The sequence below is a fragment of the Oryctolagus cuniculus genome, chromosome 6, assembly GCF_964237555.1.
Source record: "Oryctolagus cuniculus chromosome 6, mOryCun1.1, whole genome shotgun sequence".
In the NCBI taxonomy this organism is placed as follows: domain Eukaryota; kingdom Metazoa; phylum Chordata; class Mammalia; order Lagomorpha; family Leporidae; genus Oryctolagus; species Oryctolagus cuniculus.
Window position 1 is genome coordinate 148,383,456 of NC_091437.1, and position 133,227 is coordinate 148,516,682.

The following is a 133,227-nucleotide window of genomic DNA, read 5'->3' on the forward strand; positions in this document are numbered from 1 at the left end:
AACCAGTGCCCATATGGGTTGCTGGAATTTCAGGAGGCAACTTTACCTGTGATGCCACAGTGCAGGCCGCCTAACTATTGTTACTGGATTTCCATTTTCTCATCAGTAAAATAGAAGGAATATTATTTGCCTCTTCCAACTGTTGTAGGAATTGGTTAAATCTGGCCCATTACCTGCTTTTGGAAATAAGATTTTATTGGAATACAATCATGTCCATGTATTTACATGTTGCCTATGGTTGTTCTGATGCTGCAATGAAGTGTAGTTATGACAGCAACCGTATGACCCACAAAGCCTGAGTACTATCTGGCCCTTTGCATAAAGGCTTGCCATCCTTTTCCATGGAGTACATGTTTGGTACCCTTCCTAAAACACATTTCCCTTTTTCCTTTTGCCTTCCAATACATTCTTATTCTTCAGAGTCATTTCTTTAGAGCAACTTTCCCTTATCTTCTAAATAAACTTCAGTCTCTTGCTCTATGTTCATCATGGTTATATAAATACTTGATCACTGCCTACCTCCTTAACTGTTTAACTCCATGTGAGTCAAGATTACATCTTCATCTTATAGCCTTACTTAAATTATTCCAGTAAGCACTTTGGTTGTTCTCCATACAATTCTATTTCTCCATACTGGAAGTGGTTAAAATTTTGTCTAGTACAAAAAAAAAAATCCGAGTTCAAGTGAAAAATCATTAAAACAGAGAAACCTTCAAATTATCTGTTGCAATTGACAATAGTGGGATCATTGTAGAATGAGCCAACACTTACTTTCAGTGTAAATATGTTTAAAAGGCTTTTCCTAGAACCTAACTGATTCTGCCAACCAATAGTTATCAAACTCATGCTCTGTGAATACCTTATGTAAGTACTGTGGTGGATACAAAGAAATATAATCCCATTGAGTCACATCTGATTTGATGACTACATTCTGAGTTCAGGTCATAAGGCTAAACTTTCATACTAGAAATCTCTTTGGAGGATGTTGTACTAAAGATTAGGAAACAATCTTCAAGAAGCCCAACAGCATGTAATTTCTTCTGATTTAAGAACAAGTTCTTCTTCAAGCAACAGGTGAAAAGTCTGCTTGAGTTTTGAGTACACTACATGTGAAAATACAGAATTCTAAGTACCAGAACCATGTCCAGCATGGCAAGGTGGGAGACACACAGTCACTGAGTAACTCATGAGAAGAAGAGTCACATCACCACGGCACTCTCTGGACTCATGCACGTCCAAGAAGTGAAAAAGAGACTGTCCACCCAATGTAAGCTGCCCAATCATTCTCTCTCTACTTCTATTTCTACCTCTATTTCTCTGCTAAGGATATTATATAAATTGTGCATTCCTATGATGTGAGTCTGACTTTACTCCATACATCTTTTCCTCTCTTTTGACTATCAACCAGCTCAGAAAAACATCCTCACAAAACTTGGAGACTCAAAGCAACCATTTCATCGTGTCGATGATTTTGTGAACCCACAATTCAGGAAGAGCTCTGCTAGAGGTCTCTTCTACATTGCCATGGGATTTTGACTGAGGCTGTAGTCGTCTAAAGGCTCCATAGGACTGATACCCACAATACCTCATTCATGAGGCTCTAAGCTGATGCCAGCAGCAGACTGAGAAGTCAGACAGGGCTATCAAGCAGGCCATCTTCAGGTGGCCTCTCCATGTGGATTGGTGGTCTCTCAACACAGAAGGAGGGTCCCAAAAGGCAGTTCCCAAAAGCAAGGGTTTCCATTTGGAAGCTGCATGACTCCTTCTAGCCTAGCCTCTGAAGTCATGCAGCATTACTTATGCACATTCTATTGGATACAATTCAGTAAGGCCAGCACAAAATCCAGCGCAAGGGGCATGGAACCCACCGCTCAATGGGAAAAGAATCCGTGGCCACCTTCCGTGTTTACTGCTGTCATCTTGGCTATATCAAAACAGCTTGTTGGGGCTGGCACTGTGGCATAGCAGGTAAAGCCACCACCTGCAGTGCCAGGATCCCATACAGGCATCGGTTCAAGACCCAGCAGCTCCACTTCTGATCCAGCTTTCTGCTATGGCCTGGGAAAGCAGTAGAAGATGGCCCAAGTTCCTTGGGCCCCTGCACCCGTGTGGGAGACCTGGAAGAAGCTCCTGGCTTTGGATCAGCAGAGCTCTGCCCGTTTCAGCCAACTGGGGAGTGAACCAGAGGATAGAAGACCTCTCTCTTTCTCTCTCTCTCTCTCTCTCTCTCTGCCTCTCCTCTCTCTGTGTGACTCTGACTTGCAAGTAAATAAATAAATCTTTAAAAAAAAAAAAACTTGATACTGACTATTTTGCCTCTCACATAATAAAAAACAAATTTATATATTACCATAGAAGGATTTTTGGTGAAAATGTCAAAATAATCGTATTTCTCAACCACCCTTGCAACCTAGCCAAAACCTCCATACCTGCAATGCCCAAGACTATCAAGGTTAGGCCTCAAAATGTAAGCTGCACTACACTTATATCACCTGCTATTACCAATTGGTTGCAAAGTATGTGGAAATTTCTCTGTAGTACCACTGACTAAATAATAACAGCAGCACTTTGGGTCCATAGAAATGGAATTAACATGTACATGTGGGGAGCAGATTATCATTTTCAAAATGCTTTCACATTTTCATACCAACAGCATGCAGGTGTCAGAGCTATCACTGACCTACAGTTCCCCCAAAAGTGGAACCTGAGACAAAGGTTAGGGTGCACAGTTCATCTGGGATGCGATCCCAGGGAGCGCTGGGAGAGAGTAGGAGACTGAGAGAGGGAATGGAGGCAAACCAGTAAGAATGAGGAAGTTGCCACTGTGGGCAACTGGTGCTCAATCCCCCAAGTCATTCCTGAGACTGTATTGAGCACATTTTAGCATTATCCCACTAAGGAGTGAGCAAGTTAACACCAGTCCCTGCTACATGTGTGTTCGAGTTTGCAGCATTAAATCCTTGGCACTCTCGGGTTCCTGACCTGCCATGTACACTGAGCACCCTCCCAGGACCAGGCATCACTCTGAGGAACAAGGGCACAGGAAGCTGTCAGTGCACAGGTAACTTCCAGGGTGGGAGTAGGCACACACACTGCGTCTGCTCTGCTGTGCTTGGAGTGCCCTGAGCTTTCCCTCCACCAATCCTTGCAACAGTTCTGTGTTTATTATTTGTTGTTGCCCTCTGCATTTCACAAAGGAGAGAATTATGGCTCAGAAAGGGTAAGTAACTTGTCCAAAGCCACCCAGCAGACACAGGTGAACCTAATTTCAAACTCTATTGTAAATTGCCTCCAACAGCCCAGAGAGGATGAGCGACTTGAGAAGAGGCACCCAAACCCATTCAATAAACAAAGCAATCCTCACCTCTGGCTGGCTGCCACATTGTGCCATTTGGTCCTCTCTCTGAGCTCCATGCCTTGCAAATGTGAAGTCTAGTGATCAGCTTAACCAAAAACATGTACATGATTTTTGACTCTGCAAAGAAGATGCTGCACGGTGTAAGTCAAAACACATGACATCTGCACTATACATTAAGAATCAGAAAAGCTCTTTCTACCCCCAGCTGCGTGGAAACAACCCAGAAGGAATCTCCCTGGCAGAATTAGAACGTACTTTGGATACACAAAAAAGAATGAGCAGGGAACACACAGACTCAGCCAAGTGCAGATCCACGGAGGGCTCCACTTTTCCTGGAATTCTACTTAAGGGCCATAGTGCAGGCTCAACACCACAGACATGCAACCTGGACAGAATTTTTGAGTGACAGCCTGAGGCAGGGGAGTGCATGTTTACTGGGACAAGGCTGGACCCTGGAGAAGAACAGGCGTGGGAGTGGTAGTGAGTGGACGAGGGACTCCTGCAGTGCTAGAACAGAGTTGGGCACTTATAAAACAGACAAGTAAACAAGAATAGAAAAGTATTAGCATTTATTATTTATTTATTTAAAGGCAGAGAAACAGACAGAGAGCTCCCATCCTCTGGTTCACTCCCCAAATGCCAGCAACAACGGAGGAACTCAGTCTGGGTCTCCCACGCGGGTGGTGAGGATCCAATTACTTTAGCCACCACCTGTTGCCTCTCAGGGTGCACATTAGTGGAAAGCTGGAATATAGACACTCGGATATAGAATGTGAGTGTCTGAAGCAGCATATTAACCATTGTGCCAAATGTCTGCCACAAAAAATAATATTTTTTTAGGTAGTGGCTAAGTATTCAATCCACTTCCCTGAAAATGCCTGTCATGTCCATTACTAAGGCGATAATCTAATGACTGGTTATTAGAACAGGACCTCACAGCTAAAAAGATCAGAGTTTAGATTTAGTTTAGATTTAACCCCTCCCAGTGTACCAGACCCCAATACTCACCCTGTTATAGCTCGTGACCTCTGGTGTATTTAATCTGCTCTTACTACATACTCAGTCAAGTAAGCCACAGTACATGCCCCTTGAAGATAAGGCTGTACCTTGCTAACTGCTGTGCTCCCGGGATATAGCACAGGGCCTGGCCCAGAGCTAACCCCATGAGAAGTTGCCCAGGACTACAAAGAAGGAACAGGCCTGCATACAGAAGGAAATGCATACACATGTCATGAGAGTGGCTTGTGCAAAGGGCCCATGCGTTCCCAGGTGCTCATACTTGCTTTGGAGCTTCCACAGAGAAGATGGGTCTGGAAGGAAGTAAGAGAGTTTGCTGTGGCTAAAGAGAGGAGAGGTGCCTGTAGAGGGTTTGAGATTCAGACTCAGGATGGGACAACTCAGTCAGGATATGGCCCATGGACCCACCTGGCAGAGACTGTGGTTTGTATAAGGGAGCAGTGCAGCAATGTGACTGGAGTCTCTCCGACCCTTGTCAGCTTACAGACTTGGAAGGCTCAGGAGTAGGGGCTTCCTTTGTGCCGGACACTGTTCTCACAGTCTACAGCAGGCTTTCCCAACCTGAACACAGTGGATCTTGTGGGACAGATAATTCTTTGCTCTTGGGGGCTGGTCCCATGTGTGGTAGGAGTGGTTGGCAGCAGCTCTGGCCTCTACCCATTAGATGCCAATAGAACTTTCCCCTCCAGTGCTGACAACCAAAAATATCTCCTTAAATTGCCAAATATCCCCTGGCAAGCAAAATCACCCCTAACTGAGAGCCAGTGCTCTACATGTATTAAATGAAGTGATTCCATTTTAGAGCAACTCTATAAGGCAGTTACGCTTATTAGCTCTATCCCACAGGTGAGGACACCGAGGCATGGAAAATTTGTGCAACAAGCCCGAGTTCATCTTCAAAAGGGATAGAGTTAAGACACTCTGCCAGGACAGACTGATTCTGAGCCCATGAACTTGCTCCCTGTGCTATGTTCAAAATACTAAATTTAAAAATTTTAAAATGCAGTATGCATTGATCTTGCCATTATGTAGAAATTTCTAGAATGATGCACCACAATTATTGATAGTATGCTTACAATAATAACAACGTTTACATTGGGGAGGCAAAATTATGGTGCCTGCTTTTATTTCCATAATCATATTAAGTCATTTTACAAATGTAAGTGAAGGCTATGATGGACTCCACATCATAACTCTAAGCTTATTTCTCCATTCATTTTCAAGCATAATTGGCTTGAAATAGTTCCCTCCCACTCATTCTCTGTGACTCAGCTCCTGCATTACCCTCTCCTCCAGGAAGTCCTCTCTGGCTTTTCCCTCACTCCACTCCTTCCTCTAGGAAGCGCCATGTGCCCAACCTTCCTGCATTCAGAACAGTATCATGCAAGACAGCATCATCCAAGCTCTTCTACCCTTATTTCTTATTCAATACATTGTGAATTCTTCGAGACTGAACAAAACTTCTTCTTACAGTTGAATCCCCAGCATAGCAGTAGTTGTGTTTTAATAGATGTTTGTTGAGTAAACCAATGAGCACCGTTTTGAGGAGCCCCAGAGTGACAGACACAATCCGCAGGACAGTCCCAGTAACACAGCCCAGTTCCAGCTGGAAGACAATGCCCAGTGAGTGCCACAAACACAGTGATCTAGGAAGAAAGGTGAGCAGGTGTTACTATCCCTCTCCTACTGCCCCCAGACCTTTCATTCCTTTCAATGCCGCACTTCTGCATTTGTACAGAAGCAGAGAAAAGGCAGAACACAGAAAGTAAAAGTAACAAGAATACTCAACCCTTTACTTAATACAACATCAGGTCCACAGTATCTTCTTTAAGTACTCAGAGAAATATACCCTGTGCATGTTGGATATTGCCCTTCAAGTGTAAAAAATTCTAAAATCAAGTTAATTTGTAACAACTCTTATGTATTTATCAAGTATATATTTCCCAAAGTAATTATGTTGTTTGCCTTCGATCCTCACAACCTTATTATTTTCCCAATATCAAGTGCTGCTGTGTCTCAGTCACTTTATTAAATTGGGACTTCCATGACCATTAAATGAGTTTTACACCTTAAGATGTATGAACCCTTCATTCCAGAAACACTTCATATGTTGTAGTGGTTTTAATTTTGTCTTTCAGATCAGCAAACCGAGGCAATCAGGGTTCAAACCCTTCTATCTTTGTCTGCCATTCTTATTCCCTACCTGATGCACCCAGCAGGCTAAGTTTCAGATGAAGGAAATTACTGACTGAAGCAAAGGGTTAGACCCAATGCAGCTGGCTTCTGAGCCCACCTGCATGTAAATAGGAAAGCACTGGGTGCCATTAACTCCCGTCCCTTGTGCTTTGGTGCCCTCTGCTGGTCCAAGGACTCACTGCAAGAAATTAGTGTGTGCTAGAGCAGGGAGGGATGGTTGCGATAGAATTGCCCTAGTCCTAGGTCCCTCCATGCCCTATCTTCTTAGTTTTCTTATGGGGAATCAGAAATGGTAGGATTTCTGAGCCTTAGCAAAACAAACTTTTAAGGGAAGAATATTAAAAATTAAAGATAACTTCTGTTGACTGAAAAGACTCATGAACAAGACATGGTCACATACATTTCCCCCATTTAAGCCACTGGGGCTGGAAGGGCAGTGGTGTGGGCACAAGGGCAGAGAACTGCAAGATGGAAAAAGAGCTGGAGTTCACTGGAGTTGGGCAAGGCACTGCAGTAATGGGCCTTATGCATGTGCCTGCACATACACGTGTGTCTGCACATACATGTGTGTCTGCACATACATGCATGAATGCACGTGTGTTCTGAATGATTAAGACTTAGGAGCCCATGAAATATCTGTATCCTGAAACTCTGTTTGAAGTTTCCCTTCAGTAGAGTGCTGGCCAGTTGTTCCCAGGGTCAGTGGAGCATGGTGATGGGAGAGGAGCTAATGCCACTGAGAGTCCACCAAGGAGAAGCACATCACACATATGTGATATCTCATTGAACCCAGCAAGGCAGGAGTTATTACCCCATTTTGTAACATTCTAGATTGAGGTAACTTGCCTATACCACCCACCTGGCATGCGGGCAGGTTGAGCTTCTTTTGTAGGTCATTACCCTCTGCTTCTTGGTCCAGGCTGAGGGACCTTGCTGAGTGCAGGAACCTTCCATCTAGGACTCCTAGCCACTCCAGCGGAAGAAGCAGAGGCTGACCCGCACTCCCAGTGTCTCCCAGTCAGACCATTGTCTTTCAGCCTTGAAGAGGTTGTGTGTCGGGGAGAATGAGCACACATCTTAGAAGGGGAAAAGCTCGCTGCTGAAGACTAAGTCAAACTGGCTTTCCAGGGGTGACCCAGTGTTCTGAATCACGCAGTGAAAACAAGCTCTGCCATCTGGCAATCACCTTGGGGCCGAGGTGTCAATCGCCGCTCCTCTGTCCTGCCCTCCTTAGGAAAACACGAGCCGTGGGTGGTCCAGATGGCCAGAGGCCTTCGCACAATGAACAGAGGTTGCCGACACATATGTGACTCCTTTTGCCACAGGAAGTCCTCCCATGCGAAAATACATTCAAGGATTTTCCCTCCCTGTAAATGTCTCGTTAGAGAGTCAACAACTTCTGGAAAGGAAAGTACACAGAGCTTCAGGAACTATCCGTGCACCTCTCTCCTCTCTCCCACCTCCACATAATTAGGGAGTCAAAAGCACCCCAGTTTGCTGTTTGCCACCACTGTTCTCGGCACTACAGGGGGCTTCAGAGATGGTCTCCATCACCAGGAAAGCAAGGAGAAAAAGAGAATCTTTTGGCGACAGGTTTTTTCCATCTCACATTGTCTTTAGCCTTAGCTCATCCATTCTCTTCTCCAAATAGCATCTGAGGAAACTCCCTCTAGTGGGGATTAACACAGCAACTGAGGAATCCCCAACCTGCACACACACATACAAGGGAGAGTCCCAAACAGCCCTTGAGAGGGGGAAATCCAATAGAAGTGCCAGATACGCCAGTGAGTAGGGGCCGGCTTCATTGCACTGCTTCTCCGACACGCAGCAGCTGGACCAGGCTCCTCCGAAGACCTAGACAGCCTCCTGCTGACCATGGCGTCCCCATCTTTCTCCTCCTATCGAGCCTTGATACCCAGTGTAACAGGATGGAAGATGGACTCCAGTAATATTTAAAGGCCTCTCTTATCTGGTGACATATTCCAGAATGTGTGACTTGGGACAGTCACCTAGCCTCTCTGAGCCTTGTTTTCATCCCATATAAAATAAGGGTAATAAAAGTAACTTTTAAAAGGTTCATTATGATGATGCAATACATTAGAATACGGCCAATAATAAGTGCTTAATAAAAATTTTTGCTGCCACATTAATATTGATATTGATTTTAATTATTTATAAACATTGATATTTAAATTACAAAGATCAAGCAAGACTTATGAACAGAGGTTGCCGACACATATGTGACTCATATATATATAAGCAAATATATATATAAGCAAAACTTATATACTTTGAGCCCAAAGTATATAGTTGATCACGTACGGCACTGATTATCAATATCAGCACAGCTGACATTTTGGGGCAGATATTCTTCATTGTGGGTGCTGTCGTGTCTACCCTAGGGTGTGCAGCCTCTGCCTGGGCTCTGTCTGCTGCATGCCAATAGGACCTGCCCTCCCATGGGGACAAGCCAAAATGTCTCCTGACATTACCAAATTATCCTAGGTGGGGAAGGGGCCGAATCCCCCTCTGGTGATAGACTCTTGTTCTATGATATCCTATGTCACTCACTCAAGTTCTACAATTTTCTTTAGTAACTAAACGGAAGGCAGGTCTACTTATCATTTAAATGATTCCTACAGACATTTTCAATAGTAGTTCATCTTATTCCCCACAATAATACAGCATGCTATGCCTGTTTGTAAACAAAGAAATTGAGAAACCCAGGCCCACATACTGGCAGGGGTAACTAGAAGTAAGTGAAGGCCAAGGGTGTGCCACCACCTGAGAAAAGGCGGGACGAAGTTCATTAACAGGTCCTAGGAAAGCCTGGACAAAAGCAAAAGCAAGCGTCATAGGCAATGAACAGGAGAGTAGAATCCGTGTCACAGAACTGAAAGAAGAGACTAAGGGGTCCCGTCACAACTGGGGTGCACTGATTCAGGGTTAAGGTCTGCAGACTCTGGCCAGACTCTCAGAGAAACAAGTAACTACCTGTGAGAGCCCACAGAGTTATTTGAACCTGAAACTGAAGTCTATTTGTAGGCCCTTCCTGGGTCTACAAAGGTGAGTGACTGACTGGAAGAAAACCAGCAAGAGCTGAGTGGAGTCCTTCACTGAATGTAGCTGATGTTCCAAGAGGAATCTAGGACTAAGCCGAGTCCTGACGGCTCACCTGCTTGTGTGGAATTTTCACCCCTAGATCTGTCCTGCAGGAATTGAGTAGGCTGTAAACACTGGCCTATTCACTGAGACTGTTATTATTGGGTGACTCAGCGGGCAGGAAAGAGAAGGAAGTGGAGAGAGGCCAGTGTGGCTGTCAGAGACACAGAAAGCCCTGGGACCTGGCCTCAAGGGAGAACAGAGGTAAAAATAGGGATCTTCCTGCAGGTTTACTCACAGCATCTTGTGTGTGAGCCAGGCCATGTGTGTGACTGTTACGGAAAGACAGCAAAGAAGAAAGAACTGCAGGGCTTCGCCCTGCAATTGGCCAGCAAGGCAACTCTGGGTGGGCTCATTTTTCTCCTTGAGCTGTATTTCTGTATCTATTGGAACTGGATAACAGCACCTGTCTTGAGTAGTTGCTTGTGAGGCATCCAGGAAAGAGAATTGAGTGACAAGTTCCCTTCATATCTAATCTAGTTGATGGAAAGAGTCTTGGGGCCTCCCTCTGTCACTAAAACAAGACTGGGTTTTGAAAGCATGGTACTGAGATTCCCAATATATGATGGAATCAATCAGCCAATCATCCTACCTGGTGGTTAACCCACAGAGGTTCTGCCCTCATCTCCTGGCTCTGAGATGCTCCTGCTGCACCAGTTCATTGGAAATCTACTTTACCAGAAGAGTTGTTTGAGTACAGTTTTGTATTAGAGGAATAAACAAAACTTAATCATTGCTATTACACCTTGAAAATCCCACTGCTGTCCATATAGAACCAACCCAGGAAAGACAGACACAGGGGAGCATCACCCAGTCCTGCCAATATGCACTCTCAGGGACATAGAAGAAAGGCTAGACTCCTAGTGACTCCAGGGAATATGTCCAAATGTGTTCTCAAACATGGTGTTCAGAAAAATATGGTGCATTTGGTTAAGCACGTCCGCCCTTCCATCTCTGAGTACAGAAGTAGCCACGAGGGACATTTCATCCATATGTTTCCCATTCATTGAAATGTAAGTCTCTAGAACACTGCTAAGCAGTACAAGGCCAAGACGAGTTTACGTGCTATATCATTTATTAATTTTGTTTTCATGCCAGAAGCAATAAATTATATTTTCCTCAGAGCAAACGATCTCAATCCTCAAAACATTTACACTTGAGCCAAGCACAGAACCTTCCTCACTCTGTGTGATGGTTCAGTCCTGCAGATACACACACCCCAGCCCTGGGAGGGCTGGGATGATTTGAAAAAAAATATCCAAAATTATAGTGGGATTTTACAGTTGGAGAAGAAAAAGAATGCATTTCCATAAAACATACAAGGTACAGAATATGAAATGTGGCACTATCTTGATTGCTGAATGTGTAGATGATGTCAGGATTCTCCAGTAGATGGAGGGTCTATCGTGGAGTTGTTGTAGAGGGTAATGTGTTTCTGTCCATCAAGAGGGGGGATGAAATGTCAAAATATTGGTATGAGAGAAATATTTACTATGCCTTCCTTCATAAGTCTTAAATATACTTGATATTGATTAGTGTATTTCCTGCTTCTCAGTTTCACAATTAAACCACTCTGGTTTGTAAGTAGAAAGCTAGTGTTCCAGTTTCCACCATTTGTAGCCAGTCAGTTTAAATGTCTTCCTATTTCTCACCTTTTTTGATAGTTTGATATCTGATTAGGACTTTAAACATGGCTTAAATATCAGTTCTCATTCCCTTCTTTTAAAATGAACTCCAAAGTTGCTCAGATAAAAGGAACAGGAAGGGCAGAGCCGATGAAACTGATTCAAGTTCAGCTTGGACAAATTGTGGAATCTGTTAAAACCTCAGTTGCTATATCCGTCAAATCCTCACTACCCTCTAGTTTAATCTCAATGCTGGAAAATCTGTTTTTCCTTTTAATAGCTCCAAGAGTGGAACTTCCCCCCAAAGAAGCTGAGATTAACCTGAGATTAACACAAGCTTTGGGAGGCAAGCAAAGAGCAGAGACTTAACAGACCCAGGACACAAAAACAAAATTTCCCCAACTTCCAAGTCTTTCCTAGAGGTAGTGATTCCCAAGTTATCACTCAGGTTATCAGCTTATTAAATAAAAGGAAACCAGGAAGGAATATTAAATCCTACCTTGCAGTAGTAGAATAATGTCCAGAGAGAGAGAGAGAGAGAGACCCACATATTAAATTCTGGAACTTGTATATATTGCCTTATCTGTCAAAAAGAATTTGCAGGTGCAAAATTAAGCTAAGGACCTTGACATAAAGAAATTATTCCAGATTATCCAGGTGAGCCCAGTGGAATCCGAAAGACCCTTGTCAATGAGAGAGGAAGGGAAGTCAGAGATCTGAAGATGCATCATTGCTGCTTTGAACATGGAGGAAAAAGTCATGAGCTAAAGGATGCAGGTGAACTCCAGAAGCTGGAAAAGTCAAAAAAAAAAAAAAATAGATTTTCCTTACAGATTCTAAAAGGAACATAACCCTGCCAACATTTTGGCTTTGGCCCTGTAAGACTCATTTTTGGACTTCTCACTTATATAACTGTAAGGGAATAAATCTGCATTGTTTTAAGTCACTAAGTGGGTGGTGATATGTTACAGTAGCAATACAGTAAGAAACTAATGCAGTCAGTATGTGAAAGCTATGCACCAGGTGGTGGTCAAGCTGTATTGTACATGCGTTCACCAGCAATCTGAGAAAACCAGAGAGACTAGAGCAGCCCAAAGGGTCTGTTCACCCTTGAGAAGGGATAGGCAAACTCTTCATAATCTGGCTTCCTTTCTGTATTAGCTCTCCATTGCTGCATACCAACTTACTGCCAAACATAGAAGCTTAAGACAACATGCATTTCATCACACAGTTTCTGTGGGCCAAGAACCCAGGCATAGCTTAGCCAGACTGTCTGCTTCAGGGTCTCTCACAAGACTGTCATGAAGGTGTCAGATGGGTTCAATTCATCTCAATGATGAAGGATCCACTTCCAATTTTATTCAGTGATTGTTGGCAGAATTCAGTTCTTCCTAGTTCTTGGGATGAAGACCTCAGTTCTTTGGCAGCTGTTAGCCAGGGACCCCTCTCAGCTACATATTACTTGGGCCCCCCCAAAATGGCAGCCTAGCTTGCTTCATCAAAGCAAGCAAGGGTGAGAATATTCTAGAATAGAAGTCATGGTTTCTTGTAACCTAACCACAGAAATCGTATGCATCATTTTATAATGCTGGCATCCCATATAGGTGCCAATTCGAGTCTCAGATGTTAATGTGGCTGGAAAACAGCAGAAGCTGACCCAAGTGCTCGGATCCCTGCACTCACACGGAAGATCCAGATGGAGTTCAAGGCTCCTGGCTTTGACTTGATCCAGCCCTGGCCATTGTATCCATTTGTGGAGTGAACCAGTAGATGGAAGAGATTTCTCTCTCTCTCTCTCTCTCTCTCTCTCTCTCTCTCTCTCTCCCTCTCCCTCTCCCTCTCCCTCTCCCTCTCTGTAACTCCACCTTTCAAATAATTAAATAAACCTGTAAAGTAAAAAAGTGAATCACTATATCACCCACACTAAGGGGAGGGGATTACCAAAGAGCAGAAATACCTGAAGCACCAGGGCCATCTTGGAGTCTGTCAACCATACTCCATTTCTAGGAGAGCTAGCCAGGATCATACTTCCCAGTCCCCCTGCAGTGAACAAATTGAGGTGTAGCATTACCAGAGTGCTTTCCCTCCCATCAGCAGGATGCATGCAGGCATGTTGCCCTTGTGTGTTGAAGAGTTGAGCCAGGAGATGGAATCAGCTTAAATGATTGACTCAGCTTGTGAACACAGCGAGAGGGCATCCCTGAGTAAGGACACCATTTTAAACTTTAAATCAGCAAAAACTCAACCTCTATCATATTTAAGTCACTATAAATTGGAGGATTATTGCTGCCAGTTTAATATTATACAGTGCATGCCCTTGAAAAGATATAGAATAGAAAACATCATAAGGGATGAATGATCAGCACTCTGCAAAAGAGCAAAGAGAGACCAAGTGATCCACAGAAGGCTGTGAACCTCTCCCCATTATACATACATACAATCCACACATATACTTTATCCATACATTCAGGATAAAACCTCCACCACCACTCCCTTTAAAAAATACTAAGTGCTTAGTGTGACTGTATTTCTTATGAAAAAAAAATGGTGATTAGCAGATATTTCCATCCAAAACTAATAAGGAAGTAAATCATGCAAAAACAATGACATTGAAGACAAAAGTAAGAGAAAATAAAATGTAAAAGGTAAGAATCACATAAACTAAGGCAAAGATGCCAGACTGCTGCAAGCCATAGAAGTAGAATTTGGATAAATTCCACTTGAATCTCTAAGGGACAACAGAGTGCTAATGGCATCTGGGCTTGATATGGCACAGTGCCAGCAAAGGAGAGGGGGGAAAAAGGACAAGGATTCAGGTTAATTCTAGGAACATGCTCACATAAAGAAATCTACGCTTAAGAAACAAGCAATATGGCAATAAAACGTGGCCAGGTTGATCAAAGTTAATGATTCCTCAAGTGTTGCTACTGTAAAGTTCAACGAATGATCTCATAATTAACAAGCACAAGGTCAATGAGGAGTTTCAGTGAACACAATTCGCTCCAAGAAAATTCCATCAGGAGTATGTCAGCATAACTGAATGATTGATCCCAGTTCATCTATAGTTTTACGAATTTCAGCAACAACTTTGAACACCATGAACCTGATCAAGTCATTAACCATCTTAGAATTTCTGGCAAATAAAAATGTCCATATTGTACTACAACCCTCAGTTTCATCTAAATTGTCCCATCATGACCTCTAGCTACATCTCAAACTGAAACAGACTGTGAAAGGAAAGACATCTGACACCTCAGAAACCATCAGGTCCAATTGACAAGCTGTATGAAGGCAGCTTCAGAAGATAAGTTTCAGATGTGTTTCAACAAATGGTGCCAACATGGGATGATTGTGTAGGGTCTGAGGGGAAGACTTTGGAAATAGACTGGTCATGTGAGTGTTCATTGTTCAATCAATTTATTTGTTTCTTCAGTCGTCCTACTTTTGTTAACCATGCTTTTTATAGGAAGGAGCTAATGAAAGACAAGAATAGTGTTTATTAGAATGGAAAACAGCTCAAAGCAGAGTTCATATCTTAACTTTCAAAGGAATAGGTTCCAATGACCTAGCAAGGAAACATTTGCTGAATCTACCTATTCCTTGTGTGTGTTCTCTATTTTTACCCAAAGATAGTAATAGTATACAGATGATAGGTAGATTAGATAGGTAGACGATAGATAGATAGATAGATAGATAGATAGATAGATAGATAGATAATCCATTCAAGATAAGAAAGAGAGACTTTGGCAGGAAGGGATATGGTCAGGTAATAGAGTAGAATAAGAAGCCTCCATTATGCTGTTAAACAGTCTTACAAAATATTAACTAAAATCATCACATTTAAAATTGCTTTCACGTTAGTAAATCCCAACTTATTAACACCTCTTCTACTATGCCCTGCCTTACTTTTCCTGCTTCCTTTAGCCATGGGCAAAACACATTCTTCTCTACTAACAACCTTCTTCACCTTTTGTCCATTAGGCTTGCAATAAAACTCAATTAAAAATAAGTAAGCCAGGGACTGGAGCTGTGGCACAGCAGGTTAAGCTGCCATCTACAGCACCAGCATCCATAAGGGTGCCAGTTTGAGTCCCAGCTGCTCCATTTCCAATCCAGCACCCTGCTAATGTACCTGAGAAAGCAGCACAGGTTGGCCCAAGTATTTGGGCTCCTGTACTCACGTGGGAGATCCAGATAAAACTCCTGGCTTTGGCCTGGCCCAGACCTGGTTACTGCAGTCATTTGGGGGGTAAACCAACAGATTGGAAGATCTTGCTCATCTCTCTCTGCTTCATCCCCTCTCTTGCTGTAACTCTGACTTTCAAATAAATAAATTAATTTAAAAAAAATAGGAGAAACAGACAGTAGGCTTTTAGCTAGTTTTTCTGATGTCCACATCACACATCAGAGAACCTTGGTTCAGTTCAAAGCTCTGGCTTCTGACTTCAGGCTGTTAATGTGTACCTTGATAGACAGCAATGATGGCTCAAGTAATTGGATTCTTGCCATCATGTCAGAGACCGGGATTGTGTTCCTGGCTCCTAGCTTTGGTCCTGGACCCAGTCCCAGCTGTTGCAGGCATTTAGGAAGTAAACTGGTGGCTAGGAATGCACTCTCGCTCTTGCTCGTGCTCTCGCTCTCTCAAATAAATAAAATTTATTTGGGTAAATTCCAAGGAGTGGGATGGCTGGGTTTTACGGAAGGGTTACAACCCAGCCATCCCACTCCTTGGAATTTACCCAAAGGAAATTAAATTGGCAAATAAAAAAGCTGTCTGCACCTTAATGTTTATTGCAGCTCAATTCACAATAGCTAAGACCTGGAATCAACCTAAATGTCCATCAACAGTAGACTGGATAAACAAAGTATGGGACATGTACTCTATAGAATACTATACAGCAGTAAAAAACAATGAAATCTGGTCATTTGCAACAAAATGGAGGAATCTGGAAAACACCATGCTGAATGAAATAAGCCAGTCCCAAAGGGACAAATATCATATGTTCTCCCTGATTGGTGACAACTAACCAAGCACCAAAAAGGAAACCTGTTGAAGTGAAATGGACACTATGAGAAACAGTGACTTGATCAGCCCTTGTCCTGACTGTTGATGAACAACTTGATACTTTATCCCTTTTAGTATTTTTTTGTTCTACTTAATACTATTGGTTGAACTCTGTAATTAACACACAATTATTCTTAGGTGTTGAAATCTAACTGAAAAGTGATCTCTATTAACTGTAAGAGTGGGAATAAGAGAGGGAGGAGATGTACAATTTGGGACATGCTCAAGCTGACTTGCCCCAAATGGTAGAGTTAGAAACGTGCCAGGGGATTCCAATTCAATCCTATCAAGGTGGCATGTACCAATGCCATTTCACTAGTCAAAGTGATCAGTTTCAGTTCACAATTTATCATACTGATAGGTCTAAGAGTCAAAGGGATCACACAAATAAGACTTGTGTCTGCTAATACTAACTGATAGAATTAAAAAGGAGAGAACCATCCAACATGGGAAGCAGGATACACAGAATGTATATGTAATACACAGAATACTCATAAAATGGCAGATGTCCTAAACAGCACTCTGGCCTCAGAAACAGCCCTTAAGGCATTTGGATCTGGCTGAAAAGCCCATGAGAGTATTTCAGGCATGGAAAGCCAAGACATTCTGGCAAAAAAAAAAAAAAAAAAAAAAAAACTAATGAAAGATCTCTGCGAGTGATATCCCAGTGGAAAGAACGGGCCATCAAAGAAGGAGGTACCTTTCTCTGAAGGGAGGAGAGAACTTCCACTTTGACTATGACCTTGTCTAAATAAGATCGGAGGTGGCAAACTCAAAAGGCTTCCGTAGCCTTGGCAGCTCATGACAAGAGCCTAGGGTGATTATTCACACCATAAACAAGAGTGTCAATTGTTTAAAAGTCAACAACAGGAGTCACTGTGCACTTACTCCCCATGTAGGCTCTCTGTCCTTAATGTGTTGTACACTGTGAATTAATGCTATAACTAGTACTCAAACAGTACTTTACACTTTGTGTTTCTGTGTGTGTGCAAACTGTTGAAATCTTTACTTAATATATACTAAATTGATCTTATGTATATAAAGATAATTGAAAATGAATCTTGATGTGAATGGAATGGGAGAGGGAGAGGGAGATGGGAGGGTTGTAGGTGGTAGGGAAGTTATGGGGGGGAAAAAGCCACTATAATCCTAAAGTTGTACTTTGGAAATTTATATTTATTAAATAAAAGTTAAAAAAGTAAAATTAAATAAAATTTATTTTTATGGGAAGTAATGATGAGTTCATAGTTTTTCTTTTTCAATTTATTTTTTTATGTTAATGTGATGTTAATACAAAGAGAAAAGATTCAATGTAGTTTATAGATGCAGTTCTAAGAATGTAATGATGTTCCATTCCTCCGTTTCCACCTGCCTCTCTGCCTCTCCCTTTCATTCTTTCTTTTTTCTTTTTTTCTATTCTTTTTTTATTATTATTATTTTGACTGGCTGAGTTAGACAGTGAGAGAGAGACAGAGAGAAAGGTCTTCCTTTTTCCGTTGATTCACCCCCCAAGTGGCTGCTACGGCTGGCACATTGCAGCTGGCACGCTGCACGGATCCGAAGCCAGGAGCCAGGCGCTTCCTTCTGGTCTCCCATGCGGGTGCAAGGCCTAAGCACTTGGGCCATCCTCCACTGCCTTCCTGGGCCACAGCAGAGAGCTGGACTGGAAGAGGAGCAACCGGGACAGAATCCAGCGTGTAACTCTTTCAAATAAATAAATCTTAAAAGGCGGGGGTGGGGGGGAGGCTGGTGCCATGTCTCACTTGGTTAATCCTCCACCTACCGCACCGGCATCCCATATGGGTACCGGGTTCTAGTCTCGGCTGCTCCTCTTCCAGCCCAGCTCTCTGCTGTGGCCCAGGAAGGCAGTGGAGGATGGCCCAAGTGCTTAGGCCCCTGCACCCGCATGGGAGACCAGGAAGAAGCTCCTGGCTCCTGGCTCCTGGCTCCTGGCTCCTGGCTCCTGCCTTCTGGCTCCTGCCTTCAGATCGGCGCAGCTCCGGCCAACTGGGGAGTGAACAAGCAGATGGAAAACCTCTCTCTCTCTCTCTCTCTCTCTCTCTCTCTCTGCTTCTCTTTCTCTCTCTTTCAAATAAAATAAATAAATCTTAAATCTGTGTAACTCTTTCAAATAAATAAATAAATCTTAAAAAAAAAAAGAAAGATGATTGCTTGAATGATTAAGTTCCTCCAAAAGACAATGGTCCACGGAATGTGATCTTCAACCACCACAGTAAATAGTGGATCTTGCAATGTATTTCTTCAGTTTGACCTAGTAAGCTTTAGGTTTCTTATTTTCTCCCTTCCTGTGGTTCATATACCTCTTAAAAGAGGCAGGGGTATCAAAGACCAGACCCCTGCATCACACCCCTGACTCTGGCCACCAAGACTCTTCCCATCTTCCCATGCCAAGGACCTTAACGTAACACCAATTATATCCAGCATTTATGAAGCATTTACTGGTTAACCTGTTTGGGTTAAGCATTTTTACACAAATTACTTCATTTAATACTCATTATGGCACCTTGAAGCAAGTATTATCTTTATTGCCCTATTTTTAAAGATGATCAAACACTGAGAGGTTAAGTAAATTTTCCCAGGCCTTAAAGGTAGTGAGTGATGGAGCAGGACTGAAATCCTGCTGGCTCAGCACAAATCCTTTCTCTTGACAACCACATAGTACAGCCTTGAAAGAGAAGTCGTCAAAATGAGCTGCCCCTTGGACATTCTTTCCTTCCCAGGCTAGATCCTCCCATCACTCATTTCAATGAGTGCAGAATGTAACGTTTCATATGCTCATTGATCTTATATTTTCTCCCTCACCCCACACACCATCCACACCTGGTAGTTATGATATTTGAGCTTCATCAATTTGCTCTAAAACATTTTTGTGATCTATTAAGTTTTCATATTGTTGAAATATTCTATCACTGGTTATTTAAAAATACATGGGAAAACTAAGCAAGGAGATTATATAAATATATGAATATTATTCTAAGCAGATTGAAAAGTTCATTTGTAATAGCCAACTGGACAATGAGTTTTATCAGTACATATGCAGACATATATACACATATGGGATCTTTTGTTTTCTCTGTCACTAAAGTAGGATCACATTAATTAATTTATGCTTTGTACATACAGAATTAGAGCTATCTTAAAATATTTATACTGAATTTCTCATCCAAGTTGTACTTTTCATCTTTGCTACAATCTGGCTCAGTTAGTCCCCAGCACACAGGGTAGAATACCTTCCCATGCACTGGGCTAGAAAGTTAAAGGTTCCATTTCTCAAATCTCTTTGCAATTAGGGCTTCCCATTGAACCAGGATTCCCCCAAGAAAACATTTCCCATCATACCCAAAGTCAAAAAATGCCAAGAAACAGAGTCCTACCATCCACAATAATGGAGATATTTGGTTTTCCTAGAGCCACTACCTCAAGAGTCTTGGTTTCTAATGTCCAGCTGCATAGTAGAAAATGAAATAGAGAAGTCTATCTATATTGTGCATACCCTTCAAAACTTATTTCCTGTATCATTGCTCTCCACCATGAATTTTCACATTAAATATTTTGATCTGGTCACCTTATCTTTTTGAAGCTAAGTTCCTTCTGGTACTGATGGGTTCTGTAATCTCTTTTCTTGCAAGCTTATCTCAGAAGCCATTATCTTCCCAAATAAGTGAGATACAAAGAAAGGAGTTGAATGCAAAATCCTTTATTTGTCCAAAGGCACCTTAGCATTCATCATCTAGAAGTGTAGATACCTGTAAGAAACAAATATAGCAGTCAGTTATACATCATTCATTTCTCATTCATTCAAAAATATTAAATGAGTGACTCTTCCAGATGTGGGGTATATAATCCCTGCAGTTGAGGAGCTCACAGATTAATGAAAGAGACTTAAGAAAACAGACAACATGGAGAAAGAGGAGTAGAGTGTGCCAGGCACTCAGTCTAGCCTTGGGGGTGAGGGGGGTCAGAACTAGGTTTCCCTGAAGGAAGAGCATCCTAGGTGACAAAATGAAGGATCGTTAGAAAGGTAGTTCTAGGCGGCAAGAGCAACATGTGCAAAGGTCCTGAGGCAAGAGGGTATTGAGAGTAACTCGCACAGTGTTCATTTCAAACTGTCGTTGAGTAGGAAGACGGTGTTGTATCAAAGCCAAAGACAAAGAGTTAAGCAGGTTCCAGATTGCAGGATTTGTTAGGCATATTTGATGTGAACTTGATCTATTTTAATTATAATGAAGAATTTGTGGCAGAGTGTATTTTGATCAGAGGAAGAGTAAGTTGAAGGATAACAGAAGAGCAAATGGGAGAACGATTATAAGAACAGTAAGGCAGCAAGGGAAGAAAATATTCCAGGAGATGAGATGAAAACCTCCAAAGGAGCCAGGGCAGAGCCAGTTTTGACAACTATACAAGTTGACACATAACTGGTCCCAAACTTTTGGGGGCAGATCTGGGGTTCAACGTGTGTGCAAAATGTCCAAGGAGCCAGAATGTCCTTCACAGCTTCGTAGATCTGCCATGTGCTACTGCCACAGACAGCAGGGACTCAGCAAATGTGCCCTTCACAGAGCTCACCCACTGCAGGAGAGAAGCGTGTACCTGAGAGAACAGGAAGCCCAAGACCTTTTCCCAGTAGGGAGAGCTCAGGCTGCACCCCCAGACCTGGCTTCCAGAGCCCGTTGTCCAGTAGACAGGGAAAGTGTCCATCTACAGCCTCAAGACAGGAAAACCCAACATAGGGTGCTGAGTGGGAGAAGCAATGGCTAATCAAGTCTCCATTCTCTATTGAGAAAAATGTCCCCAGCACAGCTCACGCACAGACCTAGTCCACACCACTGGATTGAAAGTGATATAAAATTAAAAAGCCTTTTTCAAAGATCTCATTCCAGAAAGCCAAAGCCAAGTAAAATATACAATTACTTCCAAGACGAAGGCCTCTCCTGGCAAGCTTTCCCATTCTCCAGCTGTATGTTGGGGTCCCTTGTCTCAATGCATTAATTGACTTTTAAATCCACACTTGATTGTTTCTTGTATGGGAGAACCCCTCCAAAATCTGAAAGCACGAAAATTTAAAACTCCCTCGCATACCTGGCACAGTAAGACCCTTGGATCTTTGGAGCTCTAAAATCCAAAGGATATTTTTGTTTAACCCTTGGCAGTTCCAGGCAGCAGGGGCAGGCTCCATTCCCTCCCCAAATTGTTCGTCACGAACAGCACACGTGCAGGCAAACTGCCTTGGGTTTGAGTTCCAGCTCTGGCAGTCACTAAATGTGAGTCCTTAGAAACTCACTTGCTTTCCCAAGTCTCAATTTCCTTATCTCTAATGGAGATGGTGATAATCCCCTCCCGTTGGAGTTGTTGGGAGGCTAAAATGAGTAAAGCAGTGCTAGTGTCAGAGGACTCACTCACAGCCAGAGCTCTACACACAGCAGCTCACTGTTCACCTGCTTGGTTATTTCTCTGCTGAAGGGAAACCCAGCTACAAAGGCTGATGCAAGAACACTGAAGGTCATAATTCCCATTGGATTATGATTCCCACTGGCACAGCAGCCCTCAGGGGTGGCTCCGTGATAGTGCACAAGGAATGGCAAATGAAAGGAGATGATTCCAGGAGCAAATGAGTGTCAACCCATAGATAGCCGTGCCTGCTTCCCATACAGACATTCATGCACTCGATAAGTCCCAAGCTCACTTTCACATGCTGTAAAGGTTCATGCAAGAGACGACCTAGCTCCATGCTCTGCTGTGTGACCCGAGCTGCTTATTCATCCCTCCCACGGGGAGACATCCTGGCAGTGAGTTGAAGTGAATTCCAAAGGTGTCATGAAATTTCCTTCTTTTCCTCTGGGTTGTTTCCTGATGTAAGTCTTACATTTCCCCCTGTACATCTCCACCTCCTTCCAGGAAACAGTAAATGATCGAGTAAAGTTTTTAGGGTAAAATCATGTACAGAGCTGCAGTGTGTTGTAAGGCTGAGCTCAGGGGTCATGAATTTTAGTGCAGGCTCCTGAATGGGAGAAAGAGCCCAGAGATCCATTCCTTCTCATCCAATACCCATTGTCAGCAAGGAAATAGAACAGCGCCCAGCTCAGTAACAGGCACAGGAGAGATACTCAATAAATGTTGCTTCAACCAACCTGAACTGGAACATGAACTCTGCTGAACTACACACAGCCTCCTACTTGCACATGCTCCAGCGTACCATTTCAAAAGAACGAAGTAGGGATAATGCCACAATGTGGAGAAATCTCAAAAACATTCTGCTAAATCACCAAGCTACAAGGCCTGAGTCCATCAAAAAAGGGCCTGTGATTCCATTTACACGAATATCTGAATAGGTAAATCCAGAGAGACAGGATACAGATGGGCAACTGCCCAGGACTAGAGGAGGTGAGAATGGGGAGAGATTGCTTAATGGGCACAGGTCTCCCTTGAGGGTGATGAAAATATTTTAGAAGTACAGAAGTGGTGGTTGCACAACACTGAAAGTGTTCCAACTGCCACTTACACTTTAAAGTGACTAATTTAATACTAAATGAGTTTCATCTCAATTTTTAAAAAACAAAGCCTGTGTTCTAAGACCTACTTTGAGTGTTTCTGGTTTCCTCTAAACTTCATTCATAGCACTCACTAAAAATCTCTCCTACACAGCAGCCACATATCATCATTACATATAGAAAATAAATAGCACATCAGGTTTTATGTTCTGGAAGAAGGGAAATCAAACTCAAGGACATAGAGAAAGGGATAGAGGATGATGGAATTGAGGTATTGACACTGCTACACATAAATCTTCAGTCAGAATTTCTACCTGGTTCCTAGCTTACCAATGGCAGCAAAAATTTACTTTTCATAACTTTTTATGATTTCTTTTTCATGTTTATTTGAAATGCAGAGGGACAAAGAGAGACAGATAGGCAAGAAATCTTCCATCCGTGGGTTCACTCCCCCAATGCTCAAGGCTGGGCCATTCCAAAGCCAGGACCAGGAACTCCAGCCAGGCCTCCAAGTAGAGAGCAAGGACTCAAACACATCATTATCTGCCTCCCAGGATGCACGTTAGCAGGAAGCTGGGCCAGAAGCAGAGTAGCCAGGACTCCAATCAGACACTTCAATATGCAGGTGCCCAAGCAGCCATGCAATCCTCTGTGCCAAATGGCCGCCCCAGTGATAATTAATGAATACATGAACCTCAGACAACATCCCTCTTTATCAATACTCTATGAAGTAAAGTAGAAGACATTAGAGAGTGGCAAGAATAATACTGAAATCAGAGTGAAATCACGGTCCTACAGATTCACCATCCTGTCTACTTTCCTACTGTTAAGGAAAAATCATCATATCCAGCTCTCTCCTGAATTTGTGCCATCCTAACAGTTAGTATCAGGAATTTTACATATAATGCAATAATACTTATATTGATATTAACCAGAGTAGGAAGAACAATTTCTGAGTACTTGCATATAAATTGTCTCATCCTCACCGTAACTCCACAAGGTAGATGCAATGATCCTTCTTTTTCAATTGAGGAAACTTGGCTCACAGAAATTAAGTAGTTTCCTTCAGGTCACATTGCCAGGAAGGCATGTCTAGATATTCTTATTCAAAGTCTAATGCTGTGTTCATTACACCATATTGGTCTTCTATGTCCTTCCATTAATCTTTCTTTTTTTTAAAAAAAAAATTTATTTTATCTATCTGAAAGACAGAGTTACAAAGAGAGGTAGAAACAGAGAGAAAGGTCTTCCATCTGCTGGTTTACTCCTCAGATGGCCACAATTCCTGGAGCTGTGCCTATCTGAAGCCAGGAGCCAGGAGACTCCTTCCAGTCTCTCATGTAGGTGCAGGGGCCCAAGGACCTGGGCCATCCTCCACTGCTCTCCCAGGCCACAGCAGAGAGCTGGATTGGAAGAGGAGCAGCCAGGTCCCGAACCGGTTCCCATATGGGATGCCGACACCTCAGGCCAAGGCTTCAACCCACTGCACCACAGCACCGGCCCCTCCATTAACCTTTCTTGAAGTTCCTTTCTGGTTCCCTCTAGATAGATGGTACCTCCATGCTGATGTCTCTTGCTCAGTAATTCTTCAAACTTTGGAGTTGTGTTTTGTTTTGTTTTGTTTCCTTCATCCTTTCCTCCAAAACTCACCTGTCCTTATCTTTCTCTTAGGACCCTGCCAGTAAGAGCAATGTGATGTTTTGGAAAGAGTGTTATAAAGAATCAGGAAGTGCAAAACCAGGTTGGATACCTGGATTTGCAATAGATTAGCATTGTCGATACACAAGCTCTAGGGCGATCAGTGTGAGGGAGCTCACTCAGTAAGGTTTTAATGCCTGCTGATGGCTGATAAGTTAACGGTGTCTGCACTTGAATTGTGGACCTTCAAACCCTTAAGAGACTAACTCCAAGCAGCACTGCAGACCCTTGGTAAGCTAATGTGAAAGGAACTGATGGAGAGGTGATGATGGCATCGCAGGAAGACTCTCAGAAATGCCTCATCAACTGGCAGGACAATCTGCCCATGCATTGAGACAACTTTGCTGCACAGGACTGATCCACATCCACACAGCAACTTTTACTCTGTGAAGATTCTCTAAAACAAATAATTCTGGCCGGCGCTGCGGCTCACTAGGCTAATCCTCCACCTTGCAGCGCCGGCACACCGGGTTCTAGTCCCAGTCGGGGTGCCGGATTCTGTCCCAGTTGCCCCTTTTCCAGGCCAGCTCTCTGCTGTGGCCAGGGAGTGCAGTGGAGGATGGCCCAAGTGCTTGGGCCCTGCACCCCATGGGAGACCAGGATAAGTACCTGGCTCCTGCCTTCGGATCAGCGCGGTGCGCTGGCCGCAGCGCACTGGCCACGGCGGCCATTGGAGGGTGAACCAACGGCAAAGGAAGACCTTTCTCTCTGTCTCTCTCTCACTGTCCACTCTGCCTGTCAAAAAATAAAAATTAAAAAAAAATAAATAAATAAGTAAAATAAAACAAATAATTCTCCACGACCACCACCAAGGCACAATGAGATCAGAAATCAGAAAAAGGAATGAGGTTGAAATGTGGGAGTCGGTTCTCCTGGCTAAATAATAAAGTGGAAGAGTCCAGGTTACTGCCATGGATACAGAATGCCAGGGCTAGGAGAACAACTGACACATTTTCTGGCTATTTCCCCTATTTCCCAAAGAGAAACTGAGGTTCAAAGAGTTAAAGCCACGTGGCCAACTCCCTCACAATTCTTCCCAAGTCAAAGCTCATTCTAGTGTATCCTGCTGTCTCTTTATATCTCAGAAAATGTAATTCACCACATTCAACCCACCAGACTTACATACCAGGAACACCTGCACCTTCTGGGGCATGGGGCTCTTGTTTCCTAACACATTGACAAGCCAATCTAACTCTCCAGGCTTTCAAACACTAGGAATTTCACAAAAGACAAAAGGATCCAGTATTACACTATTTCACATGAGACTCTAACAGAAAGAGGCCTATACATAATAATAGAATCTTCAAAAGATGTAGAGAACAATTCTTCTTTCGTGTTTGTTTTTTTATTGAGCCTTCTCTTCATTGAACAAATATCCATTGAGCATAAGGGCTCTCCAAAAGTTCATGAAAATGGGTATTATGAAAAAACACGAATTTTACGAATTTTTATACCAAAATAAACATGCTGTACTTCCACTTTGCCACAAACTTTTGAAGTCTTCTTGTATGGACCAGGTTATATGCTCAGCACTAGATATGCAAGGGTGACCAGACACAATTCCTACCCTTCAGAAATTGTCAAGCAGTTGAAGAAGATGATACTTCTGAAATCTCACTACTATGTCACTTTAAAGGACTTGGCAAAAACCTGCGACAACACAGAATTGAGCAGAAAAGATTTACTTGATAAATTCATTTATTCAACAATGACTTTGAGGGAGACCCAATGTCTGAGTTGTTTCTGAAGAATAAGCAGGAGTTTGCCAAGTGAAGAGGATGAGAAAGGACACTCCTGATCCAGAAAGTATGAGGACTTAGGGTGGGCATTTGGTCTAATAGTTAAGATGCCTGCTTAGCTGCCCATGTCCCATCTAAGAGTACCTGGGTTCAATTTCTGGCTCCTGCTCCTAACGACAGTGTCCTGGTGAGACAGACCATAGGAGGAAGCAGTGATGGCTTAAGCAGCCGGGCTTCTGTCACACATGTGGCAGACCTCAACTGAGTTCCTTGTTTCTGATTTTACCCCTAGCCCGGCTCCAAGCTCTTTTTGGTGTTTGGAAAGTAAGCCAGCAGAAGGTGGCCTCTGTGTGTGTGTGTGTGTGTGTCTAATAAATAAATATCTGAGAACTCAGTATGTTCAAGAAACCGAGGAGAGTTCCATGAAACTGGAGCATAGATTGCTTAGGAAGACTGATAAGAAATGGTTCCAGTCACCTACTGCTGCATGACAAACTACAGCCAAAACCAAGGGACTTAAAACAACAATTATTTACTCTAGCTGATGATTCTATGGATTGAGAAGTTGAACAGGGCTTAGTCAGGATACTCTTATGTTCCAGAGGCATCAAGGAGACCACTCGTCAATATTCAGCTGGTAGGTTATCTAGCCTGTAGAGTCCAAAGTCAGTGTGTCTGGCACTTTGGCAAGGTAGATAAAGAGCTGAGCAGAGAGGAAAACATCATTGAAGCTCCTGTGCCTATCCCGTCAGAGTGACTGAAATCCCCACATGCATCTCTGCTCTCCCTGAAAAAAAAATATAGATTGCAAGATACAGGAAATGGAATACATACTTTCTTAAAGCCTGGGTCAGAAATTTCCAAAATTTCACCTTCACCACAATATATTGGTTAAAAAAAGTCACAAAGCACCCAAAAACAAGGAAAAGTCACACAGACCTTATCTTTCTATGGGATAATTGCTACCACATTTAATTCACCACAGACATAAATCTGGAGAAGAAATTCAGAGTCGATCAGAAGGATCTCACAAACCATCTCTAGGGATTTGTGTTTGATCTGAAAAAAAAAAAAAAAAGAGGATTATTTTCCTAAAGAGAGAACTATGCTTATTAGAAGAGATTTAAGGATAATTACTCCCAAGATGCAGTGGAGGATGGGTGAAAGGAGAGTCAACTGGCCAAAAGACCACGGGAGAGGCTACTGCAGGAGTCCAGCTGGACACAGTGCTTCCTGATCCCCAGCAATCCAAAGGTTTGTTGACAAGGGAAGAGGAAAGACTGTTCTGTGGTTTGGACATAGGTCTTGGTGTCCAGGCTTGACTCCAGAATGACACAGGGTAGAAACCTAATCCAATAGAGGTGTTTAGGGGTAGACCTATTAGGAGGTCCTTAGGTCACTGGAGGTATGTCCCTGGAAGGCAGTTCTCATGAAAGGCCTGGTTATAGAAGCCAAGCTGGGCCCAGCCATTCTCTCTCCTTCCTGCTTTTCCATGTGATCCTTCCTCCACACAGGCACACGCTTTACCATTGCCATCTCCTGGCCTCACCAAGTGGCCAAATAAATGGGATCCTCCCCAGTTCAGACTACAAACTTCCAAAACTGTGAGCCAACATAAACCTCCTCCCTTCATAAGTAATTTCTCCTGAATATTTGTTATAGTGACAAAAGGTTGGATAATGCAGACTGTCTCTTGACTTAGCAACCAACTGTGACTAACATAATCCTGTGAACAAGATTTGCTGATCACTTGGAATAGAAGGAAAGAAAAGCAAAGCGGGAGTTGCAAATATTTCTAAGGTTTCTATCTTGGGAGATTAAATGGATGATGATCCCATTAGCAAAGACATCTACTGGTAGCTAGTTATGTCGAAGACTTCCTGCACACGGTGGACTTACTGCACTTATAACGCCCCTCTGCTCTTTTCAGTGCCTCTTCTTCCTCCCTGCCACCTTCTGTGTCTCTCCCAACCCCTTACCCTACACACGGATAGAAAACTTATGTGGAATATTGTGTGTGTGTATGTGTGTGCGCTATCAGCTACTCAGCACAGTTCCTTATTCATGCATATCCACTCTAAACCTCTAGCTTTTCATCTCAGTTCACAGAGAAGTTCAAGGCCAGCTGCATAAGAATTAGCCAGAGGAGCTTGTTAAAAAGTTCAGTTTCTAGTGGCCACTCCTGTGGATTCTGATTCATGGGCTTGAGAGACTGCCAGGCTAGAGAAGAACTGCAAGAAGTGACTGACTTCACTGGGTACAGAGGGTAGGCCTTAGAAACGTGTCAAAGGTGCTAATGGAACCTGAGCCAGCCCTGTTTGAACACTTCTAAACAACCTCTGGTAACACAAAGCCTCTGAACACGCAGGGTGTGGGGTTTGATGAGAAACAGGATGCTGGTTCCTTTCTAGTCTTTACTTTCAATGTGATCTTTTATCAGAGGCACATATGTTTTCAATACCTTCACATGTGGCTGCAGTTAGACCAGGAAACAAATTCCCCACTAGTTGAAAGGTTTGGCCTCTCTTTCACGCCCACCGAGCATCAGTTTCTATCCTCTGTTGGGGAGACCCCAGGGAAATAATTAATCAGCCCGCCTGCTTGCAGTACTCCCAGGGCTTGGGTCATAGGAAGTGCACTGTTCCCAACAGATGGCCCAGCAGTGGCCTGGAGACCTTCTCCCTACTCCAGCACCATCTCTATGGTCAGCAGTGCCCAGTTGGTTACTTCCATATACCCCTCCCAACACAGGTTGGGACTCTAAGAAAAACCCCTCCCCCTCATTTTCCCAGGGCTTTTCCCTACTGTATAATTAATGTTTTAAATCAAGACCTATCTAAGCACTTATGATGGGCAATTTCATTGAAACATCCCATAGACGCAAATTTAGCACCCAAGCAACCAGTCCCCATTAGCATCCTAGGTTTTAGCTACACAAAAGGCACATGGAAGCCCCCAGGACATAGACATCCAAACCCAGGCCCATGTGGTATGATGAAATCTAGCTAATTAACATATGCATCACCTCACCTCATTATCTTTGTGGTTAGCACATGTTCCAACCATTTTCTAAAGGCAAATCCAATCATGTCTCTTCTGAGCTAACCAGAAACACAATTCTCACCCTTTTCTGTGGGTGAGAATCACTCAGCAAGCTTGTAAAAAATGCTGATGTTTGCAAGACCCTTCCCCTTTAGATTTGGCATCTGCAATTTTTGCTGAGCCTAAATATTATTAGGTCCATGCACTACATTAATGAACAGCGCCCTGATGATTCCAAGGCAGATACTCGAAAGCTGATTGATTGTATCAAAGGTCACAATTATTTGTCCTCTCTGGAGCCACACCTTTTGCCATGGGACTTTGCAGTTTTTCCCAGTACCACAGTACAGATTACTTTCCCATGTGTTGAATCTCCACTAGCTTGGACCAATAAAATACTAACAAATGTGGCATGAACAGAGACTTCAAATAACACTTGAATGATTTTGCCATCACCAAGAGTACATGCTTAGGCTACTCTGACAAAGGATGAAAGGTAGTGATCACCCCAGTCATCTCAGCAGAGGCTATCTGAAATGTTCTGACATCCAGCCAATTCCTAAACATGGGGATGAACCAAACACCGAGCCAACATTCCCAAATATATGAACAATGAGCGCTCAGTGTTGTGTGCTACTAAGATTGTGTGATTGAAATGTGGCAATGTTATGGCAACATATCACTGATCCATGGCTTGAAGATGAGAAGAAAACACTGGTCTGACAGTATCACATCCAAGTTCCTCAGGACACCATGCAAGATCATCTTCTACACCTCTTCAACACTACATCTGCATCTTCTTGGCCCAACACAGCTGGCATGCACCTGTGCTCCAGCTGTGGTAAAACATGGAAACAGGGCTACCTCACATTCCCTTTGCCCATGCTGGTCCCTCTTTCTTTTTTCAAGATTTATTTGTATTTATTCATTTGAAAGTTGTAGCAACAGAGAGAGAGGGAGAAGAAGCGAAAGAAGAGGAAGAAGAGGGAGGGGAGAGAGAGAGAGAGAGAGAAACTGCCACCTTCTGGTTTATTCCTAGATGACCACAACAGCCAAGTCTGGGTCAGCCTTTGAATGTCATCCAGGTCTCCCCCATGGTTGGCAGAGAACCAAGTACTTGGACCGTCTCCCACTGTCTTCCCAGGTGCATAAGCAGAGGTTGAATCAGAAGTAGAACAGCTGGGACTCGAACCAGCACTCCAATAGGGGATTCCAGCGTCACAAACGGTGGCTTCAGACACTTCATCACAATCCTGGCGCCTGTTCCCACTTCTTGAAATGCATTGCAACTCATGCATCTCTTCACCTTTCACGGATTTTTCCTGAACAGCCAACTTGTACCACCCCTAATGGCTCATGAATGACTCTATTATTAACGCTTGGTGTAGTATTTACTTACGTAAATAAATACTTCTTACATGGTTATACTAATAAAACAGAAACTAGGTCACAGGCACATTGGTGTCACTAGTTTTCAGTAAGCCACCATTCAATGAACAGTTAAATGCTGGTTTGGAAAGAACTAGAAAAGGTCACCAAGAACTTGTTGATCAATGAGTTTGAAATTATCTGTTGAAAATTTCAACTAATCATGAGAGATCATCAGTAGAGTAGCTTGGATCCACAACAGGTAAATTTATGACCCTGCTGCTTACAAACTATCAATCTTGGGCAAGATTTTAATCTTCCTGAATTTTTTTTAATTTGTTGGATTGCAACAAAAACTAAATAAGATAATGAGTATAAAAGCTTTTTCACAGAATAAGCACTTCAATTATGCTAAATGTTGATGCCAATGTTTTTATTTTTAAACCAACCCATCATTTTCAACATAAAACAATTTTCTGAAAAGCCCGTGAATTTGGGACAGTAAAAGAAAATGAAAACCAAAAGCCAAGAGGGAAAGGTGACTCTCCAGCTGCAAGACCACAGTACATGCTCCTATGTATGAGTTGGAGAACATGACCCTGCTGGCTTTTATTTAAAAATAGGAAGATGGTGTGCATTTTTGTTCTCCAGCGACATTGCGGACTAGACATACAGAAAGACAAAGATACTTCAAAAAGTTCACAAAATAGATAAAATTAAGGATAAGCTCATTTTGGAGCAAAAAAAAAATTGAAATCCATGCATACAAATGATCTTCTTCAAAGAGTTCTTGGAAAATGCATATTATGAAAAAAAATCATAGATTTCAGGGCCGGCGCTCTGGCACAGCAGGTTAACACCCTGGCCTGAAGCGCCAGCATCCCATATGGGTGCTGATTCGAAACCCAACTGCTCCACTTCCAATCCAGCTCTCTGCTATGGCCTGGGAAAGCAGTAGAAGATGTGGGAGACCAGGAAGAAGCTCCTGGCTCCTGGCTTCGGATCTGCACAGCTCCAGCCATTGCGGCCAATTGGGAAGTGACCCAATGGATGGAAGACCTCTCTCTTCCTCTCTCTCTCTGTCTTTCTCTCTCTGCCTCTCCTCTCTCTGTGTAATTCTGACTTTCAAATAAAATAAATAAATATTAAAAAAGCATAGACTTCAAAATGTGATGTATCAAAATAAATTCGATTAATACAATTTTCCCACAAATGTTGGAGTACTCTCTCATTCCTCCCAAAACAGAATGGCTTAAAGTTTTAGCAAAATATTGCAAAGGATCCTTTTTCAGAAGCATGGCTTTGTAGATGATAATGTCATCCTTGTGCTTTGGACACTGAAGGCAGCATCCATAAAAGAAAACAACAGATATATTTGCCTCATAAAAATTAAAAACATTTGCTTTCCCCAAGATTGTGTTAAAAGGTTGAAAAAACAAGCCACCATTTGAGGGAAAATAGTTGCATGTTTCCTGACAACCATATCCAGAGCATATGAAGGACTCTCCAAGTAGTCTGAAAACAATGGAATTTTAAAATGAGCAAAAAATGTAAGCAGACATTTAATAACGAAGATATGGAAGTGGTAATTAAGTACATGGAAAGACATTAGTAAAGTGCAAATTAAAACTACCATGAGACACCATTGCACGTCTTTTAAGATAGCTTAAAAAGTAAATAAACACCGATACTATCAGATGTTAATGAGATATAAGGAAATTGGATTTCTCATTCTTTGGTAGGAATATAAAAATGATATGGCTACTACAGAAATCAGTCTGAGGGCTTTTTTAAAAAAATTCTAAGTATATACTTACGACATAACAATATAATAGCATGCTTAGGCAGCCATACTAGAAATATGAAATGTATGTTTACACAAAAACATAGTGTTGGGGATCAGAGAACAACAGCCTAGTAATGTGGCATTTTTTTGACATGATGAGCACGTTGATCTAAAGAAAATTAAAAGATCTGAAACAGAATCAAGGGACCCCAACCTGTCTTACTTCTCCCCCAAAAAACCCAGAGACTTTTTGCAAAGTTCCCATGTAGTTCTCAACTCTGGGCCCAACAGTGAAGAAAAAATTATCTATGGTCCCTCCCCTGAGTGTTCATGGACTAAGTCAGTGTCTATTACAGAAAGATTGAAGAGTGTCAACACACCTGGACAGACTGCTGTCAACTTTTGTCACACACCATTATTCCCAAAGTCAGCCCCATAGAGAATCATTTACAATCCATTGTCCTGCGGGCCCACCGGATTTCGTCCCATGCCATTGCATGTTCTTCAGGCCCAGTGAGTTCCCTAGAAATCACTCACTCTGTCCCTGACATTGCCCTTCCTAGCCTCTCCTATGAAAAGGCTGTATACATTGCTGAATCACCTTGGGACACAGGTGGCCACACCCCTGTGGTGCTCCTGTGCTCTGATCTTTCCCCCTTTGCACATTAAGAAGCTTGGAAGCCTTTTCTCCTGCTGATGCTATCTATTGTTGGCTCATTCCAGCAAACCTTCAGAGGGCAGAGGGGGAATTTCATGTCCTCCCTACAATAGCCTTGCTCATTCAGCTACACATTATCTATGGCATCTTGCACAATACAATGACAAAGTTGAGTTTAAGAGACAGAAACGGCATCATTTGCAAAGCCTGCAATGCTTACCATCCAACCCTTTACAGAAATGGTTTGTCAACCTCTGGCATACACAGTTCTAATTTTTCACCACTAAAAAATAATGCTCCAGTGACACCTTCATGAATAACTTTCTATTTCTTTTGGATTATTTTCTTGGGATAAACTCCCAGAAGTGAGTGAGTCAGAGGGTGTGAGTATTTTGATAGCCCTCTGCACATGCTGCCAAATTGCTTCCCACAAGGACTGGACCAATTTCCACAGGCCCCAGGAGTGGGTAGGGATGCCAGTTTCCACGCGTCCTCCTCTGATGACATAGTATGTCAGCCTGGACTGTGCTGAAGCCTTACCCACTCCCACCCATGGAAGTGGCCACGTGTGTGCATCTCAACACAGTCAGTCTAAGAGGAGCATATTCCTCAGACACTGACTTTGGAAATAATGAGCCGCAACCTAACAGTTTCAGGGCTGAGGTTTGTCATTTTCAGTTTCTGAGATGACAAATACCTCTTGAGACCATTGTTATCTTAATAGAGCCAAGGCATGCATGGTGTCATAATCTCAGTTTCTAGAAGTAAATTAATAAAGTCTCTCCATTCCAGAGATGAGCATAACTTAGAAGTCAAATGTTGGGACCCACATTCTGGCCAAGCAGGTTAAGCCACCTTCTGCAACACAGTTACCCCATATGGGTGCTGGTTCCTGTCCTGGCTGCTTCATTTCTAATTCAGCTCCCTGCTAATGGCCTGAGAAAAGCAGTGGAAGATGGCCCAAGTACTTGGGCCCCAGCACCCACAAGGGAGACCCAGATGAAACTCCTGGATCCTGGCTTCAGCTGTTGCATCCACTGGGGAGTGAATCTGTGGATAGATCCCTCTACCTCTTCCTCCCTTTCAAATAAATAAAATGAATCTTTAAAAAAAAAAGAATTCAAATGTTGATCAACCTTTCATCTTTCCCTGCTATGGCCTGAATTATGCCCCCCAAAATTCATATTATGAATGTGATGGTATTAGGGAGTGAAGGCTTTGATAGGTGATTAGGTTGGAGCTGCTGGGATGGGATCTGTGCCATTGTGAGAAAGAATATGAGAGAACTCTATTTTCCCTCTGCCATGAAAGGACACACATTGCAAAGCCAGCCAGCAGGTCCTCACCAGGAATCAAATCAGCTGGCACCTTGAATTTGAACTTCCCAACCTCCAAAACTGTGAGAAATAAATGCTGATGTTTAAGCCACCCAGTTTGGTATTTTGTTATAACAACTTGGACAGACCAAACCTTCCCCAATATTCTCATTTGAATATGAAGAAACAGATGTCCAGTGTAATCGTTTTATTCTTTTTTTTTTTTTTTTTTTTTGACAGGCAGAGTGACAGTGAGAGAGAGAGACAGAGAGAAAGGTCTTCCTTTGCCGTTGGTTCACCCTCCAATGGCCGCCGCGGCCGGCGCGCTGCGGCCAGTGCACCGCTCTGATCTGATGGCAGGAGCCAGGTACTTATCCTGGTCTCCCATGGGGTGCAGGGCCCAAGCACTTGGGCCATCCTCCACTGCACTCCCTGGCCACAGCAGAGAGCTGGCCTGGAAGAGGGGCAACCGGGACAGAATCCGGCGCCCCGACCGGGACTAGAACCCGGTGTGCCGGCGCCGCTAGGCGGAGGATTAGCCTAGTGAGCCGCGGCACCGGCTCGTTTTATTCTTCAAAGTCACATGGCTAATAACATGTATGACTAGACTCCTTTCAAGTGTTCCTGCCATTATCCTCTGTAGTTCATTGGTGTCATTGACCATACTGACAATATCATGCCCCCCCAATAGATTTTCCATGGTTATGCACAAGGATAAATTAACCCATACTGGTGAAATTTGAGGATGTTAAAGCATGCATGAGCCTCGAAATTACAGATCTAAACAAGGTACTTGAGCAGCCATGAATGCAAAGAACAGAAACTGTCAATCAACCACGAGAAGGCAACAACCTGTCACTTCAAACCCTTGTAGATATTGGCACAGCATGCCCAACATGATAGGGAGGGGGTAGGGGGGCAGCTCAGGGAACAGGCAAGCTGATTGCTTGGATACCAGGTCCACGTCTGCACAGCACAGGGCTCACTGCTTTTCATTCTCTGTGTTGACAACAACTTACAAGTCGATGTTGTCAGGCAACAGCCAAAGCAAAGGCCTGATTTTCACCCAGTTTAGGAAGCCAGGTTCGTCATGTTCTTCTGACAGTTCTGCTAAGATTTCAAAAGTCACAAATGCCTCTCTAGAAGCAGAGTGAGGGCATTTTCCTCCCTCCCCAGCCCCACAGTCCTGCTGTCATGAGACTCCTGCCCACAGCCTATTCTGACAAGCTCTGGCAGGAAATCAAAGCAAAGAATCCCCCAGCCCAGCCCCCAGAGCTTGCCAGCCATACCCTTCCAGCTTCCGCAGACTGGCATTAGTAACCACAGGCACGTTTCTGCTTTGGAGACCCCTGAATCCTGCACGAGTCTCCTCTGAAACGTGTCCAGGAACAGCAGCCGAAACTGTAGACTTAACTTCTGTTCCCACTGTATGGATTTCACTGGACACTCCACTTGAAAAAGACCTCCTCTCCCTTGGACCAATCTGTATACAAAGGCAGCAATTGAGCCTCATGCATGGCAATCGAAGCCTGGATTATTGAATATCAAAGAACTCTAGGGGGTACCCCAGCCCTCCAGCCTACTCCTCACCTGGCTCCCTGGACTGCCTCCTGCCCAGTCTTTGACAGCTTCTACTTGAATCTCAAACCACCCTCTGGATTGGTTCCTCACTCATAATTAAACTCAGAATGCCTCTGGTTCACAAAGGAGGCTTAGTCACACTGTGTTCAACACATGTTCACTGAGCACCTATTATGTACTAGGCATTCTGATTATCACTGAAGATTTCAAAATTAGTAAGACTCAGTGGCCGCTGATAGTCTAGACATTGAACAATAGACACAAGAAGTCAGTTTTGTCTACACCCACAGGCAGAGCTGTGTATGTGCAGGAGCCCGGAACTGCAACTAAAGTGCTGTCTCTGTCTCTTAGGTCTCATTAAGCTCAGAGGATGGACGAGGTGGGGTAGGGAGGCCATGAGTCTAGTTCTCAAGGCTGGGAGAAGCTGCCCTAGGCAGAGGGCTGGCATCTACAGTAAGAGCCAGGAGCCAACCCACATTTGGATCCCCATAGAAGCCCCTGCCAGATAAAGGAAGGCTTCCACAGAGCATTTCCTGTGTTGGGCTCCCAAGTGGGTTCCCCAAGAGAGGAGTCTTAGAGAGAGGAGCTTTAGGAAACAAAAGAGCATTTTCCATAAAGACCTCACTGAGTCACAACACAAGACTGCCTACATGAGACAGAAGGGATGAGAACTGGCCTCTGGGTGGAGGGAAGGAGGCCTCCCATCTCCTGAGTGGCATGGCAAGGCTTCTGCAGCCACCCAGCTCTGGCCCTCCAGGGCTCAGCGAGATGGGTGGGCCCAGCAGCAGACTCACTGTAGAAGAGACTCAGCTTCCAAGGCCTAAGCGAGGGGACATCATCTCAGGAATCCAGAGCAGATCAGGAGGCAGGAGCCCAGCCAGCAGCCCAGCCAGGATGGAACTTCTAACCCCACAGAAGCCACAGCCATCACTTCTGGGAGCACAGACAGGATTCTCAGGGTGTCTGGGGTAAGAAGGTCAGGGCCAGAAAAAATCCCATTGCTGATGTTGCTTTGTACCCTCAGCCTGGAACATTCAAATGGCAGCTAGGTACTCTTCCATGTATTACAAGTGTGTCCCAGCCCTGAGAATAAAGGAAAATTCAAAGAAACCCCGCCCCCAACTCCCTGCGTTCCTAGGATGTTTGATGTTTAGCGGATGAGGCTAAGTGCCAGGAATCCATTGCAGTGATGGAAGAGGGACACACAGAGAGGAGTGAGGCAGGAAGGGAGCTGCAAGGGTGGGAAAAGAGGTCTCCAGAACCGAGAGGGGCCCTGCATTGAAAAGAACATGGACCAATTTGCCAGCAAAGCAGCACAGAGCAGGGGCCTGGCAGGGCTCAGGTTTCCTAAACCTCTCTGAAGAAATCCAACTTTGTGTCTCCACTAAGGACAGGAGAGCAGACAGCCTGCGGGGTGACTGGATGCCAGTGTCACAAGGCCTCATCTCTCTGCCCCACCTCTAAAGGCTGTGAGGCATTGCCTGGGGGCTCTGATTGGGCTCTCGCCGGCTGGAAGCTCAGATCTGAAGGAAGACATGCTCTGGACATAGTCCCTTTGAGCTGTTATCCCAGCCTTCAAAGTCAACCATGTAGGCCTTCTGAAGAGGCCACACTGCCAGGAGGCCTGAGCTGGAGGCTTTGCTACGGCAGGAAGCTAAAAGGCCCGCTGACCAGCCAAGAGCGCAGTCAGCTCCAATTCTGACCAGAGCCTGTGCAAACAACACACTCCCTTTCATTCTTGGTGCGAAGAGCAGAGCTTTCCTCAGATTTTGCTCCACCGATTTCTCTCTCCCACAGAAAAAGAGGAACGCTTTCTTTTTCCAGCAAAATAAAAGTTCTTCCTGGTATTTGTGCAATAATGGAGCCCAGAGCAGGCAAAGGGTCATAGCGGGCCTGTGATTGGAAGCCAGGGGCTCACAACTGAGTCTGTTCTGCTTGTTGTACAATTGTTTACCTGGAACTTTCACCTTTCCTCCCAGAACAACACCCTCTTTCTCAGTTGCAGGCAATTCCGTAGAGTCCAAGAGCCTCGTCCAGTTCATTTCCATACTGCACTGGGCAGCCTTGGGCCAAAGCCCTCGTGGGAATGCCTGCCACATGGAATGCAAGAAGGTGCAGAAAGGCTCCAGTCACAAAAGGGATGCTCACTCTCCCCCGTGTTAGTAGTTGGCAAACTTTCACCGTAAGACAACAGAGAGGCAATATTTTAGGCTTTATGTACCAGGAAGCAAAATCAAAAAATTATGAGGGCTGCCAAAGGGACAAATACCATATGTTCTCCCTGATCGGTGACAACTGACTGAACACCAAAAAGGAAACTTGTTGAAGTGAAAGGGACACTATGGGAAACGGTGACTTGATCAGCATAGCCCTGACTGTTAATGAACAACTTAATACATTATCCCTCTTAGTAGTTTTTTTGTCTGTTCTACTTAATATGACTGATTTAATTCTGTAATTAATACACAGTTATTCTTAAGTGTTGAAATTGAACTGAAATGTGATCCCTGTTAAACATAAGAGTAGGAATAAGAGAGGGAAGAGATATATAATTTGGGACATGCTCAAGCTGACTTGCCCCAAATGGTAGAGTTAGAAACATACCAGGGGACTCCAATTTAATCCCATCAAGGTGGCATGTACCAATGCCATCTCACTAGTCCAAGTGATCAATTTCAGTTCACAATTGATCATAATGAAAGGACTAAGAGTCAAAGGGAGCACATAAGCAAGTCTAGTACCTGCTAACACTAACCGATAGAATAAATAAAGGGGAGAGTGATCCAACATGGGAAGTGAGATACTCAGCAGACTCATAGAATGGCAGATGCCCTAAATAGCACTCTGGCCTCAGAATCAGCCCTAAAGGCATTCGGATCTGGCTGAAAAGCCCATGAGAGTGTTTCAGGCATGGAAAGCCAAGACACTCTGGCAAAAGATCTCTGTGAGTGAGATCTCAGTGGAAAGAACAGGTCTTCAAAGAAGGAGGTACCTTTCTCTGAAGGGAGGAGAGAACCTCCACTTTGACTATGACCTTGTCTAAACAAGATAAGAGTCGGAGAACTCAAGGGGCTTCCATAGCCTTGGAAACTCATGACTGGAGCATAGGGAGATTACTGATGCCATAGACAGGAGTGTCAATTGGTAAAGTCAACAACAGGAGTCACTGTGCACTTACTCCTCATGTAGGATCTCTGTCCTTAATGTGCTGCGCATTGAGATTTAATGCTATAACGAGTACTCAAATAATACATTTCACTCTGTGTTTCTATGGGGGTGCAAACTGTTGAAATCTTTACTTAATGCATACTAAACTGATCCTCTGTAAAAAAAAAAAAATAAAAAAAAAAATAAAAAAAAGAAAAGAAAAGAAAAAAAAAAAAATTATGAGGGCTGTGTAAATAACAGGAAAATAAACTTCCAGAATTTTTCCAACCACTTATAAATGCAATAACCATTTCCATCCAAGAACAGGCAGCATCCAGATTTGGCCTCCAGGTCACTAATGGCCAACCCCAGCAGGTGTCCTCCAGTGCTCCGCCTATGCCCATCTACCTTCTTCATGGTTCAGATAATGACTGACTGAGCATTAGTTGATTAAGATGGAGGGAGGGTAAGAGGCAATGACTTGCCAGCCATTTAATTTTCAAATCATTAAATGTTCTTGTTCAACCTATGAGTATGTTCAAATTTCGGCTGCAAACCACTCACCCACACAGAATCAAATTTAATTTAATATTTGACCCACAACAGCTGAAACTAAGTTTAAAATGTGTACAGAATAAATAATAAAACCACAGAATTTTCACCTAAGGATACTGAAAATCTAAAAATCCTAAGTTATGATAATAAGTAGTCACCCAGAACCATCTCTGTAAGCCATCAGAATAAGGAAATAGCACCACTATAGGTTGATCCTGCTCTTTAGACTCAAGAGTTAAGTTTCCTCCATCACCCGTGTTTCCTTGGACAAGTTACTTAACCTCTCCAAAACCCACTATCTTCCTTAGTAAAAAGAAAATGCAAGACCTGTGTTGTTGCAGTACTAAAAATAATACAGGAGAAGCAACAGATCTTTGGATATCTGCTACACTGATCTTGGCAGATGAGATATCTTGTTCCATTATGGGATATGTGATGTGGTTGGGCAGCCCATTCTTCCCACAAAATATATTCTCCCACTTGCTAGACTTTCAAAAGTCTTCATGTTTCTCAGTCCTTTGGGTGAAAACATTAAAAACACACTCTAGTCAAGTTTCGCTGATTTTAACACTATCTAAATAAGAACTCCATGTGTATATGATCACATTAGATCCGTAAACCCTGGAAGGTGATAAAATTAAATGTTATCTCCCTTTTGCAGTCAAGAAAACAAACCAAAAAATTAGGCTTGAAGTCAGAAAATCATAGGTCAAATGTGCCTCATGAGTTTTGTGATGTTGAGTTTCTTATTTGATCCCCCTTATTCTCAGTTTTCCAATCTGTAAAGTGGATATCTGGTATTATAAGAAGGTTTTATTCAGAATGCTTGGCACAGTATCTGGAATATGGTAGGAACCAATATATTGCTGGTTCAAACTGTATAGCTAGATGACAAAAATCAGACTTCAGTGGAGTGCATTGACATACACTTCTTCAGACCATTTGTAGTGACACAAAAGTCTCACAGTCTGTAAAAGTGATTCTCAGGGAGTTGGTAAATTCTTTGAGTCCCTGAATATACAAAACTTCTACTAAATCCCAGGGTTTGCTGACTTATTGGAATGTATTGGTTAAAATAATACAGTCCTGAGGTCTCAATATTTTCCACCTTTCCATTGAAAGGTAGAGAGGCCTGATGCTTCTAGAAGATTCTGCCCAGTGTGGCCTCACTTCATCGTGACTGGCAACTCATAGGAGAAAATACTTTAACTCCTCTCAGTAATGACTTGTAGGAATGCATTTTTAGAAATTATTTATTTGGTAAAATTTTTATGAGCAACTACTACATTCTAGGCAAGACACAACAGGTACAAAAATTCATAAGACACAGATGATGCTCTTGGTCTGGTGGATGAGACATATTTGCAAGCAGCAACAATGCAACATGGTAAAATTTATAATGAGAAGATTGAAGTGCTGTGAAACTATTCTCAGGAGAGACAAAGATTGCTCACAGGAAAAAGCATTGATCTGGGTTGTAAGAGATGACAAAAAGCATGTCAGGTAAAACAAGGATCTCCAGAGACAGAAAATTATGCTAACAAAGGCCCAAAATGTTTAGGGGAAAGTCAATCATGTACAACTTGAGGCATATGACTTTGTCTGCAAATAAAAGAAAACCATAGCTCACTATGGTTTAAGTGAGGAGGATATTTTACTTGATTATCTAAAAGTACACAGTGAGTGAGCCTGGATCGATGGATTCAGCTACTCAGCAGCCTTTTCTTTTCTTATGCTGCATAACAACACCATTTCAAGGTTTCACAGTTTTGCAACAGAATATATTTATTTCTTACTCATGACACTGTCAGTTGGGCTTGACTGGGCTCTGCTGGACTCAGCTGGTCTTGACCGTGCTCGGCTACTCTCACCTCAATTCAGCCCTTATGTCTTCTCATCTGGGGAACCCAGACAGACTGTTCTCAGAGTGAAAAACAGAAGCAAGAGCACCCCATTCACAACCCAATCACACTTACAGCTTCTGCTCAGAAAGAGAAAATGAAATATCTACTCATAGCCACTGGCACAAGCCCATTACTTGTCCGATGCCCAAGTCAGTGGTATGGCTCAGTATGGCAAAGGTGAGGCAGGAACAAAGAGCTACAAAATCTAATAATAATAGAATCTATCACTTCTGTGGTCTGAATGTTGGTACCCCCAAATTCTTATACTGCAACCTAATACCCAATGTGATAGTATTAAGACACGGGGCCTCTGAGGAAGTGATCAAGTGCTGGGCACTCTGCCTTCATGAATGGGAGGATTGCCCCTACAAATGATGTGGAAGGGAGTTGCTTTGCCTCTCCTGTCATGCAAAGATGCAGCAAGAAATCACCGTCTATGAGGAACAGACCACCAACAGGATTCGATCCTGCTGGCACCTTGATCTTGAAGATCTCAGCTTCTTGAACTGTGAGAAATAAATTCCTGTTGCTTATAACTTATCCAGTCTAATAGGCTTTTGCCTTTGCAGCCCAAATAGACTAAAACAATCACCATCATCCAAAGCCTCTGCCTCTCTGCTCAGCCATCCACAGTGCCAGCTTTGTCCTGAGGCTGTGAGTGGGAACTAGGACTGTAATCTTTGTTCACCTCCAGCATGAAATGGAAAACACTGTTTTCAATCTGATGGGGCCATTTTAGAACATGTGAGGTCCCTGAACCAGGGACAGTCATCAGAAACTGTCAGGTACAGAGTGGCCAAGACTAATTAGGATGTATCCATGGAGCTGGGGATGAGGTCACCCTCCTTTGAGTCTGGAGTGATTACCTGAGTGAATCAAAATTGTGTTAGGAAGGAAGAAATACAAGGGGATGAATTCTGGGTCAGCAACTTGCAATGTGGCCCAAACATGTGTGTTAATGACTCAGGTTTAATTTTTTAGGACTCAAGGAACCTGTAGTAAGAAGATCTTGGCCGGCGCCGTGGCTCAATAGGCTAATCCTCCGCCTTACGGCACCAGCACACTGGGTTCTAGTCCCGGTCGGGGCACCAGATTCTGTCCCGGTGGCCCCTCTGCCAGGCCAGCTCTCTGCTGTGGCCCGGGAGTGCAGTGGAGGATGACCCAAGTTCTTGGGCCCTGCACCCCATGGGAGACCAGGAGAAGCATCTGGCTCCTGGCTTCGGATCAGAGCGGTGAGCCAGCCATAGCACGCCGGCCACAGTGGCCATTGGAGGGTGAACCAACAGCAAAAGGAAGACCTTTCTCTCTGTCTCTCTCTCTCACTGTCCACTCTGCCTGTCAAAAAAAAAAAAAAGACAAGATCTGATTTTAGAAGAAATGATTCTATCCTTATTTCCCTCCCACCTCTATGATCCCCTCTCAATGCCCAAGGTGGACACTACACCCTCCCCCTTTCAATATTTTTAGCCTTCCATGATCTCCCTTCTGATCACCTCTTTATCTTCATCTAATACACTCTCACCTCATTAAACTGCCCACAGTCCAGCCACTCTATACCACCACTCCAAGGCTTCCTGCACCTCTGTGCCTTCTTCATCCATGCCATCTCCTAGCCCCTTTCTTGCCCAGCTCTCTTCTACTCACGTGACAGCTCTGGTTCCTTTTCTGATCTTACCACTCCCTTTGCTCTCCAACATCATGGCAACCATCCCAGTGCTTTGTAAGTACACCCTCAGTTGCCTGTTTTCCTCAGCAAACTGCTGCTCAACAGCAGAGACATTAGCTTCACTATCTCTGCGGCCTTTAGCATGTGTTGATCAAGTGAATGAATGAGACAAAGAGAGACGAATTTATTGTGTTAAGGTCATTCATTTTTTCATAACATTAGTTGAGAATCTACTGTGTGTCAGGTATTACTTTGGGTGTTGAGGATACAGAATGGAACAACACAGAAAACAAATAGAATCTCAAGTGTGAAATGTGCAGTCCAATCATTTGTTCCCTCATATTCATTCCTTCTTTCAGTTAAAACACACACACACGCACACACACACACAATACTGGTTTAGTATTTCTGTCTCCTTCCCCTCCCACCCATCCCCCAAATTTTAAGCAATGTGAATTGCTTAGTAAATATTTGTTGAATTCATGATGTATTGACAGATGGCTAACTACAAAATGCGAGGCATCAAAGCACAGAGTCTGCCCTTTCAAGATGTTCTGATTCATCCCAACTGGTGAAGAACAAGTTAGAAACAACAGTCAACTCAAGCAGTAGCCATCACTCATCACACTCCTGTTTATCAGGCACTATAGACATTTCCTAGGTCAAATTTTTTCAACAAGCAGGCACCTCATGAGTTTTGCTGAGGCTCCCACTACCTCATTCCTGAGTCTCACAGCCAGTGACATCTTCAGACCTTCCCTGTCCAACACAGGACAAGAGCCAAGAGTCTCCTTTCACACAGAAAGCAGAGGTTCCCCTAAGCCCAGGAAAGTGCATTCCAGCCAGCACCAAGGGAGTTGAATGTCCCCCTGGGGGTCCCTCAGGCTCTAGTGAACTCCTTCCAAGGGGAAATTCCTGAAGTTCTAACTCTCTTCTGGAAACTCTGACACAGAGCTGTGCATGTCCCCCAGTGGTGACACACATGCCACTGTCATCCTGTGAATCCCCATATGGGGTTTTGAATCCCCTTTGTGGGGGAGAAGAGTAAAACTGAGTGATTCTCCCAGACAGAGCCCTCTTTGAAACTGATGGGAAACCCCTATCTAAATCCAAATTCCCCCAACACTCTTCTGCTTCCCCTGAGGACTGCTCTGTCTATATTCTCCGATTCAAGGACACTAGCTCAGGCTCAAGGGGTGCATGCTGCCTGGACAAGGAGTTCGGATATTTATTTCTTGGAGTCAAAGTCTCATAGAAGTAAAAAGAAGATTAACATCAAGACCCACAACAGCCCCTTACTCAACAGCTAAGAAAACTGAAAATCCACATATTAGTTTGCCATGGCTGTCAAAACAAAATATCAGAGGCTGCATGACTAAACACAGCAATGTATTTTTTTTCATGTTTTGTGGGCTAAATGTCCAAGATCAAGTTCTTCAGAGGTTTGGTTTCTCCTGAGGCCCCTGTCCTTGGCTTCTCTCTGTCCTCCTTACATGATCTTTTCTTTGTGAGAGTGCAACCCTAATTTCTCTTTCTTGTGTCTGAATTTCCTCTTCTCTTAAGGACACCCTAATGGGCTCATTTTAATTTAATCATCTTTTTAAAGGTGCTGTCTTCAAATACAGGAACACTCTGAAGTAGTGGGAGTTGGGCTTTAACAGGAATTTGGGGGAACCACAACTGAGCCCACAACCCCAGGGAACTCACAGGTGCCCCCAGGCCTTCTGACAACTGACTTCCTTCCAACATCCGAGTCTCAGAGAAGCAAACTCAGTGCTGCTCTCACTCTGATCCCTTGTCCCCCGTACTCTTCCATTTTCTTCATAATCCTCATTGCTTCCACCATGAGAACAGTCACATTTAAGGCTTTGGAGGGAAATCCAAACTCTGTATCTTGGCTAACAAATCCCCAGTAGTATATTGTCCTTGCTAGAATCATTGCCATCACCTGGGTTCCCGTCTGTTCCTTGAAAGAACTCCCAACATCATTCCCACCTGAGAGTCTTTGCACTTGCTGTTCCCTCAGCCCAGCATGCCCCTTCCTTGGATATCTCTTGCCATTCAGATTTAATCTTAAGTATGACCCCTCTGAAAGGCCTCCCATGACCAGCCAACATAAAGCCACCACCACGTTTATTTTCTGCATAGCACTCATCACTACCTGACATTGTCCTTGTTACTCATTCACTCCCTTGTTCATGTCCAGCTCTGCTTCCACTCACTCTACCCTGCACCTAGATTGGAAATGATCAGAGAACAGAGACTTTCTGTCTTCTCCACTGTATCCCCTATGCTTAGAACTGTACCTCGTCTGTTACAAGTGCTCAAAAATGTTATAGAGTAAAGGATAGAATGAGTGATGAGCCAGACCAGAGCTTCTCAACTACTATAACATGGACAGAGTCATGGACTGCATGTTTTCCTAAGCTCCAATGGTGTGATATTTGGAGGTGGGGCTTTTGAGAGGTAATTAGGTTTGAACAAAGACATGAGAGTAGAACCCTGTGGTGGAATGAGTGCCCTTCTAAGGGGAGGGGGGATCAAAGTTTGCTCTCTCTCTCGCTCGCTCTCTCTCTCTCTTTTTCTCTGCCAAGTGAGGGGGAAGATGTCATCTATAAGCCAGCAAGTGGTCCTTTCCAGATATCAGATCTGCCATTAATCTGACTGCCTGGCCTGCAGACCAGGAGAAATATTTGTTGTTCAAGGCACGTCATCTGTAGTATTCTATTACAGCAGCCCAAACTGTCCTGGGCATTGTAGGATGCTTAGTAACATCCCTGGCCTCTATCCACCAGATGCTGGTGACACAAAGCCCCCAGTCATGACAACCAAAAGTGTCTCTAAGCATTGCCAAATGTCCCCTGGAAGGCATAGTCACCCAATTGACAATGATTCCTTAAGCTAAGAGCGTCCAGATAGTAGGATCCGTGGCAGAAACATTATGATTCCTGTTGTCTCCACATAGTGTATGCTTCATAAATGTTTACTGAAGATAGAAAAACTAAAATTTCACAATTTGCTAAAACCCTGATGGACTATTCCAGACCCATTCTTGCAATAGGATTTGGCCACTTGTTATTTATGTGCTTCTAAGTAACTCACTTCTCTAAGCCTTGGCTTCCACATTTTGAAATATCAAAAATCCCTACAATGGGACCATGCCTTCTAAACCTTAAAGTATGATATAAAAGTGCTGCCTGTTATTGATTAATTCCCAGGCTGTGCATTTACTATCTCATGTTAACTCTTGCTTAGCATAACTTCAAAAGAGCATGACCCCTCCTCATTGCCTAAAGCTCCACTTTGGTATTTACCTGACACATTCCCTCCCCTCCCCAGAAGTTGGGGAACTTTCCAGATTTTGCAAAGCTCCTTCCCTTCCTCTAATCTTCTTCTCTGTAAGTGCAGACTCACAAATGAGGTCTCTGTCTTAAGCAGTTCATAGGCAACTTTGTCACAGGGAGCACTAGGTTGTTTGTGATGTCTCTACTCCACAATCTTCAGGAAAAAATGTCCAACTTAAATATTAACCTTTCTTTATGACTGATGTCCCCAGCCTTTCCTCAAGAAGCTCATCTTTCGTCTATCAGCCAAGAATACCATCTTCAGCTCATCTGGTGTCACATGAGTGAATGGATTGTCCATTCTAGCTAGACGGTGAGCTCCTAGGGAGGGGAGAGTCCAGGGGTGTTGGGGGGAGAGATTGCAACATATTCTCTTCTTCCCCCTGTCACCACATCCCAGCAGGGAAAAACATATTACCAGAAATCTGATCCCCTAGGAATCATGAAAGTACACACAATCTGCTTTTGAGATTAGGAAAGACAAATCATATTTCTGTGACTTCTAAAGCAGAATATAATTTACAGTATGCATTTTTATTTTAATAAAGCAAAATGACAAGCACACACAAAGACAAACTATGAGCGCCACCTCATGGAGAGATCAACCTCTGTCCAGCAGCTAGGCTCTTCCACTTGCACCACAGCCTGGAACACGCTTTCCCACACACATGCTGTGTGCACCCTGTTGGCTGCCTGCCAGTCAACCATGACATCATGTCTCTCGCGGGCAGCTCATCCCCAACCCTCTGTCAGTCTAAATTGGGGCAGCAGCAGCAACAGAGCAGTCTGAGGTGCCTCTCGCTACCTGTGGTCTGTAATCCATTGAGCAGGGAAGCCCTGGAGCTCACCAGGCAGCCTCCAAGCCCCAGAAGCCTTAGCTCCTGTCCTTGTCCTATCCTCTGGCCGTTCTTGGGTCCAGGTCCTATCTGTTTCCTGCTAAAGCTTGACACATCTCTAAACCTGCGCTTGCTGCTTGAAAATCCATACTCAGTGTAGCTCAGTCTGCTCTGCTCCCTGCTCAGAGTCTGCTATGAAGAACTGCCCAGAACCCAAGGCTGTTGCCAACTTGCTGGACCCTCCCTCTCCAGGAGGACTTGCCGACTGCACTTTCCTGTCCAAATACACACCTGCCCAAACACACCAGAACTTGCTAGATCCCTTGGACAGTGTGAATTGAGTCCACAGCCTGGCCCCAGGGCAGTCGCTCCTGCCAGTTAGCTTTCCCAGCACCCACCAGCTGCCAGGCTTCCTCTCTGTTCCTGGGGCCTTGCTGTCATAACTCCTACATGTGGATTATAGCACATCCATCCAAGTCAAAGACTCCAACACCTCTTCTGGGTGTTCTTTAGTCAGTTCATAGCAAATAGGAGACTCGACACCAGCTGATCAAACTGTCATGTGCTATCTAACAATGAACCCTTGTCCATCATCATGAAGAGGGATGCTAGAGTAAGGGCCATGCCCTCAATCACCTACCAGAATCAGGAAGATAAGTAAAAGAGTGGTATAGACCAGGGGTAAGACAATCCCAGTCACAGCAAACTGTTAGGCATGCCCACTATGACGGTTAACTTTACACATCAATTTGGCCCATATATTGAGTCAATCATGATTCTGAATGTTTCTGTGAAGATGTTTTTTTGGATGAGATAAAAATTTAGAGCAGCAGACTTCAAGTTGAGCATCTCACCTAATTCAGGTGGATCTCATCCAATCAGTTGCACAAAGACTGACGTTTACCAAGCAAGAAAGAATTCTCCAACAGACTCCCTGTGGAAGCAGACAGTAACCTTTCCTGGGTCTCCAGCCAGGCCACCCTGCAGACTTTGATTTTCCAATTTCTTAAAATGTATCACTCTCTAGATACACATACATACACACACAAGGGCTTCAAAAATGTGTGGAAATGCACACTGTCTTTTAATTCCACTTTCTATGAACTCTTTGAAGTCCCCTCATATATGTGTACACACACACACACACACACACACACATCCTGTGGGTTCAATTCTTCTGGAGAACACACATCGCAAGAGACCAGCAATTATTACTCAGTTTCCTCTAATCGTGGGGACCAAACAAAAATATTTTTAGACTACTGCCAATCTCTAGGCTATCAATTCGTGTGTCTGAGATAGAACTGAGATGGACAGAACCAGGAGCCAGTCTTAGTCAATACTGAGAATCTCTACCCTTCTAACTCAGGGACATCAGACCCTCCATGTCCTAACTTGCTGCATACCAACTGCTTCGTGAGCACTGGTCAAGAAAAGAAAATAGCATAATATGTATACAGACCAGGAACACAATGTCTCAATGATCTGTCCCCAGTTTACAGATGAGGAAGAGACAGAAAGGAGTTCAGTTTCTGTAACTGGATCAAGATCACACAGTAGGCAGAGGTATGCGTGATCAGAACATGCACCACCTAAGTCCAGTGCTCAAGCCTTACCAAGACAACTTACTGGAGACCATCATCAGAAATTCCCATTTCTAAAAACAGCCTGGTTTGCTCATCACCAGAAAGATGACCATAGGAAGCACCTCCTGCAGCAAATTGTCAGGGTTCACCACACAGCACAGGCAACACACATGTAAAACTCATTGGATTTCTCCAACAGCATAACAGCTTTATCACCCCAGTATAGCCGGAACATCCTCCACACAGCTGTAACCAGAGCAGTAAATTGAAAGCTGAAATCTGATCCTAACACATCACTGGTTATACTTCTCCTGTGGCTTAAGGGTCTCCTGCCTCTTGTCAGTATTTGTCCTGGGAGGCAGAGTGAGGCTGAGTCTTCTGATGAGGATCAAGTGACCACAGTGGAGGAGGAGCAGGGGATGATGCAGCAGCGGGGTCAGGAACAGGTACAGAATGAAACCTTGGGGTCCACCATGTTCCCAAATGTCCTCTGGCTGGCTAAGAGGATGCACATGGCCTGTTCCTCTGTAGGCTCCCCACTTTTCCATGTGCAAAGTGTCATCATTCTCTGTCCAGGGCCATTGAATCAGTAAGCTTTCCCTAGCATTTCCTGCAAGCACAGGTGAAGAGGGATCCTCCACCTTTCTTCAGACCTTGTTTTTGATTATAGGCAAGAGGGTTGCTCTCACCCAAGCCATTTCTCAACATGGCCTCATATGGAACATGAAGAGGACTCCAGGCTGGCTCCAGAGTGATTCTTGGCAAAAGAATGACTAAGGGAGGCCAGGCTTCCTGCCAAATTCTGTTCTTGTGAAAAATAAGTTAGCCCATTCTGTCCAGTTGTATAAAATAATCTGTAATAAATGTCCCCTGAAAATTTTGGGGGAATTTTCCATCTTTACATGCTAAGATTATAATAAAGTCATTGAAGCACAGAATTAATCATGCAAGCTATGGGAACCAAATATCTAATCAAGCAAAAAAAAAAAAAAAAGAAAGAAAGAAATGAAAAGAAATGCCTGCGTTGATGTGCCTCCCTAGTGGTTGCAAAGATTAATTTCAGAAATCTGTTTGGTAAATTGGGACCAGGTTCCTGCAGTATCTACCTGCTTAGAAAAGATAATCTGCTACGGGTAGTCAGCCACAAAGTAGCCTCAGATATACAATCTATTTTGTGTTCAGGGAGATACCTGAGAATCAAAATGTAGGTGCTGGAAGGGCCCCAATATTCTTTGGAACAACAGACTGAGTGCCTTGAGGTACATAATTTGTTTAAAGTGGATTAAGATGGTGAGGTAGGAGGGAGCTTGCTGCTTGATTCTAGGAGAGATAGTTTTTAAAAAGTGGAAAGAGTGCAGTCTCAGGGAAGAGTTACAAAGAAAACAGCAGAAGAAACTATGTAAGTTGGAGGAACACAGTGGACCTACATGGAGGGAGAAGATGCACACAATTTAGGATCCCACCAGCTGAGAGCCTCTGCACCAACATTAGAGAACAAGGTGAGACCAGACTGCAGCACCCCAAGCCCTTGGCAAAAAAGCTGCAGGAAGATCCTAGAGGGAATCCTGCTTGGAGCCCCATGGGGAATAGTGTACCCACCAAACTAGAGAAGAGCAAACAAAGGGAGAGGGCACATTTTCTCTTTCCCCAATCATCCTGCAAAGGTGTCCTGTAACAAGCTGACAGAGAGCAGGTGCCATTTTGGAAATACATAACAGCTGCACCAGCTCCTATCCGCACCCAGCAATGAGCCAAGTGGAGACTCCTGAGTCTGGTGGGGAGCACAGACAAGGGGCTGAGTGCTTGTGACTGTGGGAGACTTGTGTGCCCAGACTGTGAAAACACACAGGCTGTTTGGGAGGAATCAGGGTGTGGTTGGGACATGGGGCAGTCACTGTGGGTGGCTCCACACAATTAGGGCTCCCTTGTTACCTGATGAGAGACATTGCTTGGAAATCTGAGCTTATACTGAGGATTGCACAGATAATTTTTTGGTCCTTATGGCAGAGCAGATGAATAATATACTCACTGGGGCTAACGGGCAGGTACTGGTCTCCATGGAGGAGAGGCACTCAGCTGAGTCTACCCTAAAAGACAAAAGAAACCTCCCCTCTGATAAAAACAAAAAAGGAGATTTACCATGTCAAACCTGGGTGTCACCTCAGACACACCCTTCACCCTGGAGCACTGAACAGAGCTCCCTGGTAACTCCCACCACATGCCTCTAGGGATTCCCTGAAATCAGACATTCCACTAATCCAATCAGACATAGTCCAAAGATAAAAGCCACCACAGCGAAAAATCAAAGAAACCAATGAGTATCCCCACAAATGCCAAGTAACAAACACACCAATCCAAGAAACAAGAAAAAGGAAGACATGACATCCCAAAAGAACACAACATCTCAATACTAGATTGTGAAGATGATGAGACTGAAGAAATGCCAGAAATGGAATTCAAAAAATTGATCATAGGGTTACTTAGAAGTAATCAGAAGCAAATGCATGAGCTAATGAAATCCATACATGACATGAAAGAAAATTCTTCCACAAAATTGAGATCTAAAAGATCAAAATGAAATCTTGGGAATGAAGAATTCAATAGAAAAATTAAAAATACAGTGGAGAGCCTTAACAACAGAATCAGAAAGAATATCCAACTTAGAATAAAAAGCACAGGAAATTATACAGTCAGACCAAACACAAGAAGAAGAAATTAGGAAACCAAAAAACACTGTTGGGAATCTACAGGATACTATCAAATGACCCAACATAAGGGTTTTATGAATTCCTGAAGGCATGGAAAGAGAGAAGGGATTAGAAGGCCTTTTTAGTGAAATAATAACAGAAACTGTCCTCAATTTGGAGAAAGAAAGTACAGGAAGCACATAGACCTCCTAAGAAGCATGACCAGAAAAAATCTTCACCATGACACATTGTAATCAAACTCTCCACAGTAAAACTAAAGAAAAGATTCTAAAATGTGCACAAGAGAAACACCAGATTACTTTCAGAGGATCTCCAAATAGACTCACGTGGACTTCTCATCAGAAAACCTACAATCTAGCAGAGAATGGTGAGATATAGTCCAAATCTTAAGAGGAAAAAACTGTCAACCCAGAATACTATACTCTGCAGAGCTCTCATTTATGAATGAAGGTGAAATAAAGATCTTCCATGACAAATAGAAATTGAATTTGTCACCAACAGTCCAGCTCTGCAGAAGATCATGAGGGGTGTGCTGCACACAGAAACATAGAAACGTGGTCATCACTATGCAAGAAGATAAAGGAAGAAAAGCTCCCAGTAAAAGTGCAAGGAAATTCAACATAAAAAGTGGGAATAATTATGAAATGGCAGGGCATAGCTGTTACTTATCAATAGTCACCTCCAATGTAAATGGCCTTAACTCTCCAATTAAAAGACACAGATTAGCTGGGTGGATTAAAAAACAAAACCCACTTATTTGCTGCCTATAAGAAACACATCTCAACAAAGATGCATGCAGACTGAAAGTGAAAGGATGGAAAAAGATATTCCATGCTAACAGAAACCAAAACAGAGCTGGTATAGCTATCCTAATATCAGACAAAATGGACTTTAACACAAAAAAGATTAAAAGTGACAAAGAAGGACACTGTAATGATTAAGGGATCAATTTAACAGGAAGATGTGACCATTATAAACATATATGCATCAAATTACAGGGCATCTGGCTATTTAAAAGAAATGTTAAGGAATCTAAAAGGAGACATAGACTCAAATACAAAGAAATCAAAGGGAATTGGGGATAAGAAGGTAAAACTATCCCTATTTGCAGATAACATGATTCTATATATAGGGGATCCAAAAGACTCAACCAAGAGACTGCTGGAACTCAAAGAAGAGTTTAGTAAAACAGCAAGATGTAAAGTCAATACAGAAAAATCAACATCCTTTGTATACACAGACAATTCCAAGGCTGAGATTGAGCTTCTAAGATCAATCCCATTCACAACAGCTATAAAAAAACAAATACCTTGGAATAAATTTAACCAAGGATGTCCAAGATCTCTATGATGAGAATTACAAAACATCAAAAAATGAAATAGAAGAAGATACAAAAAAATGGGAAAATCTTCCATGTTCATGGATTGCAAGAATCAAAATGGAATATTGGAATATCATCAAATGTCCATTCTTCCAAAAGCAATCTTCAGATTCAATGTGATACCAATCAAAATACCAAAGACATTCTTCCCACATCTAGAAAAAATGATCCTGAAATTCATATGGAAACACAGGAGACCTTGAATAGCTAAGGTGATCTTATACAACAAAAACAAAGCTGGAGGCATTACAATACCAGATTTCAGGGCATACTACAAGGCAGTTATAATCAAAACAGCCTGGTATTGGTACAAAAACAGATGGCTAGACCAATAGAACAGAATAGAAATATCAGATATCAATCCAAGCATCTATAACCAACTTATATTTGACCAAGGAGCTAAAACCAATCCTGGAACAATGCAATCTCTTCAACAAATGGTGCTAGGAAAACTGGATTTCCACATGCATGAGTATAAAGTAGGACCCCTACCTTACACCTTACATGAAAATACATTCAAAGTGGATTAAAGACTTAAATCTATGACCTGATACCATCAAATTTCTAGAGAACATTGGGAAAACCCTGCAAGGCATTGGCCCAGGCAAAGAGATCTTGGAGAAGACCCCAGAGGCACAGACAATCAAAGCCAAAATCATCAAATGGGAATACATCAAATTGAGAAGCTTCTGTATTGCAAAACACTTAGGAAAATGAAAAGGCAACTGAGATAATGGGATAAATTATTTACAAACTATGCAACAGATAAAGGATCAATAACCAGAATATGTAAAGAGATCAAGAAACTCCACAACAACAACAAAACAAACAACCCAGTTAAGAAATGGGCCAAGGACTTAGACATTTTTCAAAAGAGAAAATCTGGCCAACAGACACAAGAAAAAATGTTCAGGATCACTAGCCATCAGAGAAATGCAAATCAAAACTACAATGAGGTTTCACTTCACCTCAGTTAGAATGGTTTTCATAGAGATCAAAAAACAACAAATGCTGGCAAATATGTGGGGGATAAGGAACCCTAATCCACTGTTGGGAAAACCACTGTGGAAATCAGTTTGGCAATACTTCAGAAATCTGAATATAGACCTACCATATGACCCAGCCATCTCACTACTGGGAATTTACCCAGGGGAAAGGAAATCAGCAAATAAAAGAGGTATCTGCACCTCCATTTTATTGCAGCTCAATTCACAATAGCTAAGACATGGAATCAACCTAACTGCCCATCAACTGAAGACTGGATAAAGAAATTATGGGGTATGTACTTTATGGAATACTACAGTGCAGTAAAAAAAAGTGAAATCCAGTCACTTCCAGATTAATCTGGAAAACATAATACTTAGTGAAATAAGCCAATCCTAAGGAGACAAATACCAAATGTTCTCCTTGATCTGTGATAACTATAGAGCACCTAAAAGGAAATCTGTAGAAGTGAAATTGCCACTTTGAGAATCAATGACTTGAATAGCCCTTGTCTTGACTGTTGAGAAACAGGTGGGTTTTTTTCTTAATGGAGAATTGGACTGGGAATGGCAGAGGGAGGAGGAGGTGGGGTGGGAGGACGGGTATACTGGGGAGAATCACTATATTCCTAAAATTATACTTATGAAATTTGTACTCATTAAATAAATGGTTTCTTTGGGAAAAAGGCAGCACAAAAAAGAATAAATAATAATTTGTTTAAGAGGATGCAGTCAGCTATGAGCAAAATGAGGCATCCTGAACCAGGGTCAGTTCATATGGGGCTACATTCACGTGAAGATCTCACTAGGCATAAGTGGTCACAAATAAAATATATTCTACCTTCAATATCCACAAAAATTTATTCCAGCAACAAAATCCACATACTCAAATTACTTACATAGAAAGCTGTAGTGTTTGCATACAACCTACAAACACCTCCCCACATACTTTAAATCATCTCTATATTATAATACATAATACAATGAAAATGCTGTGTAAGCAGTTGTTACATTGCTTGGTTTAGGAAACAATGACAAGGAAAAAATGTCCACACATGTTCAATACAGACGCAACTTCTTACAAAATGTTTTTGACCCATAGTTGATTACAACCATGGATGCAGAACTCTTAAGAAGGAGGGCCAATAGCAGATTTGGAAGAAGCCAGTTCCAGACCACAGTTACCAAATGTGTGTTCTTTTATAAAATTGATCTGTTTGGGAAAGCACTGTGAGGCAGCAAATACATTCTCTTTTTCCAGCCCTTTCTCCATTCTTCACTCATTCTGAGAAAAAAAAAAAAAAAAGGCATACTTCTCAGCCACATCAAATATGTACCAAAACCAAGGTGCCAAAGCAAGAGATCTGCAAAGTCTCCATGACTAGGAAGTTATAGGACAGGAAATTGTGGTGTAGCAGGTAAAGCTGCTGCCTGCAATGCCAACATCCCATATGGACACTGGTTCAAGACCAGGTTACTCTGCTTCCAATCCGGCTCACTGCTATTGGTCTGGGAAAAGTAGTAGAAGGTGGCCCAAGCGCTTGGGCAGCTGCCGCCCACATAGGAGAACTGGATGAAACTCCTGGCTCCTGGATTCAGCCAGGCCCAGTTGTGCCCATTATGGCCATTTAGAGAGGGAACCAAAAGATGGACTCTCTCTCTCTCTCTCTAGCTCTATCTTTCAAATAAATAAATTTTAAAAAACGACACCCATTTTTCCTGTCAGAGTACCTGGTTTTGCTCTCCATTCCAGCTTCTAGCTGGTGCACATCCTGAAAATCAGCACGTTATGACTTAAGTACTTGGGTCCCTGTAACCCACTTGGGAGACACAGATTGAGTTTCTGTGTCCTAGCTGCAACCTGGCCAAGTTCTGGATGTTGCAGGCATTTGAGGAAAAACCTGAGTGAATCTGCAGATGGGAGACCTCTATCTGTCTCTTTCTTCATCCCTCTGCCTTTCAAATGCATAAACTAAACTTTATAAATATAAATCAAATAAACAAAAATATTAAAGTAAGGAAATATAACCTAAACTCAATATTTTTCCATTAAGAAAAAATATATCTAATACTATTTTATTTCTGTGACTACTTATTAAAATATACAGTACATACACATGTCATTTTGATCAATTATAAACTAATTATGATAATGATAATGCAATCCAAAAGAATTTTGTTCTGAAATGTAATTTGAAGTCACAGGAAAATATTTTCATTTCAAATTTTAAACATACTTTCTTTTGCATAAATGTTTCATAGTTGATCAGTAGAAGAGCATCAAACATAAAATTATGTTCCAATAAGAAAAAACTTTGTGATGAGAGTGGAATGGAAATGAGCTATTTAAGATGCAAAATCCAAATGGAAGGGGAGAGGGAGTGGGAAAGGGGAGGGTTGTGGGTGGGAGGGATGGTATGGGGGGGAAGCCATTGTAATCCATAAATTGTACTTTGGAAATTTATATTCATTAAATAAAAGTTAAAAAAAAAGATGCAAAATCCAATGTAGATGACCTACTGCTAAATAAATGCCTCATGGTGTGATTTGTTAATATTAGATGATAGAAGTAACACCTCTGTGCCACTGGATTAATTTATGTTTTTAACTTTTATTTAATAAATATAAATTTCCAAAGTACAGCTTTTGGATTACAGTAGCTTTTCTCCCCATAACTTCCCTCCCACCTGCAACCCTCCCATCTTCCACTCTCTCTCCCATTCCATTCACATCAAGATTCATTTTCAACTATCTTTATACACAGAAGATATTTTGTGTATATTAAGTAAAGATTTCAACAGTTTGCACACACACAGAAACACAAAGTGTAAAGTACTGTTTGAGTACTAGTTATAGCATTAATTCACAGTGTACAACACATTAAGGACAGAGATCCTACATGGGGAGTAAGTGCACAGTGACTCCTGTTGTTGACTTTTAAACAATTGACACTCTTGTTTATGGTGTGAATAATCACCCTAGGCTCTTGTCATGAGCTGCCAAGGCTATGGAAGCCTTTTGAGTTTGCCAACTCCGATCTTATTTAGAAAAGGTCATAGTCAAAGTGGAAGTTCTCTCCTCCCTTCAGAGAAAGGTACCTCCTTCTTTGATGGCCCATTCTTTCCACTGGGATCTCACTCATGGAGATCTTCCATTTAGGTTGTTTTTGTTTTGTTTTGTTTTGGTTTTTGGTTTTTGGTTTTTTTGCCAGAGTGTCTTGGCTTTCCATACCTAAAATAATCTCATGGGCTCTTCAGCCAGATCCAAATGTCTTAAGGGCTGATTCTGAGGCCAGAGTGCTGTTTAGGACATCTGCCATTCTATGAGTCTGCTGTGTATCCCGCTTCCCATGTTGTATCATTCTCTCCTTTTTAATTCTATCAGTTAGTATTTGCAGACACTAGTCTTGTTTATGTGATCCCTTTGACTCTTAGACCTATCAGTATGATCAGTTGTGAACTGAAACTGATCACTTTGACTAGTGAAATGGAATTGGTACATGCCACCTTGATAGGATTGAATTGGAATCCCCTGGCACGTTTCTAACTCTACCATTTGGGGCAAGTCAGCTTGAGCATGTCCCAAATTATACATCTCCTCCCTCTCTTATTCCCACTCTTATAGTTAACAGAGATCACTTTTCAGTTAAATTTCAACACCTAAGAATAATTGTGTGTTAATTACAGAGTTCAACCAATAGTATTAAGTAGATAAAAAAAAAATACTAAAAGGGATAAAGTATTAAGTTGTTCATCAACAGTCAGGACAAGGGCTGATCAAGTCACTGTTTCTCATAGTGTCCATTTCACTTCAACAGGTTTCCTTTTTGGAGCTCGGATAGTTGTCATTGATCAGGGAGAATATGATATTTGTCCCTTTGGGACTGGCTTATTTCATTCAGCATGGTGTTTTCCAGATTCCTCCATTTTGTTGCAAATGACCAGATTTCATTGTTTTTTACTGCTGTATAGTGTTCTATAGAGTACATGTCCCATATTTTGTTTATCTAGTCTACTGTTGATGGGCATTTAGGTTTATTGAGCTGCAATAAACATTAAGGTGCAGACAGCTTTTTTATTTGCCAATTTAATTTCCTCTGGGTAAATTCCAAGGAGTGGGATGGCTGGGTTGTATGGTAGGCATATATTCAGCTTTCTGAGGAATCTCCAGACTGACTTCCATAGTGGCTTGACCAGTTTGCATTCCTACCAACAGTGGGTTAGTGTCCCTTTTTCCCCACATCCTCACCAGCATCTGTTGTTGGTAGATTTCTGAATGTGAGCCATTCTAACTGGGGTGAGGTAAAACCTCATTGTGGTTTTGATTTGCATTTCCCTGATTGCTAGTGATCCTGAACATTTTTCATGTGCCTGTTGGCCATTTGGATTTCCTCTTTTGAAAAATGTCTATTGAGGTCCTTGACACATCTCTTAAGTGGATTGTTTGTTTTGTTGTTGTTGTGGAGTTTCTTGATCTCTTTGTAGGTTCTGGTTATTAATCCTTTATCTATTGTATAGTTTGCAAATATTTTTTCCCATTCTGTCTGTTGCCTCTTCACTCTCCTGACTGTTTCTTTTGCACTACTGAAACTTCTCAATTTGATGTAATCCCAATTGTTAATTTTGGCTTTGACTGCCTGTGCCTCTGGGGTCTTTTCCAAGAAGTCTTTGCCTGTGCACTGGATTAGTTTAAAAGACTACTGTGTTGTTTGTTTGTTTGTCATTGGAGAGGCAGACAGAAACAGATGAACAGAAAGATTCCCATGCACTAGATCATTCCCTGAATACCAGTAATGGCTCTGGAGGGCATGGGTGGCAGGAACTCAATACAGGTGTCCCACATGGGTGGCAAGTCACAACTCTTGAGCTATCACTGCTGCCTCTCAGGGTCTGCACTGGCAAGAATCTAGACTCAGGAGGTAGCACAGAGAAGCAAACCCAGGCACTCCAATGTGGAACATGAGCATGTTAACCACTAGGCAGAATGCTCACCCCAGAGTAATACAGTTTATAGTAAACTGCTCAATATGTATAATATGTTAGAAGGTTCATCCTTTGAAGCTATTTAAATGTATGAAGAAAAAAGTAGGCCAATTTAAGAAATGTGTAAGAAGGGGCATAATTTGGCAAAATATTTTTAGGGCACAAAGGACCAAAAACTTTGAAAACCACTATTTTTTGCTTTCTTTTTAAATAAATAATAGAATTGGTGATAAAGGAAAAATGCTGGGCTCTGAATCCTATCCTGTCACTGGGTCAACATGTTAGTCTGAGTAGTATGGTAAAGAGCAGAGACTGGCTGGATACCCAGCAAACCCATTTCTTCTGCAAAATGCATATTTCCAGCATTCTGCATCTGAATAGATTGGTTGTAGCTAATGGAAAGCAAGAAAAAGTGATGTGACCTTCCAGGTCAAGGTGGTTAAGAGCAGCATACCTTCTCTGCACTTCTCTCTTCTCATTCACTAGCTGATGACACCAGAATGAACTTGAAGCCATGTGTCAAAACTGGTGTAGTCACAAGGCAGGTAGATCCTGAGTTGCCTCTTAGAGGGACTGCCCAGAAGAGACTCCTAACCAAGAGTAACTGCAGTAAACATTGTGTAAGTAGAAAATATGTGTACTCACATGGTGGATGTGTGTGTGTGTGGTGGGTGGGTGGGTGAGTGGGTGTGTGAGAGAAATCACTGATTATCCTGATATATACCTACTAATATCCCTGGCTGAAATTTGATTCACAAGTGTGTTCTTGCCACATTAGAAGGCCCTCTCTCATCCCACACATATGGCTTTGCTTACAACACATGTATCAGTCTAAATTTCATATGAACACCAAAACTGTGGTCAAATTTAATTTAGCTAACTTGAATAATGACCAATTGGTTCAGTTTATGTAATCAATCATGTTAGTTCATGACTAAAGTGTAACTTTTTATCCTTGAAGGGTCCAACTACACTGATGGGAAGTCTATTGAAGTTAAATCTAGGTATTCATCTTTTTAACATTAAGTTATTGTAGAAAGTCTATGCAGGGTATACTTCCCAGGTGTGATGGTAATAGTAATTATTCTCTCTGTCTACAAGACAATACCCAAAACACCTTTGCATAGTGCAATGGTAAATTTTATGTGTCACCTTGGCTGAGCTGTGGGATGCCCAGGTATCTGACTAAACATTGTTTCTGGATATGTCTGTGAAAGAGTTTCTGGAATAGATTAGCATCTGAATTCATGGTGTCAGTAAAGCTGATTGGCCCTTTAAAGTCCTTTAAGAGCCTGAGTACAAGAAAAAGGCAGAGGAAGGTTGGCCTCATTCTCAGACCCACTGCTTGACCTGGAGCATCTATGTCCTGCCCTTGGTGCTCCTGCTTGTCAGTCATTCAGACCCAGCAGGAATACGCACCTCAAGTATTTGAACTACATCACCAGCTCCTCTAGTCTTCTAGATTGCAGACAGTAGATCATGGGACTTTTTGACCTCCATAGTCATGTGAGCCAATACCTCATAACACATGTCCTTATAGATATCCTATTTCTGGTTCTAAGGAAAACCCTGGATAATTCATGGAGTACTCAAGGCCCTTTACATTCTGATCCCAAAGTGCCTTTCCAATATTATTCCTCAAAATTACATTATATTCCCTGTGTTCCAGTCAAAATTAAATCTTCTTATTTAATTATGCTTAATACAATTATCATTGTTGTGTAGCATTTAAAGAGCCTAAATCTTTATTCCAGGCATATCAATATTTCCCAAACTAATATTATAGGAAAACATTCAGCAAATAGTAGTTCTGGGTAGAACAGCTCTTTCCTACTCATATGAATTTGCTTGCTTAACAGAATTAAATAAATGTCAATGTGCCTTTAAAGAAAGGACCTCCTCAGAGCCCTCAATATGCTAATATTGAATTAAAATCGCTGGCATTTTCCCACATTTATTTGCTTATGGGGCTCTTATTCCCAGAGTGCGTGTTTACATCTACATAGCACAGCTAGATTTCTCAGCTGTTTCCCAAGAAACCCCAGGCCATCTTCAAGCTTTCCTTATGCTGTTGCTTTCATACTGAATGCTCCTCCACTCTCTCAACCTTAGTCTCCATCAGTTCAAACTTCCTCATCTCTACCTCTCCCATACAGCTTTCCTCTGACTCCCCCTCCCAAGCCTACCCCAACCTCCTTGCTCTGCTTCTCACTGCTCCCACATTAGTGTTACCCTTTATTCCATCTTGCTTAAATCTACCATCCATGCACAATCTATATCCTTCAATAAACAGTAAGATCTTTGAAAGCAAAAACTAAACATTTGTTCTTTGTAGATGCCCCCTTAAAAACATTATGGCACCACATATGCTCCACACTATTTCTACTGGAATGATCTACACCTCAAAGCATAAATCAATGAAATGGAGCTTCTAACGTTCTGATACATATGGTCTGAGTTTTCCATGTTAGGGGTGACCCTAAAATATCTTGCAATATCCACTAAGTCTTGGTATTTCATGTCAAGGCCAACTTTCCTTGAGCAATCACTGGCAAGTACTCTACAAAATATAGATTTTAAAAAGTCATTGCCTCATTACTTCTACTTAATACATTTCTGGATAAGGAGTAATTTCATGAGTCACAAACTTTTTTCCTAGGGCACCAGTAGCCACCTTGCAAAATGTACTAATGAATAACTGTCATGGGAAGCAGCAACGAGGAAAGATCAAGTTCTGACCCATGCTGAGTTGTTGGAACAGTGGTGCTTCTTGCAAGCCAGGTTAGCATTATGAGGAATGTTTGCTCTGGCCCTGACCACCAGAGCTTCAAAAAGAGGAGCTCACATTTCCTCTGCCCTTCAATCAGTGTATTGGTTTAACAAGCATTCTAATTCAATAACCCATTTAAGATTTACTGAGCAATATAATCACCCAAGCTTGCCAGTTGCCTTTAAGAAAAGCAATTCAACAAAAACAGTGCACAAACAGGTATGCAAAAGCCACCTATGGGAAGATGCATTGTGGCACACCAGGGGTTAAGGAGGTCATTGCTTAGGATGCCCGCATCCCATATCCCCACATCAGAATGCCAGTTTCAGTCCCAGCTGCTGCTAATGTACATGAGAAAGCATCAGATGATGGCCTGGGTATTTGAGTCTCATCCAGCCACAGATGGCATACCAGGCTCTTGGTTTAGACCTGGTACAGCTCTAGTTGTTGAGGTTATTAGGAGGGTAAATTAGCGGATGGAAAATCTCTGTTTCTCCCTCTCTCACTGTCACTCTACTTTTCAAATAAATAAATCTTTTCAAATAAAAAAGGCCCCTGTGACAGAGGGTACTGCTTATCTATAATATCCATGACTCATTAGAAACAAGATCCCAATTTTATTTGAGGCAGAACCCCATCCAGATAAAATACTGAATTTCTCATCTCCTACAGATTAGACAAGGCCACAAAACTAATTTGGCCAGAGATGCCTAGCAGGCTGTGGGAGCTTCCAGCAGCATTGCTTAAAGGAGCTGACTCAGGCAGAAAGGTCGATCTTTTTTGCTTTGCCTCTCATCTTCTCTACTGCTACCTGAGATGTTGTTGTAACAGCTGGAACTCCAACAACCACCCTGGACCATAAGGTGCTCTTGACATGGATGCCTTGGAAGTGAAAAATAGGAGAACGGCTCCTTAATGATTCTGAAAGATCATTCCCTGTACCAGCCCCATAGTGCCTCTGCTTATCTCCTTTGATATTGTAAGGTAAATCTCTGAAATAAATTAATACTTTCTGGTTTTCTTACAAAGAGTCTGTCCTAGTCTTGCCCAGCAACCATAGCAATACACCACAGAGTTGGGACATAAACCATGCAAATTTGTTTTCTTAGAGTTCTGTAGGTAGAAGCCCAAGACCAGGGTACTGCCATGGTCAAGTTCTGACAAGGGCTCTCTGCCTGGCCACCTTCACACTGTATCTTCACATAACAGACAGAAAAAGATCTCTCTTTTCAGCCATCAACATTATAGAAGTAGGACCCTGTTTTTTTTTTAATTAATGGTTTTTTTATTGGGAAAAACAAAGACTAGTATTTACAATTTAGGAAGGACATAAATCATGGTTTCTTGAGCAGCTATGTTTATGTTTGTGCTGGAGTCCACAGCTACAGCCTACTCTGCCAGCTCCAAGTCATGGTTCAGAAGGTTTTAAAAGCAAAGAGTCCTCCAAACCCCATTAGTTTGGATGGTACGAATGCCATCCTACTAGTTAAAGCGATCATTTTAAATCCATAACTGATCATAACGATAGGAATAGGTGTCAAGGGATCACATAAATAAGATCAAGTATCTGCTAATAATAATAGATAGAATTAAAAAGGAGAGAATGATTCAACATGGGAAGCAGGCCATACAGCAGACTCATAGAATGACAAATGCCCTGAACAGCACTCTGGCCTCAGAATCAGCCCTTAAGGCATTTGGATCTGGCTAAAAAGCCCATGAGAGTATTTCAGGCATGGAAAGCCAAGACACTGTGGCAAAAAATGGCCTACATGAAAGATCTCCATGAGTGAGAACTCAGTGGAAAGAAGGGGCCATCAAAGAAGGAGGTACCTTTCTCTGAAGGGAGAGGAGAACTTCCACTTTGCTTATGGTCCTGTCTAAATACTGACAGGTTTGTGGACTCAAAAGGCTTCCATCACTATGGCAGCTCATGACAAGAGTCTCAGGTGATCACTGATGTCATAAATAAGAGTGTTAATTGTTAAATCAACAACAGGAGTCACTGTGCCCTTGTTCCCCATGTAAGACCTCTGTCCTTAATGAGTTGTACTCTGAGAATTAATGGTAAAACTTGTCTTCAAACAGTACTTCATATTTTGTTTGCCTGTATGATTGCAAACTGTTGAAATCTCTACTTAGTATAGAGTTGGTCTTCTGTATATAAAGATAATTAAAAATGAATCTTAATGAAGAATGGGATGGGAAAGGGAGTAGGAGGTGGGAGAGTGGGTATGGGGGGAAGAACCGCTATATTCCAAAAGCTATGCCTATGAAATTTATATTTATTAAATAAAAGCTTTCTAAAAAAACAGCAGAGAGTTCAAATATGCTCCCTTGGGAAAGGTTTCTTATTAAAATTTGCATGGATGGTGACAGCCTGGCACCCTCTGCACTCTAGTACACAAGGCAGACGCTAAACCAACACAGTTGAGTGTGCCACCGGGCTGCGTGGCTGTCACCGTGGGCAAGAGCAGACAGAGGGAGAGGAGACCATCATGCTAGCAGGCCTACCTCTCAACAGCTCATCCCTCACCCATTTCATTGTGTGTAGTCCTGAGATAAAACAATATTAAAGGCATTTGTTTTCAGTAAACCAGGTATGACAATTTATCCTAACAAATTGAACTAGAACCCATCTGAGTGAGTTTTTAATTTATTGGGCTTTTTTATTTTTTTGGTTTTAATATAAACGCCTGACTGTGCTCCATCATCAGGCCCACACGGCATGTTATTGATCATCAGCAATGGAACCTGAAGGGGTCCACGAAGTACTTTCCTATCATTAAGGTAGTACAAGTATGTATAGTGTGAAATGAATGTGTAGCTTGATCTTTAAGGACAGGACCACCAACCAACACATGCAGAATTTGTGTGACTTAGGATCTTGGGCTCCTTCCGCCACTGGCATGTCACACTTTTCACGTCATCTTTTCACGTCATTCTTGTTCACACTACCTTCAAGCTAATCCACCTAACCCCAATTTCAGAGCTTCTATTTTTCTACTTTGGAAAGAACACCCCAAAAGCAGTTGAACTAAAAAGAACACAGAAGCCTTAGACAGATGAGAAATGTCATTTCAGTGAATCTTCAGAATCTACCAGCTAATCTTCGATTTTCAGTTTCCCAGTGATATGTCCTAGAGGTGCACTGGCTGCCCAGCACAACACCTAACACAAATACTTGCTATAGGAAAGTACACACTCTACTCGGGGGACAGGGGGCTCAGAACCACCCAGTGCAATTTGGGGTCAATTTTAATTGACTATTAAAAATTGCCTGGATGACTCATGTTGAAACCTATTTCTGAGACATTATTCAGTTCAAATAGAAAAAAAAGGAAGGAGATGGATAAACAATGTCTTCATGGGAATATTAATAATTGAGAATGGGGAGGTTGAATGTTGTTATCACACAGCTTGATGACCCAGGTACATAGAATGGTGCAATTTCTAATGCAGAGAAATCCAAAGTAGTGTACAAGACTTGTCTATCTCAAGGAAAGATCTAGACCAGGGACAACCGCATTTTAACCTCAGAGTATAATTCCATTCCTGTCTCCTCTGTCTTCTCCCTTCACTTCCAAACACTCACAGACTTACACAATTGTATGCACACACACACATATACATACACACACAACAACAACCCTACGAAGCTAGGTCAAATAAAGGTTAGGAAAACCTTAAAGAGCAAACAATTTACATGATGGTTGTATGGAGGAGGAGGTATGTGTATACACAGGACAAGGGTGGTCCTACCAGCTTTGTTTTCGTTTTGAGCTTATTAGAGGAAGATCATTTTAGAACCAAAATGATTTTTATTGCACTTGAGAGAAATGGAGTCTGGGGCAGAACAGGAGAGCAAGATCAGACTTTGGGATCTAAGAGACACCTAAATGCTGAACAGCAGGGTCAGGGCTGTCACTCACAAACAGCACCAATACCTGCTCTAACCCAAACTGCATTACTTTCTCTTACGTGCTCTAACAAGGCTGGCACAAGGGCCCAGACAGTAAATCTGGGAAAAGCATAGAAACCTCTTGGGGGGGGGGGGGGGATGAGAATTTCTCCCCAAGATCAGGATATTTTTTTCAAGGCAAGGGGAGTGAGGAGCACAAGACTCTGCCTTTTACAGTTCTCACCTTGAGGAAGTGACCTTTGACACTAGACCCTTCTCAATATCATGGTCCAACTTCACCTACCCACCAGTCATTTCCAGTGGGAAAATGAAGTCTAGAGGGGTGATGTATCTTGCCCATGGGTATACAGACACCTCATAGCAAAACCATTGCAGGACTTGTTGAACACGTTTAGATGCTGGTCTTTTAAGAACCTTTTAAATAGCAGAGTGAAATCTGCATCTTTTCCCTGGAATCCTCCACCCACTACTTATAAAGTCACCAACCAGCATCTGAAGACTGGTACAGAGTCTCCAATGGGTCAGTATGTCATACAGGATTGCATTTGGCTATACAAAACAGAGAAGCTAAAAATAAGTGTGCATATTGCTCACAGATGTAAAAAATAAAAAAGTCAACAGTAGGTAGTCTAAGGATGGCATAGAAGCAACACCAAGTTGTCTGGGACTCTCGCTAGCATGTTGCGATATCATGACATCATTATGGAGTGCAATTCTGGAACTCAAGCTTCAAGATGCTTTGCCAGAGCTCAAGCCTGCACATTTGACAGTATAGGGGAGGGGAAGAAAGAAGAGAGGTATGCCTTTTCCCTCTAAGGACATTTCTTGACTTTATTCACAACCTTTATTTCATTAGTCAAAATCTGAAGTCAATTGCAAAGGAGAGTTGAGACATTCCATTAAAAATCTGCCATCTCCTTAAGGATGAAAGGATGGCAGCATAGTGGTATAACAGGTAGAGTCACCGCCTGCAACCCCAGCATCCCATATGGGCCCCGTTTCAAGTCCTGGCTGCTCTACCTCCAATCCAGCCTCTCTCTCTCTCTCTCTCTCTCTCTCTCTCTATATATATATATATATATATATATATATCTGTAAACTCGATCTTTCAAATAAATTAATAAATGAAAGAAAGAAAAAGATGGAAGGAAGGAAGGAAGGAAGGAAGGAAGGAAGGAAGGAAGGAAGACCGGTGCTGCTCCATTACCTGCTGCCTACTGCTATAGTGCCAGCTTCCCATGTGGGCACCAGTTCAAGTCCCGGCTGCTCCACTTCCAATCCAGCTCCCTGCTATAGCCTGGGAAGGTGATGGAGGATGGCCCAAGTCCTTAGGCCTCTGCACCCACATGGGAGACCTGGAGGAGGCTCCTGGCTCTGGATTTGGATCGTTGCAGCTCTGGCCATTGCAGCCAATTGAGGAGTGAACCAGTGGATGGAAGACCTCTCTACCTTTCATTCTTTCTCTGTGCTACTCTGACATTCAAATAAGTAAATAAATCTTTAAAGAAGAAGAAGAGGAGATTCCTGGACACATGCAACCTACCTAAATTGAACCAGGAAGACATCGAAAACCTAAACAGACCCATAACTGAGACAGAAATTGAAACAGTAATAAAGGCCCTCCCAACAAAGAAAAGCCCTGGACCAGATGGATTCACTGCTGAATTCTACCAGACATTTAAAGAAGAACTAACTCCAATTCTTCTCAAACTATTCAGAACAATTGAAGAAGAGGGAATCCTCCCAAATTCTTTCTATGAAGCCAGCATCACCTTAATTCCTAAGCCGGGAAAAGATGCAGCACTGAAAGAGAATTACAGACCAATATCCCTGATGAACATAGATGCAAAAATCCTCAATAAAATTCTCGCCAATAGAATGCAACAACACATCAGAAAGATCATCCACCCAGACCAAGTGGGATTTATCCCTGGTATGCAGGGATGGTTTAATGTGCGCAAGACAATCAATGTGATACACCACATTAACAGACTGCAGAAGAAAAACCATATGATTCTCTCAATAGATGCCGAGAAAGCATTTGATAAAATACAACACCCGTTCATGATGAAAACTCTAAGCAAACTGGGTTTGGAAGGAACATTCCTCAATACAATCAAAGCAATCTATGAAAAACCCACAGCCAACATCCTATTGAATGGGGAAAAGTTGGAAGCATTTCCACTGAGATCTGGGACCAGACAGGGATGTCCACTCTCACCACTGCTATTCAATATAGTTCTGGAGGTTCTAGCCAGAGCTATTAGGCAAGAAAAAGAAATTAAAGGGATACAAATTGGGAAGGAAGAACTCAAACTATCCCTCTTTGCAGATGACATGATTCTTTATTTAGGGGACCCAAAGAACTCTACCAAGAGACTATTGGAACTCATAGAAGAGTTTGGCAAAGTAGCAGGGTATAAAATCAATGCACAAAAATCAACAGCCTTTGTATACACAGACAATGCCATGGCTGAGGAAGAACTTCTAAGATCAATCCCATTCACAATAGCTACAAAAACAATCAAATACCTTGGAATAAACTTAACCGAGGACGTTCAAGATCTCTACGATGAAAATTACAAAACCTTAAAGAAAGAAATAGAAGAGGATACCAAGAAATGGAAAAATCTTCCATGCTCATGGATTGGAAGAATCAATATCATCAAAATGTCCATTCTCCCAAAAGCAATTTATAGATTCAATGCAATACCAATCAAGATACCGAAGACCTTCTTCTCAGATCTAGAAAAATTGGTGCTGAAATTTATATGGAGGCACAAGAGACCTCGAATAGCTAAAGCAATCTTGTACAACAAAAACAAAGCCGGAGGCATCACAATACCAGATTTCAGGACATACTACAGGGCAGTTGTAATCAAAACAGCATGGTACTGGTACAGAAACAGATGGATAGACCAATGGAACAGAATTGAAATACCAGAAATCAACCCAAACATCTACAGCCAACTTATATTTGATCAAGGATCTAAAACTAATTCCTGGAGCAAGGACAGTCTATTCAATAAATGGTGCTGGGAAAATTGGATTTCCACGTGCAGAAGCATGAAGCAAGACCCCTACCTTACACCTTACACAAAAATCCACTCAACATGGATTAAAGACCTAAATCTACGACCTGACACCATCAAGTTACTAGAGAATATTGGAGAAACCCTTCAAGATATTGGCACAGGCAAAGAGTTTCTGGAAAAGACCCGGGAGGCACAGGCAGTCAAAGCCAAAATTAACTATTGGGATTGCATCAAATTGAGAAGTTTCTGTACTGCAAAAGAAACAGTCAGGAGAGTGAAGAGACAACTGACAGAATGGGAAAAAATATTTGCAAACTATGCAACAGATAAAGGGTTAATAACCAGAATCTACAAAGAGATCAAGAAACTCCACAAAAACAAAACCAACAACCCAATTAAGAGATGGGCCAAGGACCTCAATAGACATTTTTCAAAAGAGGAAATCCAAATGGCCAACAGGCACATGAAAAAATGTTCAAGGTCATTAGCAATCAGAGAAATGCAAATCAAAACCACAATGAGGTTCCACCTCACCCCGGTTAGAACGGCTCACATTCAGAAATCTACCAACAACAGATGCTGGCGAGGATGTGGGGAAAAAGGGACACTAACACACTGTTGGTGGGAATGCAAACTGGTCAAGCCACTATGGAAGTCAGTCTGGAGATTCCTCAGAAACCTGAAGATAACCCTACCGTTCGACCCAGCCATCCCACTCCTTGGAATTTACCCAAAGGAAATGAAATGGGCAAACAAAAAAGAGGTCTGCAGCCTAATGTTTATTGCAGCTCAATTCACAATAGCTAAGACCTGGAACCAACCTAAATGCCCATCAACGGTAGACTGGATAAAGAAATTATGGGATATGTACTCTTTAGAATACTATACCGCAGTAAGAAACAACGAAATCCAGTCATTTGCAACAAAATGGAGGAATCTGGAACACATCATGCTGAGTGAAATAAGCCAGTCCCAAAGGGACAAATACCATATGTTCTCCCTGATCGGTGACAACTGACTGAACACCAAAAAGGAAACCTGTTGAAGTGGAATGGACACTATGGGAAACGGTGACTTGATCAGCATAGCCCTGACTGTTAATGAACAACTTAATACATTATCCCTCTTAGTAGTTTTTTTGTCTGTTCTACTTAATATGACTGGTTTAATTCTGTAATTAATACACAGTTATTCTTAAGTGTTGAAATTTAACTGAAATGTGATCCCTGTTAAACATAAGAGTAGGAATAAGAGAGGGAAGAGATATATAATTTGGGACATGCTCAAGCTGACTTGCCCCAAATGGTAGAGTTAGAAACATACCAGGGGACTCCAATTTAATCCCATCAAGGTGGCATGTACCAATGCCATCTCACTAGTCCAAGTGATCAATTTCAGTTCACAATTGATCATAATGAAAGGACTAAGAGTCAAAGGGAGCACATAAGCAAGTCTAGTACCTGCTAACACTAACCGATAGAATAAATAAAGGGGAGAGTGATCCAACATGGGAAGTGAGATACTCAGCAGACTCATAGAATGGCAGATGCCCTAAATAGCACTCTGGCCTCAGAATCAGCCCTAAAGGCATTCAGATCTGGCTGAAAAGCCCATGAGAGTATTTCAGGCATGGAAAGCCAAGACACTCTGGCAAAAGATCTCTGTGAGTGAGATCTCAGTGGAAAGAACAGGTCTTCAAAGAAGGAGGTACCTTTCTCTGAAGGGAGGAGAGAACCTCCACTTTGACTATGACCTTGTCTAAACAAGATAAGAGTCGGAGAACTCAAGGGGCTTCCATAGCCTTGGAAACTCATGACTGGAGCATAGGGAGATTACTGATGCCATAGACAGGAGTGTCAATTGGTAAAGTCAACAACAGGAGTCACTGTGCACTTACTCCTCATGTAGGATCTCTGTCCTTAATGTGCTGTGCATTGAGATTTAATGCTATAACGAGTACTCAAATAATATATTTCACTTTGTGTTTCTATGGGGGTGCAAACTGTTGAAATCTTTACTTAATGCATACTAAACTGATCCTCTGTAAAAAAAAAAAAAAAAAAAAAAAAAAAAGAAAAGAAAAGAAACTATCAACTCCCAACTTGACTCTCACTGGGATTAAACATGACAATAGGTCTGATCTGATTTCATCATCATTAAAAAAAATCATCTATTATTTTTCACTTTATGTTTCTGTGTGGGAGCAAACTGTTGAAATCCTTACTTAATGTATACTAAGCTGATCTTCTGTATATTAAGATAATCAAAAATGAATCTTGATGTGAATGGAAGGGGAGAGGGAGTGGGAAAGGGGAGGGTTGTGGGTGGGAGGGACGGTATGGGGGGGAAGCCATAGTAATCCATTATTCGTACTTTGGAAACGTATATTCATTAAATAAAAGTTAAAAAAAAAAAAGAAGAAGAAGAAGAGGAAGAGGAAGAGGAAGAGGAAGAGGAAGAGGAAGAGGAAGAAGAAGAAGAAGAAGAAGAAGAAGAAGAAGAAGAAGAAGAAGAAGAAGAAGAAGAAGAAAGAAAGAAAGAAAGAAAGAAAGAAAGAAAGAAAGAAAGAAAGAAAGAAAGAAAGAAAGAAAGAAAGAAAGAAAGAAAGAAAGAAAGAAAAACTGGAGAGAAAAGATGGGTTTATGCCACGCCCAAAGCCATTTCCAAGTGAAGAGGATTGGATAAAGGAAATTAAATGAGGGGGCCAGCAGCTGGTTAACACCCTGGTCTGAGCACCAGCATCCCATATGGGTGCCTTGCAACCCGGCTGCTCCACTTCTAACCCAGCTCTCTGCTGTGGCCTGGGAAGGCACTGGAATATGGCCCAAGTCCTTGGACCTCTACACCCATGTGGGAGACCTGGAAGAGGCTTCTGGCTCCTGGCTTCAGATTGGCACACCTACAACCATTGCGGCCAATTGAGGAGTGAATGGGTGGATGGAAGACCTCTCTCCCTCTCTCTCTCTCTCTCTCTCTCTCTCTCGCTCTCACTCTCTCTGCCTCTCATCTCTCTGTGTAACTCTGACTTTCAAATAAATAAATAAATCTTTAAAAAGAAAAGGAAATCAAATGAATAAATCAAAGCATACTCATGCCTTACTGGCTTGAGCAAGAATACGGGAAAGAGTTCTGCATGGAGGAAATCTCATGGGCAATGGCCTAGAGGAGGGAAATATTAAAAGCTAATGTAGGGGCAGGTATTGTGGCACAGTGAGCTAAGCCGCTTCTTGGGATGCCTGTATCCCCTATCAGTGCCAGTTTGAGTCCCAGCTGCTCCACTTCTGACCCAGCTTCCTGTTAATAAGCCTGTGAATGCAGTCAGTGATGACTCAAGTACTTGGGTTACTGCTACCCATGTGGACGGCCTAATTGGAGTTCCCAGCTCCTGACTTGAGCCTGGCCCAGCCTTAGCTGCTGTGGGTATTTGGGGAGTAGATGGAATATCTCTCTCCCCTGAACCTTCTCTATTTCTTGGTGACTCAGCACTTCAAATAAATAAATAAGTTTTTTAAAAAACATAAAAGCTAATGTACTAGGTGAAACAGTTCCTGAGACAATGGTGATGGAAAATAACCTGAGGAATTGAGTATAGAAGAGAGTGGGAGATGAATTATCCAGATCTAAGTATCCACATTTCAGTTTCAATAATCCATTCAACCTGCATTTCTTGAGTACCTACTGTAAGATAAAAACTATGCCTAAAGTGACACCCTGACAACAGGGACTCCATTTTGAGCACCCAAGACTCCATCTTGAGAAAGCACCCTCTACCATGAGAGTATGGTTTGACACTAACTATGGTCTAAAACTCAGACAGTAACAGTACACTGCATTCCACTTGGCAGAACATAGAAATCTCCTAACATGATTTCTCAAGCTTAAAACAGATAGATTATACCTGGATTAATGTCAAGATTGTAATTTGTCTATATCCCACATATGATTTAGGTCAGTACCTGGATTAATGTCAAGACTGTAATTGGTATTGTTAAGATTGCAATGGATATTAGATCTCCATATGTTTTATGTCAGCTTGACCCTAGTAATCATGTATTACCTCTCCACTCCTTGTGGTTTTTGCCTTTATAAACCCTGTTGCATTGACCTTCAGGGTCAAGAGTTCTTTAGGGCATGAGCCTGTGCTGAACCACCAGCAATAAAGGACTGTCAAATTTTATCAGTGTGTGGTCCTCCTCTGTTTACACTCTCTCAGGCACAGCATGCCTACTTGAGTAAGAAGAGGGCACTAAACTCATAATCTTACATTCCAGAAGAAATTAGATCTTTATAGTACAGAGTGGTGGTGACTAATCTAGATAAAGTTTCGTACTATGACAGCACCAAGAAAAGCCACCTACCGCAGATTTACAAGGTCAAGGAAAACAAAGGCCACCTGGAGGAAATGCTCTAAAAGCCATGTTGAGCAGGGTTTAAGAAAGGGGCTCTCTGTCTGCTTCCACAGGTTCAAATCCTGACTCCACCTCTTACTAGCTGTGTATCCAGGCAAGATATTTATTTCCTCTGTACTCCAGCCTCTTGACTTGGAAAATTGGGATGTAATGATTATAGCGTCCACAGCACGAGCTACGATTGTTGAAAGAATTAAATGAGAGACTCTGTGTGAAGTCCTTAGCATGGCTTCTGGCACATAAATAAATCTCTACGGAAATGACCTATGAATAAATGATTATAACTAATGTTAAGCTGAGTTAAGAATAAGGAGGAGCTGGTGGTAAATGGGGAAGCACAATGATATCCAGACAGAAGGAAAACTTCAAAAGGCCTGAGTCACAGGTAATCAAAAGGAAGGGTCACAAAGTGGGGACTCCGAGAGGGAAGGCTGGGAAGGTGAGCTTGGCTGGATCGTTCAGGGACTTGCAGGCTGGATGAAGGCATTCAGGCTTTCACAAAGAACAACTGGGAGCCCTCAGAGCTGGGGAATTGATGTGATCAGGCTTGCACCTAGAAAGATCACTCTAACTTCCACGGTGAGTGGATTGATGGGGAAGGCCAGCTCTCAATCAGGAGGCAGTCTTGGAAATCCCAGTGACAAGTGATTGCAGCTTGAACAAAAGTACTAGCAATGAAGATGGAAGAAAGCAAATATTTAGGAAATAAATCTATAGGACCTGCTCATGCTTTTATCCAACTTGACACATGCCCTGGGTATAGCTTCTTGAACAACTGAAATCCTGCACAAAGCTTGGAACATGTTCCAGCACCACTGCCACTAGTCCTTCTCATCAGAGAGGACCAAACTGTCATATAGTAACTGAACAAGTCAGTAAAGAGCATGTATAATTTCTAGCTTGTAGAAGTAGATAATAACCAAATCACATAAAAATGATTCAGAGATTGAGAAATGCACTGCCAAGAACTAAGCCAAAAACAAATCTGAAGATAAAGCACTCTATAATAACGCCTCCCTATCCCTGGCCCATTGCCCATTTCAGCCACTCCAGGATCCAGCTGAACAACAGGGTTGTGTAGGTGAGATGCTCTTCAGTAGCTATCTTAACTCATTTTCTGTGGCTAATACCGCAGTACCAGAAACGGGGTAAGTTATCAAGAAAAGAAGCTTTCTTTGGCCCAACGTGAAGCGGCTGCATCTGGCGGTGACCTTGCAGGCAGGGTCCCAAACTAGCACAGGGAATCACTTGACAAGCAGAGAGTGCACATGTGTGTATGTGTATCTTTGTCTCTCTCTTCTTATAAAGCCACTAGGACTCATGCATGGGGAATCCACTTTGTGACCTTAACTAACCCTAACCACCTCCCAAAGGCTTTGCCTCTACACCCTACAGTCAAGTTAAGTCTGCACTCTCTTAATACCTTACAGCAGATGTTAAATGGCAACATGAGTTTCAGAGGAGACAAACTATATCCAAACCATTGCAATGACCCAATAATTTATCCTCCAACCAAGACATTTATAAGAATAAGAGTGGCTTTTATTAATAACTATGTTAGGACAATAGGCAGAAAACTAGATCTCTTCCAACCAAACCAAGTCATAGAATCACTCACCTCTCTCTCTCTCTCTCTTACACACACACACACACACACACACACACACATACACATGCTTTTTTCCTAACAAAAGCCTTTGATTTCCTTCTGAGGATTCAGCTATCCCCAGTGGTAGGTAGTCTTACTGGAACCATCAATGCAAGTGCCAGGTAGTAAGCCCATGTTTCAAGGTACAGGCTGAACCTGAGGCTTTGAACTTGATAAGAAATTTTACAGAAACATAAATCACCATAAAGACACATTCATTCCAGAGGTATCTCCCAACGAGACCATGGAAATATTTCTGATTCCTAGATCCCTGGCCTCATTATTGAACCTAGTTCTCCAGTTCTTCCCTTCAATTCTATAAGCTATTCAATGCAATACAGTCTTCTTCTGTTATTAAAAATGCTAACTGGGACCAGCATTGTGGCATAGCACATAAAGCCATCGTCTGCAATGCTAGCATCCCATATAGGCACCAGTTCGAGACCTGGCTGCTCCACTTCCAATTCAGCTCCCTGCTAATGTGTCTGGGAAAATAGTGGAAGATGGCCCAAGTAATTGGGCCCCAACACCCACATGGAAGATTCGGAAGCTGCTTCTGAATCATGGCTTGGGCTTACCCCAGCCCCAGACATTGTGGCCATTTGGGGAGTGAACTAGCGGATGGAAGATTCTCTATGTGTGCATCTCTCTCTTTCTGTCTCTTCCTCTCTCTTTGTAACACTGACTTTCATATAAATAAACAAATCATTTCTAAAAAATCCTAATTTATGGAATTACCACAAGCTCTAAAACACACAATTTGACCCTAAATTTTATCTCTGATATTCAATAGTCTTGTGTCCTTGGCCTTAGTATTATCATCTGTAAAAAATAATATAATATATCCCTTATAAAATGGTTTTAGAAATAAGGGATAATGTATGCCAACTACCTGACTCAGTACCTGATTCAGGAGAAAGCCATAAACCAACGTTAATTTCCTTCCAACTTGTGATCCTTCCAGTTACTATTGTGTAGATACAGTTTTGATATTTCAAACCATTATTGGTATGACTGGAATTCTTGGAAGATGAATCACAATGTCCAATGGATACACAGTTGTGCTCCTGAAAAAGTATAAGGAAAAAAATAGACGAGTAGATGAATGGAACATACTATGCATAATGTCCTTATCAGTAAGCATAGTTGAGGTTATGCTACAATAATAAACCCCAAAATCTCAGTGTCTTTCAGCAACAGAGGGTTCTTTCTTGCTCATGATACACTTCCATTATAAGTTAGCCTCGCCCAGTGTATCCATCAAGGAAACAGAACAAAAAAACAGAGCCCATAAAATACACACACATAGAGAAGTCTATTTTAAGGAACTGGCTCACCAAAATCAGTGTGGCAGGCCAGCAGTCTAGAAATTAACAGAGAAGTCAAGGTCATAATCCTGAGTCTGAAATTTACAGGGTAGCAGGCTGGACACTAAGATGGGGTTTCTATGCTGTGCTCTTAGAAATAACTCCTCCCTCTTTGGGAAACCTCGGTCTTTGCTTTTAAGACCTTCCCCTGATTGGATGAGACCCACCTTCATCCTAGAGGATAACCTGCTTTACTCAAAGTCCACTGATGTAAATGTTAATCTCATCCAAAAATCCCATAATGTCAAAGTCCAGATTGGTGTTTAACCAAACAACTAGGCACCCTAAGCTTGGCCAAGTTTAAACAAAAATTAACCAAGCTCAGCACTTATCTCAAATATTGGCCATCATTGTACAGCCAAAGAGAGAGCGTGGAAAGCACACTGGCTCTGGACCTTTCCTTCCATAACTGATGCATCCCACTGTCTCTCCTATTTAATTGACCACAGCAAGTCAATGGCCACACCTAACTTTAGTGGAGTCCTACAATTCTATCATGGACCAAGAACAGAACCAAAATATTAATGAACACCCTTAAGGAATGCTATGCTGTCATAATCTCATCTTCACTATAAAGAATAGCATTGCCTTTTATTTCTCCCTCTCTGACTGTGTTGATAAAGCTTTCTGTTCTCATGGTCCACAGAGAGCCCCTTGAAGGAAGACAGGACAAAAGGCAGATACTGATAGAAGTGCCTCTCATTAGACCTCTTAGCACAGAGCGCTCAGCTTTTGAGGGTCTGATCAGGAGGCTGTAAATTGCCACTGGAAAAGGCAGTCCCATTTCTTAGGTTATCATCTTGGAGTCTGACCTGTGTGATAAGAACCAAGGTAACAGAGGACTACATTTCTTACAAACAACAGACAGAAATGAGGCAGATGGAAGAGGTACCTAAGTTACGATATCTGAAAGGATTTGCAAGCTTCATCCTGCTCTGGGGTGTGTGCCAGATTTCCTCTCCGGGTTCATCTAGAGGCATTGTCAAAGACAATTTCTAAGAAACAAGGATCTGTCCCTTTGTTCATTGTTCGTTCAGTAGCCACTTTCCCTTCTGCTTCCTAAAAAGTAGATTAAATCAATTTATTTTATCCTGCTGAGGCAGCCAAACCTAATTAGCATCTTTGGTCTCAAGTAATCTATGCTTCTCTTAAGGCTTCTTACAAAGCTTTTACAAAAGCTATGCAAAAGACGGGCTTATTATTTTCTCCTTGATCACCTTGTTGGCAAAAGGTAGCCTGGTAAGAAAGCATGGATAGAGCTGAAGTTGGTGCCAATGTGACAGCAGGGCAGTGAGGGTCCCTACCTTAGAGCAGGCATGGGGAGGACGGGATGAGCTAATGACCCCGTGGAGGCTTTAGCACAGCAGCCACCCACAGCCTCACTCGGTGGATGGCAGAAGTTCTTGGGGCATCCAGAAATGGAACTCAACTCCACACAGCAGTCATGGAAGCCCAGAAGGCTACATAACATCTCTTTCCTCCTCTCTAAGATGGAAATGATGACAGTGCACACCACATCAGATGAATCTGAGGATGAAAGATCCACATAAAGCAGTTAGCAGAGCAGCCAGTCCAGCTTTCGTGTGTCACAAGTGCTGTTAGCCATAGCTATGAGGGAAGCGGGGCTTTAGTTGGAGTGTGTCCCCTCTGCTCAGCTCTTTTCAAAACAGCTCTATCTTTTTAGGGACAGCCATTCTCGAATTCTGCCCAAGAAGCTTAGGTACCTCCAAAACAGGAGAAGTCAAGCTAGACTTGGCTATGACCCCTCCTGTCATCACAAAAGTGATTTCAGTATAAAAAATAGGTGCTGATGTGGAATGAAATTTAATATTTGTTCTTCTGCATCACTCTTCACTCTCTCATTCTGGGGCAAGATCATTAAAAATGAGATAAATGTAAATATTTATTCTTGATTCTTTTACTTGTTTACGGTTTATTTTTTTCATGCATTGTATTTGTACATTTTTTAGCAAGTCCCCAGCCAGGCCCCAGGATATCAACCTAAAACAAAACAATGCCAATCCTGTGAGCTTTTGGGTAACTCCCCAGCAGGAAAAGAGGTATACAAGGAAACAGGCGGTGATCCTCCAGTGTTATTAGCCTCCTGGAGGAGGCAGATACATTACACTGAAGGAAGAGAGTATTGAAAAGCCTCCAACGGCTGAAAGACTTACAGGGAGAACAGTGTATAAGCTGAAGTCTAAAGGGCTGGAATGAAGCATGAGAGAAGGAAATGGGGCAATTTTTCTAGGTAGAGACTCAAAGGTAAGATAGAAAATGATAAATATAGGAATGCAATCATTCAGCACTTGGGAGGACCAACATACAGGACAAAGGACACACAAAGTGTCCCAAAAAGTTAGCATCTAAGAACCAGCCAAAGCCCTTCCCAGCCACGTGGATGCTTTATTTGCAGCAGATCAGGCTGCAAATTCACTGATGGGCTCCAGGCCAGAACCTGGTATCTCAACATGTCCCCTCAAAGGAGAGGGTTCTCGAATGGCTCTTAGTGTTAGACAAAAGATGCTCTTTTGCTACTTGAGTTTGAATGCATATTCGGGGAACAGGCCAGGATGGGCACCCCAGGAAAACCCAGCCTGAGAAAACAGCTGCAGCTGACACAGCTTTCTCTCGTCTGAGCAGAACTCATCTCACTCAGCTCCCAGAGGGGCCAGTTCCTGAATGAAGTCACCGAGCCTTGGAAGGAAGCCTGTGCAGGATTTTTAAAGCCAGACTCTTCCCCAGGCTGGGATTGGGAAACACACAATATGCTGGTTGAATTCAAGCTCCTCCAAGCAGGTGCAACAAATGTGAATATTCTCAGATTGTGAAAAGTGTCATGATTACTTCTCACTTCATACACCCAGCAGCCAAGCCAGGAGTCAAAAGGGTCACCTCTTTCTGCATCCCTATGAAAATGAAATGCCTGCCTCCCCTCCAGCAGGAGCCTGGGCATGAAGTCAAAGTATTGTTATCTTGATGGTGTTGAGGTCATGATAATGACAACAGCAATAATAGCTTATGTTTACTGAGCACATACACTGTGCTACTATAAGTACTTTGCATAAATTAACTCATCTCAGAAACTCTGAAGTGCAAATTGCTACCCCAGTTTTACAAAAGAAGAAAATTTTGTAGGTTAGGTGGTGTTACAGGTAAAAAAACTACAGTGAGTTTGAAAAATATATAAAACAAAATGGACAACGTCCATACGTGGAAAGTACTCCCTTTCTCATCAGAGGTGACTGCATAGATCTCAGTTTGCTCATCATACGTGGACCTACCCAAAGTTGTCTATAGCACATCAGGGCACATTATACTCAAATGAGTGACTCCAAAGGCCATGAGAGAAGCTGAAGAAAAGTGTTATGGCTGTCAGAGACTGGGTTCAGCTAGAGGGGATTGGGGAAGGCTTAGGGAGAGGTCAGCCTGGGATCTTGCCAAGCAAGCAGGTCATCACTCCAGGTTAAGTGAACAGGAAGGCAGGGAAAAGTAGAGCAGGTCCCAGGCAGTGCAGCCAGTGGACTGGGGCTGGAACACTGTCTCTCCACAGATATGAAGGTAGAGCCTCAGGGCCACAGTGGCCTCAAATGGCGCCCCCATTTCATCTCTAGAGTAACTTGGCTTTCAACTATATCAGACATTTGGCTTCTGTTTGCAATTTCATTTGAAGAAACAATTTGATTAATTTCCATTTTTAAATAACTTCATGGAGACAATTCACCTAAAATGTTAGAAGTTATGTAACAAGGTCAGCGCTGCGGCTCACTAGGCTAATCCTCCGTCTTGCGGCGCTGGCACACCGGTCAGGATGCTGGATTCTGTCCCGGTGGCCCCTCTTCCAGGCCAGCTCTCTGCTGTGGCCAGGGAGTGCAGTGGAGGATGGCCCAAGTGCTTGGGCCCTGCACCCCATGGGAGACCAGGAGAAGCACCTGGCTCCTGCCTTCGGATCAGCACAGTGTGCCGGTTGCAGCGTGCCGGCCACAGCGACCATTGGAGGGTGAACCAACGGCAAAGGAAGACCTTTCTCTCTGTCTCTCTCTCTCACTGTCCACTCTGCCTGTCAAAAAAAAAAGTTATGTAACAATCACCACAGTCAATTTTAGAGTATTTTGATCACATAAAAGATGAAAGTTCATTTCCACTAATAGTCAGTCATCATTTCTTCCCATCCTCACCTGTCCTCTCTCTTCCACCATGCCCTGACGCCAGGCAATGACTTACCTGCTTCCTGTCTATATTTTTATGTATTCTTGACACATTTTATATTCTTCCTTTCTAATTGTAAATATATATCCTTGGATTAGCACCTCTCCATCCACTCCACCCTTCCCCTTGTTCCCTACAAGAGACTGTTTGCCTACAAACTATACATAGACTGAAAGCAAAGCGATAGAATATTCTACCCAATGGAAACCACAAGATGTTAAGACTAGGTATACTTACATAGGATACAATTTCCATAGGAGGTTACAAAAAGCAGAATCGGGAGGGTGGGGATAGGGAAGATGAAGCAGGAACAGTGGGTTGGGAGAAGACCATGGAGGGTTTCGACTGAACCATCAAACCCAAAGCAAACATGCCATTCCTCTTCACTCGATGGCTTTAGCAGACACCACTAGTAGAGAATGAAATTCTTCCCCAATGTGCTCAGATTCAAATGCCTTTCAGAACTACCCTATACTATAAGCATCAGTAAGTGGCATGTCTAGAGTGAGGCAAGGGAATACAGGCATTTTCCTACAGACAACAGAGAGTATATGTTTTTGAGACATTATCCCTAAGGGTTCATCCACTTATAAGATATCACAATGGTGCTGTGATTCCGTGGCCAGACCCTAGTTGTAGGCAAACCTCATCTCAAAGAAACCTACATAGGTAACTTCCTTGGTCTCCTGATCTTCTCTCCTACAGGCCCAGATTCACAAGTCAATCAAGGCAGCAGAAGTGGGAGAGGATCCAAAAGGCCAACCTGGAGTGACTTTTCATACAATATATAGTACAAAGTATTCCTCAGTTGACTACATTTCTATGTGGAAATTTCAGGATCATGGAATGGAGTAAAGCCTTAAGTTTCAAGGTCCAGAGATGCCAGGTGATGAGGTGAGGGAGCTGTTACAGAGGAGAGGTAAGTAAGAGGGCAATGCCAGCAGTAAGAAAGGACGGGAATTATTTTGAATACAAACTTAATTTGAAACCCTTTTTTAGAAAGAGCAGGAACTGGAGACCTAACCATACTCTGCTACATATAAGGGTGCCCCCAGAAAGTTCACAGACAATTTAATTCAAAGATAATGTGCATTTCCATAAATTCTTCCAAGCACCCTTAAATAGTGGTGTGACCTAGGATAAGTCACTTCACTTCTCTGAGCCTCAGCTTTCTCACTTACAAATGGAAGTGATCATTTCATTTGCATCCCACCTCACAGGGAATGTAGGGAATACCTCTTCATGATTTCCCTTTCTTTTATCGACAGCATCCAGGTTTTGTTTTGGATACAGCTTTGTGAGTCCTTCACAAAAGGTGCCTCAATAGTTTCTTGGCCAAGGAGTGTGCATGCACTCCAAGGCTGGGCCAAACACCCTCACCCTGAAGAGCAGATCTTGATCAGAATAACCCACAAACTGAAGGCAGTCAAAGCCAACACCAAGCAAAGCCAGACCCCTGAAGAGACTATCTTTTCATTCCTGCTCCCTGGACAGGTCTGGTGCTGAAATTGTGTGACCTACCTGCATCTCTCCAAAAATGTGCTCTTAACACTTGGGTGAGCCAGCCTCACCCAGAATCCTGGTTGATGTAGGAAGTGTCAAATAAGATGTAAGGTCAGGTAGTGTTGCAGAGGAACAAAAACAAAACAGATGCGCTCGGTTCACACCAAAAAAATCTGTGAGTTAATGAAAAGTGACGATTCAATACCCATAGGGCTTTGCACCTACCCAGCTTTGTGACCAGACGTCATTACCCCTCTGGACTACCGTTGGCTCATCTGTCAAATTCTGTCATTAAATGAGAAAATCTCAGTGGACGCCTCTAGAGTTGAATTCTATGAAATGATTTGGCCCTACCTGGCTTTAATGTCAACCAATCTCCTGTGCCTCATCTTTAATGGGTGGATATCATGGAAACTCCTTTGCCAGCACCATTTGGGGTCTATCCCAGTATTTCTAAAACCTTTTCAAACCCCTTACTACAGCTTTAATAGAGTTTGTCCCCTTTGAAAAATGAGATATTAAGAGGTGGGATCTGGTAAGACCTTCAAAAGGTAATTGGGTTCTTTCCTTCACGAATAGATTAGCCCATTCAAATGATTAACAGATAAATTGATTAGTAGGTTAATGGGTTATCTCAAGGGTAGGTCTGCTCTCTTGCCATGTGATCACTCTAACCACATCTAGACTCTGCCAGCAAAGAGACCATAACCAGATGCAGTCCCTCACCCTTGGGCCAGAAGTATGAGCCAAACGAGCCTCCTTTGTCTATAACTCACCCACTCTGTGGTTTTCTGTTATTAACAATAGAAAACAGACCAATAACCCAGAATACAATGTTTTCATTAAAAACATCTATATGATTCTTCCTTAAGGAAAATATCAGATCTTAATACAAATCAAGTCTCTACAACAAAAATCAAATCATGTTTTTATTTAATTGGAAACGATAGAAAAGAAGAAATGACTTTGCTCAGATTTTATCATGGAGAATATATAACTGAGAATTTTCACGAATGTTTGCAGCATGTTACAAGCTGTTGCAAGTAAGAAAAAGTGATCCACAGCACCGTGTTAAAACACAATCAAACAATAAAACTGTCCAATATTGCACAAATACGTCCATTCATGTAAGGCTGGTTGTCAAAATAGATCCTTGGAGTCTCAGCAAGTCAGGTTACCCTGCAAGAACCAAGTCCCAAGCCCTTTGCTGTAGGAAGGGAAGCACTAAACTTTGAATGGCCTCCCACTGAAATAGCAGAGTGGTGAAGGCCCCCTGAGTTTTGAGAGGGAGAAAGAGCTGGGACAGATTAAATACCCTTCCTTTACTAGATTTGATTTCAGGGCTTCCATATGAAACCAGAGCAGCCTCATCAACGCTGGCAGCCCTTCAAAATCCATCTTCTCTGCTCCTAAGACAAATCCATATGTCAGCACCAGCAGAAGCGGCAGGGATCCCAAGAACTGAGCAGTCCTGGCCCCACAAGAATGGAATTCACTCCAGACGCCCTCATTGTACAGGCTGCCAGCAGTCAAAGCGAAAGCAGAGCCAGAGCAGAGAGGGGCTCCTAGGTACACCGGCAGAGGTTGGACCAGGCCAGTGCCAAGTGACTCCACCTGAGGGCTGCAGTGGGAATCCCATTAACTGAGGGCTGGAGAGAATTTTCTGTGTGAGTTTGGGTCCCCCTAGTGGAGCAGCGAAAGTGCACTGGCCCAGTCTCCTGAAGGCGGCCCGTGGAGAGATGGAACTTCTCCCAGTGTTGAAACCAGCTGCCAAAACCTGGGGCCGCCTTTCCCTACTTTCCCTGGGGTAGGAGAACAGTTCTGCAGCCAAGCAACCAATTAACATGTAATTCACACCTACTGTTTACCCAGCTTTGGAGAAAGAGAGAAGTACAAGAGGAATCGGGGCACCATCCGCCTCTCAAGGTGTTCATAGTATAGGGGAGGGAGGGCAGCAAGGCTGACAAACAGGCTCCCTCAGGGTTAGCAAGTGCCACATGGAGGCCAGAGGTCACACGACAATGCAGTGGCTCAGGGCAAGAGCCTTGAAATCAGACTGCCTGGGTTCCTCTGCTGGCTCCTCCGGTCTCTGGCTCACTGACCTTGGATTTTTCATTTATATAAGCACTGGTCTAGGCAATAAGGACAGAGCAAAATACACACACACACACACACACAAAATCCATCATTGGGAAACACGCGTCTTCATCGGTGAAAAAAGTGTACAATATACTACCTGATGAAAGGATTTAAGAACCAATGCAGGAGTCAGCATTGTGGTGCAGTAGATTAAGCTATCATCTGCAGCACTAGCATCTCGTAGGAACACCAGTTCAAGTCCCAGATGCTCCGCTGCTGATCCAGGCCCTGCTAATGTGCCTGGGAAAGCAGCAGAAGATGGCCCAAGTACTTGAGCCCCTGCCATCCATATGGGAGACCAAAGGCTCCTGCCTTTGGCCAAGCCCAGTCCCAGTATTTCAGGTTTTTTGGGCAGTGAACCAGAGCATGGAATATCTCTTTCTCTCTCACTCTCTCTGTCTATCAACTCTGCTTTTCAAATAAATACATAAACCTTTCAAAAACTAGCTTACTAAACTATAAAGCATTTTACAAATTAAATAATACAATTCTACATATACTGAGTGTGTCCTATTTTCTAGGTACCATTTTAGACACTAGACAGAGATAAACAAGCAAGGTCTCTAGGCTACAGGAATTCACAAACCGTGCAAATCACTGTGCTTGATCTCTGAGCATCAAAGGTGAAAAGAGTCTTGGGAAGCTAACAATTTAGGAGGAAAAAAAGAGACAGATGAGAGAAATCTCTGCCACCAAAGAATCAAAGGAAAGAGAAAAGTAGCACTCCGTGTTACTGAAACCTATGAAAGAATGCACAAATGGCCTAACAGCTGTCTGCAAAAAATCCAGCAGGTCCATTTCAATTAATCTTTGAACCCCATTGTCTATTTTCGCCTTGATCTCATTACCTTTTTGCTCAATGTGTATCTCCAGTCTGAACCTCTCTAGCAACTTCCTGGCTGGCAATTCTGTCGGTTTGAAGCTTCCACCTGGATATTTTAAAAGCACTTTCAGCGTAGCAGATCTAACACCCACTTAGCACATCCTCCAGGAATGCCAGCTCCTCTTCCCCTCTCTTCCCATGCACCCAGACTCTGAGCTTGAGAACCACATTGTCATCTGTGCCTCCACGCTTTCCCCCAAGTCCCAATAAGTTTCCAAGTCCTAAAGATGCTACGTCCAAAATCTTTTGCTATCATTGTCTTCCTTTCTATGTGTGCTGCCAATCACATTTCTCTTATACGCTGCAAAAGTGAGAGTCCCACTGAGATCCAATCTGCTTTAAATGCAGCTCTAATCTTCTTCTAAAACCTTCAATAATTTTCAATTTCCTACTAAGTCAATTCAAAGTACTCAGCCAACTTCAAACCTCTTTGCAACAGATTCCTGGAAATGTTCAAATAACATTTATCAAGTGCCATCTGTGTGCCAAACCTGCCTCCTGTCCAAGCCAAGGTGATGCAAAGATCTGTCAGCTCAGTCCCTACCCACAAAGAGCCTCCTGTTTGCATGAGGGATTGTGGTGACCATGGAAACACATCTCTTCCATAGCCTTCCAGAGAACCTGCTGCAGGGAACATAACAGGCACACTCAGCTGCGACTTCCATGAATGCCAAGGCCATGCGTCCCCTGGCTACTCCCAACCAATAAGGCCACTCTTGCCCAGTATAGCGATTTTCTGAGTGACTTTGGCTCAGGAACTCTCCATTGACCTGGCTAAAACATTCTCAAGCTTATGTGAGAGTCTTGGGCTTTTTTCTCCTGTGGGGAGCAGCCCGGACTGGACTGAGTTACTGGAATTAAGACTTATTCTGTGCATCTGCTCTCCCACAATATGGCGCTGGGAGAGAAGTAAACAGCTTCCGCACAGCTGCCTCCAGTTCAACCAATGAACTGTAGGACTTGCTCCTGATTGGAGAGCAGCGTGCTCGGCGTGTGGGCAGCCGAGTTAGGATTGGCGGAGGAGGACTATAAAGGAGGAGAGAGACGGCATGCACCAGGAACATCTAAGGGGAACATCTAGCTGAAGGAACACCTGTGCAGCCCCCAGAGAGCCGGCCGGCGGTGTGCCGCTCCCCTGCGGAAGTGGGGAATGTGGCCAGGGGGAACTGCCCTTCCACGGAGGTGGAAGGGATAGTAGCCAACCCGGGAAGAACCAGCAGCAAACCCGGGGAGGGCCGAGCAGACGAAAGAACAGCGCAGGGTCCTGTGTCGTTCCTCCACGAAGAGGGGGAGCGACATTCTCCTCTCTCTCTCTCTCTCTCTCTCTCTCTCTCTCTCTCTCTCTCTTCACAGGTGCCAGACCAGCATTTAGGTCTGAAGGTTCTCTTCCACTACTGCTCCTTCCTCTCCCTTTACTCTTCACAGGCATTCCCCCAATTAAGTCTCCTGTGCTTCTGATTCTAGCTCTGTGTCTGCTTCTTGGAGGACCCAAACTGACCCAGGGGCAATCATGTAGATGGGGAATTTTAGTATGTTGTGATGAGTACTCTATGAGAGAGGCAGCCATGGTTATAAAGAGACATGGAGGGGCCGGCGCCGTGGCTCACTAGGCTAATCTTCTGCCTTGCAGCACCGGCACACCGGGTTCTAGTCCCGGTCAGGGCACCAGATTCTGTCCCGGTTGCCCCTCTTGCAGGCCAGCTCTCTGCTGTGGCCAGGGAGTGCAGTGGAGGATGGCCCAAGTGCTTGGGCCCTGCACCCCATGGGAGACCAGGAAAAGCACCTGGCTCATGCCTTCAGATCAGCGTGGTGCGCTGGCTGCGGCGGCCATTGGAGGGTGAACCAACAGCAAAGGAAGACTTTTCGCTCTGTCTCTCTCTCTCACTGTCCACTCTCCTGTCAAAAAAAAAAAAAAAAAAAAGACATGGAGGAGGAGCACCTCACAGTAAATCCGGGGAGGAGTGCATCAGGGGTTACTGGAACCTGGCACTAGGCTGAGCTATGAAGGATGTAAGGTCGGCTGAATTGGTCTCCACTCTTCTAATAGTACTCCACACTCAAAAATAGCATACTTGGGACAGGCACTCTGGCATCATGGGTAAAGCCATTGCCCGCAGTGCTGGCATCCCACATAGGCACTGGCTCAAGTCCTGGCTGCTCCTCTTCTGATCCAGCTCTCTGCTATGGCCTTAGAAAGCAGTAGAAGATGGCCCAAGTCCTTGGACCCCTGCGCCCAAGTGGGAGACCCGGAAGAAGCTCCTGGCTCCTGGCTTAGGATCAGCCCAGCTCTGGGCTGGCAACCATTTGGGGAGTGAACCAGCAGTGAACCTCCCGCTCTGTCTCACTATAACTCTGCCTTTTGAATAAATATAAATCTTTATATAATAAAAAAAATAGCATGCTTAGCTGCAGCTTCAATTTTTATTCCAGCTGCCCACAGATTTCCTTTATCATTGTTGAGGTCTTGAAGGGAACATAAATAGCTCCATCTTCCCACATTTAAAGTACAAATTGGAAAAATAGGTGTTCCTAGGGTGAGTTCAAAATATCGCCTCTGTTATGAGAAAGATAAGAGGACATTGTTGCCTGTGGGAGCCAAATGGATCTGAGTGCCAGATGCCCCTTTGGGATCTCCTGAGATACAGTGAGTGGCAGCCTACAGTTTGCTCCCAGAAGTCTTTGTTTGCATCTCCATTTGTCTGGGTTACAACAAAATCTGGTGAACCAAGTAAACCAAGCGCAAGCAGCCAGCCTGATGCAGGCAGCTGGGGTGAATGCGGCAAGCCTTCCCCTGGAGAATCCAGGAAAACCGCACTCTCCAAGCGCAGCTCATTCCCTACAGGAGGCAGGGCGGTTAGGATCCAAATGTGCCCAGTTTTCTCTTCTCATGGCTCCCAACCAGATGTCGCTCTACTTCTTCTGGAGTGGCGAGAGGCTTCAATGAAAATTAAGTTTCTTTAACACAAAAAGAAATTTAGGAACTTTAAGAAATGATCTCCCCTAACATGGTTTAGCTTTTTGTTCTTAGCTCAATCAACTTCATTGCTAAGTCCATGGTCCTCTCAGAAGGTCACTAGGATATGGAACTGCACCCCCCACTACCAAATGTTATTCCTGGGACCACTGATGGGTCTGTAAGACATTGTTTCTGGAAGACTCTGAAAAGCACTAAGAACAGAACCAAAATGCAATCAACATGAGAATGAGTCCAACCCAACACTGAAAATCCACTCTGTATTATATTTGCCATGTCACATTGTGTGCAGCCCCATTGGGCACTGGAGTATATCCAAGATTCAGCAATGAGATTAAATGACAGCATTTAATGAACTACAAAAAGACATTTATAAACAGAATGATTGCAACTTGGAGATGCCCCATTATCAAAATCTTAGAGAAAAAAATACATGTTCAAAGGTCAAATTCTCCTGAAAGTTAAAGTCTAAAATTTTTCTAATCTTTATATTTTTACCAAATCTTCACAATGCCCAAGAACAGAATTTTGTCCTTGTGTATTAAAAGCTAACAGTCCAAAATCTGTGGTCCTTATGTGTAGTGAAAGCAAACCTCATCACCAAATAAAAGGCTAAACCCTTAAGTTGAGCAACTTTTTAAATAACATTACCAAACAGTACATGAGAAAAACACATATATGAGACTAAAGTAAATGTTTAGTCTACTTGGTTAAAGAAGAACTAGTTTTCTTCTGGTTAATGAAATAGTCTGACTAATGGCTAACAGGATGGCTTAAACAGACAGTGACAAAGTTGCCAAATGACCTAAAGCCAGGGAATACAGAAAAAAAACACATTTGCACTACCCAATACAGACTGGGAGTGAAGACTGAGTTGGACGTACTTTGTGGTTGATTCGGAAGCCTCGCTAGAACCTTCCCATGAGGGTGGGATTGTTACTAGGCCCGGAGCAACAGAAGCTCAGGAGGCAGGGATTGCCTTTGGCAAGTCCTGTGTGTCTTTCTGTGCAGGACTTCGAGTCTGGCAAGCTCACAAGTCTCGTCTCACTTCGCATTGCACCAAGGACATGAATCTCCACACCCTGACACTGGTGGCCTCAGTCACCTCCAAACCAAAAGGACAGTGAGCCCACTTGACTCGTGGGCCCTCATCAGCAGATCCAGCCAAACATGAGTTTCAAATATTAAAAAAAAAATAAAACTGCATCAACACTGAACACATCCAGATTGTCCCTAAAAAGTGCAAGGTAAACCTATTTTCATGGCACTGACATTGTATTAGGGATCATAATTAATCTCCAGATGGTTTCAAGTATACACAGGGGTGTATACAGATTATATGTAAACACTACCCCGTTTTATGGAAGCGACTTGAGCACTTCTGGATTTTGGTATCCAACAGGAGGTTCTGGAACCAATCCCCAACGCCCACCAGAAGATTATTGTACTGTATTATATTTCATAAATTCATAGAATGAACAGGTCCTAGCTGTTACAGAGCCAAGCTACCTAACATCCACAACAAGGTAAGGACAGTCAACCAAATGGTATATGGTATATGTTTATCCCATTCCCATTAAAGAGAATTATTTTAGGAACTGCTTCTTCCTTGATTATACCCACTATCAAATGAAGCCAGGTTGCTGAGCACAGCTCCCAGCTTATATCAAATATGCAGTCTTGGGCCAGCGCCATGGCTCACTTGGCTAATCCTCTGCCTGCGGCGCCGGCACTCAGGGTTCTAGTCCCAGTTGGGGTGCCGGATTCTGTCCCAGTTGCTCCTCTTCCAGTCCAGCCCTCTGCTGTGGCCTGGGAAGGCAGTGGAGGATGGCCCAAGTGCTTGAGCCCTGCACCCACATGGGAGACCAGGAGGAAGCACCTGGCTCCTGGCTTCGGATTGGCACAGCACTCCAGCTGTAGTGGTCATTTAGGGGTGAACCAATGGAAAAGGAAGACCTTTCTCTTTGTCTCTCTCTCTCTCTCTCACTGTCTAACTCTGCCTATCAAAAAAATATATGCAGCCTTACTTCATTTGGATTCACAAATCTTATATTAAGTAGAAGCAAGAAGTAGTTAGTCCCTAGAGAGCTAAAGCTCTTTGCTGTGTGTGTGTGTGTGTGTGTTGCTCTTGATGGGGAGTGATAAATGTTTTATATGAAAAACCAAGAAAACAAAGTCAGAGGCTTTCGTGTCAGCCTGACCCCTACCTCGTGCCACCTCTTCAGCCCTTGCTCTCCCTGTCTCTTGCCCTCTCAGCAGCTTGCCCTTTGCTGGCTTCGTCTCTCTGGCTTGGCACCTGCCAGGGAAGGAGCAGATGCTCATCTTGGCCAGCCCTGCGTGGCCACAGCAGGATTCTGGCTTCCTCTTTGCTCCCTGCGTCCTGTGCATGCCCAGGCATTACATCAGGGAACCCCAGGAATGCAGGCAAACCCTATCGAAGTCAGTCGGGTGCAGTCAGCCCTCCAGAGTCGGTCATGACGATCTGCCGCCTCTGTTCTTTTCCACCCAGGAATCCCCACTCCCAGTCCACGCTTCCCCCTCCAATGCCCTCAAATCCCTGACCCCGCAGTTGTTCTTCCCTCATTGCTATGAGTAAGTCCTGATACTACTGCATCTGTCCCCTGACTCCCCGGCTGGGCTTCTTCCTTGGAAAGGCTACACTGAGTACAACAGCAAGGGGGAAGCACCTTCTCTCTGCAACGGGCATGGGCATGAGTTCCTGTCATATCACTCCAGCTGCCCCTCCTTCCAAACAGCATCCTTCCCTTTCTTGTCTGTCAAGCCCCCTGCCACGCTTTGTCCAGGCTTCCCTTGTCCTCCACCCACAGTACCACCTCCACTTCTCCAAAGGCCAAGATGGACTTAGCAACCCCTCCTCTATCACCATACTGTGGTTTTACCATGTCTTTCTCAGGTTCCTGGCAACAAAGTTGGACATGGGAGTAGTCAGACTGGGGATTTCAAGGTGGTGCTCTCAGGATCAACAGCCTAAGGAGTAAAGGGCGTAGGCCTGGGCAGAGAAGCTGAACGGTGATACAGTCACCTTAGAGCTTCAGCATGGTCCCATGGAGAGCCCTGAACTAAGATGGCCATTCAGAGTCATCCCACTTTCACACACATGGACCAAGCTTTTATGCCTCACATAGCTGCCCTCGGGGAAAAGGGGGGCAAAATCTCAAGTGAGGCTGCTTTTTTCCACCAAGGGCAATTCCTACAGACCCAACTGAGAGCCACCAGCAGCCAAAACTCCTGGCAGCTGGAAGACAGAGCCCCTGGGTCGTGGAGAGAGATCTGGATGAACGTCCTCCGCATGTTCACGAGTGTGTTCTTGTTCACTCTTTCTTTCACTCACCAAATGCAAGGGGACTTCAAAAAGTTCGTGGAAATGGAACTAAGATGCATTTTCTAGGAACCTTTTGAAGACTCCTCATATTGAGGAGCCCTGCCCTTTGTGTGCAGGCACTATCTCTTCTTTCTCTCTGCACCTGATACATTTAATGACCACACAAGAAACAACTGCTGAAGCAAAGACAAACAATGGGACTGAAGCAGGCCTAGGCAACACCACCTCTTTTTCTACTCCATTTCAAAACCACCCGAGAGACAAGATCAGACCTATGGGAGCCAAAATATCACCTTTATTACTGAAAACAGTGCCCCTAAAGAGTGTTGATTCTATTTGTGGGCAAATGTTGGAAATGAGTAATAAGAGACCCCAGAGTTAGGCAGACTTTTCCACCCAGTCCTGGGAAATACTGGACAATCACGTATCTGCTCCCAAGCACAAGGGAGGGACAGAAAAGACAATCTTCTCTGGGATCCTGAAAGGAAGAATTGTGGGCTAAGAACAATGCCCAGCCTGTTCTCCCATAATTAATGGTTGGAGCTAGGACATCTTCTTCCCCTGCAAAGAAAGGGGAGGCCAAGGCCAGAGTGTGAACGTCGTGGCGCCACCTCCATAACTGAGCATGCTGCAGGATTAGGGACACATTTACCCCTAATGAGTATGTACTGGCCAGACCAACACTTAAAGCAGCCCAGCCTTTGATTCCAGATACAAAGCCCAGTTCCACCCATGACACAGTCATTTACCTGAGCCAGCAAAGCCCCTTGCTCCTAAGCAAGTGCTAGTAGGATTCACCTGTAAATCCTTAGCAAAAAAAAGTTGACCATAATAGAAATTCAATGTCAATAATTTAGGCTTAGATCCACTGCTAGTCAATTTGGAACAAGAGGGGCCAGCGCTGTTGCGTAGCAGGTAAAGCCGCCATCTGCAGTGCTGGCATCCCTTATAGGTGCTGGTTTGAGTCCTGCCTTCTCCACTTCTGATCCAGCTCTCTGCTATGGCCTGGGAGAGCAGTGAAAGATGGTCCAAGTCCTTGGGCACTTGCACCCGAGTGGGAGACTCAGGAGAAGCTCCTGGCTCCTGGCTTCAGATCGGCACAGCTCTGGCCATTGCAGCCATTTGGGGAGTGAACCAACAGATGGAATACCTCTCTCTCTCTCTCTCTCTCTCTCTCTCTCTCTCCTTCTTTCTGTATGTAACTCTGACTTTCAAATAAATAAATCTTTTTTAAAAATTGGAGCAAGAGTGCTTACTATCAAAATAACTCTCCTCTAAGTTCCATACTAGATATTAGTTTCCTCCTGGATCATGTTAATTTCTGGCATACAGCCAATACCTAAATACCAGGGAAGGCCACCTTTGTGGCAATGATAGTACAGTACCCTCGACTGGGTAACTAGATTGGGAATTGGCCAGAGTGAACTTGGTGTGTGTCAGTATAAACAAAATCAGATTTCTCCCCAGCAATGCTCTGGCAACAAAAGGGGACATAATTCAGTGCCAGAAGAATAAGAAAATGAAGTTTACACAGGGACTGGGGCTGAGAGAGGAAGCATTGTGGTTTCTATTCAAGGTTCCGAGCCTGAGGAGAATCTCAATTTAATGTCCTCTTGACAATGGTGTCTGTGCTTCAGTTAAGGTCAGCCACGAGCTGGCCTAGTGCTTGGGGAGATCAGAGAGTTTCACAGGTTTCTCTCTAAATGGCAAGGTGGCACTTTCATTTCATAGATATTTGGTAATATTCACATTCCTGTACTTTGAGTAATAGTTGGAAAAAGAGGCTGTAAGACGCAGACCATCACTTTAGCTCAAACTAAGTGAAAACCAGGACCATGAACTCCACCAGCTCGGAAGTGCCCAGTGGCACACAGCTTTTGGAGAAATGTAGGCAGAAGGAAGGGCTCTATCCTACACCTCTGGGGTGTGGGCAGAGAAAATTAATATGACATGCATATTAATAAAAGGCAAATGAAGATGAGTCATGTATTTATGTCCTTGTGGTAAAGAATCGTATTGTTGTCATCCATAGGCACATTTGCCCCTTTCTGGAACATGGTTCTAATCCTGACTGTGACTTTAGTAAGCTCCAAGACCTAAGCAAATTACCCAATCTGTCTAGATTCTAAATTCCATCATTTGTAGAATCATATGACAGTGATAACTCAAGTCACTTTCTGTTCTAAAATATTATATTTATGATATGTCAATGTCTACTCCTAAGCTAAACTACTTGTTAAGTGAAGTAATAAACAGGTGTGAGAAAGAATGAATCAATAAGTACATTAATAAATGGAAGCTCTATAAGTTGGGAGGAATACCTATTTCCAAATAGCCATTATCCATCAGATTTGTGCAAGAGAATTAGCCTTTAAAGCCCTAAGGCAACCACTGTATGTCACAAATTAACTTATTTCCATGCATCTACAATGGCACTAGTTATGTACAGTACATAGAGAAGGACATGGGCTTAGGAGACAGAAAGCCCAGGATTTCAGTCCTCACTATCCCAATTACTTCAGCTCTTGAAGCTTTGATTTTGTTGTCCTAGCTTGGGACTCTCTAAGCACAGACCGTAAGGTGAGGATTTTGGTGGAAGTAATTTATTTGGGAGCTGACCCAAGGAAGGACGGCACAGCACAGGACTTCTCACCTTTGACACTACTGGCACGAGGGCCAGACCTTCTTTGCGGTGAGGGGCAACCTTGAACACTGTTGAACATCGAGCAACTTCCTTGGGCTTTTCCTAGTAAATATCAGTAGCAACCCTGCCCCTCCAGATCTAATAACCATGAATGTCTCCAGCTATTTCCACATATCCCTAGTTGAGGAGTTTTGGGATAATGGACACTGTGGGCAATGGCTCAGCTGCCCCCAACAGAGCTCATTATCCCAGAAACTGAAAGTGTTGGAAGCTGAGTAATCATAGAGGCAGCCCTCTCTGGAAATTGCCCTTGGCCGAAGAGACCTGCCTCATGGCAGGTAATGCTGCCTCCCTAGGGGCAGCCCATATCCAGTGACTGGGACGCTAATGGCCTGGCCCCCTTGCCTGAAGGCAAGAAAACTGTGCAAGGCCTTCCAACTCCAAAGCTGGCTGAGGATCAGCAAGTCCTTCAGAGAGACTGCATCCTAGTGTTCCTGTTTCTCTCACTTCTTCCAGGTGTTGTTCCCAAGTGCATTCCCCAGTAAAACTCCTGCATGCAACTCTCCATCTGTCTCTGAGGAATATAAGCTGGGACATCTTGTCAGGAGGTGTCCAGGGAAGCAGCCTCTAATACAGGATGTGGGAAACTGATCTCCTCACCAGTTGGTTGGAATAACAATTCCATCATTGATACTAAGAACTCCACATGCTGGCACTGCAATTGTTAAAACTGTCACCTGTTCAGAATTGGACGAGATACCTATGAAAGGGAATGCACTGGCTGGCAACTTAAGCATTTGAGAGGTGTGAATAGATTAAGCATTTGAGAGATAAGTGAGGCAAGAGAAGTGATAACTATGAGTACAATGGAATCAGATGACTGCTGCTGAGTGCCATAAATACCTTAGAGAAAGACAATAGAGGGCCAAGGTGATTCACCACCTTAACAAGGTGAGAAGTGAAAGTCAGAGGGCCTTATCTGCAGAAAGGAAAAATCTCCTGCAGCCAGAGAACAGAAAAAATGAACATCAGTCCTGGGCCTTCAGCGGCTATGAAGGTTGAAATTCCAAGTACAGCTTCCATGCCTGGGCTAGAGCTCAAACTGGGAAGGAATTGGAGGCTGGTGCTTGGATACTGGGGTGAGGACAATGGGTCAGTGCACTCAGGAAACTTGAGACATTAGATCTTTCTGAAGAATTGGCCCACTCCTCCCCATTACAGGTCAACAGTCCCTCCACTCCCTTGCTTGAAGACCTCTTGAGTACAGGTGCAAGACAACACACACCTTTCTTGGGTTCTTGCCCCACCTCTCCAGACTGCCCAGATAAAACCTAGGGTCAAGTCATGACACAATCGGTCCAGGAAAGTTCTGTCTCTGCTAAGAGAGGCCCATATGCCACAGGAGATGCTGGACCTGGCCAAGATGGCACCCACAGGAAACAGAAAGATATTATAGGACTGGGCCTTGACAGTCTGGATCCAGATGACAGAATATAAAGTTGGGTTAGGAAGAGTTTATGGAGGGGTGAAAGATTTGTCTTAGTGGTTAAAACATAGGTTAAGATATCCACATCCCATGTTGGAGTTTCTGGGTTTGATCCCCAGCCCTGGCTCCAGACTCCAGCTTCCCGCTAATGCACACCCTAGGAGAGGGCAAGTGACAGCACAAGTAGTTGGGTCCCTACCACCCACCTGGGAGACCCAGACTGAGTTCCTAGCTTCTGGCTTCTGTCCGCTCCAGCCCCAGACATTGTGGGCCTGTGGGGAATGAACTTGCAGATGGGGGCTCTCTCTGCCCATCTCTTTCTTTCATCCTCTCTCATAAAAAACTAGAAGTAAAATTAGAAAAGAGAGTGCACTTATACTGGAAAATGATTTAACACCCTGGCAATAACCATAGGAGGTAGTGTTGATGGGCATCTTGGGTGGCCCTTGGAAGTTTGAGTGCTCACACTAAGTATAAGTGAGGTACAAATAGAATGGCCACCACAGACAGTGGAGGAAGGTATGGAATCGCTCAGCAAAGCAGGCATGCTGGAGAAGTTATACTACTTACTACTTGTACTGGGCACACCCTAATGGTCCGCAAGGCATCCTGCCCTTGTATAGCCCATCCCCTTGCACTCATGGAGGGATTGTGCCGGCTTCTAGCTAGCTGTACTGCCAAAGGTGGTGGGATAGTCACTCCCATGGTTACATCACATTACATAACACTCTGGCTTGGCATCCTGGAGTGAGGTTTTCCTGCTAGGTGGAATCACTGAGAGTCTGGGGCAGTCTTTAGTTCCTCAGTGGCTCAGAAGAATTCCTTCTTATTTTACTAATTCAAATTGGTGATCCTTAAAAATAAAACCAAAAAGATAAATGGAGAGAGGACCAACGGGAGCCTAGATTTGGTTTCCTGAGTGTATTCTCAAATTGAATCTTTAAGGAGCGGGAGAGTCCTGAACACTTTCCCTGTCTCCTTCAATGTATTAATCCCTGAAAGTATCCAATGGAAATAATCTATCAGAGTACTTCAAAAAAATGCATGGGAAAGCAGAATTAAAAGAGATGTTTATTTTGGTGCAAAGAAAAATTTCAAATTCATGCATAGTTTTTCCATAGTATGCATTTCCCATGAATTTTTTGAAGAACTCTTGAATCATTTCTCATATAAAGGCAATAAAATTTATTTATTCATCCATTTCAAAATGTTGAAATGAGTACTGTGCACTAAGCTTTTTGCTAGGCACTATTGGCTGTCCCTTTCCCTTACTGTGGTGTTGTAGGCATAAGTGTGGTCTTTCTCTTTGTAGACCCTTGGGAACGTGACTGGGGGCATTGCAGGAGGAAGCACACTGCCGGCCTTCTCTATCCACTCTGGGGTCAGAATCTCAACTTGGAGAAGTCAGTCCATCAAGCCCACAAAACTCCTCTGTCAAACTTCAGAAGTTAATATTGAGCTGTATAAACAGAAATATACGATGACAGTTAGCTGACAATGACAAATTCCACCTCACATGGGCTGAATTATGTACAATTTTATGAGCAACTAACTTGATTTCTAAAACCATATGCAAATAAGTGGGATAAAATCAAATAACAGATAAATTAACAATATCATCAGAGCCATAAACCCTTATACGCAAGTGTTTGAGACCATGAGCCCCAGTCTAGCTTTAGAGTTTTAAATAACCTGAAGAGATATTTATAAAATTTCTCAAAAATTCTGTCAATTTAGTTTTAATACATTGGTGATATAGATAGTTACACACATGCATACACATAAAGGGGTTTCAAAATGATCATGAAAATTCATATTATCTTGTGATATCACTTTTCAATTAAATTTTATGGGATTTTTTAAGATTTAGCAATGTTTAATAATTTGCCATATTTATGACATATGTAGATATTAAATATGTACATATATACTATTTGTCTTAAAGACAGAAATATTAATATCACAAAATGTGGGATTCATGAATACAACAAAGTGGGGGAAGAAGGGTATATTGTATGTATATGGTATAATTCAGTGAAGCAATATTTATAACTCTGCACCAAGTTATATGACATCCACACAATTTTATACTCTCTATATATATAAATTTCCACAAATAAGAGAAAACATGTGATATTTATCTTTGTGGGTCTGGCTTATTTCACTTAACATAATAATCTCCAGTACCATCCATTCTGTTACAAATTTCATGATTTCATTTTTTATGGCTGAGTAGTATTCCATTGTGTATATATACCACATTTTCTTTATTCAGCAGTTGATAGACGTATAAGTTGATTCCATACCTTTGCTATTGTGCAAGTTAGTACAACTATTACGGAAAACAGTATTGAGATTACTCCAAAAACTAAATGGACCTACCATATGACCCAGCTATTTCACCTCTGGGAAATACCCAAAGGAAAAGAAATCAGCATATGAAAGAAATATCTGCACTCACATGTTTATGGCAGTTCACTAAATTTTTGAAGCATCTTCATATATGTGTGTGCATATATCTGTGTGTGTTTGTATGTTTGGGTATGTATACAATATGTGTGCATATGTGTGTATATACAACTGTACATCTATATACACATGCTTTTTTGCTGTTTTTTGTTCCTTCTTCCTGTAGATGTGTATGAAGGGAGGGAAAGATTTTTAAATCAAAGAGCCATGAGATTTCACAGCCACTAAAAGGTGACACTCACCAGTCTGTGCACATTCACAAAATGCCCATAGGCATCTACCGAATGGCAGCTGCAGGGCAGCATCCCTTCTGACTCACCCAACATAAAAACACTTGCCCTTGCTACTGAGCCACCGGTTCATTGCAAGACCATATCATAGCAACATTCAGCCAGGGAACTTTCAAGAGTACTGGAGCATCCTTCTGGATGGTTGCCATTGTCCTAGCACAAGATGAAATGGAAAGGAAACTTCCAGCCGAGCCCTTAGAGCACTGGCTCTTACAGCCCTGACTCTACCGCCGCCTGGATGCTGACTGAGTAGCTTGGACGATATCCATCCATTCATTCATTTAGCTAAGATTTAAAGAGCATCTAATAGGTGCCAGGCTGCAAGCCACTGTGCAACGGACAACTTCCAACATCTCATTGAATTCTAAGAGGGGACCAGGAATAGCACACCTGTAGAGATAGAGAAGCATTTATTCAAATTAGCATCTCCCAATAGAGCTAAACCTTTGATCATCTTGTGAATGACCTCCCTTGTTCATCACCCTTCTTGGTTGGGAAAAAAAAAAAAAAGAGCAGTTGCTGTGAGTCCTCCCCTTGACCGCTGAGAAGAGGTCACTGCGGTGGAAATGAGCTAGGCAGACAGTGTGCCTGTCCAAGGCTGCTCGGTCAGCCTCCCCTGGCTCCTGCTCCTCTCCTCCTCTCTCCAGAGAGACCCACCCCTTGGCCGCTTCGCAGCCCTCAGAAGCTGCTTAGCATTTTGCACACTCCAGCAAACTGATCTTTGGAATCTCACTTGTCCCCTCAGCAAAAATATTGGGTGGAAGGGGAGCAGATTTGAAAGCAAATGACAATTGCATAATTTGCCTGAGTCCCAGGCCAGCAATACCACCTGATGCTGCTCCTTCACGGCTTCCCCTTGCCCTCCCCGCCCCCCAGCAAGCCCCCCGCGGGTAATCCCACAGCCTAGCCACTCACCCCATGGAAGATCTTCCTTCCCAAGCTGGGAAACAGCAGCATGGCTCCAGAATAAAATTCCTTTTGTTTCTCGTTGCCATGGTAAGGGGTTTGCAATTACTAAGTGAGACGGCACTTCAATCGTAGGAGGAAAAGACTCACTCTTCTATTTTCTGTCCCTGATCTCAACTTCTTCGGGAATCCCATTCCACAAGGGAGTGGGGGGAAAGCATTAACTTAGCAACTGAAGGCTTCCCAACTCCATCCAGTTTAAAGCAGCATCTTCTAAGCTGAGTGGCTGGGAGGGTCTTTCAGGTGTTTTCCCCTGCCTGATTGCAGATGATTGCATTCATCTCATGGTACCTAGGGACAAGATCTGAAGTGGGGCTGCCTCCGGAGGGGGAAAGTCTTCCCTGAGCAGCTGCTGGGCTGAGCTGACCCCTGGGTGCCTCCTGGGGCACGGTGAGTCCCTACTTGTCCTTCAGGGTAATAAACTGAAACAACTCACTGAAGCCTTTGGTCTTGATCTCCTGCTTGCAAATGACAAGTCTGTATATAATCAGTTCTCATCATGACCTCTACCAACCTAGCAGCTATTTCAGGCTCCACATCTCTCACCTTATTCATTTCCTAGAGCTGTCATAATCAATCACCACAAACTGAGTGACTTAATACAACCAAAATTCATTCTCTCGCAAGCTTCCAAATTCCAAAATCAAGGTGTCAGTAGGTCTTCCCTCCCTCTGAAGACTCTCAGGAAAAGTCCATCTTGCCTCCTCCACCTTTGGGTAGGTCCTGGCCTTTCTCAACATGTGACAACATCTCTCCAGTGTCTGCCTCCATCCTTGACTCACCATCTTCCCTGTGTCTCTGTGCTTCAATACCCTTCTCCTTTTTTATTTTTAACTTTTTATTTCAGAATCTTTTTAAATTTACAAAACAAAAATTGCAGAGTTATACAAAGAATTCCCAAACAACCCAGACCCAGCTTCCCCTACTATTAACATCTTATTTAAGGATGCCAATCACTGGATATTGGTCCACCCTGAATCCAAGATGATTTCCTTTGCAGACCCTTAACTTAAGTTCATCCATAAAGACCCTACTTCCATCTAGGGTCACATTCACACGTACAAAGAGATTAAGACTCTGTCATCTCTTTTGGGGACCACAGTTAAACCTATTACATCCTCCGAAGGCCACCTGAAAACTCCAGGATCCCTTAGCCTCTTACTCCATTCACAACTGTAGAGAGCCAGGAGTGTTGCTTCAGTCCCTTGATGGAGCTGCCCCCTCCACAGTGTCTCACCCACTGCAAGTGCCACCACGAGGCTGAACTTCTCAGTAGATCCCGGGAAGCCAGAACAAGAGTTGACGATGCCTAAAATCTCTGAAGTTTCTAGAAAACCCTCCATCTCCCTGCTCCTCTCTCCTTCCTCTGCAGTTTTCTTTCCCTCCCTTTAGGCCCGTCACACCTCCCCCAAAGGAAATGAGCCCACATTCAGAAAACCTGAGTTTGAACTCCAAGTCTGACATCTACTGGCTGTGTGACCTTCAACAAACTGTGGCCCACATTCTGAACTCTTGAATGCTGCACTCCAACCTTGAGAGAGACACCCAATCCTCTCGCTCATGTCCATTATCCACTTTCAACAGAAGGGAAGTCCACTGCCCCACAACATTCACCTTGTCACAGCCCAGCCGCTCCCACTCCAGCTAAGAGACACACACTGTCTCCAAGTCCTGCCCACAAGTTCCCACAGCTTGTGAGCTACCTGTTTATGTTCCCTGCCTACTTCTTACCCTAACTCTATGAGCCACAGGACAGAGGAGTTCTGGTGACCCCAACTAAAAACTGGGCCATACTCTTAGCCAATGACCTAAGAGAGCAACCCCTTCATGTTTCACACCCTGAATCCACTCAGGCTCCACTGGGTGTCACATGGACACTTATTTCCTTGTTTCCCAGCATCCTCTCACTAGAACCTTCTCCTGCCCTGTGTCTCCCTAGAAATCTTCCCACAGAGCCCTCTGGAACTCAGGCTTCCCCAGCAAACTCCCTTTCATCCTCACCCTCTTCTGTGAATATCCCAGCCACCTTCTGCCACTAACCAAAATGTAGCCAGCTCCTGGTTATTCCAGTCCTCTCTACCAGGGATGATGGTCTTTCCTCCCATAACCCTTAAGTCTGGGGATGTGGACGTGAGGTGGGAATCCTCTTGGCTCCCCATTGGTTTCTTCCAAGCAATTTCTCCTTGTTGCTTCAGTAAAAACAAACAAGCAAACTCCCACTACAGTAAACTCCCTCCAGTAAAAACAAACAAGCAAACAACCACAACAAACTCACTTCTTTTGAGCTTGCTTCACCGAGCTTTCTGGCCTTATTGTCCTTTCTCTTCATCTTCTCCTGACCCCAAGCCCCTCTGCATAATTCACTGATCACTTCCATGGCTGGCTGACTGTTGACCTCTTCCCAGTCCCTCTTATCTTTCCTGGTGAGTTTAATGTCCCATAAATGACACATCCCACAAGCTGGTCTATCACTTCTTTGGCTCCTTAACTCCAGCCATATTCTGTTGCATCTCATCCCAGCCACCCATTCGTGTGAAATAAATTAATAGATCTCTATGCCAAGTCACACTGAGTGACAGAAAGCTAACAGTTGGTTCATGTCAGTCAACTCCCACCTACAGAAAACTCTTTCAGTTTTCTCTTGTCCTTAATGACTCTGGTTGGAAAAGCACATTAAGCAAATGATTTAAGGAACATGGAGAGATGAAGCCTTTGATCAAGTGAGGGTCAATGCTCAGTGAGACTACAGAAGTGAGGCTGAGGCAGGGAGTTGGGACGGCATCCCAGAGGAGGTGGCCACTGGGCAAAATTTTGAAGTACAATCAGGAACTAGAAAGGTGTGAAATGAATGGGTTTTGTTTAGAGAGTATAGCATATGCAAAGCCACAGAGCTAGATGAATTATGGCAAAGGGTTTATTTGATTATAGTAGAACTTGTGAGGGAGGGAGCACTGAGAAATGAGGTTGGAGAGACAGGCAGGGCCCATACTATCGAAGGCCTCAAATGCTGTGCCAAGGACTTTGGATGCTAGCCTCAAAATTTTGGCAGCCGTGGAGGATTTGAAGCACTAGGAATCCTTTCACATAATGCATTTTCAGGTGTCCATCCTCCAATAATGGCCACCAGTAATCCCTTCCCTCCCTGTCCACCTATCATGCTCCACTTAACAAGAAATGGGGCCCCTTCCCCTTCCCTTTGAATCTCAACTAGTCTCATGACTTGTCTTGCCCTATACATTGTGACAGAACTGACACTGTGCCAGTCTTGAGGTTAAACTTAAAGACACCAGGCAGCTTTCTCTCTGGCTCTGAGATGTCAGCTAGTATGCAAGGAAAAAGCTCAGATTCCTGAGGGATGAGACACCATATGGGGAGAAAGGCCATGTGGAGGAGCCACAAGGTGCCAGACATGTACATGAGGCTTTTCTGGACCTCTCAGCCCAGCCCGGCTGCCAGGCAAATGCAACCAAGTGAATGAGTCCCAGCACAGAACACGTGGGACAGAGGAACCACCAAGCTGAGCACTGCCTGGATTCTTGACCTATTGAATTGTGCTCTACCAAGTATCTGGATGATTTGCAATATAGTCATAGAAACTGAAACAAATCTCATTTCATTTTCAAAAGAATCCTATAAGGAAGTACAAGGGTACTTGGAAAGGTCTATGGAGGAGAAAAAATGGAAGATAAGTTTATCTTGATGCGAAAAAAAAAAAAGTTGAAATCCATGCATATCTTTTCATGATACACATTTCCATGAACTCTTTGAAGATCCATCACAGGCATGGCTTTCAAAAACCTTTGCACCAAAAGAAGCTTGCCTTTAATTCCATTTTCCACAAGTTTTTGGAAATATCCTTGTATTATTTTCTCCATTTATAGATGAAGATCAGCAACACTCTAACTTACTCAAAGACAGAACTATAAAGGGATTTCAGAACACATCCAAGATTGAACTCAACTTTTAAGGACTCTGGAACCCATGGTCTCATCACCAGAGCTGGGAAACAAGCCTCGTCTGGAGCCAAAATGTTGGGTAGAGTCGACCTCTATTCTGACTGGTCTGGTGCCCATTCCAATTACTCAAGGCCTTTTCTTTTATGGTTATGAAATAGTTGGAATATTGCCCCTGCCTGGGAGCATACAATTATAAGAAGCAATCATCATAACCATCTTTGGAAAATGCTGAAAGTCTTTCAAGTGTAGCGAAACACCCCTACCCGAGCCTGCTTTCCTGGCCCTGCCAACCTGGCTTGTTTTGGTTATAGACTGAGGCACAGAAGTGGCAGGTAACCCTCCATAGGAACTTCTCCCACACAGCCAGAACACTTGTCAGCAGGCCAAACAATGATGTACCCCTTTCCTTTTCTGTTGCTTACCTTTTTCTTACTCTATTTCATAGGTTTTTTTACTGTCTGTTTTGCTGCTTTGGAGTAAAATTACCTCATTTAATTCAATGTGTTGCTCTTAGAAGCAGATCTTGTTACCTGTATTTGATGTTAGACAACAAATGAGACATTTCTGTTTTTCCCAATCCTAGCATCCAGCCTCCCTTCTTGTTACCATGAGTAGGGGGCTAACAAATTTACATCATGTCCCATCTTTTATAGAGGCTTTTCCTAGAGCAAACCAACCAGAACGAAGATTTCTGCACAAATTGGACTCCACACACTCACAAAGGAAAAGGTAGAGAATTAGGTGTACTCAGGTGGCTATCACATTTTTAAGCAGATGTCTTCCTGGGTTGAGTCATTCAAAGAATGAGGCAGAAACTCCCTGGTTCCATAACACCTCCAATAACTCCATTCTGTGCATGAGAACTTCCCTTGCAGTGTAACAATCCAAAGGAAACGCTGGACTTGAAATCAAAAGGCTCTGTGGGCTCTTCTCCACCCATTCCAATCTGACCTTTACCCTCATCGCATAACAAGGTCACCGATGCCTTGTCAAGGTCACAAGTGACCTCTGACCAAATCCAACAATGGATGTCCATACTCATCTCACTTAATATCTCAACAGCAACTGATAGCTGATGTTGCCAGTGTCTCTTTTCATGAAATCCTTTTTTTCACTGGACTTCTGGGCCACCTCGCACTCTTGTTTTCCTCATTCCCCTCTCTTCTTTGCTGGATTCTCCTCTTCCTGACCATGTGTCTGCTCGAGTGCCCAAAGTCTCAACCTCAGGTTTCTTGTTCCTTTGCTCACCTCTCATTCTCCATTTGACTTCATCCACCCTCGTGGCTTCAAAGTCAGTCTATATGTTGTTGACTCTCATGGTTTATCTCCAGATCAAATGATTCTCTTATCAGGATCTCAAATCTAACATTTTCAATATAGACTTCCTAATCCCAGCCCTCCCTTACCCTGCTCTCCCACCAGTCTTCTCCAACTCAGCAACTGTTACCACTGTTCACCAAGGGGTTCAGACCAAAATCCTGGAGTCTTCCTTAACTTTTCCTTCCTGTATACTCCACATTTATCTAATCAGCAAGTCTTCACCACTTCAACTGTACCACCTTTGCCCGAGCCAGCTTCGTTTTGGCCTTGAATACAGCAATTGCCTCCTATGACAGACTGCACCACGGTTTCCAAGTACAGATGCTCCTGGTCTTATGATGGCATTACACCCTAATGAACCCACCATAAGCTTAAAATGTCATCTCAAAAGTGCATTTTAGGAGTGGGCATTTTGGTACAGTGGGTTAAGTCAACACCTGGGACTCTCCCATTCCATACCACAGTGCTAGTTCAGGTACCAGCTACTCTAACGCTTCCAATCCAGCTTCCTACTAATGCGCCTGGAGGCAACAAATGTTGGCCCAAAGTACCTGGGTTCCTGCAACTTTGATGTAGTTCCTAGCCAGCCCCAGTTGTTGCAGGCATTTGGGGGAGTAAGCCAGCAGAGGGAAGATAACTCTTTCTCTCTATCTCCCTTTCAAATAAAAAAGTTAATCTTTTTAAAGAGCTATCAAAGTACATTTCATACACCTATATTACCACCAGCATAGCTTAGTAACACAGTACACTGTAGAGTAACTACTACCAGCATAGTTTAGTAACACAGTACACTGCAGAACAATTAACCCCACCATAGTTTTGCAACAGAGTACACTGAAGGGTTGTTTGCCCTATGATCACATGGCTGACTGGGAGCTGTTGTTGCCACTGCTCAGCATTGCAAAAGAGAATTGTACCACATATCGCCAGCCCAGGAAAAGGTCAAGATTCAAAGTACAGTTTCTACTGAATGCATATTACGGTCACACAGTCATTAGGTTAAAAATTATAAAGCAAACCATTGTAAGTCAAGAACTGTCTGTCTTCACTGCTCCTCTTGGGGGAGGATTATACTTCCCTGCCCCATAATGATGCTCAGCTTTCCATCAGACTTGCTATGGTCAATGAAAGGTGATGGAAATTATGTTTAGCACTTCCAAGCAAGAGAGTTCAAGATCAGCAGGTGATTTGCTGCAATCTCTTTTGCCTCAGCCATGAGCGCAGCAATGTTTTAGATGGAGCCGCTCTATAACCTGGACCCTAGAGTAGAGGTGATATGAAACAGAGCTGCAAAACACACATGCGCTTATCCTGAATAACACTTATCACCTGACCTCCCTACTTCCATGTCAGTGCCCTCGCCCAGCACCCAACCAGTGAACTCACCACCTAGTAGCCAGAGGGATTTTCCAAAGGGTGGATTAGATATGTCATTTCCCCTAATCAAAGTCCTCCACAGGATTCCCATCCTGGTTAGAATAAAATCCAGCCCTTTCATATTCCCATAAGCCCATGGAATTCTAGCCCACTACTCTACCAACACTTTGCCCCTTTCCTCTTGCTCTTTCATCTCAGTCCAAGCTGGATTTCTTGCTGTTTCTGGCATATACAAAGCACATTTCAACATCAGAGAGTTTGCATTTCCTAGACCCCCCATCTAGGGTGTTTCTAGGGCTCACTCCCTCACCTCCTATAGATCTCTGCTCAGATATTACCTCCGCTGAGATTTCCTGAATAATTGGTTAAAATAGTCCAGGGGCGGACATTCGGTGCAGCAATTAAGACACGACTTGGGACACCCGCGTGCCACATTACAGTGCCTGGACTCAAGTCCTGGCTTTGCTCCTGATTCCAGCTTCTGCTAAAACAGATCCTGGGAGGTAGCAGGTGATGGATGAAGTAGCTGGGTTCTTGTCACCCATATGGGAGACTAAGAATGAGCTCCTAGGTCCTGGCTTCCATCTGATTCAGCCCCTGCTGTTGTGGGCATTTGGGAAGTGGCCAGCTGATTTAAGATCCATATCCAGCTAGCTACCTCTGCCTTTAAAATAAATAAAAATAAAATATATTTAAAGTAGTCCATTCCCTCTTCCCACCTAACTACCTGCTATCTCCTTTCTCGGCTTTATTTTATCACACAGCACCTATCAGAATCAATCAATATATTATACAACTGCTTATTCATTCATTCCTTAGAGAATGTGAATTCCACAAGAGCATGAACTTAGTATTCCTCATTATTAAATACTCAGAGCCTACATGACTTCCAGGTACAAGATAGGCTCCAAAAATGTGTACACACATGTTGAATGAACAAATGAAAGAATGAAGCCTGAATGAGATTCTCTCACCTACTGTCTACGTGAACATGAGAAAATCACTTCGCTTTCAGAGTTCAAGTTCCTCATCTGTAAAAAAAAGGAGAGTGGAGTGGAGTCCGTAACTCCAGGTAATCAGATTGTGAATATAAATGTGCCTTCTAAGTAGCAAATGTTTACAGAAATATTACTTAGGATTATTGGTATTTTATTTGAGATACCAGGTTGTTGTTTGGCCGAACTCTGAGACAGATGAAGTTTGTCTCTGAAGACTTTCACTTTCTTTTCTCTTGCCATCCCCCCAAAAGATGGTTGCTCCTTTTTGTCGCTTGAATCCAGATGCTTCATCCCATTAGTAGAGTAGAAAGAATAATGCAATCCCAACCTGTCTTCAAATCTGCCAGATCTGACTGAAAAAGTTCCTTAACCTTTTGTGATTCAGATTCTTCATAAATAAATAAAATAATGAATCAACTCTACAAGGTAATTACGAGGCTTACATGAGTTATGCCACATAAGCTTTGGAGATTATGTGGCTCATAGTGATCTTCCAGTAAGTATTAGTGTGATTCATTTATGTATTTATTGAATGCTTATGCAGATGATATTAAAATCTCATATAGTCTTTGTGTGTGAATCAAATGAGGGTATACATGTTAATTACTTAGGGTGGAACTTGAAACTTAATGAGTACTTAACAGTAGTTATTGTGGCCGGTGCCATGGCTCACTTGGCTAATCCTCCACCTGCGGCACCAGCACTCCAGATTCTAGTCCCGGTCGGGGCGCCAGATTCTGTCCGGGTTGCTCCTCTTCCAGGCCATCTCTCTGCTATGGCCCAGGAAGGCAGTGGAGGATGGCCCAAGTGCTTGGGCCCTGCACCTACACGGGAGACCAGGAGAAGCACCTGGCTCCTGGCTTCAGATCAGCGTGGTGCGCCGGCCGCAGCGGCCATTGGAGGGTAAACCAATGGTAAAGGAAGACCTTTTCTAGCATTGGAGTACTGATTAGGAGATTTTTTTTTTTTTTGACAGGCAGAGTGAACAGTGAGAGAGAGACAAAGAGAAAGGTCTTCCTTTACCATGTTTCACCCTCCAATGGCTGCTGCGGCCGGTGCACTGTGGCTGGCGCACCGCGCTGATCTGAAGGCAGGAGCCAGGTGCTTCTCCTGGTCTTCCATGGGGTGCAGGGCCCAAGCACTTGGGCCATCCTCCACTGCACTCCCGGGCCACAGAAGAGAGCTGGCCTGGAAGAGGGGCAACCGGGACAGAATCCGGCCCCCCGACCGGGACTAGAACCCGGTGTGCCAGCGTCACAAGGCAGAGAATTAGCCTATTGAGCCGTGGCGCCGGCTGATTAGGAGATTTTTAATATAAACCTCTTTCCTAAGCATTTCAGCAAGCTGCAATTCACAACACCCAAAAACATCATCCCAAAGACATGCTCTTCTGACTGCAATACCCAGCCCTCTCCCCTCTAAAAAGAATAAAAGACCCACAGGTTTTGATTGTACTCTCAAAGTCAAAAACTGGCTACAATAAGTCTGTAGGAACCACAGCATTGCTTCCTGTCTAGGAATTGATGATCCTCAGTTTCCAAGCTCTCCTAATGCCATTAATGCCAACAAGGTTCTTGGCACAAAAGCTCCACAGAAGCATCAGCGTACTACAAACTAACTGCAGACACCCCTCATCCTGTTCCTCTAACATAAGATAGAATCCACACTTGGGCTAAGCTTTCACAAGACGTCCTTCTCACTAATTCTTCCAGGGATCTCTGTTTCAATCAATGTGGGGGAGGGGGGAGAAAGAGAGAGAGATGGGCAGTAATGCCAACTTTCTATATCTATTATCCCTTCTGCAAACATTGTCCTGTCTTCTTAGAACCAACTGCTAAAGTATATTCCTGCTTTCATCATGAAATTACTCAATGCTATAAAAGGATATTACAGAATTCCATGTAAAGATGAGGGATGAAACATACACAATTTTTCTGCTCCTTCCAGAAATCTCTATAAAAATTAAAGTAGAAAAATTTTAAGATGTTAAACCTCCATGATAAACCACATGAAAGAAAATGACAGGACATTTGGAGATCTAGAAAGCAGATGAACTGGTAGTAACCCACCTAGCACAACTGACAGCAGAAATTACCCAAGTAGAATCACTGTAGGATCCCAGGGTTCTGGACATAAGTGTGACATTGATTCTTTTAGCCTGATATGGTTGCTTGAAAGTATAATTAAGAAATAAGAAGACTCTCCAAGTACCATCCACCTCCACCAATCCTGACTTTTCCCCAACCCAAACATTTGAAGGTTCATTCCTTGGGAAGAATAACGCATATTGGGGCACATACAAGATTGCTGACAGGACAGTGCCCCGGAAACAGGAAGATTAAGCGAAGCTCACTTAATAAGAATAAGAAGCAAACCTCCTTAGATCTTGGAGCATAGGAAGGCAGACTCAACACCCTCCTCCTTGCCAGAAACTGGAGCGTAGATCTCTAGGAGATCTGTGTTCTCAAAGAAAGTACACAGAAGTGCTGACAGCAGAATTGACCTGAAGAATCAGACCAACCATCTTACAAGTAGTAAAGTCCACATTGACAAGTTCCAGTCCATGTGCTAAACTTCCAAATAGCTTTTAAGTGACTCATTTACTTTTTTAAGCTTTTATTTATTTATTTGAAAGGCAGAGTTGCAGACAGAGAGAGGGAGAGAGAGAGATCTTCGCTCCTCTGGTTCACATCCCAAATGGCTGCAATGGCCAGAGCTTGGCCAATCTGAAGTCAGGAACCAGGAGCTTCTTCCAGATCTCCAACCTGGATGCAGAGGTCCAAGCACTGGGGCCATCCTCCACTGCTTTCCCAGGCCATAAACAGAGAGCTGGATTGGAATAAGAGCAACGGGACACAAATAATTGCCCATATGGGGTGTCAGCAGGCGGGAGCTTAGCCTACTGCACTATAGTACAGGCCCCTCATTTCAAAACATGGACAGACCTCTGAGGGTATTCTTGAACTTGGAGAACAGAGACCATGTATTAGGGGGAGAAAAGGCAAGTTGTAGAAACCTCTAGGAAAATAACAACTAATTAACATCCTCAGACAAGCAGGACAAGTTATTGAATTTATTACATCAAGACTCTATTCCAGCAAAAAGAGAACAATTGTGAAACAAACGGGATTGCTCAAATATTCAAACTGTGATGGCCATAATAAAAACTTCAGTAGATGAGCCAGAAGACGAAGCTAAGGAAATCTCTCAAAAATCACTGGGAAAAGTCAGAGATGGAAGGTATGACAAAATATCAGAAAGCTGGTCTAGGAGTCCATCAACTGAATATTTAAAGTTTCAGCAAAAGAAAACTTGGAAAACAGAAGGGAAGAAGATACAAGAAATAATCCAAGACATTTCCCAATACTAAAGGACAGGAGTTTCTAGACTGAAAGGGCACATGACAAACCCAATGCAACAGATGGAAATAAATGAATCCATGTTGATTCATCATCTTGAATTCTCGGAACAATAAAGACAAAGAAATAAGCTTAAGTTGCTACAAGAAATGCAAAAATGATTTTAAAAATCAGAATAACTGAATTTCTCAATAACCACTTTAGAAACAAAAAGGCCATGTAAAGTTCTGTAGAAAACCCATTTCTTACTGGAATTCTAGACCCATAAAATAAATATCAGTTAAATATTACAGTGAAATGTAAACATTTAAGGTGTGACAGATCTCAAAACATGTACCTATCGTGAACCCTTCTCCAGAAGCTACTAAAGAAGTTTCTTATCCAAAATTAGGAGGCAAACCAAGAAAATGAAAGACACAAAGTCTGGAAAGTAAGAACATCAAGCCAAAAGGAGCAGAGGGAATTCTGCGGATGAATGGGGAAGTGAGAGCCAAGTACAGCTGGGCACTCGGCCTAGAAAGAAACTAGTCCAAGGGAGAAGATCTCATAATGACACGTGAAAAATGTTCCTGAAGACGGTCTGGCTGGAATACCTCCTTTGAGTAGATGTCCTGAGGGTAGATTTAAACAATTGAGGAACAAAACTGGAATGAACTAGTGATAGAAAATAAAACAAAGAAGGGAAAAGCAATGCAATCAATAACTCCAGCAAAACCTAAAGGTTAAACAAGAAGATAATCATGTTTCAGCTGTGAAGAGTATTTATATGGATAGGATAATATACACCAAATAGCAATGTAAGTAAAATTATGAAATAAGAGTAGTATCATAATAGAAGTATAGGAGTCAGTCATGGGGCAAGACAAGAGTAGCGCAAAAAAAGCTAAATTAGTGGGAGAACAATAGACACTGCCTAAAGCTAGAAGAAGGAAAAAGAAAGGGTGGAGTTATGTAAGTATATGCCAGAAATACAGAGGTAATATCAAAGATAATTCCCTAAAACTAGGAATAGAACATGTTGATTCTACAAAGTAGGAAACTGTAAGGCAAGAGAGGTCTGTTGTTCTTCAAAGTACTTTATGAAATTATTTGACCTGGAAAATTATGTCCATGTATAACTTTGATAAAAATGAAGACTTAATTTTAAAATGATCATTCATCAACAATACTTTAAAGGAAGAATTTTTAAATCTAGCTTCCCTTTGTTATGTGCAGGCATAAACACACAGTGCCATTTGAGCAATACATTTTGCAAAGCAGCTAAATGCATGAAAATATTTCAGAGAAGTGTTAATGATGGCCTGGACCAATCTGTCTGTTGTAAATAATTTCTCAAGCAAGTGTACTAATTAGAGCTAGGATAGGCAAATGATAACAACAACCTATCAATCAACAGCACTTGCTGCTCATCTATTGAATATATAGCAGTAGATACTCAACATTCTGCGGGTAAACAACCAAGTGTAAGATACAGCCTCTGGAATTAATGATTTTAGTATTCAAAGGAAGACATGGGTCATAAATTTCTATAAAGTTAAATAACACTATGAATTTATAAATAATGTTTTGCGTTAAAGCAAAAAGATGTCTTTTTTACTTCTCTGCAAGAAGATAATACATGACTTTTGCTAAATAAAAAGCACAAACTAGTACTACAGTGTTGTTGTCTAGAAGAAAGAGATCATGATGCAGTGAAAGAATCACTGAGAGATGAGAAATACATATTGAGGGGCTGTTGCTGTGGCACAGGGGGTAGGGCCTCCAGCCTGCTGCACCAGCATCCCGTATGGGCGCTGGTGCAAATCCTGGCTGCTCCACTTCCAATCCAGCTCCCTGCTAATGTGCCTGGGAAAACAGCAGAGGATGGCCCAAATTCTTGGGCCCCTGCACCCACATGAGTGACTCAGAGGAAGCTCCTGGCTCCTGGCTTCAGATTGGCTCAGCTCCAGCTCAGTATTGGCAATTTGGAGAGTGAACCAGGGGATAGAAGCCCTGTGTGTGTGTGTGTGTGTGTGTGTGTCTGTGTGTGTGCCTTTACCTCTCTCTGTAACTCTTTCGAATAAATAAAATAAATCTTTAAAAAAAATAAAGAAATGTGTTGAAAGACGGGTGGTGTTTGAATGAAGAGAGGAAAGGAAAGAATCAGAGTGTGGATCCAGGAGCATGAGACGTGATCGTGGCACCGTGAAGAGATCACAAGAGCAGGGGCAGTCATTCAGCCCAGGGGTTAAGATGGCTACATCCCACATCAGAGGGCCTGGGTTCAATACTCGGCTCTGCTCCAGATTCCAGCTGCCTGCTAACGCAGACCTGGGAGGCAGCGATGATGGCTCAAGTAACTGGGTTCCTGCCACCCTCGTGGGAGACCTGATCTGAGTTCCCAGCTCCCAGCCTTGGCCCAGTCATTCTGAGCATTTGAGGAATGAACCAGAGAATAGGATATGTCTTCCTGCTGCCCCTTAGTCCTCTCAACAAATTTTCAGAGAGAGAGAGAGAGAAATGTCTACAGCCCAAATGTTTTCTTGAGAGTCTGCTCATCAAAATGTGAAGGCAATTCATCTTTGGCCTGAGTTAAACAATTTATTCCAAAAAAATTCTATCACTTACAGTGAAGCCAAGAATCCAGACAGGTGTTCTGATGAGTCATGTATCCATCATTTCATAAGCTAAAAAAAAAAAAAAAAAAAAAAAAAAAAAAAATCCAGGAACGGTCTCTGGTCCATTTCACAGACCCCAGTCTCATTGAAACAGCAATTACTTCTTAACACAATCACTACTTAGGGCCTTGTGTTGATCCTATTGTGAATTTAAAAACATACATTTGAGGACTTCTGTGCCTCGTTGAGAGTAGAGTGTAATTTATCCGTAAGCTGTCCTCCAAGGAAATATAAATATGCAAGTTGTAAGTCTCCCCTGTTGATAAAGTGGGAACACATTGTCTCTAAATTGGCTCTCAAAATTAAAGTGACCTCAGTTCAGACAAGGTGGATAGACATGTAAAGTAACAAAAATAAGTGTTCTATGTAGCACTAAGATCCAACAAGGAAAAATATGTAGATCCATGGGAGGTCAGAAGCATTCTGTGCATAGCTCTCACCAGGCAAGCAGAAACACATGGTAGGAATGCAAAGAAAACCTCGCTATTCTGTAATTAAGGGGGTCTGGTGGGCAGGTATAAGAAGACAGAGGTCACATCAAAAGGCAAAGCAGTGACCACATGGTTTATATCGCCTTCGGAAGAGAAGGTGGCTATACCCACCAGTGACCAGAAGAGGGCAGCCAAGAGCTGCTCCGATGGAATCCCCCTGTAGGACACCCAGTTGGCACCAGTCAGAGGAAACCATCCTCTCTACTCCCACAGAGAAGGGCAGAATCAGCCCAGCACTGATGCATGAATGAGGTAGGGGAAGGAGGAAGCAGCAGTGGTATCCAAGACGGATGAAGAACCACACCAAGAATCATGAAGAAACCAGAGAAAGGAAAACCCAGATGGACTGCAGCCAGGTACGGAAGGAATGAGGCTCGGGACACATCAGCTCTGATTGTGCCACTCCCCTGCTCAAGAGCTGTTCATAGCTCCCTCGCTTCTACTGCACAGATTCCTTAGCCTGGTATCCAGGGTCCCCCTGTAATCTAGCCCTCACCCACCACCTTAAGAATGCTGGCATTTGTTGGAGTTTTGTCACACTTCCAAGGTTCCAACCAAAGCAAAGATCTTTCCTGTGGCTTTACTCTGCGTCTTTGTCCCTCCATTCATTCACTCCAACACTGAGTGGCCCCTTCGTGCTAATTATGGGACGGAGGGAGACAGAATCAACCGGACGAAGCACCCACCTGTAAAGCCGCCAGGACACACAGCAACATACAGTAACCCGTGCTACAGTAAGGGCAAACAAGGCAGTGCATGGGTGGGGACATCAGAGGCCAAATTAGGCTGTGCGAAGGCTCCTTAGTGGAGGAGACAATCCCAGTGGAATCCCCTTGCCTCTCCTTCTCACGCTCACTCTTCAGAGCCTGCTGTTCCCAGCTGCCTCTTTGCTTCCCCTCTCCTGGTTAAAATATTTGCTCTTCTTCCGGAACCTGCTCCCCACTCCATATTCCAGGCAGGTTTGGAGGCAGAGCTGACCAATCACATCACCCCCTCATTTCCTTTGTCCACAGGGTTTGGTTAAGAAGTAGCCTTCAGAGCAAACTAATCCAATTTCTTCACTGGAGTTCCTCGCCTCCATTTGGAATCAGAGTAGCAGCTCTCTCTTTCGCCAGGACTGGGAGCTGTCAGAGTAGACTCATGAGCTGCCGGTGTGGTGTGTCTCCTGCTTCCTGGAGAATTCTGAGAATAGACTTGGAACAGAGAGAGAGACTTGACACTGGGCAAACCCCAGAATCTAGTTACCCTGAATTACAGAGAGGCCTATGTTCAACTGCATGCAATAAGAGCCCAACTCCAAAGCTTACCGAGTTTCTTTTAGTCAAAGGACGAGTGATCAAAGGATAAGCAGGCAAGATGTGGCAAACTGACTCCATGACGCCATCAAGGATCATTTGTTCCATTGTCGTCATCACAACTGTGCTCATGCTCCCAACATGATTGCCACATCTCCAGACATCATATCCACATTCCAGACGGGAACAGCAAAAAGCTTGTGCTCCCTAAGTATCCCTCTGTACCAGAAAAATAACATATGCCTGTGGTCCCACACTGGACACTTCCCCTTACACCTAAACATTTGGCCACCCCTGGCTGCAAGAATACCTGGAAAGGAAACTGCTCATGTCTGCCACCACCCCTAGATTTCCTTGTTTGCCTGCATAAACCCACAGATACTCCTTTTTGCTCAGCTAGCTCAAGGGGAGTGCTTCTAACATTTAATTACAAAGCCACAGCTAACACCCCTGCTAAATGCCACTGCCTTTGCCGATCCCACTCCATCAGAATAATCATGATGTCTCCAGTCTCTGGGAATAGCAGGCCCTTTGTCCCACCAGCAGCCTGAGGAAGAGAAATCATAGAGGTAGGGCAGTCCCACCCGGGCAGCCAAACCAGCCCTGAGGATCAGGAGGGGCTGTGTCCAATCCATCGGCTCCATGAACTTCCACCTCCTCAGCGCTGTTGACTCCATCTCCTGAACACAGCAGGGCTACCAGGAGCTTGTAGCTGGCAAAAACAAGGGAGAGCAACAGACCTGAGTTGCCACTAAAACAATTAAACATGATATGAGGGGAACTTGAAAGTTTATGGGAAGTAGGATTACAAGATAAGTTTATTCTGGTGCAAAATACTGACATCCATGCATTCAAGGCGATCTTTTAAAAGGGCATGAAAAAATGTATATTCTGAAAAGTCATGCATGAATTTCCAAATTGTTTTGCGCCAAAATAAGTCAATCTCTTATTTCGACTTTTCCACAAACTTTTTAAAGTACCTTTGTACAGTATCCATATAGCAAAGTACCATGTAGCTATAAAGACAGCGGCAAGGTTGTTGATGTAGTTTGATGTGGAACAATGCTCAAAACTCTTTTATTTAAAGATTTATTTATTTACTTTTGAAAAGTAGAGTTACAGACAGAGAGAGAGAAAGATAGAGAGAGCTCATCCATCCTTTGGTTCATTCCCCAAATAGCAGCAACGGCTGGAGCTGGGCCGATCCGAAGCCAGGAGCCTGGAGATTCCTCCAGGTCTCCCACAAGGGTGCAAGGGCCCAAGCACTTGGGTCATCCTCCGCTGCTTTCCCAGGCCATAGCAGAGAGCTGGATTGGAAGTGGAGCAGCCAGGACACGAACTGACACCCATAGGGGAAACCAGTGATGCAGGCAGATATATAATCTACTACCCCACAGCACCAGCCCCCCAAAAACTTTGATTCAAGGGTAGGTCAAATGACGTCTGCAATGTGATCGTGGTAAATGCAGATTATGTGAAAACTATGGATTTCAAAAATACTTTATCAATTAAATGTCTTAGTCCTCTTTTCCATGAAGATTTTAAAGTACATTCGCGTGTAGTTGCGGGTGGGGGTAGAGAGAGGCATTTGTGTTAAAGGAAAGAAAAACAGTAATGTATGTGCAAATATTTGCACCATTGAGAATTTTCTCTGAAAGGCTTTGCAAGACAAGAAGCTAGCACCATTGGCTGCCCCCAGGGAGAAGTACAGGGATGTTCCTCCATACAGACTTGAAGTCTTCTGAATTCTGGGCCCTGCGAGCATATTACCTACTTGGAAAAGAATGAAAAATGTATTTCCTTAAGTAAACTCATTTACGTTATGGTTTGCGGTGGTGCGGCTGGTTTTGTTTTGTTTTGTTTTGTTTTTCAAGGCAGACAATAGAAGGAGAAGATTGGCAGTCTAGTCTGGAAAAGGCGGAAAAAAGAAAAACAAAATTGGCATCCTTTGAACAATAAAATAGAAATAATGTTTTGTGATGAATGGGCGCTTTTCTCACATTTTGCTCAAAGCATTTGTAGACATCAGCTCATGCAACCTCTCTCTCCTCTTCAGAGTGTGGAAAAACTGATTCAGTACTGTTCAGCTCAGGACTGGGGACAGGCTTGAAGAACGGAATTTGGGAGGCTGGCCTGTGCCCGTCCAGGCAGGTCACTGTGTCCCTGCTCAGGCAGTTATCCGTGCCTGGAACGTCCCTTACTCGCCGTATCCCAAGAAGCTACTCTGACACCAACACACCTTCTCTGCCAAAATCCGACACCAAGTGCCGGCAAACCTTTTCAGTCCAGGGCTGGGGGTAAATATTTTAAGCCTTTAAAAAAAATGTCCATTCTGTCTCTGTTGTAGCTACTCAATTCCACACTTGCGTCAGGAAAGTGGTGATGGTCAAAATGTACACAAGCTGTGTCCCAGCAAAATACTCTTCAAAAACCCAGAATACTGACAACATCACATGATGGCAAGCACGTGGAGCAACAGGAACTCCCATTTATCATTGGCAGGAATGCAGAAGGCAGCCACTTTGGCAGGCAGTAAAACTCACCATACTTTTCCCATACAACCCAACACTCCTGCTCGTGGGTGTCTATCCAAAGGAGATGTAAACTTATGACCACACAGCAATGTGCACACAAAAAAACTTCACCCATAATTGCCCCAGCTGGAAAGCATGAGATGACCTGCAGCAAGTGAATGGGTAAACTGATTTTTTTTCTTTTTTTAAGAATTTTTTTAATTTATTTTGAAAGAGGAGTTACAGAGAGAAATACAGCCAGAGAGAGAGAGTCTTCCATTCCATTGGTTCACTCCCCAAATGACCACAACGGCCAGAGCTGAGCTGATCCGAAGCCAGGAACCAGGAGCTTCTTCCAGGTCTCCCATGCAGGTGCAGGGGCCCAAGGACTTGGGACATCTTCTACTGCTTTCCCAGGCCATAGCAGAGAGCTGGATCAGAAGAGGAGCAGCCGGGACTAAACCAGCGCCCATATGGGATGCCAGTGCTGCAGGCTGGGGCTTTAACCCGCTGTGCCACAGCGCTGACCCCATAGGTAAACTGATTTATCTAGACAATGGATATTTTTCAGCACCAAAAAGAAACAAATACTCCACTACCATAACAAGAATGGAGAAATTTTAAACGCATGTTACTGAGAGAGAAGTCGCTTTGAAAAGACTGCATACTGTATGGTTCCGATTCTGTGATGTCCTGGAGAAGGCAAAGCTATGGAGACAGGAAAAAGATGAGTGATTGCCAGGGGCTAGAGGGGCGAAGGGATGAGCAGGAGGAGCACAGAGGGTATAGGCAGTGGAGCTGTCTGTGTGTGATGGCAGATAAATGTGACTCTACTTTCACCCAAACCGACTGAACGTACAATGAGAATGAGCTATAATGGAAACTGGGAGCCTTAGGCAATAGTGGCATGTCTAGGTAGGTCTATTGGTCAGAACAGATGCACCACTCTGGTGGGGATATTGATAATGGTGGAGGCTGTGCATGTGTGGAGGAAGGGGGATGCGAGGGAAACCTCTGCACATTCCTCTCAAGTTTTAGAACCTATTCTAAACACTGCAGTTTGTTTCTAAAAACAAGAAGGCCACGGTGGCTGTGTTTGGCCTGCAGGCCATCGTCCCCCAATGCTTCCTCTAGACTCCATGGACATGTGCCATCAGCCACCATCACACTGTGCATCAATCTATGCCCCCTTCCCCCAGCCAATGCAAACTCATTGAAGATAGAGACTCGTTTCATTCCTGTGAACTATTCTGCATATTGGTTGGACTGAACTGGCCAAGTTCATTCAGCCTGGCTGCTAAGGCGAGAATGGCAGTCACAGCCTTACACTCCAGTAGAAAGCAGTGCCTATGCTCCATGACCCCGTGTGCACTGCCTACAGAGCCAGCCTTAATAACACAGTCGGAGTACCTTTTCTAGATGGTGTGCAATGTCTGCACAGAATAACTCTTTTCTAAATGGTGCAGAATGTCTTGAACTTCAGGGCAAGCATTGTGGCTCAACGAGTTAAACTGCCACTCGGGACACCTGCATCTCTTACTGGAGTGCCAGTTGGAGTCCCAGCTACACTGCTTCCCATGCAGCTTCTGAAGACACACCCTGGGAGCCAGCAGATGATGGCTCAAGTTCCTGATCCCCGCCACTCGCATGGGAGACCCAAATGGAGTTCCAGGCTCCTGGCTTCAGCTGGCCCAACCCTGGCTACTGCAGGCATTTGGGGAGTGAACCAGCAGATAGAAGGTCTCTCTTTCAATGTGCGTATGTATCTCTCTGTCTCTGTCTCTGTCTATGTCTCTCTTTGTCTCTCTCTCTCTGTCTCTCTCTTGCTCAGCCTTTCAAGTAGATGAAAATAAGTGAATTTCTTTTTTTTAAAGAAAGGAGAAAACTCTTCAGTCAAATAGTAGAGCAGCATTGCTCAGCCTGGCTGCCACAGCTCCTCCTGTGGCCCTGAGATCCTGTTGCCTACACAGCATGGCTAGCTTTTGGTTTTATATAATGTTTTAGTTGCTGCTAATTTTTGGTCCACATTCAGCATTAATCATAGTAACCTAGCATTTATCAAACAGTTACTACATGCCAAGTGCTTAAATGTCTTTAAAACTTGCCCAAGGGAGGAAGAGGGGATGTTTGCTTTCATTGGCTAACTTTCTGGTGCTGTTTGAATTTTTCACTATGTATACTACTACTTTCCCTTTATAATTACCCTAGAAGAGACCAGGGAAGGAATTTGCCATGTGATTTTTTTTTCAATGTATATTTCATGCATGAGGTCTTTCAGAATGTGGTGATCACACATTCCAACCAAATGTTTTTCGCTTGGCTAAATGCAGAGTAAAATACATGATTTTTGTTTTGCATTTGGAAACCACAGAATTTACTAAATAATTTTATTCTAAGTTTTCAAAATTATTTTCTGCACTAACACTGCTATGCTTCCAAAGTCAAGGGCCTCTGTGTTCAAGACTTGGAAACTGAAAAGGAGGTAGCTTTCTCCCAGCCCCCACCAGCCTCTGCCCATTGCTTCCTTCCAGCCAGGCAGGGCTGCTCTTCCTCTGGCTACCAGCAGGGGGCGTAGCAGTTCCCTTGCCTCCCCAACCTCCTGGCATTCTATGGGGTCCTTGAACCGGGGAGACTCTCCCCAGGGTACCCATCCTCCAAGCCCCCCAGGAAAAGCAGCACCATCTGAATTTTCCCCAAGATGCTGAAAATGCAGAGAAGTGAAACCCCACTGCAGATTACACTGGCAGCTGACTGAGCCTGTACCGTGACTGCTCCAGTCCCTAAGGTCTTGAGAAGAATGAAATGTGCACTGAGACACACAGGAAGGATGCGTGAAGCTGCCACCAAGTCTTGGAGCCATTGCACTCTCTCCTGATCCCACCGCCTCTTCCCTTCGCCCCTCCCTACCCCCCAGAGCCTGTGGCTCTCACGAAGTGGTGTGACTGAGGAACTGAATGGTTTTATTAATTTTTAACTAATTTAAATGTAAGTTGAAAAACAGACACAATTCAGATATGGTTTGGAAGAATTGGGGGAAGTGAACCTATTTTTTCAACAGTAAATTTTATAAAATCAATATCCATGTCAAATACTTCTTACAGGAATGTGAAGTCCAGATTGAGACATGCTATGAGTGTAAAATAGACATCAGATTTTGCATGTGTAGTCCAAAATGATGCAAAATATCTCATTCATAATTATTTACATTGATCTGTGAGGAAATTATAATATTTGGGATATCTTAGGTTAAGTAAAATGTGTTGTTAAAATAGATTTCATCTTTTTTCCCATTTTTTAAGATTTATTTATTTATTTGAAAGTCAGAGTTACACAGAGAGAGAGAAGGAGAGGCAGAGAGAGAGAGAGAGAGAGAGAGAGAGAGGTCTTCCATCTGCTGGTTCACTCCCCAGTTGGCTGCAATGGCTAGAGCTGCGCCAATCTGAAGGCAGGAGCCAGGAGCTTCTTCTGCATCTCCCACGTGGGTGCAGGGGCCCAAGGACTTGAGCCATCTTCCACTGCTTTCCCAGGCCACAGCAGAGAGCTGGATCACAAGTGGAGCAGCCGGGATTCGAACCAGCTCCCACATTGGATGCTGGAACTGCAGGAGGCAGCTTTACCTGCTACACCACAGCACCAACCTCTCCTTTTTTAAAAAGATTTACTTTATTATTTATTAATTTGAAAGGCAGAGTAACAGAGAGATAAGAAGTGACAGAGCAAGAGAAATCATCCATCCCCTGGCTCACTCTCCAAAAGACCACAACAGTGGGATCTGGGTCAGGCTGAAGCCAGGAGCCAGGAACTCCATTTTAGTCTCCTACAGGGATGCCAGGGTCCCAAATACTTGGTCCATCCTCTGCTGCCTTCCCAGGCACATTAGCAGGAAATTCTTTCGAAAGTGGAGCATCTGGGGCCGGTGCTGTGGCATAGTAGGCTAAGCCTCTGCCCTGCGGCACTGACATCCCATATGGACACCAGTTCACGCATGTCCCAGCTGCCCCTCTACCAATCCAGCTCTCTGTTAATGGGCTGGTAAAGCAGTGGAAGATGGTGCAAATGCTTATTAAGTCCCTGCACTCATGTGGGAGACCCGAATGAAGTTCCTGGCTCCTGGCTTCAGATCAGCCCAGCTCCAGCTGTTGTGGCCATTTGGGGAGTGAACCAAATGTGCCTATAATTCTTCCTCTCAAATAATAAATAAAACTAAGAAACTAAGAAAGAGAGGGAGGGAGGGGAGGAGGGAGGGAGGGAGGGAGGGAGGGAGGGAAGGAGGAAGAGGAAGGAAGGAAGGAAGGAAGGAAGGAAGGAAGGAAGGAAGGAAGGAAGGAAGGAAGGAAGGAAGGAAGAAAAGGAGCATCCAGGACTTGAAATGGAGTTCCAATATGTGATGCCAACATCCCAAGTGGCGGGTTAACCCACTTTGCCACAATTCTGGCCCCTCTTTTTCTTTTTTTTTTTAATGTGGCTCCCAGAAAGTTCAAAATTCCATTTGTAGCTCCCATGATATTTCTACTGGGCAGGGCTCTTCTATGCCACTTTCCAGTTATCTTTTGCATGGGGAAACTTTGGCCACCTCCCTGCAGGGCTGTGCTCCTGGGGTTAGCAGGGTGGTTTCCTCCAGCAGAAATCGCTCAGCCTCGTGGAGGCTCAGGAGAGAAAAAGGGGAGAGAGAAGGAGCGCCAACGGGAAGGCCTGGGTGTGACTTCCAGCCCTAAACATCAGTGCCCCACCCCATCCTGGATCCCTGAGGTCCACGACAGGCACCCATCTGGTGATCCTAGGATGATAATTACAGTGACACAGAGATGTATAGGAGCATCAAACTCAACTGTGGGACAGGGAACAGTCCAGAGGGGAGGCGGCACCTGGACATGTTCAGAGGGGACTCACGCCTCTCTCCACCTGAACCATGCAGTGGCTCTGCATAACCCATCATGGTCCCACCTACAGCTGAACCAGATACACAAACTTGGGCATCATCACCCTTCTCTGAGCCTCCATCCATCAAATAAGAGAGTGTGAGCAGGCTCTACTTAAAAATGCAGGAACTCAGCACAATTGCCTTTTTCTCTACGTTGCATTGGCAGAGTAGCGGGGCTCCAATCAGGCCCCTAGCCAGCTCTTGTCTTCTCTTCTGGAGAGCTAACTCAGTTCATTTCCATACCCAGTGCCCAAGAGCAGGTCTGCCTGAAATTCAGGCCAAATCTCATTAAAGACACACAGAACAGAGTCTGCCAGGACAGGAAGACTGGCTCTGCTGGGCAGGATCAGTGCTGGGGGCTCAGTTTTCTGGGCCCCACCTCCCTGGGCTGCATTTCTCCTGTCCCAGGGGAGCACCTCCATTCCAGGAGACTCCAAGTTGGAAACACACAAGACAGATTTGGGTACATGTACCCAGTCACAGACGCCAGCAGAACTGGAATATCCAGCAAAGTGCTTTCCAAGCTTTTGGTGCCCAATGGGCCTGGGAGGCCAGAGAGTGGTGAGTCCAAGAGAGGAGGAGGGAACAGCTGTGCAGTCAAAACCCAGAAACCCAGCGTGGCTCTTGACTTTCCAACACAGCACTCAGGGTCTTGGAAAAGATAACAAACAGAGGAGCAGTCACACTTGCATTTGCCTCCGCTCTGCATGCCAGTCCCAGAGGGGGAATGACTCAGAGAATACATAAAGAGCTCTTGTCTCCTGCAGCTTCCACTCCGTGACAGCCATGCAGCCGCAAGGACAGGTTCTAAGATGTGTGTCATCTGGTGGTGTCGATGTCGTGTGAACATCACAGAGTGTCACTACACAACCCCAGATGGTACAGCCTGCCACACACCTGGTGTGTATATAGCATGGCCCATCGCTCCCAGTGCCGCGATAGACAAAGTGACATGAAATCAAGCACAAGATAAAATGAGGAGCTGTGTGAGGCTGCTGCCAGCACAATGTGGCTCGCTGCTTTATGGCAGCATTGGGCTAGCAGCAGAAGGAGCAGACTCTGAAATAACAAATATATCACACGAATGGAAGATGCTAACCGCAGGGGGAGCTGACTGTGCAGTGTAAAGGAACGCTTCACACTACTTCACGATTTCGTGTGGTGAACTGAAAATTGCTCAGAAGTGAAAAGCTTTTAAAACTAAAATAAAATAACCAGAGGGGAGGGCATTTGATGCAGCAATGAAGATGCCACTTGGCACACCCACATCCCATATCAGAGTGCCAGAATTCGAGTCCCTGCTCCACTTCTGATCCAGCTTCCTTTTAATGCACATCCTGGAATGGTTCAACTACTTGGGTTTCTTCCACCCCCGTAGAAGTTCTGCACTGAGTCCCAGGCTCCTGGCTTTAGCCTGGCCCAGATCTGGCTGTTGCAGACATTGGGAGCATGAACCAGCGGATGGAAGACTCTCTCTCTCTCTCTCTTTCTCTGTCTCTCTCTCTGTCTCTCTCTCCCTGCCTTTCAAATAAGTACAGTTAATTAAAACTTTTTAAAGTAAAATAGCAATAAAATCATAGTATAGAAAATACACAACAGTCACTTACTATCAAGTATTATGTATTGCATGCACATAATCACATGTGCTACACTTTTATACAACTGGAAGTGCAGTGGCTTTGTTTACAACAGCATCTCCACATACATGAGTAAAGCATTGTGCCATGACTGTACAACTGCTAGGACATCATTAAGAGATACAGACTTTCAGCATCAGCATAATCTTATAGGAGCACTGTCAGTGGCTAATGTCGTTTTTGCAATACATGACAGTGTGAGACCAAGGGCAACCAAGGAGTGTAGATAAAGTAAATTGTTTCTGGAGCCAGCACTGTGGCACAGCGGGTGAAGCCATCAGCTACAATGCCCATGTGACACATGAGCACTGGTTCCAATTCAGGCTACCCCACGTCCAATCTAGCTCCCTGGATGTACCTAGGAGAGCAGAAGAAGACAGTAACATCCAGGCATTGGTCTCCTTGGAGGAGAGGAGGTGAGCATGAGACTATGCCAACAGAGCTGAACAAACTTCCCCTCTGATTAAAAAAAGAGAGATTTGCCACATCCAATTTGAGAGTCATCTTGGGCACTCCCCTTACCCTGGAGCACTGAACAGAGCTCCCTCGCCACACCCAGCGTGTGCTTCAAGGTGTTCACTGAGAGAGCAGAGACTCCACAAGCCACAGAGGCATAGTCCAAAGATAAAAGCCATCACAGTGAAAAAAATTAATAAATAAACCCACAAGTATTTCCACAAATGCCTAAAAATAAGTGTAGTAATTTGAGAAACAAGAATAAGGAAGACAACAACACTTCAATACTATAATAAGAAAATGAAGAGATTGAAGAAGTGCCAGAAACAGAATTCAAAAAATTGATCATAGGATTACTTAGAAGTAATCAGGGCCGGCGATGCAGCTCACTAGGCTAATCCTCCACCTACGGCGCCTTCACACTGGGTTCTAGTCCCAGTCGGAGCACCGGATTCTGTCCCGGTTGCCCCTCTTCCAGGCCAGCTCTCTGCTGTGGCCCAGGAGTGCAGTGGAGGATGGCCCAAGTGCTTGGGCCCTGCACCCACATGGGAGACCAGGAGAAGCACTGGCTCCTGGCTTCGAATCAGCGCGGTGCACCGGCCGCAGCACACCGGCCGCAGTGGCCATTGGAGGGTAAACCAATGGTAAAAGACCTTCCTCTCTGTCTCTGTCTCTCTCACTGTCCACTCTGCCTGTCAAAAAAAGAAGAAGTAATCAGAACCAAATCCACAAACTAAAGAAATCTGTTCATGACATAAAAGAAATTTTTTCTCATGGAATTGAGATTTTAAATAGAAATCAAAATGAAATATTGGAACCGAGGAATTAAATAGAACAAATAAAAAATGTGGTGGAAAGCCTTAACAACAGACTTAAAATCAACAACTCAAGAATCTCTAGAACATATGCAAACACATGGAGACTGAATGACATGCTCCTGAACGAACAGTGGGTCACAGAAGAAATCAAAAGAGAAATCAAAACACTGTTGAGGAACAGCTTTATTTAATACTACTTTTTGGACTCTTTACTTAGTATAGAATTAGTCTTCTGTGTATAAAGTTAACTGAAAGTAGATCTTAGTAAAAAAAATAAGAATGGGAATAGGAGAGGAAGGAGGAAGAAGGGTGGGAGGGTGGGTATGGTGGGAAGAATCACTATCATTATGTTCCAATAGTTGTATCTATGAAATGCATGGATTTTGTAGACCTTAAATAAGTTTTCTGGGAGGAGAAAAATGATCCAAGTGCTTGGGCCCTTGCTGACTACGTGGGAGACCAGGATGAAGCTCCTAGCTGCTGACTTTGGCCTGACCCAGACCAAGCAATTGTGGTTATTTGGGGAGTGAACCAGCAGATGCAAGGTCTCTCTCCCTGCCTATAACTCTGCCTTTAAATAAAGGAATAAATCTTTAAAATAAATAAATGTCAGCATCATCTTAAAAATAAAGTGGGTATCACTATTACCTCCAACTACAGGGATAGGGAAGGACTTCCTGGTAGGGTGGCATCGGGGAGAAAATTGCCCAGGAGGAGAGAGGCTAAGGAGCAGAGAGTGAAGCATGTATCTCCTTTTGACTCCAAATCGAGTTCCCACTCTCCTCTTCTAAGCACTCACTGCAACAGGGAGCCCACTGCTCTCTGTTCTCTCAAGCATAAAGCTTGTGCCGAGTGAAACTTAATGCTTGATTAGTCATACTTCCTGTCATTTCATTTTTCACCACCAAGAACATTCACAATGGTCCACTGCTCTGCTGCTTTGTGCATGTCTTATCTCTGCAGCAGCCTAGTCAGGGAGCACACTCAACACTGCCTTGTATCCCCTGCCACCTGCCCTGCACTCTCTGGATTGGATGTGTCCTTGAAGAGTATGCTACTCAGTCTCCCACCCTTTCCCCCTCAGAGGCCTCTGCAAGACTCATGAGCATACTGCATCCCTCTTTATTCTGAGTTTGTGCAAAATCAGGTGTCAAAGCAGGTTCTTTCTGTTTCTGTATCTGCTGAGGGTCCAAGACAAAAGCCAGCTGCTTCCCATTACTAAGTAAAGTGTAAGACCACCAAGACTTAAGGAGGAAGTAGTTATGAAGAGGTTTTAAGAACCCAATCTATCCACCTTCAGAACCATACAGAAATTGGAGAAAGCGGAGATAGGGCTTGGTATTAGACGAGGATTTGGGTAGAGTGCCTAGATTCCCATACCCCCATGAGGAAGGCGTTCTTTCTTCTCATTTCAAGCCGAGGCAAAGGGTCTTCTGTGGAAGCCCTGATGCCTATTTCGTGCATCACTGGGAACTCCACAGATTGCTGCCTGCCTCTCCCTGAGAAACTTAAAGGGCAAGAGATGATGGCAAGTTGGGTGCACTGAGAGTGGAGTCAATTGCAGTTGCTATATTGAGGGTGGCTTGCTTTACCCAAGTCTGTTATTCAGGACAAAGGATGTGTGACAGCTTCCTATAATCCAGGAAGGGACTGGGTAGTCTCATGCCAGATGCCATGAGTGTGAGGGAGGGATCATAGAAAACCAATCAGAGGAGACACATGCTCCCGATCAAGTAAACTGCATCTGCCCTACCCAGTGAAGGAGAGGGGTTTGCTACAAATCACCCACAAAATGATCCAAGAGAAAACAAGTCAACTGTCAAACCTAAATGGCAAGAGTAACTCCAGTGGAATCAGCCTTTAATATCCCTTCTCTCTGCAGGACCCAACCCAGGGCAGCCACGCTGGGAGAGGGAAGAAGTTGTCATGTTCAGTGAAGAGTGGAGGATTTGGGTTATGCTCCTGAGCAGCCATAGTAATTACTGAGGACGACTGAGTGTTTGCAAGAAAAGTGACTGGAACACTTTTTCTGAGATAAGAGTGAGAAAGGGAGTCCCGAGCTCTGCCCCACTTTAATCAAGACCCAGAATAAAAACTTCAGAACCAGCTTGCAGGATAGTGGGAGAGGAAAACACAACTCATTTCTGCTGCCTCCTACACGTCCCTCCTTGTTCACTGTGATGGTGACACATGCAGTTTCCAGCATTGGGATCAGGCCCTCTCTGGTATTCAGATGTTTATTTTTTCACAAAGAACACTAAATCATGATGTTTCTATCCCTTGGAAGAAAATATTCATCTACAAGTGTCATACCAGTATCTGGAAAAGCTGTAGTTTATTTGCCCAATATCTTATCTAATGTTTGCTCTTGCAAATCACAGAGAAATCAAATATCTTATGCATAATTCTTTGCATACAGATTTGATTCCTTCCTTGGGATAAATTTTAAGAAGCAGGATTGCTAGATTAATGGGTAGAAACCTTTTCAAAGCTTTCAGTCTCTATTATCAGAGAGACTCAGGGTCTGGCAACACATTTCCCTAAGAAGGCTTGCAGGGGCTGCATACACCCTGAAGTCAGTGTGCTTTCCATCCAAGGAGCAGCAAACCCCCAGATGTGACTGTTAGGGGAGCTCTTCCCAAGCATAGCTATGTAAAGGGAACAGGAATCACATCTGAACAAGCTTGTTCTACCATAACATATGCAGAAATTATTGCATAACACTTGTGTCAGTGCTTCCTGTCCTGACTCCCTCAAAGGATTAACTTCTGAGGAAGGCAACATTGAATCCAAAGATGCTTCAGAATATCCATGGAAAATGTAATTAAAAGATAAATTATTTGGGTACCAAAAAATACTTGAAATCATTACATAGTTTTTTCAGAGTACACATCTTCCCATGGACTTTGTGGAGATTTTTCACATGCATGGATTTCAATTTTTTTGCACCAAAATAAACTTACCTTTCGACTTCATCTTCCACGAACATTGTGAAGTCTACTTGAATGGCCAATGCAATGGCTTCTGGAGTCAGAGAGCTTGGCCTCAGCTCTACCACATACTACATGTGATACTGGAGCAAGTGACTCCACCCCTTTGTCTTGACCTTCTGCATCCATAAGCTCTCATATTTGACTGTTTCCTGAAAATCCTTACCTAAGAGGCTGGAATTCAGTACATGCTCAATACATGGTCATTAGCAATTGTTTTCTGGTTTAACCTTCAGCAGAAGACTTGAGGCCAGACCAGGTAAATCAGTCTTTCACAACTGGGAGTGATTGGCATTTTGGGCTCTATCTGAAGACATTTATGATGGTGTCAATGTATGATGGGGGGTGCCCCTAACATCCAGTGGGTGGAAGCCAGGGATGTTTCTAAAGCTCTATGCACCTGACAGCTCCCCACAATAAAATGTCAGTAGTGCTGAGGTTGACAAGCCCCAAGCTAAACCAACTTTGGCATTCACCTGGGAGCCAGCTCTTTCATCCAGAGGATCCCTGCACTCCTGTTTGTGGAATGCCACTCTTGTGCAGTACTTCCTCCCCAAGTCTCTGAGGTGCTCCAGAATCCCGAGCATGTAGCAGAGGCTATGCCCCTGTCCAGCACTCATGGGATGAGATGATCCGCAGGAATCTCCGTTCCAGGTGTATTAGCTGGCTTCTTCTGCAAGCATACTTCCAAATAATTACAAACATCTGAAGCAAGCAAAATCAATATTAACTGTTGCTCATGGCGAGTACAGTTCTGCTTCATGTTATTGGTCAAGTTGAAGGTTACCCCGTGCATCTTATTCTGGAGGCTAGCTTGAAAGGACCCCAGTAACAGGGTTTTATTCCAGGATGATAGTCCCAGGAGGACAAGCTGAAGCCTGGGTCCCTGCTGAGGCTCAGAAGTGGCACATGTCACTTCAACACACACTCCATTAGCCAGAATCCATGAGTGGCTCCTCGTTGCCTACAGGATCAGATCCAGATGGCCTCAACCGTTCTCAATCCTTAACTGGAATCAGGCAGACAGTACATGCACATGCTTGCTTTCCTTTTTGTCTTTAGCAGAACACAAAAGAGCCTCAGTGTTCATCTCTGCCATCTCTTCAGCTCTACCCTGGCTATACTTGTAGCTCTCAAATAGGTCCTGCCTAGCATTTCACACCATCAGGACCTGCAGATGCCACCAACCCTCCAAGCCTCCGACCCAGGATGCCTTTCCCCTCCTGCACTTGAAAAAATCCTGCTTCTCCTCTAGGTCCCAGTTCACTTGTTTTTATTTCTGCAAATCCCCCAAACCCAACCCGAACTAAAGTGTCCATTTGACCACCACTGCCCATAGACTCATGTGTTAGATCACTTCTCGTGCACCATTACCCTGCTCTCTGCCTACCTCAGGAGCACTCTATGGAAAAAAGCAGTGCTTTATTCATTCTTAGGTCTCCAGAATGTGGGTGTTCAGCATTTGCTAACGAGTGAGCAAGTGAATGAATGAATGCTATGTCCCATTTCAAACATGTGTACTTGTACATTTTTGCTCAGATACCTGATTGCTTCCCAATAGCCATTCTCCCCTTATTCCTCATGAAAAAAAACTCAAATTTTAAACTAGGGGCATTAAAATGTATTCCCCAACTTTCCTTGCAACTCTGTGTTCCCAAGAAGCTAAAGCCGGCCAGTGACATATAAACAGAGATGTTGTGTAGGCTGTGCAGCATGACTTTTTAACAGGTCTTCCCGTCCTCCTTCTTGCTCCCTGGAATCCAGATGTAGTGGCAGAAATTTTAGTAGCCACCTTGGACCCTAGAGGATGGAAAGTTCACAGAGTAGAATGGAAAGATGGAAGGCTCTTGGGTCTTTGACAACTCCTGGAGCTGCCTTAGCTGCCCCATAACACCTACCAATAAAATTCTTTTCTAAGATAGTAAAGAGTTTTATACGCTGAAGCCACTACAGTTAAACCTCTGATTTATAAATAAACTACATCCTAAAGCATACCTGCAGGACCCCCTGAGTTACCAGGGTGAACACATCTTGGTCTCAGTGTCTCATATATTCACTCTCCTACGAGTGGTGCTGGCATTCCCTACCCAGCCTGAAAACACTGGAGAAGAGAAATCTATCACATCTTGCTCAGCCTTTGTGTAACTTCTGCCAGCCTTGCTGTCCACTGAAAACTAAGGGGAGTTAAGGGAGGAGGAATAAAACTAAAAAAGTGCCAAGAAATGTTAATGCATTCAGTTGCCAAGCCTTCTATCATCAGGTGAGTTCTCTCATCTTCCTTCTGGGCAATATTAATATTTTACATCTTGAAACCAAGTTCTGTGCACAGCTGTCTTCCTCCACTGCTTCTCTAGACTGTTCTCCATTCACATGGAAGACAACCCTTGAGCTCCTGTCCCCACCCCAGACCTTACTGCTATGACTGTCCTTTCTTCACCTGTGCCTGCTCAGGATATGTGAGTCTTTGCTGGCTCCCGTCCAACTGTAGGGCTTCTGGGCTTCACAATGAAAAGTCCCTGAATTAGCAAACCTCACCCTCTCCACCAGGCCCACGCAGCAAGTCCTTCAACCACAGACTCCTGTTCCCCTCTCTAACACCTGCCCCCTCTCTCACCCAGCGTCTCCCTGGAACAGTGAGGCTTCCACATAAAGGTAGCTTCTTCTGCCACCCCTTCTCCCCATGACAACGGCCTGACAGAGTCATAAAACGCAGTGGACATCGGAGTGCCCCTAGAGCAGTGGCTTCCGGAGTATTTGTTATCTTAAACCTACAACTCTGTTCATGCAAACTCTTAAGTGAAACCAAGCATACCAGCAGATGGTGGGAAAGGACTTGGAGGGGAACCACAGATGTGTCTGTTCCCATTCCAGCTCCTCAGCAGTTTTTAGGGCAACTCCTCTGCAGCCCAAATCTCTCCCTTCTCCCGCTCCCTTCTCCCAGTGCTCCTCCCCCAGGAGTTGGCACAGAACCCCCCCCCACTCCAGCCAGGTCACCAAAGTCACCTCCCCTAGGAGGTCTTTCCATGTCACTTATCTAAAGTAGCCCCTACCCTAAGTCACCCTCTCTTCTTCCAAGCTCCTTAGTCCTGGGTTAGCCCAGGCTCTCTAGGAACAGATGCAAAGATGGATAAGAAATGCAAAACGTTATTAGAGAACACGTATGAGAAAGTAAAGGGAGCAAGTTGGAGCAGTTGAGAGAGCGATCAACCAGCAGTAAAGATCTCCCCGTTTATGAAAGAGAGAAGGAGGGAAAGAGAGGAGAGGAGGAAAGGAGGGAGCAAAAGCCTTAGTCTGTAAAACACTCTAAGAAAACTTTATCAAGGCCTTCACAGGGTGCTCAGGTCCAAGTTTCCCACTGGAGAGCCCCCAGTCTGTCTTAGCATCACTCTCACATTTGGTTGTTGGCGAGGAGGAGTCCCAGAGAAACACAGTTCCAGCAGCGACACACTGTGGAGTTTCAGAACATGGCTGCCGGTTCTCAGGACTCGAACCCAAGCACTCGATTATGGGACAAGGGTAGCCCAAATAGCATTCTAATCACCTCATCAAATGTATACCTCTACAAGTTTTCTTCATAGCATTTCCACATCTGACATTATGTTCTCTATTGGTTTTTTTATTGTTGTCCTCCGAGCTAAAAGGCAAATGCTAGAACAACAAGGGGAAGCGTCTTTACTTCTGTATCCTCAGCTCCCACAACAAACATCTGGGAAATGAATGTGCTCAACAAATACTTGTTGGCTGGGTGCGTGGGCAGATGAATGGATAGCTCGGACTGCAAAGGAGCTACAACATGAAGGGAACCGGGTAGAGTCTCCCATTCGTCTTGCTAATCAAGGAAGGATCAAAGGCATCTTTCTATCCTGGGTTAGGCTGGAGAAAGAGCAGATGCCAACTGAGAGAGCTTTAAAAATGCTCTTACCTCAGGGAAGACACAGAATTCAAGAAGCCCTGAAGGCAAGGAGAACCCAGACAAGAAATTGAGGATATAGGGTCCTTTAAGGCTCAAGGTTTGCAATTTATCCAGGCTGAGAGATTTAAGTTTAATATCCTGGAGCAAAAAGGAAGCCAACTAGAAGTCATGAAAAAAATAAAACTATCATCAAACCTTCCCTCTTTAGAAAGCACACTGGCTTGTTTTGTGTGTGGCCATTAATGATCCAGGTATAAGTTTATCCCATCACATCCCTCCAACCCACCCCACACAAACCATCCCCCAAGACAGCGCTGTTTGACAACTCTCTTTCCAGACCCTGAGACCCTAGGTCACATGAAGATCTGACTCCACCCTCTGAATTTTAGGGCCAAGAAGGTCTGAGGAGACTGGAACTGTGTTCTCATGAGTGTGGAAACTTGAAAGAAGAATGTCTTCTCCATGAGTCAATATTGGAATCTAAAGTGATTTTCTCCCTGATTAGTAAGAACAAAAAAGCCCAAAGGCTATGTAAGGATATCTGCTCCTCATTTATGGGGCTTTCCAAAATACATGGCTCCCTTTGGTATGACAAATTCGACTGATTTATGTAACAAACCATAAAATTAAATATGTGCACTTAAAGGACTGGGACTGCCAAAAGGAGTCTCCAAAGTAGCTTTGCCTTTTGGATTCGCTGCACCATCTTGAGCCGAAGCTGGTGCAATAATCTAAACATTTCAATAACAATGCAACCTCACAACCCTCCAGAAAGCTAACAGGGGCCTCCAGCTTTCAATAACAGAGCTGAGGACCAAGGGAAGATCAAGGAATTCGATGGATTTCATGGATTTGAGATCATGGAAGCAACTATCATTGTCTGCTCCACGGAGCAGGTGTAGGGGGTCAGAACAGGGACCCCATGGACCACCACGTGGACGAGAGGTCCTCTAAGCACCTAACCACCCCTTGTCCCCTTGTCCCAGTGCACCACACTTTCACCTGACATACATGCTTGGCCTTGTGGTAAGCTTTCACACGAAGAACAGTCTGAATAAGCAACTTGAGCAGCACGAAGATGAGGCAACATTTCTATCAGAGCCTTCATTCCCATGTATCCTTAGGGGTTCCTTGTTTGATATTCACTGACATATTTCCCACTCCCCAATACTCAAGGGCTGCCTCCAGACTCAGACAGATGTTGGCTGGCATACATAAGCTTTTCTGTAGTGCTTAGCGTGAAAATTATGGTAAAAG

General features: G+C 43.6%; 1 long non-coding RNA gene across 2 annotated transcripts; it reads right to left on the reverse strand.

The window, feature by feature from the left end:
* Positions 1 to 26,934: 26,934 nt before the first annotated feature.
* On the reverse strand, positions 26,935 to 109,460 carry LOC138849975 (uncharacterized). Of its 2 annotated transcripts, XR_011389315.1 has the most exons (5): positions 109,296 to 109,460; positions 108,846 to 108,873; positions 77,668 to 77,890; positions 75,901 to 76,063; positions 26,935 to 27,428 (listed from the first exon to the last, which is right to left on the reverse strand). It is a non-coding gene; the product is annotated as an uncharacterized lncRNA (long non-coding RNA). The 2 variants fall into 2 exon arrangements; XR_011389314.1 differs by lacking the exon at positions 108,846 to 108,873.
* Positions 109,461 to 133,227: the final 23,767 nt, after the last annotated feature.